This window comes from Rhinolophus hipposideros, assembly GCF_964194185.1.
Source record: "Rhinolophus hipposideros genome assembly, chromosome: 5".
In the NCBI taxonomy this organism is placed as follows: domain Eukaryota; kingdom Metazoa; phylum Chordata; class Mammalia; order Chiroptera; family Rhinolophidae; genus Rhinolophus; species Rhinolophus hipposideros.
The window spans coordinates 64,522,873-64,667,051 of NC_138051.1; the positions used below are offsets into that span (position 1 = coordinate 64,522,873).

At 37.2% G+C, this 144,179-nt stretch overlaps 1 protein-coding gene and 1 pseudogene across 17 annotated transcripts; both read left to right on the forward strand.

Annotated features, from left to right (window-relative positions):
• The first annotated feature begins 6,873 nt into the window (after positions 1–6,873).
• On the forward strand, positions 6,874–95,965 carry KTN1 (kinectin 1). 16 transcript variants are annotated; one of them, XM_081049879.1, is made up of 46 exons: positions 6,913–7,039; positions 17,770–17,838; positions 22,468–22,598; positions 26,434–26,986; positions 31,203–31,340; positions 32,715–32,885; positions 33,887–34,017; positions 39,452–39,568; positions 41,495–41,635; positions 44,233–44,339; positions 45,115–45,247; positions 46,595–46,682; positions 49,465–49,631; positions 50,005–50,073; positions 51,470–51,507; positions 52,194–52,284; positions 52,656–52,724; positions 53,246–53,283; positions 53,435–53,516; positions 54,305–54,373; positions 59,304–59,338; positions 59,806–59,896; positions 60,574–60,642; positions 61,264–61,301; positions 61,991–62,081; positions 62,232–62,300; positions 63,402–63,439; positions 64,062–64,152; positions 64,227–64,295; positions 64,784–64,821; positions 66,652–66,742; positions 68,552–68,620; positions 70,113–70,150; positions 71,540–71,630; positions 73,637–73,723; positions 77,105–77,194; positions 81,330–81,410; positions 82,338–82,427; positions 82,555–82,647; positions 84,029–84,100; positions 84,341–84,424; positions 84,587–84,670; positions 87,221–87,304; positions 89,179–89,271; positions 90,127–90,247; positions 95,488–95,965. In XM_081049879.1, the coding sequence occupies exons 4-46, from the start codon at positions 26,464–26,466 to the stop codon at positions 95,490–95,492; spliced, it is 4,074 nt and encodes a 1,357-aa protein (XP_080906005.1). In that variant the 5' UTR covers positions 6,913–7,039; positions 17,770–17,838; positions 22,468–22,598; positions 26,434–26,463; the 3' UTR covers positions 95,493–95,965. The 16 variants fall into 16 exon arrangements, with proteins under 16 accessions (XP_080906008.1, XP_080905999.1, XP_080906003.1 ...); XM_081049880.1 differs by lacking the exon at positions 6,913–7,039 and adding an exon at positions 7,835–7,849; XM_081049882.1 differs by lacking the exon at positions 22,468–22,598 and having other exon boundaries at positions 6,874–7,039.
• Positions 95,966–99,563: 3,598 nt separating this feature from the next.
• On the forward strand, positions 99,564–100,987 carry LOC308497892 (elongation factor 1-alpha 1-like; annotated as a pseudogene). Its single transcript has one exon. The product of its transcript is annotated as an elongation factor 1-alpha 1-like (transcript).
• Positions 100,988–144,179: the final 43,192 nt, after the last annotated feature.

A 144,179-nucleotide genomic window follows, 5' to 3' on the forward strand; every position in this document is an offset into this window, starting at 1 on the left:
AATAGAGATGCCTTTTTCTTACTTTCTTATTTTGTAGGAGTCGCAAAATGCAGCAATTTAGCCTTCACTAGGGGGACACATTATAACATAAGACCAAGGAGGGACTGCAGTAAGAAAATAGAAGGTACAAGTCTGTATCCTGAGGATCATCAACAGAAAAATGATAGAGAAAATAAACACACAAAGAGACAGAAAAATAACTTTTTGGTAGGGAGAAGGAAAAGAGCCCTGTGGGTGTGTTCACTGAAGTCAAGGAAAGAGAAGTAGTTAGCAGTGTCATATGACAGAGGTACTGCTAGATAAAAACTAAGCGACTCCATTGCAGTTAGCAACAGGGAGATCCTTGTAACCTTGATGAGAAGCATTTCAGAATCCAGGTGTGGGTGCAGAAGCAGGTTACAGTAGTATGAGGAGTGAGTGAATGGGTAGTGTGAATAATAAGCGGTCAAGTGAGTGCCTCTTACCTAACCAATCAACTAACCAATCAACAAACTGGCTTGGTGGGGGATCACGTAGATGGGGTGGTCTGCAGTTTGAAGAACGTTTTCCGTCTCATTTAAGTGGCTCTCGCCATGAATGCACTGATAGAAAGGGAATGGTTGAAGATATAGACAAAAAGGGCTTTGCTGATAGAGTGAGGTCCCCGAGGAGGATGAGAGGGCTGACATTCCAGAGCTCTGTGTCTTGAGAGCTGACATCTAGGGGAAATATTCTACAGCCTTCACACAATAATGATTTGTAATGGAGCTGGCAATCTGTTTACCGTATTTTCTCATAAATATTAAGTTTCCAAAACAATATATGGAAGAACCAAAAGGTGGGTTTTAAAAACCGTTGACCCAGATCAAAGGAAATTGGTAAGTTGGAGACATGGTCAGAAATAAATGGAACAAAGCCTGGGAAAGGTTAATTATAGGGTTGTCATACTACGGTACAGGGGAGGAAAAAGACTAGCAAGGACTGGCTGGGATCTAAGAGTCATCATTAGTTTATGAATATGAGCCAGCAAATAGAAGCGTGGTTTAAAAAGCGAGCACCATTCTGGAGGACAAAAAATTTTAAATGCACATTTTATGTTCAAACACCTAAAATGATGCCATGCATGTTGCAAATATTGCTGACTTGGTTTGATTTGTTGCTACTGATCTGCCCTCGCCACATCATACTCTTAAGAATTATTTGTGCAGCAGTGGTGATGGTTTATGCTGAAATATCCATGTTCTCTTGCCTGATTCCTCAGGCCATGGTTCATTCCTGCAACATGGCTGGTTAGGGTGAAGCTCTGTAGGCAGTAGTGGTGAACGAGAGTATTTTCTCTCCTTATGTGACACTTAAGGAGCCTGCATGTTGACATATTTTTAACTTAGGCCTCATTGAATAGCTAATACTAATCAACTGATCTAACCTACCTACTATACAAATAAAACTTGTCATGTCAGAACTAAAAAATGAGGAATTAATCTTTTACCCTGTGCGTCATTTAAGTTTTTTATTAGTAAAAATGTAGCATTGACTATTAAAGAGTGCCATGAAAAATGTTAAGAGAAGACCCCAAATGAGGAGAGAACCAGAAAATAAGACCTGGGAGTAACTGGGTTAGAGAAAGGAGAAGACTGCAAGGTTGATTTTAATAAACTCTTCAAGTATTTACCAAGAAATGTGACCATCACAAAAGATACAAGAAAATGCTTAAAACCATATTGATTTTGCCCTTATATTCTTCTGTTTTCTGCAAAATTTCTACAATAACCATATGTTTCTTTTCATTTTTTTCTTAGCGTTTTATTGTGAAAAATTTCAAACTTACAGAAAAGTTGAAAAATAGTGTAATATCTGTAACCTACCTCTCAGACTCAACAACTGTTGGAATTTTCTTATATTACCTTTATCTATGTATGTTTTTGCTAAATCATTTGAAACTGTGTTATACATATTATGATTTTTACTCCTAAATACTTTCACGGTGTTTCTAAAAATAAAGGTATTCTATATATTGCAACCACATATATTATTACACCAAAGAAAATTAACAATAGTCCACTAATATTATCCAATATCCAATCCATATTCAAATAATCCCAGTTTGTACACAAAATATCTTTTATAACATTTTTTTACATGAGGATCCAATTGAGGATAACTTATCACATTTCTTTCTTCTGTCTCTTTAAATACATAATATTCCTGCCAACATCACGAGTAGATCTTACAGTCCCAAAAAATAGATGTTAAAAACAGGACGTTATCTAAAAATTAGCATGTTACTTCATTTGGTATTTGCAATCATAATTACAATAAAAACATGCACAGATTTTTTTTTAAATGGAAGAAATTTAACAAATGTAACCTGTGCTTATCTCTAAATGAGTCTATATGAATCTATATGTGATATATATATTATATATATTCCTTCTGTTTATTTATTTTTATTTTCCAAGTGTTTTTAATGATGAGCCTGCAATTAAAAATGTGTCCAAGATTGAGGTTAGAACATAGAATAATTACACAGCAGTGAGGGACTGTAAATATTTAAACACTGAAGTAGCTGTATGAGGAAGATGTTGAATTATATGTAAGGTTTTTGGAGATAAGAACGATTTCTATCTATCTGGTGGAGGGTAAGAGTGGTTTGGCCTGAGGTGAGAGGAGAGATGTCAATTCTCCTTTTTTTATGCTGTACAAGCAGGTTATAAACTAGCCTAGTGTGTGGGGCAATCTGGTAGAGTGGAAGAAGCTGGGGTTTTGGAGTTTCAGACTCAGCCCTGCTACTTACTAGCCATTTGGCCTGCACAAGTTACTGATTTTCTGATCCTGCTTTCTCAACTGTAAATAGGCATAATTATATCTCATTTGATAGTTGTTACAATTAGCAATTATGTACAGTATGTGAAATTAGCTAACATGGTAGTTAGTATTCAGATATGATGTAGGTTTAATAATGCCTTATTTAATATTTATATTAAGAACCAATAATAAGGTAGTTAGTCTTTAATAATATAGTTATATACCATTTTATAGTTTATAAATATTTAAAAATATGTGATCTCATTTAATTCTCACACTAACCCTTAGAGCTAAGTATTTTTATCCTCATTTCATCAGAGAGGAAACAAAAGCTCTGAGAAATGAATTGACTTGTCCAAAGTCACATAGCCAGAAAGAAGCAGAGCTGGGGAGCAAAACCAGATTCTGTGACTGCAAATTCAATATTTAACAAAATCCTTGTAAGAGGTGAATAAAATCATGAAATCAAGAAACAAAGAGGATTTCAAAATTGTTTCTTCCAATGCTAGGTGTACTTGGACAAAATGCACAAAGAGCACATGATGCTGGCAGCAGAAACACATTTAACCAAAGAGGGGAAAGACTTGTACTCTGAAAACGATAAGACACTAAAGAAAGAAATCGAAGATACAAATAAATGGAAGGATGTACCTTGCTTATGGATTAGAATGATTAATATTGTTAAAATGTCCTTACTACCCAAAGACATACACAGATTCAATGAAATCCCTATTAAAATATCAATGGAATTCTTTTCAAAATTTGAATAACTAATCCTAAAATTGATATGGAGCCACAAAAGACCCCAAATAACCAAGAGAATCTTGAGAAAGAACAAAGTGGGAGGTATTACACGCCTTGATAGCAAACTATGCTACAAAGCTACAATAATCAAAACAGTATGGTATCGGCATAAAAACAGATATATAGATCAATGGAAAAGAATAGGGAGCCATAAATGAATCCTTACTTATATGGTCAATTAATCCACACCAATGGAGGCAAGGATACACAATAGGGTAAAGACAAAAGTGGTGTTGGGAAAACTGGACAGATACATGCAAAAGAATTAAATTGGATTACTTTCTTATACCACATATACAAATAAACTCAAAATGGATTAAAGACTTAAATGCAAGACCTGAAACCATAAAACTCCTAGAAGAAAACATAGGCGGTAAAATTCTTTGACTTTGCTCTTAGCAATATCTTTTTGGATATGTCTCCTTGATCAAGGCCAACAAAAGCAAAAACAAAAAACTGAAAAACAAATGGGACTACATCAAACTAAAAAGCTTTTGCACAGAGAAGGAAACCATCAACAAAACAGAAAAAAGACCTACTGAATGGGAGAAGATATTTGCCAATAATACAACTGGTAGGGGGTTAATATCCAAAATATGTCAGGAATTCATACAACTTAACAACACCAACAAAATAATCCAACTTAAAAACGGGCAGAGGACCTGAATAGACATTTCTCCAAAGAGGACATACAGATGGCCACCAGACATATGAAAAGATGCTGACCATCACTAATCATCAGGGAAATGCAAACAAAATGACACTGACATATCACTTACACCTTCTAGAATGGCCATCATCAATAAATCATAAGTGCTAGTGAGGATGTGGAGAAAAGGGAACCCTTGTATACTGTTGGTGGTATTGTAAATTGATACAGCCACTATGAAAAACAGTATGGATATTCCTCGAAAAATGAAAAATAAAGCTGCCATATAGTTCAGCTGCCATACACCTCTGGGTATTTATCCAAAGAGAAAAAGAACACTAATTGAAAAGATATATGCACCCCTATGTTCAGTTCAGCATTACTAGTACTAGCCAAGATATCAAAGCTATTATATCTAGATGTACATATATACAATGAAATATTATTCAGTAATAAAAAAGAATGAAATCTTGCCCTTTGCCACAACATGGATGGACCTAGAGGGTATTATGCTAAGTGAAATAAGTCAGAGAAAGACAAAAACCATATGATTTCACTTACATGTAGAATCTAAAAAAAAAAAACACTAAATGAATAAACAGAACAAAATAGAAACAGACCCATAGATATAGAGAACAAGCTGATGGTTGCCAAAGGTGAGGACCAGTGGGAGCGGGGTGGGAAAATACAAAAAGAAAAGGACTTGAATAAAAGAGCAGAGAAAGGAGAGAATGAGAGAGAGATGAATACTCTTTTGGTAGCAGTTACATTTTATAGTTTCAATAAAATTTAATTTCTTAGTAGTTACAACTAGAAAGTTACCCCAGATACTGGAAGTGCTAATCCTGTTTTACAAGTTAGTTGCTGGTTTTAGTAACATTGGAGGGTAGTAAGCAGCAACCAAAATTAATTATATCTTAGATTAATTATATGTGTTAATTATAGTTAATGATATTGTTATACTATACTTCAAAACTTAGAGGTTATGTCTTTATTCCTAATAGGGCCTATCATGCATAACAGTTCTAGCAAATCTTTTGTTTTGATGTGAATAAATAGATAATTTCCCTTTCAAAAAGTCAATCACCCAGAAAAGTTGAAATGGCTGATACATTTATGCTTGTTTGTTTCAAACAATGGAACACAAAAATAAGTGACCTCTGACAGTAAGTAGGATATTTAGGGTAAACATGTCTTTAAACTTCACTTATTGTCTTATGTACAAACATACCTAAATATTCCTGTCTCTAAAATGACACTGTGGTTTTACTGAAGTCAGGAAAATGACAGAAATTTGTATTCTAACCGAAAACCTGCGTTAGTACTAACCAGAGGAAATTAGATGTTTGTCAATTAATCAAGAGTCCTTAAATTCCATTACAGAAATGGTACATTTTCCCCTTTGTACTAAAAGAATAATGGCTTCCCTCTTCAATAAAGCTGGATCCTCTGGCACATGCCCAAGAGATAGCCAGTGGTTTATAAGAGATAAATTGCTTTGAGGGCACTGGAACCAAGAGAGGCTGAGCAACCCTAGCGAGAAAAGAAAAAGAGGACGCTTCTGGAGTTAAAATGAGGCAGAGTGTCTCTGGAGAACTTAGTGGCTGAAGACCGGCAGAATTCTCATCATCTCAGGCTACCACAAACTGTTCAGTCTTCATTTGTACTTTAGAGGTGCTGTAGAAAGCTCAGACAACAATAATTAGAATACAAACGTATAGTACGCTTTTAGCTAGCCCATATAAAGTAAATTCTCTGTTGGTGTAGAAACTGTTCTGCTGTTCATTCCTTAAAGATTGCTCCTGTTCCCCCTCTGTCCGGATGTAGGGGGAAGTGCTCGTGATGAGCCCGAATTTTGTGTTTCTCTTATCCACAGCCTAAAAGCATTGGCATCATTCTGAGCTCTCATAACTTTTGAGGAGACCGTGGAGTATTTTGTATATGTTCCGAGCAGTGGCTGGAATTCTGCGAGAAATTGATAAGCAATAAGTGATGGTAATCAACACATCTCATTTGCCGGTGGACCAGGAACATCGCTGCCATCCTTTTTAGCAAAGAGCAAACGACTAAGCTGGGAATTCTGGCCAACCTCTCCTTTCCGGTGCAACGCCTAGTTATTTACCCTGGCTTAATGAATGCCCACCAGCCGGCAGACACACAGCTTCGTAATATTTGCACACGATTTCTTTGGGTCGGTTTTTTGTTTTCTCTCCCTTTTGCAGCTAGGGTTGCCTGAAGGAGAGAACTCAGAGGGAAACTCTGGAGACGGAGAAACGGAAGATTTCCAGTGATTTCTGGAGAGGAATCTGGGTCGGGCAGGGTGAAATCGAGTACCATTTACTTAAGATTCAAAAAAAAAAAAAAAAAATTATCGAGGGTGGTGCTTTGGCGGCGGGGCCAAGCAAGACGAAACCCGCTTTGGGGGAAGGGGAGACAAAGTGAGAAAGAGCAGGGCTAACGAACGAATTCCGCGGAGCCTCCACGTCCGGAGCAGCCACCTAGCTGCGGAACTTGATCTCGGGAGGAAAGCCCCGGCATCCCGAGCTAGCGGGGCCAGCAGGCTTCCCAGCGCGCGCGGCGGCCGCGGGGGCGGGTGCCTGTCCCTTTAAGGGGCGGTCTCCGAGCACCGCCGGCCCAGACGCCGGGACGTGCGGGGGCCGCCCCGCCCCGAAGCCGCCCGTTTCCTGCCGGGCGGCGCGACGGCACCTGAGCAACTGCGGCGGCGGCGCCTTGGATCGGGGGGCCGGGGCTGTAGTGCCGGCGCCGCCGCGTCTTCCCGTTCTCCTTTCTCGGCCGCGCACGGTAAGGGCGAGCAGGCTGCGTCGGGCACCGGCGCCGGCCTCGGGGACCGCGGGGGGAGGGCGGCGCCGGCCTCTGGGTCTCAGGGCGGGAGGGAGGGCCGCGCCGGGCGGGGGGCGCGGCCGCGGGGCCCGCACCCCGCCCGCCGTAGCCGCCTGCCGGCTAGGCCTCGGGCTCCGGCTCGCCGCCGCCGGGCTCCGGCCCGGGACTCCGCGGCGGGCGGGCCGCAAGGGTCGCTCGGCCGCGCCGGGCCGCCCGGGGCCCGACCCCAGCTCTGCCGCGGCGCCTCCGAGCGCGGCCGAGGACTCCCCGGGGGACGTCTCCCGAGGGCGAGGTTGGCGGGAGAGGGCCCTGGGGTGACCGAGGCGCCTATTTTTAGCCGGGCCTGAGGGAAGGCGGATTACCGCCTCCTCGGACGGCGGACCGAGGGAGCGCGTCTCCCCCGGCGCCCGGGGCCGGAGCTCGGCCACGCGTACGCCATGCTGGAAGCTCAGCCCTCGCCGTTCTCCCTGGATGTTTAGGGAACCCGCGTTGGCCCGCGTCCCGGAGTCCTCTCCCCAGCCGTGTGCGTGTCCCGGGGTCGTGACGGGGGGCGGTTGGGGACGAGAAAGCAGCGTGAGGGGGGACCTGGGGCACAATCTGTGGACCGCCCTGGAGACGGGGGAAGTGACCCTTTCCTCTCCCCGAGGGGTGTGTCTTCTTCACCGACCCCCCCCCCCCCCGCCGCCGCCCCCCTTCAGTTTCCAACAATGAGATTTTGGCGTTGGGCACCGCGGCGGAAAAACCAAACTGGCCGTCTAGAAAAGTCTTTTGGTAATCAGACACCTGGTGTGGGCTGGGCGGCCCCGCGCGTGGGTGGTGAGGGAGCGTGTGTGCCGCCGAGGCCCGCGGCCCCGGACGCGCGGCGCCCCGCTTAGGTTAGCCGGGGCTGCTTAGCCTTAAGCATTCCTTCTGGAAGGGAGGAGGGGTCTGGATTCCCTTGGGCCCACACCAGAAGACGACTCCTTAGCAAGCAGGATCTGAGTAAGCACTGCTGCAGGAGCTCCAGTTGAAGTTCACTGTTCAAAAGTTGTGTGTGTGTGTGTGTGTGTGTGTGTGTGTTTTCCAAAGATGCTTTGAAAAACGTAGACACCCATAGCCTGCTGCAGATAACACCTCGGGGGGAACTGAACACTGAACTGTATAAGAACTGACCTAAAGTGTGAGTTCCTGCTGAAGTCGGTTGCACTTGTTCTCCCTGCCTCACCTATAGCAGGCACGTGGCGACACTGTCCCCGGTTTGGCTGCTGCAGTTGCTGATGACGCTTGGAATGATCCTCCCAAGAATAACACTGGAGCACCATGAAGTTGATCTGTATTTTGGGTGTAGGTGCCTTACTATATAGGTTTTCATATGTAACATGTTCTCTGACAAACAAGGCTCTCCCAACCCCCTTTAGTTAAAGGATCTAGGAATAAATATATAGTTTGTAGGTTTTAAGAAAAATGTTTCTCCTTCCTGCTGTAACGTTGACTTAGAAACGTCTCGTAATTTTGCAGCATCAGCGGTCAACATTCTCTAAGGTGTGCTTAGAGAATGAGGTGTTCTACCTCCTTTACCTTTCTGAGACTCATACTGAAACTTAAAATGTAACGAAACCTAATGAAATTTTTTCTTAAACGTATTACGAAATTTAAAATTATAAAGGATATTGACTATTATTTAACCCTTTCTTGATGATGACTCAGGATCAACATTATGAAGAGCCATTAATACATGATTTTATTTACAATTTTCTCTGTTACTATATCCTCCCTTAATATCAATAGTCTCCTCTGCTTGACGTGTTTTCTTGGGGCTCTCAACCCAAGCCTCCTTCTAGTTTATAGACTTTAATCTGCTTATAGTAGGGAGAACATGTTAATAATTGGATGGTAAATAACAGTCTGGGGCTTTTCTAAAGGACTTAAGAAGTGAAGGCTTTTTTTGAGGCTTAACATCTAAAGGACTTGTGTTAGGATTGTAACTGTATGTTCTTAACTTGAATTTTACTTGAAATATACAGATGCAGTTTCAATTTCATGCTTTTTTTTATAGCAAAGGAAGTTTTAATCTAAAAGAGCCCAATACTTTGTAAAGATGTTTAAAAAACTGTAATAAAAATTAAACTGAATGGCTCCAGGAAACTTTTGGGTTTCCTAGGAATCTGACCTAATATGTAATAAGAAAATGTAGAGAGACCATACTTTATAAGAATATTGAAATATTTGATAACATTCGTATAAACTGCTTCTTCTTTGTTTTTAGTTATTCTGAAGGTAAATCCAGAGTATACTTAGAGACGAGAAGCAATAACTGGTTCTTTAGAAATGATCATTGATGATCATTCTTATGCATAGAGTTGCGTTTCACTTCATCCTTTTTCAGTTTTGTGAACATGACTGAGTATTCTGATCTTCAAAATGTAGTTTATGTGCAAATTACAGTGAAAATGTTGGTGTAGATAGGAATATAAGCTATTCTACAAACAATTAACTAGGGGGGAAAGCCCTATGTACCATAAACTAAGGAGTTTAATTAACTTGACCTTCTATATCAGCTCTACAAAAAGAACAGCAATGACAATTTATAACTGTTTGCGTGCCACGCTGTTGAATTGGTGTTTAAAGTCTTTGAGTGAGATGATACTGTAAACCATTTAGGCTTTTTTTTTTTAAATGGTATATAGCCTTTTAATTCGTTTTATTTTAAAAAGATGAAATAGGCAAAATATGCTTTTAGTACTATGAATATTTTTAGTAGAAACTCTAATAGGAAATATAGTATTCCTAGGAAGTATTTAAGAAAAAGTTCAGCTCTATTACAAAAAGTTATAATTTAGTATTTTACATATCACTTTGACTACTACAGGGTGATTTTAGAACTTTTAACCTTAACTTAAATCTGGGTTCAACAAAGTGCTTTGTACACTAAGTAGAACTTAAATTGTTTACACTCCCCTCCTTCTAGGACTTTGCTTTTTGGGTTTCTCTCCTTACTAATTGCTTTGCGCATTCCGTCTTGATTTGTTCTCTACTCTTGAAGTTGAAGTGCTTGGTCCTTAGTTCTCTTTTCTTTTTATACTTCCCTGGTGATCTCATCCAGAGTGGTGGCTTTAAATACCTATATTCTGATGGCTCTCATATTTATATCTCCATTCCAGACTTCCCTCTTGCACTCCAGACAACCTGTTCCACATTTCTACTTGCATGTTAGGTAGTCAACTCAAACTGAACTTCGACATTTCTCTTCAAACCTGCCTAAGTTACTGTCTCATTTGATGTCATCTCATTTGATGGCAACTCCAACATTCAGGCAAAAAACATGTTGGAGTCATCCGTGATTTATCATTTTCACACTTGGCATTCTTGGCTCTGTCTCATCTTGAAAAGATATCCAGAATCAAATCACTTCTTACCACCTCCACTGTGCACTAGGCTGGTCCAAGCCATTGTTATATCTCTTGCCAAGGTTTTTGCAGTTTGTCTCCTAATTGATCTCCCTGTTTCTCTCCTGGCTCCTTACAGTCTTTTTCAACATAACAACCAGATCTTATCGCTTCTGTCTTTAAAACCCTGCTGTGACTTCCAATATGCAGAGTAAAAGCTAAGTGCTTACCACCTCCAAGGCCTTCCAGAGGCTGAGAATTCTTAGTCTCCCCATCCCCCCTTGCCTCTCTTAATTTAGGTCTCCTCTGCCCCCTGCTTTTTCCCTCCAGCCCCACTGGCTGTCTTTGGGAGGCACATTGGCTGTTGGTCCTCCTTTGATCATCTTTTCCTTAAGATATTTTCATGGTCGACTTTTGCCTCTCCTTCAACTCTGCTCTTCAAATGTTTTTCAAAAGGCCTTCCTTCCTACCTTACTATTTTATTTGAAGCTGCACTCCTCTACTTATGCTCTGTACCCTGCCCTGTTTTCTCAATAGCACTTACTACTTTCTGACAAACTGTGTAATGGCCTTGTTCATTGTGTTGATTGTTCCTAATCTCTAGTCCCAAACACACACTATAATGTAACCTCTATGAGGGCAGGACTTTTGTTTGTTTTGTTGATTGATAGATCAAAGGGTTTAGGCGGTGCTTGGCATATAGCTTGTGCTCAGTAAAGACTTATGACAAATGAATCCTTATCCTGCAGTTCCTTACTGTAATGGATACCTCATTCTTGGACACATGTAGTTTTCAATTTGCTCCTTTCCTAGGAACAGTCAGAGAGTAGAAGAAAAGTGGTGGGGAGCTTTGGGGACCCCTTGGTGGAGGGAGTGATACTAGAGTGTGGTGGAGACCTTCTTACCAGCCCCAGGTGGTTAGAACCATTGGTTAGGTGATTCAAACAGTTGGTTAAAGCAAGAACTGAAAGTATCTGTACATCTTAAGTGTTTTATTTTAACTAAAACATTCACTTTTATTTTCCTATCTTGTTATTTGGATCAATTTCGTTTTTGAGTAGAGGGGGTCTCATGATTTTTTTCTCTATAAATCATACCCTAAAAGCATTGTTGATGATTTCTAGTGTTGGCTTCTTTAAAGTGGAATGAAAATGTAGGCATTGGGAAACTTTCCAAGTTCAAAGTCATTCTAGATTCTTCCAATCCTTCATCAAGGCCTCCCAAAGGATTTCACTTTTCATAGAAATAACAGTTTTTGTCTTTATAGTCTCATATTTAATGGATTTACAGAACAGAGTACACAGGTGACTGGGTTGCTAGCCAGAAGCATTAGCTTTCTGTAGACACCAGTCCATGTGTTTTTACCAAGGGGAGAAAGGTCATTTAATTCTTTGAAATGTCCTTTAAAATAGCTTCCGTATTGAATAGGTTTTATAGGGGCCATACGATCCTAGCTGCCTATTGTTGTTAGAGGAGAATGTCATTTATGCACATTTCTTTATTTTACTCCGAGTATAATCTACAATTAGTTAATCAGAACTTACATGATTTTCATGTAGTTGTCTGTCAAGATACCTGATATTATGCTACATGCTCACTGGAAAATGTGGGACAATCATTGTTTATTCTTACACATGAGTCATTTAAGTTGTCAAGGAAACAGTCTGGTCTGGTATAATAAGCTGGAAGTCATTAGTTAGGAGACCTACAGGTCTTAGACCTTATTAACTCTAAAGTTTTATGCAAGTTTCTTATTGCTCAGTTCTTTATAGAATGTGTGACGTAGTGAAAACAGCGTGGGTGCTAAGGAGTCTGAAGATCTTGGGTTTGGATTTGGCTTTGCTAGTTAGTACCACTTACTGTCTATGTGAACTTAATCTGTCTTACTTAATAGGCCTGCAGTCCATTGCTTATTCAGAGGGTGCCAAAAAAATGTATTAAAATTATGTGATAATAACCACTTTGAGCACCTCTTGTCATTGCAGAAGTCAAACATGACTTGTATTCATCTTTTGTTATCGGTATATATTGAATATTACAATTTTAATACAGTTTTTTTTCTTAAAATGTGTACACATTTTTTTGGCACCCTCTGTATTAGTAGTTGCTACATAAGTGATAGCTAACATTAGAATGCTTATTTGCTATAAGGCTCTGTACATACTTTATGTACAATATCACTTAATTCTCTCTACAACCTTATGAGATAGGTACTATTTAGTGGATACTAGGAAGGCAGGTTAAATAATTTGTTCAAAGACACAGAGCAAATACGAGGAACCTGAATTTGAACTGAGGTATTCTGACTCTAGATCTCATTCTCACCCATTGAGCTCTTTTGTAAGAATGCTTTCTGAAGAAGATAAAGCACTGTTCATGTACAGTTATCTGATGTTAGGTATTAGCTACATTAAGGTTATAAAGATTTTTCACCCTGAGTTAGAGGATTAACTCTGAAAGGTAGTGACTTAAATTTGAGGACTTGAAGTTTTCCAAGTGGAGAAAATAGTAAAAGCTATTTAACACCAAGCGCTATAAGATGCTTTATCTTTATGTAGAAAGCAAAGGATAGACTATAATCCTTTTAGTTTCCAAGAAATTTTTTCAGTTTCAGTTCTTGAGTATGTGCATTATGAGTTCCTGCCCTGTGATCTTGTAGGCATTGCTCAAAGATTGTCTCAGAAAGGCTAACTAACCCCAATCACCCTACCTTCAATGCAGATTATCTCTATTCTTTGTCCTGGCCTTCACTACGTAACACGATTATATGTGCCTGTTTATATGCTTGACATCTGTCTCACCTATAAGAATATAAGCACAATGAGGCAGGAATTTTGTCTTGTTTTAACATTGTGAACTATATTTTTGGCACGTTAGTGCTGAATTTGATGAATGAGTGAATTGCTTGATGTTTGAAAATAGGACTCGTTGAGCCTTTTGCTTGTCATATGTGCCATCCTCCAAGCATGTCTGGTTGGTTTGTATGGAATGGCATGTAAAGTGAGATTTCAAGAATAGGGGTTTGAGGTTTACTCTTGAAAATGGAATGGAAAACAATTTAACACACGAATTTCAGCAAAATTCATACCAGTTAGTCTTACTGATCAGCAATGGAAATGTTCTGAGTGAAATACGTACATAAATAATTTAATGATTGATTGTGTTTTGATTTAGTTATGTTTGAAATAAATTTGAACAAAGCCAAGCTGTACATTCAAAGTTCCCAGTGTTCTGAACGCTATGTTGCTGAACATTTAAGATGTTTCCTTCAATCTTTAATATCCACACACAGGCTGAATTTGTTTAGGTGCTTGTGACCTGTACTTGCTTTTTATTGGGAATTTGTGTTCATTTAAAATGTGCTCTGTAATTATTTTACATAGTTTTCATAATTAAGATGTCTGAGGTTGGCTCAGTTTTCATAATTAAGATGTCTGAGGTTGGCTCAACGTCATGATTTCTGTGAAGTGAATTTCTCAAGCTTGTCATATCATTTGGTACTCTCTTTCTGGATACAGTTTCAGATACTGTGGTGCATTAATCTTTGTGGTTAGTACACTGTTGCTGATGAGTGGGCATAATTTCTCAAATGGCTTCCACTTTGACCTAGGTGTTAACTGTAATTTTAAGTTTAAATTGGATCCTTTGTAAAAGTGGCTTAGTTCTTTTGCTCCTTGTGTTTTTTGGGGGGTGCGGGTGGGAGGTGGAGGGATTCTTAAAAAAACAAAAACAAAAAAACCCTGTATTTAGTTTTAACATGAAGGAAGTCTTTCTGAGCTTGAAATTTTTGGAGCACTTTTCAAGTAAAGTACATTTAAGATTAGCTTTGGAATTATATGTAAAGTATAACCCATGCAATTACCTTGTCTGATGGGAGAAGGAGAAAGAGAAATGCTTTGTAAACATAAATTAATTGTAAAATGAGAACGGCTGAATTCTTGTCTACTCTTCTAGCATTATTTACCTGGCATAAATAGGTGAGTAATTATATTCCATATATTTTTAGTTTTATGTAACCTTCGTTTAAGCAAAAAGTCCCAGCAATAACTTTCATTTAAGCAAAAAATCCCAGCAGCATTTAAAATAACATACTCCTTTTGGTATAAAGAGGTTTTAGTTACTACTCTTGGATACTATGTCTATCTGATTTGTTAAGGTAGCTTTGTGCTAAGTCAAGAAAATCCTGGGTATTTTCTGTAAAATTTCAGTAGTTTCTTATTTTAAAGTATTTGCTTTTATTTTTTTTTGGGGGGGAAATTTGTTCCAAAGTACAACTTTCTAGATGTATTCAGCACTGTCATAATTGTATTTGTGTAAATTTAAGAAGCAGGGAAATGTATGCCTGTTTGCTTATCTGTTTTTAATTTATATTTACCTCTTCCTACTTAATTATTATCTTTTTATTTTTTGTTGAATGTTAAATATTGAATGATTCAAGTGTACAAGAAAATGTAGAATGTGTCTGTACAGTTTGAAGATTAAATATAAAATGATTACCTGTGTTCCAGATACCTTTCAGTTAGCTTTACTTAAATTTTTTTCTTTTTATAATTAAGTACATATTGAGTAATATTTATAAAATATGCATAAGTTAAAGAGTAAAGATGCAATGAACAGCCCTGTACTTAGTAACCAGTTCAAGAACATTATCATAAGTTTTTATTTCTTTATCTGCTCCTTCCCCCACAAGCAACCACTGTCTGTTATAGTTTCTTTTTTAAAAGGTTTACCACATCTATTTGTATTCCTAAACTATTTTTTTGTTTTTATTTGTTTTTTAACTCTATAAATGGGATCCTTCTTTATGAGTTTATTTGCAACTTCCTCCCCCCCCTCCCCCCGCTCAACTTTATAGACCCAATAGCCCTCCATCATGTCATATATAGCTCTGATTGATTCATGTTCACTGCTGCATGGAATTTATGGTATGAATATTTTCCAGTTTACTTATTACCTGTTGATGGTATGAAATTAAATCATGGAAACCTAATCCAAAATGGAGGTAGGAAGCAATGAAGAGAGAGCTCTTCACACATGTACCACTCCTTGCAGCTTACTTTACGTACTCCAGCAAGAAGGAAGATTTTTCTCTTTGCCCAGCAACAACCCAGCCAACGAGAAGCTGCAACATCCCAGTCAATGAGAAGCCACCAAAACTGAACCCTGGCTCTCCTCCTGTAAACTATTGTTCAAAACAACTCCTCCCAATTTCCTCCTTTCTTCTATAAAAGAGGATTCCTTTCCCTTTGTTCTCTGGACTTGCCTGTGGTTTGTCATAGTTTGCTTGTCCTGAGTTGTAATTACTCTTTCTGCTATTCCTGAATAAACTCTATTTTGCTGGCTGAATCACTTATCTTTTTTTTTTAGAAGGTTGACAATAGGTATTTGGATTGTTTCTGGTTTTCTTTTGCTGTTATAAGCGATGGTGCTGTGAACACTTTGTATAGGTCTATTGATGCAATTGCATACATACATGGTTTTAGGATCTAATTTTTAAAAACTTTTGTTACCACTTACAGTAAGAAATAAATTTTACATTATGAGACTCAGTACGTTAACAGATACATAAATAACGAGTTTTCTGGGTGATGCTAGTCTATTTCATTAAAAATAAGAATCCTAATCAAAACACACTAAGTTGGTTTTTACTAACCCACTAATGAGATTTGCAGTTATAACAAATAGTTTTGGACCTTATCTCTAGCTAGGAGTGGAATTACTGAATTGTAGGAGAGGTACATTTTCAATTTTAGTAGGTATTGCCAAATTATTTTCCAATGTATTGCACCAGTGTATTCCTCTCACTAGTGTATATATGCAGTGGTTCCACATTCTTGCCTGTACTTGGTATTGGCAAATACTAAATTCAGACAGCCTATTGGATGTGAGTTGATGTCTTGTAGGTTTTGTATTTCTGCTTACTGAGAGGAGACACCTTTTTCAGATGTTTGCTGGCCGTTTTTGTTTCCTTTTATCTGGAATGGCCGTTCAATTTTCTGTTAGGTTGTTTTTAATTGATAGCAGTTCTTTATATGTTCTGAATAATTCTTTGCTGGTTATGTATCACAAATGTTTTCCTCCACTTTGTGGCTTGTCTTTTTACTTTCTTACGGTGTCTTTGTTAATAAAAATTAAAAACTTTAGTTGAATTTATTATTTTCCTTTTATGATTTGAACTTTGTGTCTTGTTTTAGAAATCTTTCCTTTCCTCAAACTTACAAAGATATTCTTGCATGTTGTCGTATAAAACTTTATATGGCCTTTCACAATTCTTTACCTAGAATTGAGTTTTGTTTCTTCCCTTTTATGCTAAAATGTGTGAATTTAGTAGCTGCTTTGAAATAATGTATGCACTTGCATACATACATGTTTCTAGGATAGAGTTTTTAAATACTCTTTGAATTATTAGTTTTATGCATTGTCTGCACGTTGCCTTTAGAGTCATGAGAAAATAATTAGGTAAGAATGCTAAAGTATAGATAGAGTTATTCAGTAAACTTTGAAGTCTCTACACTCTTCCAACTCCCATAGGCTATCATAAAAGGTTTGTAAAGTTTCAGAGTGATGCCAGTGTTTGCATGTGGTTTTCTTAAGTTATGGACATGTGTTGTGAAACAGTCTGGTTAATTATTTCCTTAAGATAGTTACCTCTGGTATTTTTTTCATCAAAGTGCACTTGTGTGGATGACCTATTACTGTATGTCCAGCTAGTACTCAGAGTATACATTTAATCTGAGGAATAGATCTTCAATTTTGGAAAATTTCCAGCTCTTTAAATATTGCTTTTGTTATTTTCACATTTGTTCTCTTGATAGAACTGTGTTGGAGTCTTTTAGTTTATCCTCTATATAAATATCTTAATTACTGTTTCCCCCTTTTCCCTCTGTTTTTCTAGGTAACTTCAGTATTGTGTAGCAATTTACCAACTTTTCTTCTGTGTTCAGTCTAGAGTTTAATTCTATTAAGTTTATATGCCAATATCTGCAATTTTAATTTCTTAGGTTTGGAATTGCTTTTTCATATATACCTGTTTCATTTCTCTCTGTTTTTGTTTTATAACCTTTTTGCTACTTATAAAAAGACCCCGACCCCCTTATCTCTCTGACGTATTGAACGTATTCAAATTTTAAGAACTTTGTCGGACTGTTTAATAAAGCTAATAACATCTAGTGTGAATTCATGTTTTCATTGATTTTTTCCCCCTCATCATTAAATTTCTTTGTTTTATATTATTGGCTTTTAGTCTCATTTTGAGGGGAGGTTTTTTTTTTTTGGCTCCTTCTTCTGATCATCTCTTTCCTGCCTCCCAAATTATTTCTTTTTCAGCTGTTCCTACCGGGTCCGCTGTGCCTCGAATCACAAACTAGGTCTGTTCTGGAAGTTAAAAATATCAAGGTAAAGAGAAGTGTTTATAGAAATATGCAATCATGTACGAGTGAGAAAGAGGGAGCTGAGGATATATATTTACATATAAACGAATATGTATATTTTTACATATAAACGAGTGTGTGTATATGTGTATATATGGATGTATATGTGTGTGTGTGTGTGTGTGTGTGTGTATGTGTGTGTGTGTATATATATATATATATATATATATATATATATATATATATATATAGTTTTATTGTGAAAAGGTATTTAAAGACCACAATATGGTACCATGGTACTTTTTGCTACTGGGTTGGTTATTGTTTCTAGGTCTTTTTAGGCAACAGGGCCAGAATGCATATATTTTTAATAAGCTAAATTACTGCAGGAGTACATACAGATGTTTCTACTCCAATTTAGTACTGTGGGGTTTTTACTTATTTTCACTGACCTTTAAACTACATCTGCTTTAAAAAATGCCAAAAATCTGAGTTTCCAATTTTAACATAATCACTCATTTCAATTAGCTCATAATACATACGTTATGTAGTACTGGAATAGCAATGTACACATTGCCACCATAATTATGATTATAATAGTGGAAGATTTACTTTGCTTTCTTTTGCCATTCTTCCTCCACTCTTTTCCAGTGGGGATGCACAGTCAAGTTACCATGTGTTAAAGTCACTTGGCGTAGTTTCACTCTGGTGGTCACCAAATGAATACACGGAAGGTTCTTTTGTTTCATTTCACTTTTGATTTTTTGGGATTTTGAAAGATTTTAAAGGCAAATTCAAAGCATGTCCTTTAACCATTTTCCTCTTCGGTTAATCTTTTTCTCACATTTATAAGTGATGTTCATGTTAAGGCAACCACCTTTGTCATTTCTTAAAATCATGTATTATTTGTCATAAAATATTTCCTAGTCATAGTTCCCAATCTTTTTGTTTATGGCTCTGGGTTTTACATGAGACATAGAAAAGCCTTTTATAAGGCAAGATTATTTTAAAATGCAAAGAAATACACATGTGTTCTTTCATGGTTTAACTTTTTATCTTTTAAAACTTTGATCCATATGTAATTGAGGTAGGAGCTTAATTCCCACCCATCCAAATGGCTATCATTTGTGCCAGTACTACTTCTTAAATAATCTGTGTTTTTTTTAACTGATTGATTCGAAATGGCCTGTTGACTAAATTTTTCATAGGTATTTGGGATTATTTCTATTGTGTTTCTTTGGCTGTCCTTGGGCAAGTTTTTAAAATTTCTTGTTTCATAAGTGAAGCTTTTTCGTTAGTTCCCTTAGGGTCTTTTTGGATAGTATTTGACATTCTTGTCTCGTCATTTCCAGTTTATGTTTAGTTTGTGAAATGATGTTTTTAAGTATTACGGCTTTTCTGGGAATAGGCAAGAATAAATATAACATTTTATCATTTTAGTACTTTCATTGTTAGTGACCTAAGGGGATGTACCTAAGAGTTATTTTATCAGCCTGTTGTTTTCAACTTTTAATACCCTAGCCAAACTTTCCTAAGGGATAACAGGTTTTGAAGTAGGTTTTCTGTTTGCTGGTATATTTAACTGACACCAGACATCAGTAATTAGGACTACCTTGTTGTAATGGAATTGGACGTACTTGGTGAGGTTAGGGCAGATACAGGGCCACAGGGAGTAGTTACAGGAAGATAAGATTTTATATCAAAACCAGGAAGACTCTTCTCACATATTTCTAAAAAGATACAAAAGGTGCTAATGGGAGGTGAGAGGTGAACATCCCTGGTTTCAGGTATAGGCTCCCTAACTGTTTAACTATGTCCAATCTTTGGGTGGCTAGTTGGATTAGAGGCCCTTTTCAATACAGAAATCATGTGAAAAAGAAAAGATTGTACAGGTCAAGATTGTAAATTTTAGGGGGAGAAAGTCTGTATACAGCATACCATGTTTCCCCAAAAATAAGACCTAGTCAGACAATCAGCTCTAATGGGTCTTTTGGAGCAAAAATTAATATAAGACCCGACTAGGTCTTATTTTCAGAGAAACAATAGCTGTTTTACAATTACTACGTTATTGGTGTGAATTTCATGTTCTAATGTTAATTTCTGAGTAATTTAAATGATTTGTTCTTTGGAAACTATGCATTGATTTGAAATACCGAGTAGCAAAATGTGTTAAGTTTTTTAGTATTACAACTTTCAGCTTGTCAAATTATAAGTTTGATCTTTTTACAGAATAAATTTTTAACCATGTTATCTCCTGTGGAGGTATTTTTTAATGAGTAATGTCTTTTCCTGAGAAAATGAGTTAGTTTGGGCTTGATGGGAAAGCAAAAGTCTGAAAGATACTGGTGTAACTTTTAGCAGCTGCCTTTTCAATTTCTTGGAGAACCTGTTCAAATTGACTTATCTATTTTATTTAAAGGATAACAAGTAAATTTGGTTAAAAAAATAAAGTTTCATGTGCTGTGACTTGATATTTAATGGAGAAATTAAGTTTCGTTAGTCATCTCTGGCATTAGTTGGGTTTATTTCAGATTGGGGTAGCAGTACTTTAGAATGGCTATTGCTAAAATATCTTAAGGGTGTGGTAATAAGATGTAAGTCATAGGAATAACTATTCTAATTTAAAACTGGAATTGCACCACAACTTTGAGATTTTGATGTAGTCTCTGAAAAGTTAGTGTTAGAAAAGCTGTTGTAAGTGCAGTTCCCGTGTCAGGCAACTCAGTGTTTGATTTGCTAAATTATCTTGTCCTTTGGTTACTTTGAATCTTTTCCCTCTTAATTTAAACGATAATTTTATAATTGTATTGTGGACCCTGGGAGCATTATACTTTTGGTGTAATGACTGACTAGAGAATGTAAATTTAGATGAATTTTTATATTTTGGTGGCTGTTTCAGGAAATGATTAATATTTTGTCTGTTTTTTGTATTGATATTTTTTCTTACTGATTTATAGAATCAAGTTTTTAAAATTCTTATTGCAGACGTAATACACTTGTAAACTTTTAAACATAAGTGTATAAAATAATGCGAGTCTACTTATTTTGTGTTTTCTTCAAGTACTTTGTTTTCTTATGTTTAAAACTTTAATCTGTCTGCATGTCTTTCTTTGATCTGAATGATTCAGCCTTTGTGTACTGATTTGAAGTAACTTACAGTTAACTAAAATTTAAAAATCGTATTTGGATTTATTTTAGATTTTGAGTTCCATTGTCTGTTCTTTTTATCACACTGCAGTATATTGCTGCTTCCCAATAATTGTTAGACTGTCTCCTATCATAAAATGTTGTGACTGTGTATAGAGAAAATACTATGCTTTAGGCGTTTAGGAGAAGGAGAACTAGCTGTAGGCAGGGTTCTTGAGCTGGAAGAATGGGACTACACTGAGGCTCAGGTTAGGCATTTTTTCCCCGCCTCTCTAGTTTAAAGATACTATGTACTTGGCACCTCAGCTAGATTAAAAATTCATTTAAAGTCAGTGAATCTATGAGGTGTGATTGAAAAATACAGTGAATGTTTAAAAAAAACATTTATTACAGTAAAAGACACATTGCCATTAATCCCTCTCAAAATACTCCCCCTCAAAATACTTCCCCTCGCTTCGAACACACTTATCCCATCGTTCTTGCCACTTTCTGAAGCAGTTCTGGAAGTCCTCTTTCGTGAATGTCTTTAGTTGTGCTGTTGTGGCTGCCTCGATATTCTAAATTGATTCAAAATGTTTTCCTTTCATGGTTGGGAAGGAGCCAGAAGTTTTGACTTTGGGAAGAGCCAGAAGTTTCACGATGTCAGATCCCATGAATAAGGTGGATGAGGACACACCGTAATGTTTTTATTTGACAGAAATTGCCATATACCAGAAGCAATGTGTGACATGGAGCGTGTCATGATGGAGGACGAAGTAGAGACACTCAGGAAAGAGGACTTCCAGAACTGCTTCAGAAAGTGGCAAGAACGATGGGATAAGTGTGTTTGAAGTGAGGGGGAGTATTTTGAGGGAGATTATAATGGCAATGTAATAAATTTTTATTTAAACTAATTTTTTACTGTAAAATTTTTTAAAAAATAAATTTTTAAAAAATCTTTTACTGTAATAAATTTTTTTTTAAACATTCACTGTGTTTTTCGATCACATCTTGTATTTGTGCAACACTGCTAAGCATCCTGCATTTTCCATCCAAATGTTAAAATTTACGTGGAGTCTCAAAATGAACAAAATTTATAAAGAATAAAAAAATTAATGTAGTAATTATAATGTGTTTTATGTGACCTCCAAACACCACCTTTTTCACCCTTAACTCAGAACTAATACTTTGTCTCCCATTTTGTTAAGAAAATAATAGCATTAGGAAGAGCATTTTCACAGACTTCTACACCATGTCTAACTCCTTGCGGGCCTCTGCCTTTTTCCTTTTTTATGTTTCTATAGATGTCTGCTTTTGTCTAAGACCAGTCTCTACTTGTACACCAAATTCTAGTTCCTCTTCCATTTGAAAACATTGCCCCTCACTCTCCTGCATTACCAGTATTTCCCTTTCTACTGGATCATATTTGTCAGCATATTAACATGATGTCTTTTCCCGCATCTTTAGAACCAAATTCAACCTTCTGTTTCCCTCCAGCTTCCATTTAATTTCTCTCATCCCTTCACAGGAGATCTCCAAAGAGTTGTCCGTACCTGCTGGAGTTCTCACTTTTGAATTCATTTCAATCAGGGTGTGATCGCCACCACTCTACTGCTGTGGTCACAGTCACCAGTAATGTCTGCATTGCTGAATCCAACGGTCAGTGCCTACTTTTTGTTGTGCTTTATTTACCAACATTTGACAAATTGATCAATCTCTACTTGATACACTTTTCATTTAGCAACATGTTCCTAATTTTCATTCTCCCTCTCTTTCTTAGTGTGCTCTTCCCTCGTTTCTCAGTTCTTTATCTTTCTGTTGTTGAATTGTCCAGTGGCTCAGTCTTGAGACCTCTATGTATACCCATTCCGTTAGTGGTTGTATCCAAGCAATGGCTTTAAATATGATTCATGTGCTGAATACACCTGAATTTATATCTCCAGCCTACATGACTTACATGTCCAAACATTCTTGTTTAGCTTCTACGACATCTCCACTTGTCTGAAACCTAACTCCTGGTGTTCAACCCCAACCATGTCTTGTCCACATTTCCCCAACTATGTCTTGTCCACATTTCCCCAACCATGTCTTGTCCCCATTTCCCCAACTATGTCTTGTCCACATTTCCCCAACCATGTCTTGTCCACATTTCAATAAAGGGCAATTTTATTGTTTTTGGCTTAGTCTAAAATCTTTGGAGTTGCCTTTGTCTTTGCTTGTTCTCTCACATCCCATGTTGTAGTCTTCAGCAAATCATCTTGTCTTCACCTTCATAACATATCCAGAATTTGACTACTTACTATTTCCCTTCCTACCAACTTGCTCTAATCATCTCTTACCTAGATTATTTCAATTTTCTTAGCAGTTTTTCCTGCTTTTACCTTCTCCCTACAACCTTTTCTACTCATAACGCCTACTGGTTTCCCATATTATTCAGAGGACAAGCCATAGTCCTTCTGTTTGCCTGTAAGGAACTGATTTATTCACTGCCCCTTTGTCCCCTTCAGATGATCTCTTCAACCTCATCTTCTGCTTATTTTCTTGTTCATTATACTTGAAGCAAATTGTACTTATTCTTCTTGCTCAAATATGCCATGTACGTTCCTGTCTTATATACTGTATATTAATTGCTGGCCTGACTTCCTTTTAGTAGAACGTTAGCCCTATTAGGGCAGAGGATTTGGCCTTTTTTACTGCTGTTTCTTCAGAACACCCTAGAAAACAGTGCTAAATCATTGTTAGTAAATGAGTAACAGACTATTGTGGAAGACAGTTGAAAAAATATATTTTCATAGGTATGATTTGAGCTAGTTTTGAAGGATAAGTGAAGAACAGACACAAAGGACAAGGCAAAGTTTTTAAGATTTGATAGTAGGGAGGAGGCAGAATTGGACTTTTTAGAAAGTGGCTCCTTTTGGTCCTTGATTTAGAACCTGTAGTTCCCTTTTACTGCTGATTTCGTCGACTCAGCTGACTGCTGATCTCTGGTTGCTTGTATTTTATATTCTTCAGAATCATATCTGAAACTGAGACATGAACCTGTCCCTATATTCTTGATCTTGACAACTGGTTTCATCATTTAAGGACTCTTCCAAGTTACAAATGTAGGCGTTGTCTCAGACTCCTCCCTCACTCTCACTGTACTCCAAAATAGTTGCCTGTCCTGTTGGTTGTTCCACCCAGGCCTCTTTCTGCATTGAATTAATTCACTCTCATCAGATGTGGCCTATCAAAATAGTCACTTTAATTGGTCAGCTTGCATTTATGTTAACCTATCAATTGGCTTTTAAATTTTGGTTATATTTTTTTTTATTTGTAGAAGTCCTAATTGATTCATATCTACCAGTCACTTTTGATAGTTTCTGTTCTTTGCTCATTTTCCCAAGTCCCTCTTATTTCTGTGTGTGTGTTGTAATCTGTATCTATTACTTTCAGTATCTTAAATCTTTAGGGATCTAATTCCGTAGTTTGTTTCTGTTGCCTCTGGCGCATGGTGACTTATCATATTGTGCCATTTTGGGTTGTAGGCTCTTACCTGGGTGATAGTCTTTGGCAATCTTGAGGAGCCAGGCTTGAGGGAGCATTCCATCAAAGAGGATGTACAGTTGCTTTTGCCCGCGTGCACGATAGGCACCACCAACATGGGAGCACTTCAGTTTTTTGACTTAGCATTTCCAAGATCATGCAAGTAGTTTGGACATTAAAGTTATGTCAGAAGAGATTTTTGGAGCCAAGGCAGAATCTGCACCAAAGTTAATTTCATTTTAGTGCTTCATTGTATTGCTATTCATCAATCTTAAAATTCCTTTTTACTCAGGATATAGCCTAGTTGAACAGGCTATGTATGTAACCTATCGATGGTAATGTTAAAACAAACAAAAAAATCCCCAAAGTACAACAGGTTTCTGCTCCCTAAAAGCATTCCTGGCTGACCAGTAGCATTTAGGCATAGTAAAATATATCTAATCAAATAAAAACCTGGATAGTTCATGAATTATCAGGGAAATGAAAATTCTGTATCAAGTTTCTTTTAGTATTTTGTTAGCACACGATTCCTTTTCCCCTTCAACTTAAAACCAGGGCTGTGCTAATACCATTTTTAAAATTGGTTATAGAAATGCAAAATGTTAACAAATGCCGTTTTAATCACAAATGTCAATAGTGTGCCTAATAAACATCTTTTTTTTCAGGTTCCATTTATGGCTGTTCTCATACTTGGGCCATTATTGGTATAACTTGAATAAAGTATATCTACATTTTTAAATGACATATAAATTAGTTGAAAGACAAAGTTAAATTTAATAAGCTTAACTTTGTTATGCTATCAATATAAGATTCCTAGGTCTGTCTGTCTTGGCATTTAACACATAGCTGTGACTAACTTTACCTACTTTGTCTTGGAAAATAGTCCTATTAAAATGGTTCTGGTGAAATTTTATTGGATAAACTCAGATTTATCCAACTTTAAAGCAGATGTTTTCTAAGATCTAAAATAATTAGAATAACGATTCTTCTGTTTAGGTGGAATTTGGTTCTTTTACTACCCTTCAGATTAGGGATATCATGTCTATATTCAAGACAAATCTGGTAGTCAGATCACACCTTTTATTTTCTCTAGTTATTGGGTTAATCTAAAAGTAGGGCTGATACTCTGTTAATGAGGCAAATTCCTTTTTAACATTTGGGAAGGATGATGGTGATGGCCATCTTTGTTACTGTGTAAAGTTTGCAGAAAGGGACACCTTGGAAAAAATGGAGAAAAACATCTAATTTGTAATTTATTTTAATGCCAAATGACACATCCTAAAATTTTGATTTTGACTTTATTTCCATATTCTTCATGTATCCCACCAATTATTAGGCTGTTAGTCACTGGAATAAAGGTGCTAGCAATTTGTGAATGGGCTTAAATCTCTAAATGAAGTCATGAACTACTTCTTTTTTTTAAAAAAATGAAAGTACTTTATTTTCTTGTGCTGAACAAAAGAAACAAACAAATGGGGGTAAAGTAGGTAATGAAGATTTAGGAAAGAAACACAGAGAACTACTTTTTTATATTTTTGGTCATTAAGAGTGTGGTACTTTTAGTGACTATCCAGTGTGTTGGTAATAGCTAATGACTCTTTATTTCCACATAATAGTAGTATTTATCAATATTGGACAATAAAAGAAAAACAAAATACTATTAAAGTATAAATAGTGGATATTTGGGGGAAAAATAGTGGATAGCTTAAGTTTTTTTTCTCCCGTTGGGATCTTTTCACATGATTTAAAAATAAAAGGATGTGTTATACTTTTTCTAGTTACCACATTTTTTTTTCAGAGTATATTTGAACTGTAGTTTGCAAAGTAATCAAGTATGATTTAAAAAAAAAGGCTAACCTGCTTAGATTTGTAGGTCAGGTTAGATCTGAAATACCATTTGAAAGAGCAGAGGGTTTGTGTGTTTAATTTTTATAAGACTGACTCAGTTTTTTTTTTCTTTCCCATTTAGGTTTTATAGGATAACATTAATAAAAGCACGATGGAGTTTTATGAGTCAACATATTTTATTGTCCTCATTCCTTCAGTAGTTATTACAGTAATTTTCCTCTTCTTCTGGCTTTTCATGAAAGAAACATTATATGATGAAGTTCTTGCAAAACAGAAAAGAGAACAAAAGCTTATTCCTACCAAAACAGATAAAAAGAAGGCAGAAAAGAAAAAGAATAAAAAGAAAGAAATCCAGAATGGGAACCTCCATGAATCTGATTCTGAGAGTGTACCCCGAGACTTTAAATTATCTGATGCCTTGGCTGTAGAAGATGAGCATGTTGTAACTGTTCCATTGAATGTGGTTGAAACTTCAAGTAGTGTTAGAGAAAGAAAGAAGAAGGAAAAGAAACACAAGCCTGTATTAGAAGAGCAGGTCACCAAAGAAAGTGATGTATCAAAGATTCCAGGCAAAAAAGTAGAACCTGTCCCAGTTACTCAGCAGCCCACCCCACCCTCGGAAGCAAGTGTCTCAAAGAAGAAACCAGGGCAGAAGAAGTCTAAAAATGGAAGCGGTATTGTAATCTATTTAACTTCATCGGATGATTGTATTTGTTTTAATAACCTTAGGGCTTGAAATTCAGGTATTTTGTTAGGTATGCATGTAAAGTGTTAAATGCTGAGTCTGAAACCAAGATCATTATCCTTTTCACTGTGTGTTTACTATTATTAACATTAATTGCTGATAGAAATAATTAGTATTGATCATAAAACAGCATTTAAAACTAAACTTCATATTATAAATATGACTAAACGTCATATTACAAAAGACGTTTAATGGAAATACATAAAATGTGTTTCGCTAACACCACTAAGGACATGTAAGTACCAACAGTTAGAAACTTTTACATTCATTTCAATCAATACTTTCTAATCGTGTGATTGGAATGAAAGATGAAGAGATAAATTAGATTTTCTTTTACCCTGGATAATTCATTTTGCAAACATTTAGCATAGATCTGTTATATGCTAGGCATTATACTAGGTACGGGGACCACAGAGATGAATTGTGCATTTTCAAGGTGTTCACATGCCAGCTGTAGCCACAAACATAATTATTATAATGCATGTAAAAAGTTTTGTATCATGATCTAGATATGTCTAAACCAGTGTAGGAGTTCTAAAGCGGGCCTCTTAGATCACATAATGCCTGAAATTAATCTGAAAGGGCGAGTGAGTACTAACTAGCTAGTTTTTTTGTGCAGCTGGGAAAGGGTGGAGACAGGGTATTCCAAGGAGAGGGGTTACCAGGTACAATGGAAAGGACAGGAGAAATGGCGTAGTATGATGTATGGAACTGCAGTTTGCTCTGAATGAAGGGGCTTGAGCGTACTTTGTACTTGGTTGCGTATCTTAACTTGTGATGTGTTAAATTAGTTATGTTTTTAAAAATATTTGTTTGCCAGCTGTGATCAAGTTATGGTATTTACTAGAGGAATAAAAATACGCACCATATGTTTTAGTGGGGGAGAAGGACATGTAAGCCAGTAATAAAATGGGACTTGTATAAGAGATGTATAAAGTACTCGTATAGAAGTACCAAAGCCCAAACAACTACTATTTATGGGACCAGGGGCAAAAAGCTCTATGGAGTAGGGAGTGCCTAAGCTGGGTCTTCCAGAGTGAAGCCCTTCACCAGGCAGGTAGTGGGGTCTCATTCCACATTGGGAGGATATCATGTGTAAAGGCACAAAGGTATACGATTACAGTATATTGTTGAACCTTAAAAATGTGAGGTAGGAGGTGGTAGGAAACAAAGCTGAAAAGATACGCAGTGGTTAGATCACGATGGTTTTTTTATACAGTGCTAAGGAGCTGGGATGTTGTAGTTTAGCCCTTGTTGAAGATTTTCAAGCAGTTAGTTTACGTGGTCAGATTAATATTTTAGAAAGATACCTTTGGCAGAACTTGGGAATACAAATTTCATGGGACAGAATTTGATGTGGACAGACTTATTAAGAGGTTATTGTTTTCCAAAGTTAAGTTGAATGACTGAACTATGGTAGTGACAGAAGATACAGAAAGCAGATTAGAGAGGTCTACCAAGTAAAAATGACATGACTAACTTTATTGGATATGGTATGACATAACAACTTTAAATATACAATGAAGACATTGAAATTGTTAAAAGATTTTGCTTATTATCTTGGTTCAGTCATCAATTAAAATGGAGACTACAGCCAAGAAATCAAGAGATGTCTGAGACTCAAGGGCAGCAATAGAAGAATTAGGAAAGATCAGCAAGCGCAAAGACGTGTCATTAGAGACCAAGGCTAAGATCATCCACACCCTCATATACCCAGTTGCTGTGTATGGAAGTGAAAGTTGGACAGTGAAGAAGACTGGTAGGACAAAAACGTATTCATTTGAAATGCGGTGTTGGAAGAGAGAGCTCTGTAGATACCCGAGACTGTCAGAAAGCCGAGCGAGTAGATCCTGGAGCTCATTAAACCTTATACATCGCTGGAGGCAAAAATGACGAAACTGAAGCTGTCTCATTTTGGGTACATCAAGAGAAGGCAGGATTCTTTGGAAAGGACATTAATGCTGGGAAAAACAGAAGGCAGCAGGCAAGGAGGCAGAACAAATACGAGATGGGTTGATTCCATAAATGAAGCCATAGGCATGAGTGTACAGGAGCTGATCAGGGCCATTGGGGACAAGACATTGTGGATATCACTCCTTCATAGAGTCTCCAGGAGTCAGAGCCACCTCTGGCACATAATACACACATGGCAGATAAAGGAGAAGGTATCACAGCTGATTTCCCAAGTTCTCAGTTTCGTCAGGGTTAGCAAACTTCAACCTGTGAGCCAAATACGGCCTGCTTCCTGTTTTTATGGCCCATGAACCAAGAATAGTTCTTACATTTTAATGGTTCGAAAAAAATATAATAATGTTTTGTTAAATATGGAAATTGTATGAAATCCAAACCTCCATGTTCATAAACAAAGTTTTTTAAATGCAGCCACATTCATTTGCTAACATATGTCTCAGGCTGGCTTTCACACTGCAACAGTAGATGAAGCATTGTGACAGTCTGTATGGCCTGCGAAGCCTAAATTATTTACTATTTGACCCTATACAGAAAAAATTTGCCCACCTCTAATTGGTAGATGGTTAGTAGCACTAAGACGGAATACTGGAGAGAGAGAGGATGTGTATGGAGAGGAGAATGCTTTTAGTTTGTATTTTGGGTGCTTATGAGGGCCATTCAAATAGGGAGCAATTCAGGATGCAGTGGAATATATAAGTGCAGAGGCATGAGGTTAGAAATAGATTCAAAATCCTGAAGCATGAAAGTTGCAGTTGAAGTCATGGGTATAGATGAGATCATCCCAGGGGGAAGTATTTAAATAAGACACAACCCTGAGGAATACCAGCATATAAGGTATTTAGTAGGAGCAGCTCACAAAGGATATTCCAATATAAGAAAAGGATTGCAGTGGGAACTGATAGGAGAGAATTTTTTATTTTATTGTGGTAAAATAAACATAACAAAATTTACCACTTTAACCATCCCCCTTTCTTCGGCCTCCCCCACTCCGGTTCAAGACGTTGTTTCTCAGTCTAGTTGTGTAGGACACAGCTCCCTGGCTCAGGCTTGTGTTATGAGCCTTGCGCTGCCGGTGGGTCCACGGCAGCTCTTTCCGGCTGCCGGCCACTCACTTTGGCTGCTGGCCGCTCCTGGCAGCACACAGTAGCCCACAGCAGCTCATGCCGACCTCCGGCTGCTCACAGCAGCCCATCTCCAGGGAGAGCTGTTGTTCACAGTCTTAGCTGTAGAGAGCGAAGCTCACTGGCCCATGTGGGAATTGAACCAGTGACCTCAGCCTTAGGAGCAGGGCGCTCCAGCCACCTTGCTGGCCCAGCCATTTTAACCATTTTTAAGTGTGTAGTTCTATGGCATTAAGTATATTCACATTCTCGTGGAGTCATCACCATCATCCATCTCAAGAACTTTTTCATCTTCCCCATCTGAAACTCTACCCATTAAACACTAATTTCCCATATTCCTCCCTACCCTTAGATCCTGGCAACTCCCATGCTCCTTTATGTCTCCTTGAATTTAATTATTCTAGGTACTTCATATAAGTGAAATTATACAATATTTGTCCTTTTGTGACCGGCTTATTCCACTTAGTGTAAGGGAGAGGAGAGAATTTTAAGGAGGTAGAGACCAGTCGTAGGAAATGCTAAATAGAAGTCTAATAAGGATTAAAGGATATTATTGGTAGAGTATGGCATTTGGGACACTAGGGACCTTAGTAACTCCTTTTGTGGATATAATGGAGGAGATAAAAATCAGGCTGCAATTGAGAAACGATTGGTAGAAAAGGAAGTACAGACTATACAAGTATTTTTGTCAATGTAAGAAAAAATTCGGTGTGGAAGTCTAGGAATTACAGTGGTGGGAAGGGTTTTATTTTTTAGGGTGATAGAGCTTTGACCATGCCTCAAGATTTGCCAGGCCTATAGGCTGAGTAGGGCTAGGAGTGGCTGAGAAATGGGATATAAAAGACGGAGCAAGTACTAGAAGTCTTGATGAAGTTAAGGAGCAAGTATAGCTGAGTAGGAAAATTAGAATGACAAGTTAGTAAGAGAGTTATGTATTAGAATTCAAACTTTTGGTGGTAAGGCATTCTGGGAATTATTCATTAATAATTGAATCTTGTATGGTCATTCTTTTCATTTTTTATTTTGATGGTTTTTCATTTATTTTTAATAAAGATGATCAGGATAAAAACGTGGAAACTCTTATGGCACCTTCAAAAAAGCAAGAATCATTACCCCTCCACCAAGAGACTAAACAAGAAGGTGGATCAGGAAAGAAGAAAGTATCGTCAAAGAAGCAAAAGACAGAAAACGGTGAAATGTGTAGCTGTGTATTTTATAAATACTAATTCTAGAGAAGTACACTACGATAAGAACCCTAGAGACCTCACATGCTCTTTAATTCTCAGCTTAATGTGTACTATGGTAACTTTAATATTAATACAATTCTAGGGTTCCTTTTAGTCTTGTGACTTTGTAGTGCTTTGACAGATGGGCCAGAGTGTATATAAGTTTGTGATGAAGAAGCTCATTTGAAATTTAAAAAGGACAAAACATTTATACGTATTCTTAACTGAGTTTTGAAAATAATGTAAATAGCATACAAACTCTAGAACAAAAGTATTCCTGAAATATTTATACTTTTTAATATCACTTAAAGATTATGCTGAGGACATTAGCTTGATCTTTCATTATGCTACATTCCCAATTATTTCCTGAACATAATTTGCATGTATATATGGGAAACATCCAATTAAAAGTGACGGTGCAATTTTTATACGTTCAGAATTGTCCAGGGAAAAGTTAACTATGAAATTTACGTAGTTTAAACAGTGATTTTCAAATAGTATTGGGCAGTGGTATCAACTAGTCCTACAAAATAGTAAAATTGGAAAGAAAAAATGAAATTCTATTATTTGCATTAAAATTATGATATACTAAGCAATCAAGTATAGAAAAATATTACCCCAAATATTTGATAAGATTACATCTTTATTATGTTTTAAATAGAAGAACTATGCACACCCACTTATTTTTTTAAAGTAGGAATATAGACAGGTTTTCATACAGATATGGAAGTTCGTATTTCTAACCAACAGATATCAGACTTTAATATTCAGACTCTTAGAGTTTTTCCCATTAAAATTAGGAACAAAATGAGGGTTTCTTCCTCCACTTTAAATGTTGTGGAAGTTTTAACCAGTGTAGTAAGATGTGCCATGGCAATTAGAGGCATAACTCTTAGAAATGGGAAGATACCTGCAAGGAACAATGACTGATTTTTGTAGCTAGCATCTCAATTAAAATATTATCAATTGCAATAAGAATTCAGTAAAATACCAACGTAAAAACTAAGTTTTTCTTGAGCACTAATTAAATGTGAGTGGGTTCTTAGTTAAAACAGGAGAAAAATGTAAAGGATGTATAAGAAGAAATTTTCAGATATTATAAGAAAAGACATGCTGCAAACTTTTAGATGATTTGAATGGTTTACTGTACTATGAAATAATATTAAACTGGTACTGTGTTTTGACTTGTTAAATGATAAAATAGGAATTTAAAGCCAAATTGAGCTGGTATTAGAGATTTGAAAATAACGGCATGTATCATTAAACTGAAGTGTGCTTGTGTGTTATTACTCTATTAAAAATACTGAATAATTACAATTCTATTGAACTTAAATTGCAGTCTTGGTAGATGAACCCCTTATTCACGCAACTACTTACATTCCTTTGATGGATAATGCTGACTCAAATCCTGTGGTGGACAAGAGAGAGGTTATTGATCTGATTAAATCTGACCAAGTAGAAGGAATCCAGAAAACGGGGGCTAAAAAACTGAAGACTGAAACTGACAAAGGTAATATATAGAATGCGACAATCCATTGTTTGGAAAAAACACATTTTTGAGTTCTCATAGTCAAGTATGTTCTCATAGAAATGGTGAATTGCAAAAGCCTAATAGAATACTTGTAGTATGGGGTTATTGATAATTTTCTAGTCCAATCCCATCAGTTTTGTAGAGCTGGACACTGGTTTTGACTTACCCAAGGTCTCACAGCTATTTTGCTATCTGGTGATCTTTTCCCTTCTATGATTATCTTTTGCAAGGTTTTGTATGCTAATTCACATCTGCCTTTTATTATTTTTTCATAGACTTTATTTTTGTTTTAGAGCAGTTTTATGTTCATAACAAAGTTAAGTGGGAAGTACAGAGAGTTCACATACACCTCTTGTCCCCACAACATGCACACAGTGCCTTTTTAAACTTAAAATGTAGTTGAAGTACTAAAAGCCTCGGGCTGTTTTGGGTCTAATGAGTGGCAGTGGCTTTTAAGAAGAGGAAGTTGGTGCCTAAATTCGAGAGCATTGGAGGAATTGAGGTGGGTGAGTCAGCAGATGTTTGATGCATGGAGTTTTCAAATGTCAGGATTGCTCGTATGTATTTGATCTTGAAAAAATCAGATTTCCTTTTAATATCTTCAAGTTTATTTTCTCATTTGTAAAATTTGGTTTATATGTCATGAGTATTAAGGTTAAATGAGAATGTGAACATACCTAGTTTAGATACTAGCATATACTAGACATTTGAATGATTTTTTGTTTTTAAAATGAAGGCATATTGGCAGTTTAGTATTCTGCATTTTAGTTAATGTAATAATTCCTTATTACATCAAAGATAAACACGTTTTTCTCTCTTGACTATTTATTGTTGTTTGACCTGAAATGTAAGTCTGTTTTCTCTTGGTTATTGATATTCTGGGTGAAGAACTCTTGATGCTTATCTTTGCTGAAGTTATTAGTTGTGTATTTTAAATGCCAACTTCTTCCTCCCCTTCCTTTTTTTTTTTTTTTTTTAAGAAAATGCTGAAGTGAAATTTAAAGATTTTCTTCTGTCCTTGAAGACTATGATGTTTTCTGAAGATGAGGCCCTTTGTGTTATAGACCTGCTAAAGGAGAAGTCTGGTGTGATACAGGATGCTTTAAAGAAGGTAAGCAGGCATATTTTTGGTTTTGGGCATATGTAGGAGCAGTGATTAGAAGTTCACCAAGCAAGACTTCTGCTAGAGCAATAAATTATTATCTACTTCCATCCTTCATTCCCCAAAGCATAGTTAATATAAAAGTAAAATAATATACATATAAAATGTATATGTATACATTTAATAATATACATAAAAATGTATATGTATACATTTTAATATACATATAAAAGTTCTAGAATGTCCTCAGAAGTTATTTCATATACCCATACTAATCAATACACTTACTTAGTTTAGTTAGGTATCTAAGTCTTCTGATGTTTTGACAAAAGTGCATTGCTTGTAAGTAAGATGATTGACATGACTTTCAAAGTCATTTGGTTCTTGGCTGTGTTGCACCTTGCTGTGCTGTGATTGGAAGTATTAAATGCAAGGTCAGGGGAGTTGTGGGCAGCATATATGAAATGTTTGTGTGACTGAAGATAGCTCCATTCAAAGAACCTAGGAATCGTTGTTGCATATATGTATGTGTAATATTACCGTTCTAAAATAAATGATTTGCATGGTAGAATCACTGCTATAACTGACTAAAATTTGTGAAAAAACAAAACAAAGCAAAAACCCCCCACAAAATCCATGGAGTAAATATTTCTCATGGCTCATGCTCACTCTATTATCATGTACACATATAGGATGTCATACTGGGAAAGGTGACACGTTTTGAAGTGTTCTTTGTGTAAAATAAGATGACGTGATGTCTGGTATTCACTATTAGGTGGTAGACTTAACTGTTCTAAACACACACACCACTACCACTTACCTGCTTTAAAATCTTGTGTGGCTTCCATTTTTTCTTAAAGACTATTCTAGTCTAAACCATCACTTCTTACTACCTTCAGTAGTCTCCTAGTTGATGTTTCTACTTTCTTGCTTAGCCCTCTTATTTTTTCCATACAAATTCAAGGTGACCTTTTAGAGATCAATCAGGTCATATTACTCATTGCTTTGAAAACCTTTTGTGCCTTTGTCTTTGCACCTAGAACATAATCCAAATTCCTTGGCAGGCCTCTGCCTATTTCTCTATACGACATTATCTCATGGCACTTTCCCCATCCCCTCACTACATTTCACTCATAGTAGGTCTTTTCTGGTTCCTCTGGAGCATACCAAGACTTTTCTTCTGTTTGGACTGTCTCAGCACTTTCCCTTCAATCCCCCAATGTCTTCCCTTGGTTAATTCCTTTTCAAGTCTCCACTTAAATATCCTTTCCTCGTATAAAACTAATCTGAGTTCCCAGTTTAAATTGTTCTCCTTGTTGTTTCCTATGACTATTTGGACTTTTTTTCATAGCATTATAAGTCTGTCCATACTTTCCAGTATCTGTTGACAGTGTGTTTTACAAATCTGTGGCATCTTACAATGTAGTATGCTTGTTGGACGGTCCTCATTTGGTGCCAGCAGTGGCCCAGAGTAAACAGTGTGTTCGAGGGTAATCAGAGCAAGTGTGTATAGATGCCTCTGTACAACTTCAGATACAAAGTCAGATTCTGTGGCAAGGAACTTACTTGAAATTCTTGATTGATGAATTTGTCACTGATTTACTTTATTTTCATTGGGTAAGTATAAATCTAAAAAGAGTTCTTAGTTATTGTGATTGGGAAAAGCTTCTAGCAGGAAAAATCCTCCAACTAAAATTACTACGTTAGTACCTGTTTGAAATTGTTGCTTTTTAAAATTAAAAATAATTGCTTTGTTTCTCTTCTGAGTAAGGATTTTGGTGTGGCTGATGGGGGCAAGAGTAGTCATTTTATTTGTCTGAGATGGCTTTGAACTCTAGAGACTGGAGAATCAAGCTCCCTTTGATAGGTATTTTAGGCAGGCCAAAAAGGAAGTTCGGGACTGTTAAAGATAGTGTTTTTGAAATAAAGTATTTTGCAACTTCACATTTTACCCCCTTTCTTGGAATGTTGAGCTTTTGACTAAAATCTTCTTGTTCTGGGTCTTTCATGGAGTGGTTCTATTATCTGCAGGGATTCAGTGCTCTTGTAGGTCCCCTGTATCTGGGAAAGACCAGGTAAGTTTAATTTCTCCCTTTTTCTGGCATAGAAACTGAGCCTTGTTCAGATCTTTTAATAGATTCATAGTTCCAGATGGAAATGAATCCCCCCACGTAATAAAGACCACTTGAGAGAAAGGGGCAAGATAAATGCAGGAGCACCAGCATAGACGTAGGAGAGAGAGAGAAGTTAGAGGCCTTGCTGACCATATTACATAGAGTGGCTAAAGAAGAGTCCAGAATGAATGCCTGTGTTTCCTCTTGAGTAACTGGATAGATTGTCATGACAATGGTATTTGTGAACACTTTGCAGAGGAAAACATAGTAGAGGATTGTGAAAAATTTTAAGAAGTTTGTATCATTTAGGTGAATGTAATCATTTCACAGTTGAATGTATATTTCTCTGGAGTTGACAAAAGATTGCAATGGGAGTGATTTAGGAAAGTTATTCACTATCACCAATACATATGGTGGATGTATGTTAGACCAGAGAGAGAGGTTGTGTGGAGTGATAAGAAAGTTCAAGAATGAACTCTGAGAAGCATTACCATTTAGTAGGGAAAACCACCACAAAGCAGGAGGAGAAACGCCAGGAGACAGTGGAATCAAGAATTAGGGAGGGTGGAGAGTTCAGAGGTTGGAGGGAAAAGTCAACAGTGACATGTTTTTAGAGAGATCAAGGGGATAAGGATTGAAAAACTAGATTTGATATCCTTATTGAAAACAGTTTCATTGGAGAACTAGACGGTAAATAAGTGACGAATGAGCAGGAAATGTGACAGTAAGACCCTTAGCTGGGAGGGGGAAATAGAGTAAAAGCTAGAGATGTTACACAGTTAAGGGAAGAGGAGAGGAGTGGGGGAAAGAAGAGGAGGAGGAGGAGGAAGGGGGGAGAGAGAGAGAGGTGTGTATGTGTGTGTGCATGCACATGCCTTGTATTTAAGCTACAAGACACTTGCGTTGTATATTTAGAATGTAAGTTAAGACCCTGGCTCTAGAGTCAGATTTCCTGCATTTAAATCTGGGCTCTGCCACTTTGTGCTTTGTGGCCTTAGATAAATTACTTAACCTCAGTACTTCAGTTTTCCCATCACTAAATGAGAATAATAATCAGGTTTTGAGAATTAAAATGAGATAAGACAGTGTAGGTGCTTAGAGTTTCTAGAATACAATAATTCCTCAAAAATGTTAACTGTTAATGTTATTACTAGTAAGAAAATGTTTAAGATTTATTTGATTGTTTTAGTTGATTATTTATTTCTTAGTATTGACCTTTAAATACACTTGTTTCAATTATGTGATTGTTCAACTTCAAATTATTAACTGTTGTGACCCGATGCTATGTAATAGGAGGAAGCCTGCTTACTTACATTTTTTCCTACCTTTTTTCTTCCTTCTCAACTTTCGTTAATTATAGCATTTGTTTATCAGATACTTACAATGTTTAATGTTTGTTTTGTGACTATAACTTTCATGTTTGTTTTAGTCTTAATTCTACAGTATAATGGTGGGTTCAAAGCTTGATACCAATTCTTTTGCCATAGCTTCTGTATTCATCTCTTGGTTGGATGAAGTTGTTTTTCCTGGAATTTCTTCAAGAAGGGCTCATGGAAACTATATTTCCCAAATTCTGGCAAGTTAAAATGCTTCTTTGTTGTCTTTATACTTGAATAATGATTTGGTGAGGTATAATGTTTCTGGATATTTTTGAGAATTTTTTCATTCTTGCTTTACCATTCTCTTCATTCATACTGTTAGATAGAGGTCTGAGACCAGTTTGAATTTTGCATTCTTTTCATGTATTTATATCAAACTACACTCACAATAAGAACATCCTTTGGGCAGTCAACCTAGTGTTTATTATTCATTGAACTTTTCCAGTGTCCACCCTACTGTACAAACATTAGGAGATTCGGCTTCTTTGAAGTCCAGCAGGATTTTACTATAATGTGGCTGGGCATTGACTCCACTATCAGTATTGCTTGGCATAACGCATGCTTTTCCATCATGAGATTCAGTGTTCCTTAAAATAATTGAAATAACGGTGTCAATTAAGCATATGTTGGATCTTCTTTGCCTGTTGTTGTTATCTTTCATATTTTAGTCTAAAAAAAAAATAAAGCCTTTTTGGTTTATTTTTGTTTCTTTTTATTTACTTCTCTTCACCCTGTACTTTATGTCTCTTACTGTATTTTCAGCAGCTTGTCTTTTTCTATTTGCTGCTTTTATTTGGATTATTTCTTAGATGGTGTTACTTTTACCTCGGGTTTTGCCAGCTCATATTTTATCTCATTCTGCGATCTTGTCTTTCCTCTCAGGTCTTTCTTGTGAGCTCTGTTCTTTGCTCTTGTTTTTCCAGAAATGGCTGCTGTATTAGAGTTTTACAAATCACGGTGACATGTTTTTAATCACAGTTTTTGTCTGCTCTTTGACAGTCTTTTTTCTGGTGATTTTTCTTCACTTGTCATTGTTTTTTTTTGTTACTGTTTTCTTCCTTTTTCTTGTATCTTGCATAGACTTTGTTTTATTTCTTTTTGATCAGTACTCCTTTTCCAGTGAGGGGTGTTCCTCTTGGATTATCTCTATGCCTGGAGATTGATAATAAAGGACCAAGGCTAACTGGTGTTCTCCTTGGGCTGTGTGTGTAAATGAGTTCTTTTAGCCTTTCCTTCTTCCCAGATAAAAGGTTCACTATAGAGTGATTCCCTATAGTGAATCTCCCTTGACAACTGCCTCACTGACTAGCTGCTCTTTTTAAGTAAAAGTTTGTATGGTTTTCTCTTCATTTCTACTTATTCTGCTTCTTGAGACCTCCTTCCAAGAAAATGCTTACCGTCTATCTTTGCCCTTTTTCCTGATGTCAAATGGGGGATTGTTGGTTTTACCTCCCAAGGTATGCCTGTTAACTTCAGAGAACTATGCACCCATGGTACCTCTGTAGTTTTTGGTATATTCTGATAGTGTTGTCGAGCCACCTGTGTTTGATTTCCACTACTTTTGTCAGTCTTTCCTGATATGCTTTGACATGACAGACTACTGTTTTATTTTGTTTCATTTTGCATTCTGGTTTCATACTGTTCTTTTGATCTTTTAGGAGGAGAAGGGGAGATTGCTATCTTGATTGACTCTGGGTTTAAAAATGGAAGATCTATAATTCTTAGTACAAATTTGTTTTTTGATTAATATGTATCTTATGCATCAGAATATATGATAGTGACTTTCCTGAATGATATTTTACTGATCTGTAGTTGGCAGTCATTGTGCTTTATATGTAATAGTGGACTCTGCATTGGGCTAAGAACACTTGATACTAGATACTTCATTTTCATAATTTTCATTAGTCCATGTTAACTATTGCTAATTCTGTATTGATTTCTCAATTGTAGTCAAGTAAAGGAGAGTTGACTGCACTTGTACATCAGCTTCAAGAAAAAGACAAATTACTTGCTGCTGTGAAGGAAGATGCTGCTGCTATGAAGGATCGGTGTAAGCAGTTAACCCAGGTGAAGTCATTCTTGTATTTAAAGGAGAGATTTTCTGAATCAGAAGCACTGAAGGATTTTAGAAATTGTCCGTAATTACTGAGTTAATTGTTTGTGTAACAAATTGATACCCAGTAAAAGTCATTTTCTTTTAGAGTTTTGGGGCTGGTGGTAGGGACTCACTCTTTCATGTTATTATAGCTTACAGATGAATTATGAATTTAAAATAACAGTACTTATCGATATCCTAATTTCAGAATAACAGGAACATTTGGACATTGGGAACATTGTTCAGTTGGATCTGACCTAGAATTATTCTCTATAAAAGCATAAAACTCAGTGTGATCTTGTTTAAATCCAATTTATAGGATAAATTGAAATTCTTATGTAGGTAATTTATTTGTGAAGGTTTTTGTGATAAATATTTATAATTTTTAATCATTGAAGTTCTTCAAACCCCAGAAATGTTACTCTGAGAGGTAAAGAAAGACCTTTAGAAATCATGTGAAATGATACAAACTCGCAGTTATGAAGTAAATAAGTCTTGGAGATGTACGAGCAACATGGTGACTATAGTTAATAATACTGTATTGTATGTTTGAGAGCTGCTAAGAGAGTGGATCTTAACAGTTCTCATCACAAGAAAAAAGTATGCAACTGTGGTGATGTTAGCTATACTTACTGTGATTACTTTTCTTTATATAAATATCGAATCATTGTCTTGTATACTTGAAACTAACATAATGTGCTGTGTCATTTAAATCTCAAAAAAAAAATCATGGAGATGGGGAACATAATTCAAACTATGGAAAATGTGGTTTCACTCCTCCTGAAGTGCTGTTACTCCTTTTAGGAATTAAATACAGCAGAGCAAATAAGGTTTATTTTACATCATTCACATAGCTACTTGATGACATGTGAAGATTAATCAAAGTTGTTACTAAACTAAACATGTTTCCTTAAAATTAGAAACTTTAGTTTTATGTTGCTATAGTTTTCTGGACTATATTTTAAACATTTAAAAGGGTAACTACTTTGTAATTTATTGAGCTGTACACTTAAGATGTGTATACTTTTTCCTAAGTGCATTATATACATCATATAACAATTTTCAAATGTAAAGAATTTTTATGAGCCACCATAAATTACATAAAAATCCTAAATTTTTTCAGATGGTTTCTTAGAGCAGGGGCATGGGCTGATCATCCCTGCACATAACTTTAAAGTTGCTTGGCTTTTTTGTACGTTGATAATTAATATTTGTTCTAGAAGTTCAAAATACTTGCAACACAAAATGAAATCACCCTTTTAATAAAATTTGATTTGGGAAGATAATAAAATTTTATTTTCTTACTTTTACTCTTATTCCAAACTTCCATTCTGCTAGAAACATATCCTTCTCTCTTCCCCTAGGAAAGAGACTTATTTTTTCTCTTCTAGACTTTTTTTTTTTTTTGGCCTTTTTCTGTACCCTAAAAGAGAGCTAGTACCTGCAAATTATAGTGGATTAACTGTTTTGGTTTAAAAATCTTACGTATCGCTTCTTGGCCTTTTGGCTAAGATCGAGTGTAAAAATCTTATAATCAAGTTAGAATGTAGGATTTATTCCAGGTTCAACTCTTTAACTCAGACTAGAAAGTACATTTGAAATAAGAGTAAACAAAACAGCAGTGTTTATGAAGGGTACTGGTATAAAGACAAGGTAAGATGCAAAAGACAATGGGTTTTTTTTTAACCTTTGACCTTGCTTTTTTAAGTAAGTACTTATTTTAGAATTCATGGTTGTTTTACTGATACCATATTTTCTGATGTTAAAAGTGTTTTATTGGCGCCCGGCTAGCTCAGTCGGTAGAGCATGAGACTCTTAAAAGTGTTTTATTATATAGTCTTATGGTACTCATTTTTTTAATAAGTTTTTCATAATTTTTTTCTGGTTTACTCTTCTAGGAAATGATGACAGAAAAAGAAAGAAGCAGTGTGGTTATAGCAAGGATGAAAGATCGGATTGGAGCATTAGAAAAGGAACATAATATATTTCAAAACAAAATGCATGTCAGTTATCAAGAGACTCAACAGATGCAGATGAAGGTATATTTTCATTCTTTGAAAACAAAATGAAATGTTTGCGTCCATTTAAGTTGCGAGCTTTTAACTACCTAATATGTACAAGGCCCTGTGCTGGGCCATGGTACAATGGCTAAACTGGCTCCCTCCTAAGTTAGCAACTTTTGTTGGTGGGGAGACTGGAAGCTAACAAGTAAATAATGCATTACAGTAGAGGGTGCTTTGGAACATTGGAGATGGGAGGTGCGGAAGAGAAAGATTGATAGGGAAGACTTGTTAGAAATGAGATGCAGACTGTTGTTGAATCTTTTGAAACAGTTGGGCTTTGGCAGGTAAAAGAGTGATGGAGTGGGCACTGGGTGTGAAAGGTTATTACTTGGTGTGATTCCTTAGTCCCATCCATAGAGATGGTTCAGTAGGTTTTCTTTTGGGGCCCAGGATTGAGCTTTCTAGTGAGTACACACAAGGTGTTTCCAATACAGGTTGTCTAGTGATAACAGTTTGTGAGAAATACGGTCATACTTGTGGTATTTGGGAGTCAGGGCTGGAATGTAGAAGACAAGATCTAGAGGAAAAAAAAATAGAGGTCCTATCTTAAAGGGCTTTGTATAACTGAAGACTGAGGAGCCAGTGAAGTTTAAGCAACCCAGCAATGTGATTATATTAGTATTCTTAATTATTACTCTGGCAGCATTGTGAGAATGGAACACAGGATAGTTGGAAGGGTTTTGCAGGAATCTAGGAGAAGAAGGGCCTGAAATCAGATGTTGACAATGAAAGGATGAGTTTGAGTGATACAAAAAGAGTTGTAGATAGAGCTTGGTGACGGTGCAGGAAAGCGAGAGAGAAGTGATAATGAAGGAAAACTCATAAGGTTTTGGCCTAAGTGATCTTTTGTTTCTTGTTCTTGCTTTCACCAGCCTTCTTTCAACATTTCAGAAGGTTCAGTTCTTTCTGTCTTTCAATGTATTATCCATTTTCATGATTCCGGTTAGGTCTGGCCCAGTGATATTTGTTTGTGTTCTTTTTTTTTGAGATTGAAGTATTACCTTTATTACTGATAAACAGGCATTTGAAGAATATAGTTCGGGTTTGCTTGTCAAGTGAGCTTACTCCCTCTAATTGAACTTTCTGGACTAAGGATTTTTTTTTTTTGGCCAATTATTTCCATTGCTGGCTAAAGCTTCAATTTGGAAGCTCTTTTCATCACCTCAAATTTTACATATTTCTAAAGTCAAACTCTTATTTTTGATCAGGCTCTTTTTATTTTCCAGTATTTTTAGGCATTATTATCCTTTGACTTTTCTCTCCCTTGCCCAATATATAAATTATTCTGAAATCTTAAAGATACTTTATTTCTAATTATTCTTGTATTCAGTTCTTAGACATCACCTTAGTTTATTATTTCATTAACATAATGATAGCACCTTCTTAATAGGTCTCTCATTTCCATTATAACATGTAATTAGTACCAGATTTTTATTTGTAAAATATTACTTTGATCACATTGCTAGTCTGCTGAAGAATTTTAAATTATTCTTTATTGCTATCAAAATCCAAATGTTTTTCATGGAAATACACTAATAGCAAAAAAGAAGTGAATGACTCTAGTTGTCAGATTCTTACCCCATCCACGGCTGCTCCTATGCTTTCATTTGGCCCAGTCCTCTGTCTTCCCAACCTCTAACCGTTTGAAGTATTCTCCCCTGGAGATCAGGTTATTGAAGAACTGATTTTTCTAGCCTCAAGTGATATTTTCTTAATATTCATTTGAAAATTAACCAAGTACATGTAGCAACATCTTTTATTGAGGGTGAAGTGATTCATCATTTTTTATTGTATTTTTTACTTGTTTATAGAGGTCAAGATACAGATTCCATGTAAGTTCTTGAAAAAATAGAATTTCTTTTATTTGAACAGGTTTACTAAAAATTGAGATTATTTCACATGTTTAGGTAAGACATATCCTTATGGGGGTATAAGATTCAGTGTTGTTTCTCTTTTGATGGTATAATTCTGAAATAAAAAAATTAGAGGCCAGAATATTTTAGCAAGTAGATTACTGTTCAGTGAGTTTGCCATCTATTTGAGTATGGCTCAATTTGTAAGTTAATATAAATGTATTGAACATATTTTTAAACTTGATCACTAAAATCTTTCATTAGAAAATATTGCTAACATAAAATTAACATAGGATCAAGACAGGCTTAATTCTATATGAGTCTAATGGGTAGGGAAGTATCCTAAATCATCTTTCAGTTCTGAAATGGTATCTATGTGTATTTAGTTTTCATTTTAAATAAGATAGCAGCTAGCGTCTACTTGCTTTCTTGAATGCTGTGGCAGTTTGTATTAGGTTTGTGCAAAAGTAATTGTGGTTTAAAAAGTTAAAAATAATTGCGAAAACTGCAATTACTTTTGCACCAATCTAATATTTTGCATTCGTCACTATCAAAATGTAACTCATCGTTTAAATTTGTTTATATTTATTTGAGAAGGATGATGTACATAAACTTCATTGTCTTGATGCTTTTTACATTCTCATCATAATAAAGTTTCTTTTTAAACTTCGCTTTGGTGGTCATTGTTTTCCAAATCTTATGTTTGTAAAATAATTTTAGTTTCAGCAAGTTCGTGAGCAGATGGAGGCAGAGATAGCTCACTTGAAGCAGGAAAATGGCATACTGAGAGATGCTGTCAGCAACACTACAAACCAATTAGAAAGCAAGTATGTTTCCAAGTGCTTTATGTTTAATTGAATGGCAGAGGAGTTTCTTGAATCATTAAAATGATGTTTGATAGTAATTGGCTAAAGTTTTTTACGTTTGTTTCTAAAATGAGTTGATTTTCAAAAACATTTCTCTTGCTGTGTGAAGAACCTTTTCAGCTAAACTGTATGGTAAATACTGTGCCACCAGTAGAACAGCCTACAAATACATGAGACTGAATTTACCATCTACCCTGTTTAACAGTAGTTCTCCAATTTCATTGTTCTGAAGAGTGTCTGCCATATTCGTTAAAAAAAACATATTCTCGTGTCCTACCCCTAAAAGATTATGATTCAGTGGCTCTGAGGTGGAGCCTACGAGTCTACATACTAAGACACATTCTTCTGATAATTATGTGGTTTGCTCTGGGCTATACTTTGAGAAACAGAACCCTAGAGAGGGCTAGTAACATACTTAAGCATAGAATAAACACTGACTGATTGACTATAGATTTTCAGAACATCAGTTTGAGGATGGCACTATTGATTCTGTTATTAGTGTGTGGTCATCTGTTTCTTGATTACATTATAGTGACTTTAGAATTATTGTGTTATTACCATCAGAATGATTCAGAAGTTACTCTCAACCATACTTCATTTTAGTAGTAACTTATAGCCTTTTCATTTGGCTATTAGTGGAATTACTAACTCAGCAAAACATATAAAATATGTTCTGTTTATCTTTTTATATGAGTTTGTAATAATGGAAGGTTCCTAATCTAGTTACTATTTTCAGGCAGTCTGCTGAACTAAATAAACTGCGCCAGGATTATGCTAGATTGGTGAATGAACTGACTGAGAAAACAGGAAAGCTACAGCAAGAGGAAGTCCAAAAGAAGAATGCTGAGCAAGCAGTTACTCAGTTAAAGGTTATATATTTCTACCTTTATCATTTCATAAATAATGTAGATATTCAATTCAGTGACCTAAATGTATATATAGGTTTGAGAAATGGAGTTGGAGGCTTAATGGGTCCTGTAGTCTAAGTGTTCTGCCTATGCAGAAGTGTGTGGACTAATGTAAGAATTGAATATAGGCTTGAGTTTGAAGGTAAAGACTGTTCGAAGATATGAAATATGAAATTAGCTGATTGACAGGTATTAGCAGTAGAATTTCATCTTGTCTGTGGAGGTTAAGCTCTGCCTGCATAGGGCAAAAATCATGTAGTTAAAATTACCTTCAACATCTCTTACCATCCATAACTTGGATTTTTTAGTAAGTTTAGTAAAGTCTGTTTTTCTTCCAACATCAGAATAGATGATTTTCTTTTTCTTGAGCATAAAACCAAGTAATGCTCCAGTAGTTTTTACTTGAGCCATAGTATACATTGTTTTTTTTAGACACTTGGTACCATGAGATTCTCATACTGAGAATAGATTCATGGGGTTGCTCAGGCTGACAGAGAGGAATAGATTCGTTTCTTCTTGAACTTCATAGCCTATGCACATTGAGTGGAATGATGAGTAAAATTGTCTGTTCCTCCTTTTACTGAGGAGAGGATTTGTTGGATGTATACTTCAATTTGTATAAGTTAAATATATTAGATCAATTCCTACATAGATACTTGATATAATCATACCTTGATACTAGTTCCAGAATAGTAGGGATTCTATTAATAGTTTGAGGAATAATTGAATGTGGAAAATAGTGTAATTTTTGTTTTTGTGAAGTTCTCATGGATCCTTGTGGGAGATTGATATAATTGTCCTTTCTTTTATTTAATATTTGACTTGCTGGTGTGTTTTCTGCTGGCATTTATAAATACGAAAGTTCTCTGTGGATATGGATAAGTAGCTAAATGATGCTAAAGATTAAAGTATTGTACTTTACCTTAAAATACAAATTTTAGGTAGTACCTACTGAGATTTAGCAATAAAGATACTATCCTGTCTTTTGAAAACCTATCAGCTGGAAGGAAGATTAATGGAAAACGGATTATAGCTGAGTGGATCAGATATATACATAGTAGTAGCTATATTGATCCACCAGCACAAATATTGTTTCTGAAATAATCTCCAATCTATAAGTCCTGTATTTTGGAGGGTAGAACGGCTGTGGCTGATAATATCAGTGCATGTTATCAAGCTAGGCATATTTGCCTTATTAAAATGTAAACTAGTTGTTGGACTAAGTGGTTTTATGACACAACAGTAAAGGTAGAGGACACCTTTTTTTTAAAGATTACGATCCTTTGTGCTGAATAATGCTTTCTCCAGGTTCAACTACAAGAAGCTGAGAGAAGATGGGAAGAAGTTCAGAGCTATATCCGGAAGAGAACGGCAGAGCATGAAGCAGCACAGCAAGGTAAAGGGAAGAGGTGCTCATGTACATTAAGCGTATAGTTCTGGGTAAAATTTTCTCCCCTCTCTGTATGTGGAGAAAGTGTAATCTGGCATTTTGGTTACAGCTCAGTAAAAATAGCTTTTACATTTTGCAGTATCTTTAGTTATTTAACATTTCTTAGGGTTTTAAAAATAAGTACCAGCTTTGTCTGGAGCATTAAGTTGCTGATAAAATTATAGTCCATAATAGGGTAATGGAAACCTATGTGTGTTTCCTTTCTGTAGTTTTTTATTCCCTTTGATTCCTTGATCAACTTTTTATTTTATATTTTATTTCTAAGGAAGGACTCACTTCCTGTATTATGAAGAGAAAAACAGCGAGAGCATTACCGTCAGTTGATTTAAAACTGCCTACTACTTACATACTAACTTCCACTACTTACCTTAATTTGATGAATCCATCTGGGAGATAATGGAGCTTGTATCATGTGTAATATTTATGTCTTCACTACTCCCTTTCTCCCATAAAAGAGGCAGTGAGCTAATAAAATAAGGTTTTAAACAATAGGATAGATGGTGCAGATTTGGCTCTTTAGACCTTTGATTTCCTCTGATTTTTTTTTTTTTACCCCTGGGTATTTCCTTTTGGTTCAATATTTAAATATACCCAAGATATTTGAAGGCATTTTTCTTTATGTTACATATGAAGTTTGTATTTATGTTAAGATACATTAGCTTATTTTTAAAATTAGTATTTTATCAACAAAGTACACATGAATTTTGCCAAAAGAGTTGGAACTATAAACTGTATATATAACTATAACTATAAACAGTAAAACCTCACTTGGACCAGAAGCAGTTACTTTTGCTTTTAGTGTTTTCTATCATATTTCTAATTAGGCATATTATTTATACTGCTATCTCTTGATAGGCATCTGTTGACTTTCTGTTATAGAAAACGAGGGTGTAACATTCTTACGCCATTCCTCCCACCCTCTCCTCGTTCTCCTGATATATATCAGTAATCATTGTTTACGTCATTATGACTCTGTACTCAGTGCTGAGCCAACATAAATAATAAAATGGCAATTCTTTTCTTGAACAATATTTTTTTAAATTTCCTGGAGCTAATTATTGCTTTATGTTTTTAAGTTGCTTGATCTTTGTTTTATTGTTTAAAATTTTACCTGTGGTTAACTCTCTTTAACCCTTTCACCTTTTCTAGCTTCTCAACACAGTAGATACTGGAGAACCTAACTGTTTCCTGGGGCTGTCCCTCTGGAGTTGTCAGTCTTCCTGTTCCAGTACTTGTTGCTCTCTAGGTTGGCTCCATAGCTATCTTCCTGAGACTTTCTTTAGTCTCTCTGTCCTGTTCTCTGGATCCTGTGTCACTACCATATTTCTTGCTTTCCTCCCTCATTTAATGATATATCATTTAGTAGCTTCACAAGAGTATGCCTTGAAGTACATTTGTTAAGGCTTTTTGTATCTGAAAATGTTTTTATTCTTTCTACTTTTCGTGCTTGATTGGCAGTTTGACTAGATTTAGGGTTCTGGGTTGGAAATAATTTTTTCCACAGAATTTTGAAGGCATTAATTCAGTGTTTTAACTTTTACTGTTCCTGATAAGAAATATTATGCTCTTTTGAGTTCTAATCCTGGACATTGCGATTATATGTTTAATTTTAAGGAACTCTCTTTATGAATTGTATTCCATTCTGATTTTAGTGTCTTGTTATGGAAGTGACATCTTACTTTTCTTAAAACTTCTGTCATATACACCCCCATAGTGTACATGTTTCCTCTTTCTCGCTGTACTTGCCTCTCTATCCTTGAGGGTAGTGATCCGTGTCTTGTCCTCATCATGTGTGTTGTACCGACTCCCTGAAGCATTCAGTTGCCGATAAAATTATAGTCCATAATAGGGTAATGGGAGCCTATGTGTGTTTCCTTTCTGTAGTTATTTATTCCCTTTGATTCCTTGATAAACTTTTCATTTTATATTTTGTTTCTAAGGAAGGACTCACTTCCTATATTATGAAGAGATAATGCCCTGCCCCCAACGTGACTGTGTTATGGGGCCACGAGGCAGCTCTCATAATACCTGGTACCTCCGTTTCCTGCGTCATTCTGGGTTTCTGGAATATTTTCCATTTCCTTGTCTCTGCCAAGTTAGTGATCATCTCTCCATTCATTTTGTTTTAATTTCTTGTGAGTTGGAGTTATATTTGTTTTCTGATTTCATTAAAGATAGTTTGTGTTTGTTTCTCATTTTCTTTGTTGTTTTGGGGTTATTGCTAAGAGAGAGACAGACAGAAAAGTTTTGCTTTATTTTATACCAGGAGATTTGTCAGCCTTCAGCATCTTTCTGTGTTTTCCAGGTAGGAGAGTACAAGGAATTGATAAGAAATTCACTAAATAACTTATTAAAATACTTACTAAAGTTTCTGCGGGGAAATAAAAAATGCTTTCAAGAAATGGTATAACAGTTTTAAACATCCATGTACTATTCAGTTAACACATTTATTGAATATGTTCTGTGTGCCAAGCCTTGGGCACAGCTCTGGATGTAGAGAAAAGGTAATCTGTTTTCAGAAAGCTGGGAGAAGAGATGGATTAGTACAGTGTGGCAGGTACTATGATTAAATGTAAGTATAGGCTCTTCAGGAGAGCCATATGCAGGAGGGGAAGCAGAGGAGAGATTCAAGGGGGGGTTTCTAGAGGAGATAATGCCTCCACTACAGAGGAGTGGCAGTAACTATGCAAAGGAAGAAAACTTTGTATAATGCAGTGTTTTGTTACAGATTTACAGAGTAAATTTGTGGCCAAAGAAAATGAAGTACAGAGTCTGCATAGTAAGCTGACAGATACCTTGGTATCAAAACAGCAGTTGGAGCAAAGACTAATACAGTTAATGGAATCAGAACAAAAAAGGGTGGAGAAAGAAGAGTCTCTACAAATACAAGTTCAGGTATCTAATTTTCTTTCTTTTAAAAAGTAAGAGTGAACAGTGGTTGGGTTGGTGATGAGTAATTAAAACTTAATAGTTGAGCAGTTGTCACAATATAGTGTGTTTGAATATGTATTCAAAGATGACCTGACTCATAGTCTTCTGGTTTTTGTTTTAGATTAGGAACAGCACAACCTATTCTTAATTTCTACCTTGTAAATTAAGTTTCAGAAAAGAATACCCAGTCATTCTTTTAAAATGATGCCTTTTGGAATCTAAGAATGCTTTTTAAAAGACAAACATGTACCTGTAACTCATTTTGTTCATATGCATTGGTATATTTGTTAACAGCACACTTTTTCCCCTTCCCTTTTTTGATTGCTATTTATGAAAGGATGTTTTGGAGCAGAATGAGGCTTTGAAAGCTCAAATTCAACAATTTCATTCCCAGATAGCAGCCCAGGTAATGGTGCTTTCTTATGGCTTATTACTACTAATAGCTTCCTAGGTGTGTAAATAACCATGTGAGTGCCAAGCATGGGATTAGTAGTTGGGAGACTAGTCAGTGAATCAACATTGATGATCCTGAGTGCTAAATGTTTGATAATTATATATAGTGCTGTGGGAAAACACTAAGAAGTCCAAATCCAGCTAATGGGGAGGTGGGTTAGACAGTTTTTACCAGAGGAAAAAAATGTCCACAATTCTATCACAAAACTGGAGGAATTGGCCAAATGGTGTCAAGAATAGTGATTTATGTTATTAAAAGTGTTCACTAAATATTGCTAGCCATAAGGGAAAACTTTATATACCCTCAGGTAGTAGCAGTATGTTAACCATAACTCTCAGGCTATATATGCAAAAGGATCATTTCAAGATTTATATTTCAGTTTAGTGAGTGGGGAAACCTTCCAGACTTTTGCAAGTGGTATTATGAGACCTGTTTTTCTTGGGCAACGTTGTTGTGTAACATGATAGATAGATAGATACAGATATAGATATATTGAATCTTTAGAATATAATACAATGTTGAGAAAAAACTTCCAAGTACTTAACTTGTTTCCATAATATAGATAGTGTGAATTTCAATTTCAATTGTTCATCTTTAAGAATTGTAGAAAGAGTATAGCCTAGAATAGAAGTCCCCTTTCTGTATAAAAAATAGCTTTAATATTAAAAACTTACTTTTCAGGTTCATTCAAGTTCAAAGTCCCAAATCTTTGAGATTGTAAACATTTTTTTTTTCTAATTGCTTTCTTTGTAGAAACTATAGGGTAAAATTAATTGGGGAAAATTATTTAATAGAGGAAAGGATGTTTGTGTGTATGGATGTATATGTAAATCATCAATTCAAATTGGATTGAGCTCGAGTTATTCGCTAAGAGGTAGCCGCAGAAAATTTATCCGGAATTAAATACTTAGAGAGTGCTATGCTCATTTTTAAAAAGTAAAAATGAGCATAGGTATTACCAAACAATTTTATCTTAATCATGAATTGTACCATTTCATTATTGGACGTTCTTACTAAGGAAAAGAAGCACAGGGATGAAAACTGGACTTTGTGGCTGTTTTTTCTATGTTTTGTTGCTTGTCAGTTACATAGTTTCCAGACCTGTCAACTTCTTTTATTTAAAATGTCTTATAATATGTAGTTCCCTAATACTGGTTGTTGGTGATCAAATTTGCTTTCAGAATAATAGCTACTATTTATTGAGCACTCATCATGGGCCAGATACTGCTATAACAACTTTATATATATTAATTTCTTTTAATTTTTAAAGCTCTGTTGTGATAATTATTGTGCAACTTTTAAGCTTTCTCTTAAGTGCTTTTTTGTTGACACTGTTTTTCTTTCTTAGACCTCTGCTTCAGTTCTAGCAGAAGAATTACATAAAGTGTAAGCCTGCCTTTCTACACCTCTCTTCTAATTGCTTAATTACTATTAACTGATACCTGTTAGATTCAACACTTATGATTAACTTTATATTCTAACTTGTTCAGAAAATCCTCTCAACTAGATTTGGAGCAGTTTTTGCTCCTCTCCTCCTCCCCAATGAGTTGGGTCCCTATTACACATTCTGTGTTTTTCTGTCTTTATCGCAAAAAAAAATTGGGGAAATTTGTTTTCATTTGGCTTTAGCAGTTATGTGGAAGAGATACTTGTGATTTGAGATCAGTGTAAGTAAATTACTTTTTGTGTCTAATAAGTAGTTGTAGCTATTCTGTATCTAACTATATGGTGGTATGCCCAAAACAAAGTTCTGTTTTTTGTGTGTGTGTATCGTATAATTGCATAAACATGGATCACTTGAGTTCAAAAGCCCTGAAATCTGTTTTTGACATTGCCAGGCTTATGAGCTTAAAAAAATTACTTCTCTGACCTTAAATTTTAAAATAGGGGCAGATAGTTTCAGGAGTTGTAGTAATGCATATGGCAGTAATTACTACAGAAAAAGGCTGTAAAAATGGAAAATACAGTTACATGAGAAACTACTTAAGTAAGGATGACCATTTTTAAAGCTTTTAATCCTTTGACTTGACTTCTAAATGTTGATTGAATGTACAAATTATTTCCTGTTAAAGGATTGCAGAAAAGGATAAGCAGATAAAACAGACTGAAGATTCTTTAGCAAATGAACATGATCATTTAACAAGTAAAGAGGAGGAACTTAAGGTACAGTAATTATTATAAGTGGCTGCAGTATTTTATAGGCATTGAATTACCCTGATCTTGTAATCAGTTTAAGTTTCTATGAAGAATGGAAAATACTCTAGAATTTATTTGAAAAGTGTCTTTTCTAAACTATAAAATCCTCTTTTACCTTTTAAGAAAAAACATTTAAAGGGTTTTTCTCACACAATATAATTCACAATAATTTGAAAAATATGCTAAATAACGGGAATTGATTGTTTCTCTTTCTGATTTAAGAAATTGTAATTTGAGAACTTTGCTCTGAGACCTTTGCTTAAATAGAGGAGATATTTTACAAACTTCAAAGTCAACTATATTAAATATTTCTAAATCTGTTTTCTTTCTTGTTCTAGGATATACAGAATATGAATTTCTTATTAAAAGCTGAAGTGCAAAAATTACAGGCCCTGGCAAATGAGCAGGTAGATTTTTATTGCTTTTGATCATTTACCTCAGAATTTCAGTTCATTTGTACTTATTTTCATTGGTGTTATAAGCCCTAATTTATTCATGTAGATAGTAAATGTAATGGTTACTTGTGTCTGGCTGCATGGTGTGTCATTGAAAGCCTCTTCTATTTGACTATGACTCTCACAACTCACCTAGAAGTTAACTATTTTCATGTTGAAGTTAATGTTTGAGCCAGTGCACTGATCACTTGTGAGATATCACAGGAACAATTAAAACGTTCTCAATGTACTGATTTGTTTTAGCCTCCTCCCATTAAAATAGAAAAGATGTATCTTTTTTCTAGGATACAAATTGATCATTGAGAAGTACAAAGTACTGAACAGAAAAAAATATTATAGCAATGTATGATAATTGCTTTAACTTTACTCCCAGTATATGAAAATGTAACTTTTTAACATGTAAAAATAAGTGAAAGAATAGTTTTGAGTGCTTCCTGAGAAATGATATAATTCTCATCTCTTTCTAAACACAGGCTGCTGCTGCACATGAACTGGACAAGATGCAAAAAAGGTGATTAAAGTATTGCTGTACAAGGAGCCATTCATACATTTATGTTCAAGTATAAGTGCAGAAAATACTGCTGCTTATAATTGGTAGTGGTGCACATAATTTGTGTAAACTTTCTGAATAAAGTATTCTAATTGATTTTTTTTCCTCATAGCGTTCATGTTAAGGATGATAAAATAAGATTGCTTGAAGAGCAGCTACAATGTGCAATTTCAAACAAAATGGAAGAATTTAAGGTGTGTGATTAAGCTTATCAACTCAGCTTTTTTTGAGCAACCTAGTATAGTTTTCAGTTTTAATCACTCTGAAATAATGTTTCTATAGTTTATTTGGGGGCTTATACAAAGAATGAATTTTATCATAGACTTTTTGCCTAGATTGTCTTAGTTTATCTCTTCTTATAATAAGACTTTTGAAATTAGTTTTGCCCCCAATTTTTCTCTATAGCTTTTAGTTGGTAGTTCGGGATGGTTTTATCTGCCTCTGTTGTAGGTGCAGGGCTAGTTTCTGGTTGTGGCCAACCAGCTTAAATATTGTAAAGCATTCTGATTGCCAAGTTGCATCTCTGCATGTAATGTGATTTGCGCTTTTTTTTTTTTTACCTTTTATTTAATAGGAATCCTATAAGTACTCACTTATAAAAGCAGGAATTTCCTAGAATCCATTGACACAAACTGTTCAACTCTTTGAAATACACATGAAACCGTTCCAAGCACAGGGTTAAAACTGTTTTGGGATAAACCACATGACTGAATTAGGGGGCTGTGTAGAACTATGGTTTTGAGGTCATTGTACGTATACTTTATACTAGTACTGCATTCCTACACTCTGGGATATATTCATTGAAACTGTGAAACATGGAGCCATGTGAGATTTGTATTCTTATGTCAGTATGTAATTCGCCTGTCACTTTATTAGTCCTTAAAGCAATAACATGGGTTTGATTTTTTTTCAAAAACCCATTCAAATGATTGCTTTGTTACCTTTTCTTAATAAAACATTAAATTGAGATTCTTTCTTCCAGATTCTAAATGACCAAAACAAAGCATTACAATTAGAAGTTCAGAAGCTACAGACTCTTGTTTCTGAACAGGTAAGGCTTTTCATGAGTTACAAGGTAGAATTATCCAATATATAACAAGATCTGGTTCTCAAATAGTAACCAACTCATTCATTTTGAGAAGTTTTGCTTAAGTATAGATATGTCTTTTAATTGCATTTCTATTCATCTTGTGCTTAGCAAATACCTAAATTTAGGAAAATACAATTTTTCTTCCTGAGAGGAAGTTAATACTAAACTATTTATAAGCATGTTCCACAAAAAATTTTAAAAAAGAAAGTGTAATAGGATGCATAAACAGAATTTTTAAAGTCATTTTGATACTTTTGGCTGTCTATCAGGATAGGAGTCCTTAGACTTTTGCAGCCTCCTTTTCTCTAAGGCAGCATGATTTCTTAAAAAGAGAAGAATGGGTTTGAAACCTACTACCAGCACTTAAAGCAGAGTGATGTTGATCAAATTGTTTAACCTTTCTGAGACCTCGCGTTCCAAGTCTCTCACATTTTATTTACATCACAAGCTTGGTAGATTTAAATGGGGAATTTTATGTATAGTGCTTAGCCTAGTGCTTTGCATATAGCAGGCATCTTAAACCTTAATTCTTTTCCCTTAGAATATTTATGTTTTCCGTCTCATTTCCACCCCCTACTGCCATCATACTTTTTTTTTTTCTGTATTTATAGCAAACCATCAGAACTGTAGCAGCCTGAATAAGCATGGCTCCCTCCATAAACTAGAACTCCAGGCAATGTCCATTCTGTGTCTGTTCTTAAGAGTTGCCTTCATACCCTTCTACAGAACTTTTCTAATTGCAGTGTTTTAAGCATTCTAGAAACTCTTGCTATTAGATGACACATTAAAACAGAAGCTTTGCATGTTTCTCTAATACCATTAAATTTTTGGAACATACTTGTATTAGAAGCTGAAATGTAAGTTATTGCAAATGATAGCACTTCCTTTAGCAAGTGCATGCTTTCTTTTTTATTTTAAAATTCTCGTATATGCAGGTATTGAATTGGTGTAAGTAGCTGTGCCAAATACTGTGGAAGTATTTTGTTAACATCTGTTTACTTGTCAAAAATAATCCATTCTCCTCCCCATTTTAATACGATATTAAGTGCTTTGCATAATCTTTGTTATTTTGTATATGCTTTACCCTTGCAAACTAAAGATAATAGAGGAGAAAATGCTGAACAAATGGTATTTCGAGCAATAACATGACTTCATGTCACTGTAATCCTAAAATGGTATTTAATTCTTAAATCTTATTCTTATTTCCCGTTGTTACGGTATAGCTTAGAAGGGAGATGATATTTTATGAATCGTAAGTTTTTTTTCTACCCCTTAATTTACCATCTCTGAAGTCTTGATATATCTTATAGTCTCTAGCTACAGTTAGTTGGCAGAATTTTTACTTTCTAGTGTTACATAAAATACCAGTTGTGAGATAACCACATTGATGAGTTTGATTAGATTAAGTATGGTAGATGTTTTTTGGTTGTGTTGATTCTTACCCAGAAAAGCAGAATGTAGTTTTTGTGAGTTTGTTATCGGCATTCTGGAACATCTATTTCAATATATGCATACAGTTTTAAACTTCATGGGTAATAAAACAAATGCTTCTGAATCTGTCTTTAAATTCCAATATTAGAGGTGCTGGTAACGCCTACTTAGGTGTAAAATCTTCTGTTCCTTAATATAATATTATGCCGTAAGAATTGCCATTCTAGTAGCTTATGCAAACTATCACATGTGGGAGTTAATAATACAAATATTAAAAAGTATTTTTTAAAAATCCTCTAATTTCTTGACTTTATTGAGTCCGCCTTTTATCTATTGTGAAGTTTCTGTTTACTTTTAGATATTGTTAAGATAACAACTTTTAGCACGAGATGGATTTTTTTAAATGAAGAATAGTTGTATAAAGTTTCATAAATAGTCCACAGAACAAAATATTATAGCCACATTTTTTGATTTATTTAAACGAATTATTTGGTAAGAGGAACCTCATTTTGTGGTACTAATTTAATATTTGCTCTATTAATTCTTAGAATTTTTCTCTTGTTCTGAAAGCTGTTTTTTTTTTTTTAAATAGTATAGAAAACAGATGACTGATGTTGTTTTGATTATAGTTCTGACTTATCTGTCTCACCTGGGCAGACCAAAGAACCATCCCTTTGCCTTTTTTCTAGTCATTTTTATTACTATTACTAATGAAAGAAGAGGTAAAGGTTAATGTAATTTTAATTTTTTCATTTCCACCTTTATTTAACCCCTTCCCACCCAGCATTCAGAATTCCAAGTGACAGTTGAGAGATGAACAGTTTAGTTATGTAAAAACATTTAGTTCCTTTTCCCCATGGATTTTTATCCTGGAGGAAAAGATTGAGTTTATTGAAGCAGAAACCAATAATGGTGCCAAGTTGTTGTTTCTTGAGATGTAGGAAGCAGAAAGACAACAAATACCAGGTAAGTTAACATGTTTATACACTAGAAGGGAAGTCTTAAATGAAGACTTAAATGTAAATATGCATATAGGCCTGTGGATGGATGATACACATAAATCAGTTACTAAAATCTCATTTATTTAGAATAAAACATATTTTGGGGAAGGGTTCTTAGATGTCTTTTTTTTGAGCATCTTGACTTTTTAGTAAAGGAACATGACTTTTTTATTCTCATTCTAGTAGAATTTTAAGATCAAGATTATTAAGTAAAAACTATAGGAGTAGGAAGTTTTTTCTCTGCCCTGCTGCCTGGTTGTATTTTATTGCAGAAGAATAAATGACTTTATAAGACGTAGTTTTAAAAATAATCTAGGGAGGAAAAAATTGGATTAGATTAGACCAATAATGTATAAAGTAAAAATGTTGGATAGATAATAAGCTGGTCAGTTTTGTGCAGTTGAATATTCAATGAGCAACTGACCAAGTGTATTTGTTAAACTATGACCTTGTTAAAGGAAATCCACTTCATTAAATACTTACTAAGGAGCATGCTAGGAACTATGCTACGTGCTGAAGCTACAGAGATGAATGAGACTTGGTTCCCGTCCTCAAGAAATATGGCTTAGAGTGGAGATAGATGTGTAATACAGGACAATGTGATGAGTAAAATTCTTGAACTGTTTGTACAGGTTAGGAAGAAGAGATAATTAATTCTGTTGAAAAGAGAGTGAGGGTAAAGCGGCACCAGAGAGAGGCGACAGTTAAACCTGGTTTTGAAAAATGGCCATGAATTTCCCAAACAGCTAAGGGGCAATCCAGGCTGAAGTGGGGGATAGTGTTAAAAGTTATGGCAGTGTGTTGCAACACTGGCATATTCAGCATATTGCTGAAGTGCGAAGTATGAAGTACGAGGAATATAGATTCACTAGGGCTAATCATGAAGGACTTTGTATGCTGTGTAAGGACCTTGAACTTGATTTAGCATGTGGGTGAGCCACTGAAGGGTGTTGTAAGAAGGAGTAAGTGTGTTTTGTCTAGCAGTTTAGAAAATCACTCTGGTGACAGTGAGCTGTTTGAATTTATGTAGGGGAGAAGTATGTAGGACTAAAGGTAAAATACAACTAAATGATTAAGGTGCAGATAAACTTGGACTTAATAGTGTCTTTTTTTTTGAGCTATAATTGACATACAACATTGTATTAGTTTTAGGTTTACAGCATAATGACTCGATTTGTGTATATTGCAAAATGATCACCACAATAAGTATAGTTAACATCAATCACCTTACCTAGTTACAAATTTTGTGTTGTATTTATGTGAGATGGTATTCATAAAGATGGACAAAAACCATCTTAATGGAAAATTTGTAAACCTGTTGCATGGTTTATTATTCACAGTTTATAAACCTGATTTAATGTACGTTTGACAGCTCCTGTCTCCTTTCTGATGGTAGGAAAATTTTTTCCCATTTGGAAGTTCTTGCTGTACTCACAAAATAATCCTGTGGACTAGAGGCAGTGGGAAGAATTATAAGAGTATTGTGATATTTGAAATGAGTAAAGCTGAGAGCCTAACCTCGGGCATTGAAGAAAAGGGGGTTAATTTTAGAAATATGTAAGTGGAATCTTGGGATTTGGATTTGGCAATGGAAAAGTTAATAGTGTTTGTGAAAAATAGTTCGAATAACATTGGAAATAAATTAAGAAACTAGTGAAATTAGGAGAGAGCAGGTAGGAATGGATGGCAGAGAATGTTCAAGGAAAAGGACCCCAGATCTGTTTTGCCAGGGTGCTTAGCTGCTTGAAGGCCTGGGAACGCTTAGGGGAAAGCCCTGCTTCTGGACACACAATGAATTGTGACAGTAGGTACTTTTGTGTCTATGGGGATGGCAGGAAGGGGTCAAAGCCAGGGTTCAGGTTACATGGCTTGTTTTAATGCTTTGCAAGGAGAATGTGTTCATGTGTTGTTTCTGCAATTTGAAAGTATTCTATGTGTTAGTCTTGGTGGTGGTTTTATAATAATTCATTGAATTGTACACAGGATTTATGCACCTGTCTATTATGTATGTTACACCTTTTGAAAGTTTTGACAATTAAAAAAATCATTTTATAAAAAGAAAGAACAAAGCCTCCTTCCTGACCTGTGAGGCCTTAGAACCTCGGAATTTTTATATTTGAAGAATTGAATTAATGTAAAGGAAATAAGGCAGATTCTCTTCTTATCCTTAAGATTTTCTTTTATAGTAATTAAAAAATTATTCATAGCATACTAATTCGTTTTGCCAGCTTATTTTATACTTCTTTTTCTGTCTTTTGTATAGCTGCTTCTCTTCTGTCTTGTGTTTTATAAATTAAATAATTCTTTAATTATTAGCAGTCTTCAACTAGGGGTTATCTTCCTAAATTTTGGATCTGATTAAAACTAAACAATTTTCATAGTATAATTCTATTTCTAAACTAGTTTTATGTCATGCAAATTTGGTAAAATTAAACTTTTTTTGGTGATTTTTATTTTAGCCTAATAAAGATGTTGTGGAACAAATGGAAAAATGGTAAGAGTTTAAAATTTTCTTTTTTTTTAATGACTAACTTCTACCAAATTTGAGGTAACAGAATGATTAACTATGTTAATCTAGATTTTTAAAATTCTTTTTGCACTTCATAATGGTAGAGTGGTACCGTTGATTAGGGATTACATTAGGTTTGTGGGTATCATGTGTGACAATGATTTATTTGTTTAGGCTAGCTTGTAAGCATGCATTACTTGAATGCGTTACTTATCGGTAAAGAGTAAGTAACCCTTAGACCATAATCAAAGATCCTGAGAAACGTTTCTAGAATTACAAGTTTGTTATGGAATGATAGACACAGGAGTTGATCCATGTAGAACATTCATGAATGATATCATTCATTTATTTACCTTGAAAAATAGTTCATACAAATTAATAAAAAACATTAAATTTATTAATTTCTTTTAGAAGAAAATAGTTCATACACTTTTTAAAATTTATAATTTCAGCATTCAAGAAAAAGATGAGAAGTTGAAGACTGTGGAAGAATTACTTGAAACTGGACTTATTCAGGTGGCCACTAAAGAAGAGGAACTGAATGTAAAGCATTTTATAGATTTTTCTTGTAGTTATTCAATGACCATGAAGGGGTTTCACTGTAATTTGTGTAAGATTTTTTCCGATAGCTTTTAAACTTCATGTTACGTAGTTATCCACATTTTGTGACTTTATATGATTTTTTCATTAAATTTAAGATTATATTAGAAATACAAAAATGCATAGTTGATTGTAGCTTTCATTTCCTTAATTAAGTAGTTACTGTTGTTAATGGTTTGTAGTATATACTTTCCCACCTCCACTCACGCACAAATTATAACCAAATGATAACTAGCAGACTTCATAAGTTCATGAAATAGTATTGGAGGCCAGAGAATGAGAGACCGCAGTTCTATTTTATAATTATCATTAACTAACTTGATTAGGATAGATAGGGTTACTGGAAAAAAAATAAACGATGTACTTGAGTTTAAAGTGACAAGCGGTATGCTATGTGTTGGGAGGTGTGGAAACAGAAATACTTGTGGGGATAATTGAATTAAAAATCCATTTGGCTAGCTCTAGAAGTTACAGAGCTGTAGACATGTGAAAGAAGTGAGATTTCTGGGCCTTCCAGAGAGAAAGAAGCAGCTAAAGAAAAATGACAAGCTAGTTTATTTTGAAGTTATCTATTTTTTCGGAAAATAAAAGTATGTTGTGTTTATATGTCTTTGAAAAAGGCAATAAGAACAGAAAATTCATCTCTGACCAAAGAAGTTCAGGACTTGAAGGCTAAGCAAAATGATCAGGTAATGTTTTTAGTAGATCCTGCAACCATTTTCTTTTAAACAATGGACAAACCTCTTATATTCAGACATAGCAAATCTGTTGTGTATTCCTCCCTTCTCCAACATGTTAATTTTCAATTATGGTTTTAATCTGTGCATGATTAGTGACTTGATTATCAGTAATAGAGACTGCAATGTATTGGGTGCTGATGTATCCCAGGCACTAGGTGGAGTACTCTGGATAGGATGCCATTGCTTTTTACAACAATGATAAAAGGTGTTGAGTATACACATATAAGATAAAGACACTAAATAATAGTAGAAAGCACTGTCTGAAATTAGGTAATCTTTTAGTTTTATTTTCTCTTTGGTTAGAAATATTAATTCAATAATTTCAACATTTATCTGTTGATTTTTCTTTTGGCCCACACTTACCATGATAGCTTTGAAACTACTTACTTTCAAAGTGCTTTTCTTTTTCATAATTATGACATTAAAAAAATCTAGATAGAATTAATACCTGGGTTTACTTTTCCCATTTGGATTTTGGTGTAGTGGAAAATTTAAAGAAACATACATCCCTGTTTCTGACTCATTTATATTTTGAGCAAATTACTAAGCAGTATACCTTCATATTTCCAGGTTTCTTTTGCATCTCTAGTTGAAGAACTTAAGAAAGTGTAAGTAATGACATTATTAAACTTGGTTTTTCTCTTTTGGTCCATTCTTCTTAGTGTTGATAAATCTGGTGTTGTGTAGTTGAGATAGCTGATGTAAGTTAGGTTAACTTTCACCCAAATTTTTCATTGATGGGTTAAGTTGTGCTTTTCTAGTACAATATGATGGTTAAAAAATTTATTTTTAGAATTCCATTTATTTTCTTAACTTACGGCATTGAATTGTTAATTTTCTGTTTCTGCAGTAGGAGCTGTTAAAGAACAGGTTTTATTGGATAGAGAAATCAGTTCCTTGCTTGCACCTCTTTCTGAGGTGTCTGTAAAGTTAGATGCCGTAATTGTGTGTAAGTTCTGCTACAGCTTTCAGAGCCCTAGAAGCCAGTATTATTGAGAGGAGCTTGATTCTCCTTAGTGTTCTTCAGGGTACAGATCTTAAATTTCCTGTGTACTTTTGAAGCATGTCACCAGCTTCTCCTTGTGTGCACAGGCCTCAGCCATCTGGTAGTGACTGATTAATTCTCATTTAGGAAGAGCTTTAAGTATTTTTTCCCCATGTGTCTGCAAGATATATTGCTATTTTACTTAAATGGGGAGAGTTCATTTGGTGAGTTTATTTATGATTTGGTGCTATTTTATATTGTAATTGGTGGCAGTTGGTGATTTCTACTTAAGTTTAACACTGTTTATCTAAGGATCCATGAAAAAGATGGAAAGATCAAGTCTGTGGAAGAGCTTCTGGAAGCTGAACTTCTCAAAGTTGCTAATAAGGAGAAAACTATTCAGGTATTGGGAGATAGAAAACTATGTGTTTGATTTTTCGTTTATCAACTTTAGTGAATACCATTAAATTTCATGTGTTCGTCTGTACATTGCATTTTATGTCAATTTCTGTGTTTCCATTGTCCAATCTTGTCTTGTTTTGTCATTGTCAAGGATTTGAAACAGGAAATAGAGGCTCTAAAAGAAGAAATAGGAAATACCCAGCTTGAAAAGGCTCAACAGGTAAAAATCTCAGAGCCATAGCATGATAGATTTGTTAGTGTATGTGTATTTATGAGCTACTTGGTTTTTTTCGTTACTCAGAAAAAAACTTTTAGTAGTGTGCTGTAAGTATATTGGGTTATGTGCTTAGTATTTTGCCTGATTTGAGAAAGTGTTCTTGATATTTTAATCATTATATCTTTTAACTGTTAAAAGATTCTTTCCTAAAAAGTTTTCTGTATTAATGATTCGTTTTTGTTTGCCAACATACAAAAACACTTTGGTAAATCTTTGTGTTTTTTTTTTAACTGCATGGACCATAATGTTTTGTTACAGAATATGTATTGCTCAACCTTTGCCTGTAAAACAAAGTACAGATTTCATTGGGGGATTTCAGAGGTAGAAATGGTTACTGAAAATAGTTGGGTTTTGGTGAATTTAATCTATAAGGCTTCATTGATAAAATGGTGAGATTGCATGGAAGAGATGATTAATTCATTCATCCAATAGGTTCACTCAACAATTTTTATTGAGTTCCTCCTACTTGTCAAAGCACTGTGGTAGTGATTGGAGATAATGTGTTGAATGAGCAGGGTATGATGAAAAGATCATACTCTTTTAATACATATATTGAGAGGTCATGAAAGTCTTCTCTTGGGGAATTGACATCTAAGCCAAGATCTGAAGGGACTATGAGAAGATAGTGGGGGATAAAAGGTACTATTGAACTGTGTGAGATTAAAGCAGGACCATGGGGAGTACTGTTGAGTAGCTGGCCTTGAAGACTGGGAAGGAGAAGAGCTCTGATATTGTAGGGAGATAAGTGGACAGTTTAATATTCAGATTTTCACAATTTTAGAAGTATCACATTATTTAGACTTATTCTTCATAACTGTATTCCTTGTCACCACCTCCCCTCCTACCTTACATTTTTAGTTTGTTACTCTCATTAGAGTCAAGAGAAGGCAAAATCAAAACACATCTCATTTAGGCATGAATAATTCAGATAGGATCTTTGTAATTGGTAGTGTACACATTTTAAAAATTTATCGTAAAGCTTAATAAGGTAAATTGAAAGGATTATGAATTGCTTTTTTTTCTGCCTTTTTCTTTGTATTTCAGTTATCTATCACTTCTCAAGTTCAGGAGCTTCAGAACTTGTAAGTAACGTTTCTCTAATTTCCCTTAAATATCACTTTTCCGTAAGTTAAATACAATTACAAAAATCGTAGCTTTTTATTTGATTTCAAGTAATATTTTAGGGAATATCAAATTATACCTCAAAAAGACCTCAAGAACTTGAGTTTTTCATTAAGATTTAACCGATAGGGCTTTTTGATGGGGATAGAGTGGGAAGTTTTGTATTACATGACTTATAATCTGACATTAAATCAGAATATGACCTTAAATTGACATGTTGCTCTTTGCTCACTATAAAACTTGGCTATGTATTCATACCGAAACCGTTATATAATAAGCTGTCTATACTTGCTGGTATTGAGTTAAACAGGTGATTTGGGGTGAGAGTAGAGCTACCCTACTTTATTCAATGTTTGGATTTTCAGTGATAGATGAAACTCTTTTCTTTAATCATCCAATGCTTCTTAATTTAATATCTCCAAAATCTTGTATGCCTTTATACTTAAAATATTTGTTTTTTAGTTTATTTTAATCAATTTCAGCTGTGAATGCAACTAAAATAAACTTTGGCATTCTTCAGTATTTTTGCTTTGTATAGTCCTGTAACATTTTAATTGATAGCTCTTGTTATCTTATTGTCAGGTTAAAAGGAAAGGACGAACAGATGAATACCATGAAGACTGTTTTAGAAGAGAAGGAGAAAGATCTAATCAATAGAGGGAAATGGTTACAGGTGAGAAATTAAAAACAAAATGAATACCTTTTTTATACTTGATGTCAATTCAATTCATACCTATTCTTTTTCAGGATCTTCAAGAAGAAAATGAATCTTTAAAAGCTCATGTTCAGGAGGTAGCACAACATAACTTGAAAGAGGTATAGTATAAACAGATTAACAGCATATTACATAAATAATGAGAAATCTTTATTTTACTGAATTAGAAAGCAAAGAAGTTAATGTTCTCTGAGTTGCTTTGCCATAAAAATTTTGTTGTACCATAATTTTGTTGTTATTGATGAAACAAGTTAACTTTATCTCTGTCAAGTCTGTTACTGCCTGATTTGTTAACCTAAGCCTAAAAGCATTTTCTATCCTTACATTTTCAGATGGACTCTTAAGTTCATTCTTAGGTGTCTGTTTAATTGGTATATTAATCTGTAATGCTTTAAGAAGTGGATATTAAAAATTAAGTTAAAGAAAGTTCATGTCTTTGTTTTATACATAGCCCAATTTTAAATTTACTATACATAATTATGTTTTTATTTTATTGTGAGTGATTGTGTGTGTGTGTGTGTGTGTGTGTGTGTGTTGTAGTACCTTATCTTTTTGATGTTAAAATTAAAAATGTGAATCTGTTTCTTAGGCATGTTCTGCATCACAATTTGAAGAACTTGAGACTGTGTAAGTATACTTTTAGCCAGCATTTTAAAGAGGAAGTTCTAATTTTCCAGAATGTGCTTGAATGTTATGAGTTTCTTCTAAGTCATTAACTTTCTTGTTAAGTAGAATTATAGTCCAGAGGCAAATAAGCTAAGTCTGTTTGGTAATAATAAAACAGAGGCCCTTTAAGTGCTCTCAGGTACGGAGCCTTTATCCAGTTTTTTTTAAAACAAGGAATGCAATTATTGCAAAGAGAGGTTAGATTTATTTCAAATTTAAATTATTTTAGTATTTGAAAGAATATCTTTGAATTAACCAGAAGATAATATTTGCCAAAATCTTGATAATATGAATCTTTCTATAAAAGTAATCTGGTTATCGGGGAAAAGGGTACCTGTTACATCAGTTATACTGTGCTTGAATAGTAAAAATATGAATCTGATCAGCATAAGAAATACCAGTCTTTGTAGACGTTTATCCTAGAAAATTTTTTATCCTATAAAGTCTGCTCTCTTAAACTAAATCAGTTTATAGTTGTGAGAAGGGTATCTGGACTTCATCTTTTTGGTCCCCTATACAATTTAAGAGATTTTTGCTTTGATGTGATGCCATTAGTCTTTATTGGTTTAAGAAGTGAACCTTTGAATCTGTGTCTTTAAAAGTAAGATATTGGGGATATCTAGTAGGTCATTGTCTTTACAAAGACAAAGGCGATGTCTCTGTTCTTGGCACTAAGATTGCTCATTTGTACTTACAACTGATTATCTCGGGCGCATTGTGTAACTGCCAAGGTGCTGTTGTCACATTTGCTAATAGAAAGCTTAGAGACGTTTGTGGCCTATTTGTAGTAGGCATGCAGATTACTAAAGTATATGCTTTCAGATTTATTTCTACCTCACATATTTTTTTCTTTTTTAAAAAACTAATAGAATATTTTTTGGGGGGAGCAGTTTTAGGTTGACAGAAAAATATTAAAATAGACTTCCTGTATCCCCCATATCCCTTGTTATTTACATCTTGCATTAATATGGTACAATTTGTTACCATTGATGAACCAATATTGATACATTATTATTAACGTCATAGTTTCCATTAGGGTTCATTCTTTGTCTTGTACATTCTATGGGTTTTGACAAATATATAATGACATACAGCTATCATTACAGTATTACAAAAAATAGTTTCACTGTCCTAAAAATCTCCTGTGCTCCACCTATTCAACCTTCCCTCTCTCCTTTCCTTCCTTTGTAGACGTTTATCCTAGAAAATTTTTTATCCTATAAAGTCTGCTCTCTTAAACTAAATCAGTTTACAGTTGTGCACTGGGAATACTGAAATGGCTAAAATGGGTTCCTGTACTGAGGAAATAGATAATTAAACAGATCATTTTAGTAGTTTTAAGTGTTATGCTAGAGAGGTCTGTGTTTAGGATGACAAGGTCAGTAGGATTCACTTGGGCTGGATACAGTAAGACATGTCTGTGTTGGGTCAGGGAGAACCAGATTAAATTTTATGTAGCATCTCTTCAGTACAAAGGGTTAAGAGTAAAGTTCCAGGGTCAACTAATTATGATTTTTATTTCAGATTTTCCTCCTATATACAGCCATACTTGCCTAAGAAAGAAATATTAAGTAGAAAGTAAACTGTACCAGTTTTAGGATGTACTTGACTTTAAGTTGAATAATATTGGAAATAAGTGTCTTTTAAAACAAATTTATAAGTTGATATAATATGGGGAGAAATTTGATAGGCATTGTTTCTGCTATCCTTTTTTTTCTTACAGATGATATTGGAGTCTGGTTGTCCTTTTTATGTGTATAACTAAATATAATGTGTTTGTAAAAATTCTAGGTTGAAAGAAAAGGAAAATGAAATGAAAAGAGTAGAAACTATGCTGAAAGAGAGGGAGAGTGATCTGTCTAGCAAAACAAAGCAGTTACAGGTGAATATGTTGACTTAAAATCGTGTAAATCATTATCTTTGCATGTTTTTAACACTATTTTAGCTACTACAAGAGAAAATAGAATACAGAATGACTGTCCTTTCTACCTAGACATTGGTTCTTATTCCTGAGATAATTTACTGTCATTTGTATATCTTTTGAGAAAGTGCCCATACATAAAATGTATTTGTGTATACTTGCTTTTTAAACATACGGTATTTAACCGTACATACTTTTGTATTTTGCTTCCCCTACCCACAATTAATAATGTTTTTGAGATCTTGTCAGTAAACACATTTTCATCTTTAACTTTTAATAGCTTCATCATATTCTTTCGTATGGTTGTGTCATCATTTACACAACCAATTCTAGTTTACGGATTCTAGTTTACAGATACCTAGATTATTTAGAGTTGGGTTTCTTGTTACAACACTTCTACAGTGAATATCCTTGGCCACACATTTCCAATACTTCAATACTTTTCCTTGTATATCTGCCCTTTAAATTTCTGAAAGTGAAATTTTGGGTCAAAGATTTATACAGTTTTTGTTTGTTTTTTTTGAAGAGAGAGTTAAAATCGAAAACCGGCAACTCCTCACCTTCATGTAATTAATATTGGAAGTACTTGCAGAACATTCATTTGACGTCATAGCAAATTTTAGATGCCTGCATTGCCTTGTACTACTCTTGCTCACGTTTCATGCTCCAGTAGTTGGTTACATCACAGTTTCTCTCCCTCCCAACTAGATTTATTTTAAATTTTGTTAGATAATACTAACCCTCCAAAAGTGTTTTTACTAATTTATATTCTCACCAACTGAGGGCCATTTTATTTCATCCTCTCCAACACTGACAAGATTGAAAACATTTGGTATTCTTTACAGATGGTTAGATTATTTAATTTGCATTTGATTGTGAGAAAAGTTAAGCAGTTTTCTTTTGTATATGAATTGGCCTTAAATTTTCCCACATTTTTTCTGGGTTGATTTTTTTCTTACTAATTTATAAGATCATTTTTAACATGATAAAGGAAATTAGTCTTTGTCAGATGTTAGGTGGTTTGTTTTCTTAAGTTTTTCTTATGTCGTCATTTGTATGTTTCCCCCTCTTATGGAAGTTTAAAATTTTGATGTACTCAAATATAAGTAATTTTTTGACTTTTAAGTCTTGGAGTGAAATGTATCTCTCACTCTGATCGTAAAAATATTTTCACGAAGTTTTCTTCTAACATGTGCATAGTTTATTTTTTGTTTAGATATTTTATTCATTGTAATTTAAGTTACGAGGATAGCATTTCAACTTTAAAAAATGGCTAGCCACATTATTAAAAAATCCATGATAACTGCAGTAGTTCTTGCCCCCAGGGGACATTTAGAAATACCTGGAGACATTTTTGGTTGTCACAGCTGGTGGGAGAGGGGTGCTGCTACAATCTAGTGGTTGGAGACTATGGATACTACTAAACATTAGACAGTATGTGGAGAGCCCCCCACAACAAAGTAACGTCTAGCCCAAAATATCACGAGAACTTCTCCTACTGGTTTGAAATGTCTCCCTGTTATAAATTTTTATAGGTAGTTGGTCTGTTTCTATATTCTTTTTCTTCCATCGAGACATACCCACTCCCAGGCTGGTACTAAATAATTTAATTATTCTAATTTTATAATGTGTTTTAATATAGGGCTTATTACATCCTTTTAAAATTATTACTATTTTAGAATTTTCCTGATTGGTATGATACGTGTCAAAGTTTATGTGGAAAATAAAAATCTCTGTTCAGGTATTGATATTTAATTGTTGTTTAAATAGGAGGTACAAGATGAAAACAAATTGTTTAAATCCCAAATTGAGCAGCTTCAGCAACAAAACTACCAACAGGTAGGTACTATTAGATGGCTTGCCTTTTATTTATGTGGTGAAAAATTATATAACCCATGACTGTCTATAAATACTGTACTATAAATACCCTTTGCCTTTTCATTAAGAATAAAGTATGTGTTTTTATTTATAAGTGTTTATCGAATGTCCTGAAAAACAAAGCAGTTTGCTCCGCCATATCCAAAATCTAAAATTTACAAAGTATACACAAATAATATTACTATCTGTATTCCGGCTCTGTATGTATTTGTGTGTGTGTTTTTCACATCCTCTAGAATTGCTTTCTTAGCAAGTCAGTTAAAATCCTGTAGAGGTTAGTTTTAACATATGTGTATATCCTACTACCCTTACCCCAAACAAAACATCAGTAATTGGAGAGAAACTAAGAAATGTGTGATATTATAAGCAATAGTTTACCACTATTTAAAATACTTTTTTGAGGACAGTTCTGCTTTGGAAAAAAACAATGTTTTTCTTAAAGATGTTACCAGAATATCCTTTAAATTAATTTATTTTATGAATGTATATGGATAAACTAGAAGGCATCTTGAGGGGCAAGAAAAACTAGTTCTTGTTGATGATAAGCTTATAGTAGTTTAATTTTTGGGATGTTGTCGTGCGGAGGACCCTGCTCGCTGCGCCATTTGTCGTGCGGGGCGGCCTGCGGGGTCTCTGGTCCTTCTCCCCACATAAGAACGCAGGATATGGCGAAATACCCATGGAGCCATAAGTAGGGGAGTCATATCACTATATTCTCGCTGGCGGCAGGGTTGGAGACACAGGAAGCAGGAGCCACGCTGTTTGCAACCCTCACTGATCTGCTTGCAGGCTCCGCCACCATCTATCTTCTTGCTAGCCCCCCATGTTTTGCTAGTGTAGCCACGGCAGTTATATTAGTGGCCAATGGCTAACTGGTTATAGCTGACGGCCAACCAGCCACAGCTGATGGCCATCCAGTCACAGTTGATGGCCATTTACTACCTGAACCAGCACCTTTCTATGTGAGACCAAGAGCCTGGAAACTGCTCTCTGGGGCTCTGTCCCCACAGATGTATTCATCAAGGAATAAATATATATGTTAAGGGCTATATAACCTTTACATATTATGTAAAATTAACTTTTTGGTTACCTGTAAGTTAACTAACTTTCTACTTTTTCTTTTGAATTTGTTTATGGTATTTTGTTGACTTTTGGAAACTTAATGTAGTCAAATATGAAATGTGCAGTATGAAAATTTTAAGTTATTAATTCGGTGCTTTATACATAGTAGGAAATTGATCAAGAGGTTTAAGTATGTAGTGACAATGAAGATTTTATTTAGCACTCAGTACCTTTTATAAATTTGTACATATTTTTATTAAAATTACTTGGTGACAGGCATATGGTATTTTTTTTACCTTTGGTGTTGCCTTAATTTATATCTGAGAAGAATTAATTTTTTGAAATCTTTTAGAAAGCTTTGTTTTGAAATAACATTTAACTTTTTTAATAGGCATCTTCTTTTTCCTCTCATGAAGCACTATTAAAAATGTAAGTAATAATTTTGATTCATAATTTGGGAAGTGGTAACTATTTTTATGTGCTAATCAGTTCTCAAATAAGCGATTTAATATTATGTAAATGGTCACATAATTTTTATAGTTCTATTTGGATTTCTTAAACTGTAGGCTTAGCTGTGCCGTTGGCTGAGCTAATGAATGTACCTTTTTGTGTCATTTGGATTTCTTTGAACATTTTGTTGAGGGAAATGCTGATTTTTTTTCAGGCATTCCGAAAACACTAATCAAATTAATCTATACTTTGAAGACCACTTATTTAAAGTATGTTACTATTTCTGACATAATTGTAGAATTGAATGATCCAAATTTTGGTTTAGCTTCTGCATTAAAAAAAAGAAAACTTATCAATAATCTTTATGGCTGCTCTCTTTTAGAGAGACTTTTGCTAAAATATTTTTCTTTTATTGTTGGCCTTCATTTTTCTCTAAGAGGTTACATTTAAAGTCATTTCAGATAAATGTCAACCACTTCAAGAATATTAGGTGATGAAAGTAATCTAAATGTTACTCCATCATGATTGGTTTTCAGGGTTGGTGGTTTACTAGTTTAGAATTATTTAATGTTAAATTGAATCTTGAGTTTATATAGAACAAGAGTAGGCAAACTTAGGTCTCTGCTTCTTTTCTCTTTTTTTAAAACAATTCTTTAAAAATGTAAAATCAGCTTTTGGCTTTTGGGCCATACAAAAACAGACTGTGGGTCAGATTCAGCCCTAGTTTACCACCCCCTTATTGTAGAGCCTTATCCTTAGGGAACAGCTATTTGTTGTTCAACTTGCTACCTAAGCTATTTTCAACGATAACAGAATTGAATTGTGAATCTTTCCCATTGCTTTATGCATTTCTGGGATATAACTAACTCATTAGGTAGGAGGAGAAAAACATGAATCCTGAGACTGTTACGAAAATGACAAGAGAAGACCCACCTCACATTAATAGCATACTTTTGTTGTGGGTTATCCACCTAAAGAAAGTCACAACTGATTTTATTACCTCTGGGAGGAAAAAATATATTTAAGGGAATGAATGCTTCTACATCAATTTTCACTCTTTTGAAAATAGCTACTTCACTGCACCAGATCGAAATAACTACATTATAGCGGTTCGTGTGTTCATGAACTGTTTCTTAGGGGGTGATTTTTTTTCTTTAACACAAATGTCAGCATGTCATATTGTAAAAGATTATTTAAAAAATTACTTCTATAAATTAGAATTCATGGATAAGCTTTCTAAGGTAACAGCTAAGCTTAAAGAGTTTGCATTTTTCAAAGCATCTACTTGCTGTTTTTATTTTGTAGTAACAAGGATTATATGCACTGTTTACCTAAAATATGGCTATATGTATTCATGTTCTGGTTTAGAATTTCAGAAAGAGAGAAAGAAATAACGGATCTCCAGAATGAGTTAGATTCTTTGAAGGATGCTGTTGAACACCAAAGGAAGAAAAACAATGTAAGCAAATCTTTATCAGAGTAAAAGTGGTTTTTTGTTGTTGTTGTTATTTCACTGAAATATCATGGTTCACAATTTTTTAAATCTACTTTCACGTTAGGTATTTTCTGAATCTTGTAAGAAAGTACTCTTGTGTGTGGATTTTTAGGATTATTGGGGTAATTTTATTGGAGAGCAGATTTTTTTAATGAAAAGACCAATTGGTACACCTCTGAATATTATTTTAAATATTGAAGCTACAATTATAGCTTCAGATTTAAAAAATTACGAAAATACTGTTGACTTTCTGTTGAACTTTTATTTTGAAAAATTATTCTTTCAGCTCAACATTTTAAAATCAAAGTTTTCCTTTTATTTTAATTGGGCTAGCCTTTTTGTAAACCAAAAGTAATGCCAGTGTTCAGACTTACTATTTTCAATAATGTCTTTCAAAACCTTCTGGAACTTCCCTTTTTTAACTGAGAAATGGTTCAAATTTTGGTAATTGAGCATGTTAGAGGTCTGAGAACCTGAATACATTTAAGCTTAATGAGAAAGGATAGTACCCTAACAAATATAAATCCTAATACTCTTACTGAACAGATAAATAGTGAATTAAGGTGAATTTCTTAAGTTTTCTGTGACCGGAAGGTGATACCTGTGATTAGAAACATACTTGCTAGAGAAGGAATTTTTGCACATAAAAGTATGATTGCTAAGACTGAGCAAAGTTAAAAATGTTATTGAAATCTAAGGAGATACTGATAGTAAATCGATAGTGTTTTCTAATGAAAGTAAAATTTTTCAGAGTTTGCACTAATTTGTTAATTTAACAAATCGAAATGTTCATGAACCCCTGAGTTTGTCAAAATTAGGTATGTTAATTGCCCTTGTATGTTTGAATAATGTTACTGTACTAACAGCATCGCTTGGCCACATAACCTGAGGTGAATTTGCGAAAATACTGCTAACATTGTAACTGTTTTCTTACTGGGATTCTGAGATAAAGAAGGCATAGTAAATGCCAGTCTAATATAGCAGCAGCAGCCGCGCTGGAAGCATTGATGTGTGTGAAAAGGGCCAGGACACTGGAAACCAGCAGATTTCAGTGTCACTCCATTCTAGTTCTGCCACTTCATTTGCTGTGTACACTTGACCAAATTTCTTAACCTACCTGAACTGTGGTTTCTCCATCTATAAAATGGGAATAAGTATCTCTTAGGGTTGTTCCGAGTGTTAATGAGAATTTGTGTGAAGCGCCAAGTGCATTATTGGGCACATAAGTAAGAATTCAATAGATGGTGATTATTGGCTTTCTATTTTTTGTTTTTAATCTGTTTAGACTTTTAAATCTGAAAAATAGCAGATTATCCTTTTTATTTGTTAATGAAATGCTGTTAGAATAGATCTTTCAGACCTCTGTTTCCAATGACCTCTGTTTATCTTCCAAGAGACTGTTTTATAGCCTTCCAGCCTCCCCGTTTGCCTTGATCAAGTAGCTCATACAGTTCTTGTCAGGTTGCTTCATGGTATATACGTTTGACCATGCCAAGAAAGATATGGAAGCACAGTGAGTTACTATGTCATTCCTAGGTAGACTTGAAATGTGTTAATTCAGTAAAACATATTTAGAGAAATGTTACGCTGCAGTGGAAAGTCCCACAAGTGATATTAGGCCTTGCTTAAAAATCACATGTAAAGCTTTTTGCAATACTTGTGTGTTTATTTTTAATCTTGGTTTGTGTGTTTACTTTTGAATGCTTTCTCCTCTGTCACATGGGCACAATAATTACTTTAAAGCTGGCATATTTGGTGCGTAAACTAAAACATGGGAAGTGGGCATCTTTATTTTCTCATTCAAACTTCTAAACATTGCTTTTTATTTTTTTTGCTAATGCACATACTTTCCCATTGAAATGATTTTGCAGTAACCAGCATTTAAATGCAGTGCAAAATATTGATGAAGTAAAAAACAAAAATCTTTCAATAATGGATAAACTGAAATCATTCTTTCTAAAAATGATTAGGACCTTCGGGAGAAAAACTGGGAAGCAATGGAAGCATTGGCATCAACTGAAAAAATGCTGCAGGAGAAAGTGAACAAGACTTCCAAGGTTGTAATGCTGACTCCTAGAAACAATCCATTGAACTGAGAAAATCTGCAGCTTGTCTTAAAATCAGACTAAAGCATTTAATTATACTGCAATTTAAATATAAAATCTCCTTATCATCCTCATTTATCATCTCTGTCATCTCTGCTTTTTTCATCTACTTGAAGCTTTAATTTTGGGCATGCTAGCTTGTTGTGATTACCTGATTGAGCTTTGGTGATGACTGCTTTCAGCTGAAGAGTCTTGGGAGACCTATCTCCATGGAAGCTCTTGTCCAGATAGTGTATGCCACTTGGGTTGGTTAAGAAAACTGCAAAGAAAACCCGAGCCAAAAAAATCTAACTGAATTAAGTACATTTGAACATGTAGAGTGTACCTACAGTGTATAGTGAACTCTTCCAGGGTTTTGGGGGCACACCCAGATGACTCAGACAAAGTGGAAAATGGTAAAAGTCTTAAGAGGCACAAGGAAAGGGTCACTTCTGGGTGTGTTATTGGTGATGGTTCCTTAGGAGAAACAGAATTAAACTTTAGGTTTTGAAGTGGCTGGATAGTAATGATGCACGTGTTATGTTTAGTGTGGAATATTAATATAAGGGATAATTCTCTTGGCCAGAGTATGTAAAATACTCCTGAAACACTTATCTCCCCATCTTCAGTGTGGTAAAGGATATTCTCCCTGAGTTCAAGTTCCATGGGTTTGAAGATTGCTAATGAATTATAAAGAAGTAGTTTTCAAAGATTGAGGGGAATGAATGTGCCAGTTCAGTCATGCATTTTGAAAATTCCTACCAAGAATCAATGTGGAACAGGAGTATTGAATTTTACAGATGGGTTAATAAAGTTCGTTAATTACATGTTTCAGTTCAGTATTCTATAAGTATTTTTTGTGCCAAGGTAATCTGTTGAATTTTAAATGCAAGTCTTAGTGACATTTGAAGGGTATTTAGAGTTTTCATAATTTTTTTAATCAATTATATGTTTATAGTTATATTTCCTTTAGTGTAATGGAAATTTACTTACATACCATTCATCTGGCCCTAACTTTCACTGAAACCTAAACTTGAGACAGCTGGCAGATATTGAGACAGAGAAATTTAGGCCAGGTAGGGCATTGTTGTTGCACTGTGAGTGGTTGCAGTCAGTTCTGGCAGCAGTGGGCATAGTTTCTGCTTGTTTTTATAACTGTTTTTGACTGGTAAGAGCTACCTTTTAGCTTTTATTTTGTTAAAGAGACTGGGTACCTAGGAAGTACTGATCTCTGAATATCATGCCATTCCTGCAAGAGGTTATATGCCACCTTTGTTTGATAGGCATTCTTGCATATTATGATTTCAAAAGAAAGCTAGAATTTATCTATGTTTCATCATGTGCTTGGTCATGAGTTTAAAAATTAATTCATATTTCAAAACTCTTCACCAAGTACATGATAGATAGCTTCTTGCATAGCTAGTAACATACAGAGGACAGAATATATAATAAATATATAGTCTTTATTTCTAATGGGATCTATTAGGTTGGTGCAAAAGTAATTGCACTTTTAAAGGTTAAAATTATTGCAAAAACCGTAATTACTTTTGCACCAACCTTATAGATAGTTCTCAGATAGCATAGGTGATATTGATTGACACAGGACCACAAGTTGTGCTGTAAGGAGTAAATATTCTTGAGAAGCTACTATAAATGACAGGTGCACATGAAAGATAATTTACATATTATTATATTACACTTAGATAAAAATAGTAAGGAAATTATTATACAATTTTCAATATTGGATCTTTTTCAGGTGTTAAAAGTGGAATGGAAGTTGCTATCCACAACCAAACTACTATGTCAAATGAAAGCCTTTTAGCTAAAATTGTTACCACAGACTAAAAGCAACTTCTCATCTTTGTGCATCTTGGTTAAAAGTTAGACACTTAATTTCCTTTAGTTAGATTCTTTTTCCCTTGTGAAGTTTTCAAAACACTTCTGTTCCAGTGTCTCTTTTTCACATTTTCTTCAGCGATTGCTCTACCATTTCTATGGTCAGATCATAAAAATTACCTCTTTATTGTCTCTGAATTGGCATTTAAACATTTTCCTTGAATGAGTATCTTATTTTACGCAGTTAGGTGGGTGTATTCCTGAAAAACAGTAGACTTTATTGAATTATTGACTACTCCATTAAAACATCTATTTTAAAAATCCTGCCACTAATGCTGAATAAAGTCACAGTTTTTTGTATGTACAGAATATGATTAATCTCTAGATTTTATTGAGTAACTTCAGATTTTCATGTTATTAGGTTTTCTTAAATTGAAGTGTGTGCATCTTAAATCTGTAATAGATTTCCAAGATCATATTTAAATCGTGGGGGAAAGATAGGATTGAGATCTTTATAGCTTGCTTGCCTTCTCATCACCTGTTGAACTCACAAATGTTGTTTTGAGATGATTTTCTTGGCTTGGTTTAGATGTGCATTTTTATAGGTGTCAGGTTTTTGTCTTGTAGAGATAGTTTGAATATTAGATTTTTATTTTGGCGTGTGAACAAGTCATTACCCTAATTTTGACAAACCGTGGTTTTGAGTTAATTGATACCATTAGACTTGAATTTAAAATCACTAAATTTAGACATGCGTTTGTAATACTTAACTTTAAATTTACAGCTGACAGAGTCCATACACAAGTGTCAGAAATTGTCATCTTGATGCTTGGCATTGGCGAAGTAATATGCCATTAGTTTTCCCTTTTCTTTTTTCCCATGTGTACCACACATCAAATTTTGTCTCCCCCCCCCCACACACACTTTGTTTAGCATAAGTAGCTTCACTTGACCTTGAAGCTGGAACTATGAAAGTTGCTATTTTAATCCTTTGGCTTTATAGTCCATCAGTGATGCATATTTTTTTTGTAGAGAGATTTGCCAGCCAACAAGCCTGTTATGTTGTCCAGATGTATACTTTTGTGTGTAGTTTGTTTCAGCTATAGAAAGTGTTTTTTTTGTTTTTTGTTTTTTTTGTACATGTAGTTTAAAGTTTCAACTGCAGGAAGTGTATTCTGGGTTTTTGTTTGTTTGTTTTTAAATTTCTCCCTGGAAAGGCAAATCACTTGATTTCTAATGGCAAGGAAAGTGTCAGAATTGTCAGATGTCGCCTTGGCTTGATTAAGATAAAATATTATTTGTTATTTAGGATGCTTTAGAGATTTTGCAGATTTTTTCTTATGGAAGTATTTTGACATTTATAATGAGAAATTTTAATGTTTGTCACTATTAAGATGAATTTTTTAAAAACTATGACTTTTTCCCTTCCTTAGAGCTTAAAACACCATACATAGCCTTTTTAAAAATGTTTAAATTCTGTAATCTTGTAAGTTTGATTTGGTTCATCTTCTGCTTTAGGAAAGACAACAACATGTGGAAGCTGTTGAATTGGAAGCTAAGGAAGTTCTCAAAAAATTATTTCCAAAGGTGTCTGTCTCTTCTAATTTGGTAAGACTTATTTATATTTTCAAGCATGACATCTTTATCATTGTTCAGGAAGTTGTGAATGAGCAGCATTTGTACTCTGTGCTTGGTTTCAATAGTGCACTAATTCCTTGATTCCTTTCCATTTTTAATGTAGGGTGTTTTTGAGTAGTTAAGATCAATAAATTGATTCAAAACTCATTTCTGTTTATTCAGCTGATACTTTTGTATTCTACAAAATTTATATGAGATATGTTATTTAGAGGATTGTAAATGAAAGAATTCTTAATGGTTAATAAACCAATAATGTTTTTAATGGCTTTATTCAAAATATAACTTAATTTTGAGTGATCGCTTCATAGTTGTAGGAAAACTTTATTTTTTAAATTAAACGTATTTAATGCTATGAATGAAGCTCTTTTATTTCAAAACTCAAGATTTTGGTCTTCAAGTAAAAGTCTTGAAGATAATATAGAACACTTTGCTTTACTTGAGGTTGTGTGTGTTTTAAGTAGAAGAGAACAGTTGCTTCGATTCAGATAATTAATACAGTGAATATTTGAGGTCAGAGAAAGTCAGTGAGTATGCATGTAGTTTCCTAAAATGATGATGTAGGTCTTTCTTATTTTTAATGGAAAATTGTGTACCTACTCAGAGAATAGCATAATGAGCCTGATCTGCCCGATATCCCACTTTAACAATTACTGATATGTAGCATAAATCAGTAACACAAACAGTCTTGTTTTAGCTCTTACTCTGCACTTCTAGATCATTTGGAAGGAAGTCAAACATCAACATTTTTATCTGTAAATATTGCGGTATACATATGTCTAAAAGATAAGGATTCCTTTAAAAAAACGATTACCGATTACGTGTATAATGTGCTCCTATGTATAATGCACACCCATATTTTTGGCCTACACTTCCACAGAAAAAAAATCTTTCGTTTTAATTTTTTAATTCAAAATTATTTAAAAAATTTTTTTTTAATTGGGGAGTATTGGGGAACAGTGTGTTTTTCCAGGACCCATCAGCTCCAAATCAAGTCGTTATTTTCAATCTAGTTGTGGAGGGTGCAGCTCACTGGTCCATGTGGGAATTGAATCGGCGACCTTGGTGTTCGCCAACTGAGCCAACCAGCTCTAACCAACTGAGCCAACCAGCCGCCCCTAATTCAAATTTTTATTTGTTTCCAATTAGGTAGTTGTTTTTTGTATTATAAAGGAAATTTAGCATATTGTGGTACAAAAAACTTTATACAACAAATAATTATAAAACACAAGAACAGATACAAGGTCCCAGAAATTTTATGTACCGGTAACAAATTTACGATATTTACACGTCATTGAAGGCCAAGAACTCTTCATCATTGCAAATTCGTTGTAAGTTAAACAAAACTGATTATCATATTCCAGGGTACTATTTTGCATATGGATATTGTTACTGATTTCTAGAGTTACACATTTAACTCATAAGCATAAATAAAAAATTAAAAACAATTATACAGATACGGAATTAATACTACCCATATATAATGCATATCCTTATTTTTCCTTTGCAAATTTGGGCAAAAGAGTGAGCATTGTACATGGCAAAATATGGTACATTTTTTAAAAATCCTTAATTTTATACATTTAGTCAATACATTTCCCCATTGTCATAAATTACCTGTTTTAATGAAATAATAACTACTTATTGTAGGTTGTTTTAGTCAGGACCCAAATAAGGTTAACATTTAATCCTTTTAAGATGTCTCTTAGATCTTTTTTATTACGTTGTATTTGTCAGCAACTCCCCACCCCCTTTTTAAAAAACCCGGTGGTTTCCTATGTGTTTTCTCACTCTGGATTTGGCTGACTGCATCCCAATCATGCCAGTATGTACTTTATCCTTTGTGTATTCCATAAATTGGTAGCCTAGAGGCCTGATTTGTGGGCAGGATGAGGTAGGGGCAAGACAACTTCATGGGCAGCGTTGTGCACTTCCATCAGGAGATGTATGAGGTCTGCTTGTCTTTCTGTGGCCGTTGGAGCTTCTTTAGGCTGGCTGCCAAATCCTTTGACACAACCCTGCTAAGCTTTGGTAGCGCCTTTGTTTTGTGGTATGATGAGATGTTCCCAGTTTATCGTCTAGTATATACATTTCCTGCCCCAAACTTAGGATCAGCTATTTCTCCAAGGAGCTCTTGGCTCTTTCTGTGGGTGATAGGTGTGGTGTCAGTAAACTTAATGGCCTGTTGTACGCGTAAGTCTGAGTTTAGCTGCCTGTTCTCTTAGATTATATCTCTGTATAGTCTGCATTTAACTTGCACAAGAAGCAAAGGATGTTTTGTTTCTGTCGGAACCACTAAGGATATATTCAGGTTTGATCAATTAGTAGATACCTACCACTGTGGGTTGAACTGATGAAATAACTTGCATTGGGCAAATATATGAATACATTGCCAGATCTAGTGTTGTGCTTATGTTAATCTTAGAAGAAGGGATTGTTATTCATAGAGTTCATATTTTTTCCTTTGTGGCTATACCTGTTTTTATTTATTCCTGCTTTATATTTTATTACTTCATGGAAATGAAATTTGGGTATTTATTTTGCAGTATTTTAGGAACCAAGAGAGTTAATGATTTATAATTTGTGTTCTTTAAAGATTGTGTAAGATCACCAGGATTAAAATTTCTAATGTAACAAATTCATTGTTAACTGCAATGTTATCTACCTTCAACATCCAAATCTTTTCGACACTAAATATTTATAAATCACTGTAAGACATGGGTGATGATAATGATTATGGCTTTTGTTTACCCACTTGTTGAAAGTTGACTATTTCTGCATGTATTCTGATTTAAGAAATATATTAAACTTTCTATGTGCTACGTAGGGTCTAACAGTTTAGGTTTCAAAGATATGAAAGATAATGAGGTATTTACCTTGAGATAAGGTGATAATTAAATTTAATATGACAAGATGATATAATTAGTAGATATAAAAGGGCTTTTATTCATGAAGTAATTTTTTTTATCATAATATTTCCTATTGCTTTTTTGCTAAGCAAATCAGCATAGGAGACATCTAAATTATATGACCTAGAAGGTTTATAAACTTTAAAGAACTAAATCTGTTTTTCAGCTGACTAATTTATATTGAATCCCAGTATTTGAAGCTAAGTGGGATTTTAATAGTGTCCATTTAGTCTTGGTTCACATTTTTACATGAGGATGTAATTTTGTTTTTAAATAGGAGAGGCTTTTTTGACTAATTTGTGCTATAGGGTACTATACTATTGTACTATGGGGTGATTTCAGGATCTAATTTTTTTGTTTTCTATTTTGATTTGAGAGTATAGAAAATCCTGATTCAGCTACATAACTAAAGCTTTAAATTAGAACAGTTAATAGAAATTTCACTGTTCTTTTTTTCTTGGATTAAACTAAACCAAGGACTTAAAAGAGGAATAAAAGGAAATTTGATTTAAAGTATCTAACAAATATCTGAGTTTAAAATTCAGAGAAGAAGTATCAAAAATATAGACTAGAATAACGACTTACGTTTGCATCACCGAACGTATCAGGACAAACAGAGTTTTTGTTGGTTGAAACAAGTAAATGTTTTTGTATTCTTATCATTTCCCATTATGATTTTAAAAGCACTGCATAACGCATCTTTCTTTTGAAGTATTTTCAGAATCCCTGCAGCACCTTCATAGAATTTGAAATCTTCTAAATAGAGCATCTTCAGTTAAACTTTTAGTTTATGAAGTCAAAATACTTGGTTTCAAGAAATGGTTCACGTGAAAAAACGTTTTGAAAAATTATTCATTCTAGGTGTTTTAAAGATCAAATCTATTAGTTCTGGTGCTAGTAAGTGGGAGGGGCTGGATTTGAGCCCAGATCATATACGTATAAGTCCGGAATTCTGTTGCAAAATCCTTGATCTGGGTAAATAAGATTTAATTTTGATGGTAGTACATAGTATTTTTAGTGTTTATTTTCAAAGCTGGGTTATGTGCAACTTGCAACTTATATTCTTTCTTGAAGTTTACAGAGGGGTGCTGTTTATTTAGCTTTCTTTAATAACCATCTAGTTTGGTTATTTAAAATTATTCACCTGTTTCACTTAGGTACTTTTTGAAATTGATTATTTTTACTTTTCTTCTCTACAGAGTTACAGTGAATGGTTGCGTGGATTTGAAAAGAAGGCAAAGGAATGTGTAACTGAAACTTCTGGTTCAGAGGAGGTTAAGGTTCGTTTAAGAAATGAAGTATCTATATTTTAACCAAACGTGGAAAAAAAGAAGTAAATCAGAATTTGTCTTTATGAGCTTGGGAAAAAAGATAAAAGATACATTTTGAGTAGACTAATGATTTTTTGAGAGTACAAGAAGGTGATTTCATTTTGTGTAAATTTTGGTGGAAATGTTGTAAGTCTTCCTTGCATTTGATTTGTATGCAAAGTTAATGTTTGCCATTCCTTTAACTCTGTATATTAATCATTTCTAAAACTGAATATTTAACTATCTTTTACTCCTTTTTGCCTGGATTTAAAAAGTAAAGATCAATTGAGGTAGGTGGGGAGAAACTAACTGGTTTGCTAAAGTATCCCCAAATATATCATTAAGAGTGTTTAGAACCTAGATGTGTTATTATTCTTGACTACTGAAATTTGGGAGATTAAAATCCCCTCTCCCTGGGTGGCCGCTTAGCTGAGGGTGGCCAATTAGTGCAGTTGCTTAGAGCAAGATTGCTGGATACCCGCATGGGCCACAATGAGCTGCGCTCTCCTTTAAAAAAAAAAAAAAAAGCAAGAAAAGAAAGAATTATTTAATAAAATCCCCTTTCCCATGGTGTAGCATAGGCATTACACCCTTACTTCATATGTGAGTCTGCTTTGATTTTACCATCCTGCTAAAGAGTAACAATCCTATTTATTATAAAATTGTCTAATATATTTTGTAGTAAGCAGACTTAGAGAATTTTATTAGCAAATAGCAAATGACTAACAATGTCACTGAGCTTCATTACTCTTTAAGAAGGTTGAAATGTAGTGTTTTATTATAAAATAGTTAGAAACCATTTGTTATAATATACCAGTAAGTAAGTACTGAAACAAATTTGAGGCACAGAACTCTCTGATAAAACTAGAGAATTTTTCTTTATTTCATTTTTTGCAGGTTCTAGAGCACAAGTTGAAGGAAGCTGATGAAATGCACACATTGTTACAGCTAGAATGTGAAAAATATAAATCCGTCCTTGCAGAAACAGTAGGAAATGATTTTTAATCTATGTTTGGTTTCATTTTTAAATCATTAACTTATTCCTTAGTGGCTTAAATAGTTTGCTATGACAATAGAACATGAATTTTTCATTACAAATGTACTTCTTCCATAGGAAGGAATTTTACAGAAGCTACAGAGAAGTGTGGAGCAAGAAGAAAATAAATGGAAAGTTAAGGTCGATGAATCACAAAAGATTATTAAACAGGTATTTTGAAAAGAAGAGCTTAGAGCAGTGTGACTGTGGGCCCTGGACCTGCAAGCATCAGCATCACCTGGGCATTTGTTAGAAATGCATATTCTTGGGCCTCACCCAAGACTTACTGAACCTAAAACTCTGGACGGCCAGCAATCTGTGTTTAAAGAACCCCCAAGTGATTCTGATTCCCACTCGAATTGAAAATCACGGACTTAGAGTATGACTAAAGGGGTAATGATAAAAAATGTAAAGTGCTCTGAAAGTTGCAGAGCTACTGTGTGATAACATGAGGTAAAGAATTTGGGGGTTCAAAATGAATTTTAAAAAATTGTATTGTGATCCATGATACAATAGTCAAGAAAAGGTTCATAAGTCCTTCTACTCTTCCTGAAACCAGAATGTTATTGTGCAATCTTATTTTTTTTTCCCATTTACTTGGATGTGGTAAAAAGCGTCCCTCATAAGGGAGCAAAAGCGTCTGTTGCTCCCTTATGAGGTATGATCAAAAGATACAGTGAATGTTTAAGCTAAAAAAAATTATTACGGTGAAAGACACGTTGCCATGAATCCCCTTCAAAATACTCCCCCTCGCTTCGAACACACTTACCCCATCGTACTTGCCACTTTCTGAAGCAGTTCTAGAAGTCCTCTTTCATGAGTGTCTTTACTTCATTCTCCATCATCATGACAGTGCTGTGTCACACATTGCTTCTGGTATACAGCAGTTTCTGTCAAATAAAAACATTACGGTGTGTCCTCGTGCACCTTATTCACAGGCTCTGGCACCGTGCGATTCTGGCTCGTCCCCAAAGTCAAAATGACCATGAAAGGAAAACGTTTTGAGTTGATTCAGGACATCGAGGCAGAAAAGATAGCGCAACTAACGACACGAAGGAGGACTTCCAGAACTGCTTCAGAAAGTGGCCAGAACGATGGGATAAGTGTGTTCGAAGCTAGGGGGAGTATTTTGAGGGTGATTAACGGCAATGTGTCTTTTACTGTAATAATTTTTTTTTAATTTAAACATTCACTGTAGTTTTTTAATCACATCTCATATTTTCCTGTGCCACCTGTGCAGAATTTAGGGTTGCTGATGGTGTTATATGTTGATGCATTTGGAGATTAAATATAGCCAGTTATCAGTTTTTTTCAAAAATTCAGCTCTTTCAGCTGGGCCTAGTATAATACCATGCAAATGGCATAGGTTTTGACCTCAAAAATCAAGTTAAATATGATGCTCTCATTTTTAAGGTCTTTTAAAATTTAGTATGGCTTTAAATGAGATGCATTTCAGAAACTTCTGAAATGTCTAATTGGTTAACATTCTAGAAAATAGAAGCCTCTATATCCTTGGTGGTTTACTTGGTTATATAATTGTTTCACATTTCAGATGCAGTTGTCATTCACATCTTCGGAACAAGAGCTAGATCGATTAAGAAGAGAAAATAAAGATATTGAAAATGTATGTTTTTCACTGTTTGACTTAAAAACTATGGCCTCATTTTTAAGGCCTCATTTTGTCTTAAGTTCTTTGTTTTAAGATTTCTTTAATCTGCTGGTGCAGTTGTTATACATTTAAGAATATCTTGGGTAGTGTTTGAAATGATACAGTTTTGTATTCAGAAGTGTCAACTCCATTGTGAGGAAGCACGCAAAGAAATCTTAAATGTGTTTAACTTTTCCTTCTTTGTTGCGTTGCTAGTTGAGACGCGAACGAGAACATTTGGAAATGGAACTAGAGAAGGCAGAAATTGAACGATCTACCTATGTCACGGAAGTCAGAGAGGTACTTACAGTAGAATTTTTTAATCCTTTTCAATTTAAATTACATTTATAACAGAGTGATACAATATTTCAATATAAGTTGTTTGTGGCCGAGCTTCCAAGTAGCATACATAACATGGGCTATCACAAGGAGATCAATCTTAAACTCTAAACTTCATTGCAGCTGAAAGATCTGTTGACTGAATTGCAGAAAAAACTTGATGATTCATATTCTGAAGCAGTAAGACAGAATGAAGAGCTAAATTTGGTAAGAAGCTTGTTCTCCACTAGGTATCAAGTAGGCTCTGGAAACACTTATGTTGATGTGGAGACACCATCCAAACTTTACCTCCTTGCTAACATCTTTAGCTTGGCATTTTTTAAGTTTATGATAATCTTCATATTCTGGTGACTCTTAAGATGATCTTTCTTTTCTTGACTCCTAAGATGATTCTTCTTTTCTTAGCTCCTAACAGTGGCATGTTTGGCTTGCAACTCTTTTTCAAAAAATCTTTCTGTTTTATAAAACCTAATTTCTTGAACAACATTATTTTCAGTGAATAAATGGAACAAACAGGTAAAGATTGGCTGAGTTATGGAAATTCTCAGAGTTACCATAGTTAACTGGACCTTTTATTTTTTTAACCTGGAAGGAGATTATTAAAGGTTGAAGATGCGTACTCCATTCAAGGGCAATAATCCAATCCAGCCTCTTATTTTAACTGGTCTTTCTATAGATAATAGATAACTAAAAGCTTGTGAAATTTTTTATCGGTCAACATATCATTTAGAGTGTAGTAATCATACAACTGTAGACTTAAAGTTAGCTAAATGTCTTATAAAGAAATAGAGTACCCTGTATTCCATTCTTATGTTTTCTGGAAATTTATACTGACTGTGACAGGCTTAATTGTTAGATAAATATGACTATTTTGTAGTATATTTAGAAAACAATCATGTCTTTCTGTAACTTAAAAATTGTTATAGCATATGATTAAATTTTTTTAAAGTATGTGAATAAACTCTAGGAAGATTATAGTAAGTTTTCTCTTTACCTCAAATTAACTTTGCCCAGTTTGGAATTTTCTTGTTAGTACTACTGTTACCCTGTTTCCCCGAAAATAAGACCTAGCCAGACAATCAGCTTTAACACGTCTTTTGGAGCAAAAATTACTATAAGACAAGACCCGGGTCTTATAGTAAAATAAGACTGGATCTTACAGTAATTTTTGCTCCAAAAGACGCATTAGAGCTGATTGTCTGGCTAGGTCTTATTTTCAGGGAAACATGGTATGTACCAAAGAAAACTTATTAACTCATTCATTTGTGGTTGGTCTTCTGTGTTATGCAATGATTTATGGGAACCACTTTTCAGATTAGAGCTCTGTGAAATGTAGACCTAGAGCCTCCCACACCCCTGTTTGTTTTTTAAATAAAATTTTTGTTTTATTCACTTTCGTTTTGCCTTAATTGAATCATTCCCTCTACAATGTAAGACTAGTTTTATACATATGTTTGCTGCACATTATGCAGATCAGGACTGTGCTGTGCCACCAGTATAAACTTTATAATGTGTTTTACAAAAAATAATTTCTAACTACAGTTATTGGGAAATACTACTTTTAACTTTGGTGCTTGGTGGCTAACTCAGTAGCATCAAACCCACAGGATTCTGGTTGAGTCTTCATTCAGCCTGATGTTCTCTTTGTATTTTTTGTTCCTCGACTTCTGTCAAAAGGCCATTTTGAGTGGACTTCTTCTTGTTTGTTTCTTTGTGTTTTTTTGCCTTGAGTTTGTAATCTTTATTTTAGGTTTTCTGTTACTTTGTTTGCTTGGGAAAACTTTTGCCACATTTTAAGATAAAATAGTTTTGTTTGCCTACACATACATTGTATGTTCATAGGCCAGAGAATAACTTCTGTGTTGTATCGAATTAGAGATAAGTAAAGGAGCAAAAACGGAAGCATTTGGGTATTTAAATAGAGTTCTAAAAATAAAATTTCCAAATGGAATGTCCTCCACTAATTCTCCCTCCAGTTCAAAATGTCAGCATCTTTTCTTTCCTCTTTTTGGGTCTCTAGAACTGTTTGGAATGTCATGCCTATGGGTGGGAGGCATGACAATTAACTTGATGAGTTTAATAAGAAAGTTGTTTTTTTCCCAGTGTAGTTCATTTCCCTTATTCATGTTTAATTGGAACAATTATCAGGAGACGAGACATATATTGGCACTAGAGTTTTGTAGAGCTTTATTATTGTTTTGACAGGTTATTGAGAAGTATATCTTAAGACATTACTTATAGGTATAATTAGGCCAGTGTAAGCTTGCACTGATTTTTTCAGTGATATGTTAAATGATAATCAACCTTTAAATTTTTAAAGTTTGTTTTACTAGATTTGTAACCTTCTGTTCAATGTCTTGAAGTATTAAACAGTTGACTCTTAACCGTATAGGTCAAGAAAGCATGTAAAAACTAATTAGTAAAATTTCTGACTATTTGCCTTTAGATATGAATATACTACTTTATGAATAGTAAAAGGCACTTTACTGGAATTTGATGGTTTTGTTTTTACATTCCTAGCTTTCTACTCTAAACTCTAGTTCTGTTTTATAGCTTTTCTGATGTTTAGCTTTACAGATGGGAACCTCCACTGCTTAGCTTTTCTATACTTCTGGTGCAGCATATTGGCTAATCCACTGTGCATAATAACTGTTAGAGATCCCATTCTTTCTCATTCATTCTTTACTCCTAGGGATCTCTGCATAATCAAAGAAGGATGCAAATTAAATTAATTGTAATGTTCCTTTATTTTCACAGTTAAAAACACAGTTAAACGAAACAGTCAAAAAACTTAGAACTGAACAAAGTGAAAGACAGAAGGTAGCTGGTGACTTGCATAAGGTAAGACACTGCTTGTCCAGAAGGTGCCATATCATTGTGCCGTGTTGTGCCTTGAATCTTAAGCAAACAGAGTGCTAATTCTGGATTTATTCCTTTGCATCATTATATTAATTTGTTTATAAATTTAAGCTGTTAAACAGTTTTTAGAACAATTTTTTTTGGGTTCTTTTTCCATTCTTAATTTACTTCATCATTTCATAACATTTGTATAATTAATTTTTTTATAAAGTATAGATTAAACTTTAAATTTGATTGAAGTTATTCTTTTTAAAAATTTGGTTAACATTCCTATTTTTTTATTGAGATTTGCTTATTTAATCAATCGTTTGTCCTTATGAACCTAAAAGATATGTATAGATAGACAGACTTCTGATGTTTCAGAAGTATGTTCTTTTCATTTATTTATAGGAATACATTTTTCCTAATCTCATATAATAGGCGATTTTTAAGATTGCATTTTTTATTCTTTACGTTAGGTTGAAAAATATTTGTTAATCTGAAATATATTTGATAGTGTAATTTGTATGCTTATATTAAAGCTGCTTTAGAGCTATGATTGTGTTTATGGGAGATACAGTCATTAGCAAAACAAATACGTTACTTTTTCAAAAGTTCGAAGAAATATTTTTGTTGATTCTGTATGATTATAGCTTACAATTGTTATGCAAAAGTCTAGGAATCCAGAATTGCTTCGCATTATTTTGGTGTTAGTATTACCAGTAAATAAAATGGAAACTTAAGTTTGTTTTAGAGCTCAAACTTAGGTACATGATACATTGTCAAGATTGAACAATCTGATTTTCTTGATAAGTGATTTTAATTTTTGACCTCTTGATCAAAATATAAAACATGCAGTTTTAGCCTAGCAGTTTAGTTTCTCAGAAGGTACTTTAAGGATACTAAACAGGTGCTTAAAGGTAATGGATATGCCATGTGTTGAAAGTAAACTGACATCTTAAGACACTTAACTATAGAGAGGGGAGGACTATGGGTGGAGCTGGACCCCTTGCTGGCTCTCTAGTCTTGATTTCCTGTTGAACTCTGTGGTAACCTCTGGAGGGGGGGCGGTGTGGAAATAAAGGGAAGAAGCCATGTTGGGTCTGCATTCACCCACCCACCCCTTTTTTTTTCCTGCTTGCCAGAGGACTGCCCTCCAGGCAGGAGTGTGTTTGCACCCCTTGGTGGTTCCATTTCTTTTTCTTTTCTCGAATAAACTGTTTTCTTTTGGTGGATTATCTGGAGAATTATTTTGGCCATGTGACACGTTATGATGGCTAAAATCACCAATAGTAGGTTACAGTGAACCGTCCCATATCTATAATAGAAATATTGTGCAACATTTGATTGGAAATGCATGTAATATTTATTGACATAAAAAAAGTTAACAAGCAAGTATAAAACAGCATGTATGTTAAAAGACCATTTATATAAAAATTTCTGCCAAGTTACTGTTCGCCCATATATGTACAGAACAGGGATCTAATAGATGCAAACTATTTTAGGATTTTGTGGCCCATATGTGCTTTGTCTCACATACTCTTCTTTGTGTTCAACATAAGTCTTTAAATATGTAAAAACTGTACAAAAACAGGCTGTGGCTAGATTTGACTGATCCCTGATCTAGACTAACATTAACCTAAATATCAACTGTGTATTGTTTGAACTTGCTTAAATAGTGTGCCATGTGTTTTTGTAATCTGGGGGGGAGAAGCAATTTTCATTTTGGAGCAAAAAATGGAATAGGTTGGCTTTACATTGTATTGTTAGAAGACCTTTAATCTTGTACAAAATATGTAAGAAAATCACTCATTTTTTTCTTGTGTATATTTGATTATCAGTTGTATTTGGATGCTACCTTATTGCTTTTCTTACAGGCTCAACAGTCACTGGATCTTATCCAGTCAAAAATAGTAAAAGCTGCTGGAGATACTACTGTTATTGAGAATAGTGATGTTTCCTCAGAAACGGTATGTATTTAACCTCAAATTTCTGAGCTCATTACCTTATGAATTATGTGAAGAATAAAATATATACAAGATCCATCTCTGACTTAAAAATGCCTTTGTGTTGTTTCTATCAGTTGTGTTGCATTCTTAATTGAAAGTCATCTTTTCCTTGAGATACTCTTTCTCTTATTTAACAACACTTGAAGAAGTGTTGTTATTAAAGTTTGTTTTCACTTTAGCTTAGTGAGATATTATGTTTAATGTTTGTGTTGGGAAGTATTGTAGTATACTGCTCAAGAGTATAGACTCTGTTAGATGGCTTCTGTTAGAATTCCTTGCCCTGCTACTTAGTAGCTGTGTGACTTGAGGCAAATTCCTTAGGTTCTTTGTGCTTTAGTTGCCCCTTTTGTAAATGGCAATGATAACAACAGTACCTATCTTGTAGAATTGTTGAAAGGAATGAGTTATTATATATACCACTTAGAATAATTGGTAACACAACAGTACTTAGTACTTGGTAAGAGCTCAGTATATGTTTACTCTTATTTTTACTGTTATGAATGTGTTCTCCTTTGATGTCTTGCAATTTTTTTTTCTGAAAGGAATGGATTTGTATCTGATATTCATAGATTCTAGATTTTTTCCCTTTGTGGCCCAGTGACAAAAATTATGACATTGCTTTCTCTGGTGCAAACTAATTTGCACCACTAGGTAGCAAACACTATTTCTCTATGTGGTTTTTATTCCTGATTTTCATGTCATTTTCCAGATTTTTCATGTTTATATTTAAAACAACAATAAATTACTTTTAGTTTTTGGTTGCAAATGCCCTTTCCTTGTGTTTGGAATTTTTCATTACTTCTATCTTCTTTTTAGGGGTCTACTGAGAAGGAGACAATGTCTGTAAGTCTAAATCAGACTGTAACACAGTTACAGCAGTTGCTTCAGGCAGTAAACGAAGAGCTCACAAAGGAGAAAGAACACTACCAGGTATTAGGTAAGAATAACTGAAATATTGCAGTCTATCTGTGGGTAATTGATGTAGTGTATGCACGAGAGGTGTGTGCAGTGTGTTTACCATCAGTATAGGACCTGTCATTGCACTAGTGGAAATATTCAGTCTTATCACTTTCAGAACTTCAGATGACAGCTTTCGCTTTCTTGGAGTTTTATTTCCATCTTGTATATATTTTGGACTTGTACCTTGGAGGGGGAAAAATAAACAAAAATCCCTATATCTTTGCCTCGTTTGCCCTTTATGTAAAACAGATGCTCTTCTGACTTGTTTACCTAGGTTTTGTTCATTGCCATGTCTGCAGCTGCTTCTTTAGTTTATCCTGATCTTAGTTCTGGTAAAGTATCTCTGTGAGGGTTGTTTATTGTGGGGTTTTTTTTGGACTTTGTATACTAAAGTGATTGTAATGTTTTTACCAAGTTAAGATGCTTAACTGAAAATCAAATCATCACAATTTCTTTTAATTGGAAGCTGGTTGTGTTTGCTTATAGGTAATCAAATCCATTTATTTAACTTCTGAAGTAAGTCTTAATTGAAGATAAATACACCCATAATTAACCAACCCATGTTATGAAATTTTATTGCCCATATTACTTGGGAAAGTTCAGATTTGTTGGCATTTAAAAATGACTTGTGGAGATGTAACGTACAGACAGAGAGAATAGAGTCAGTAATATCTCTATAATTGTTCAGTGACAGTTGCTAGATTTATTGTAATCGCTTTATAAGGTATATAAATTTTGAATCATTGTGTTTTACACTTGAAACTACCATAATATTGTATGTCAATTATAATTAAAAATTATAAAGAATGTTAAAAATATTTCAAAAATGACTTGTATTTCAGCTGGTGAATATAGATTGATTGGTTGATTGATTCCTGGGTTTTACCTGTTTTAAGAATGACTTCAATCATACTGCCTTGGGTAATTAGGATATTCCAGTTTGCACTGAATGCTTCAGATAGTCTTTTTTTGAAGCTCTTTATTCTAAAATAATCATGGTACCCTAGAGATCAGTAGAATGGCCTGTGCAACACATAGGGGAACTCATCACTGAATTGTTCCTTTCAGAACCCAAACTTAAGACTCATAAGGCTGTAGAGAGGCCTCAGGATAGGTTATATGTCCTAGAAAAGTTGGGATGGACCACCATTTTGATTACAGAGGCAATCTGTCTCACTTTTATAGACTAATTGTCTTCTGGCCTGCCATAGCATACGTTGTCCTTTAAAATGCTGGTTCACATCAGTTACTTTTAAGAATTTTCACATAAACCCAGCTCATTTTCTTAACCTGTCAGCAAAATAATTATACCTTAGTCTTCTAGCCTTAGTAAGCTGACCTTTCAGTTGCCTAGAGTTACACTTCTGCCACTTTATTCCCCTTCCCCCAAATTGGGAAATAACTGTGCCTCCTACTTCACATTGAAACACCTTTTCTCATGGCTTCAGCTCTACTCTCTTCTCTACACATGCTCCTTCTGTTACGTCTTGAAAACATGCTCAAATGTCTTATTTTAACCATGCACTTCCTTTAGGTTACCACCCTATATTTTTTACTTTACTGTTCAACAAAGATTCTTGAAATAAACTATTCTCACAGTGTCTACTTCTTTACTTGCTATTAACTTCATCATTATTCTAAAATGGCTTCTCTTCCTGCCGTTCCAATGAAACCGTTTTTTGCTGAGGTCATTAGTGATTTCCTAATTGCAAGAGCTAATAAATGTTGTCCTTTTGCAAATAAATACTGAAAATAGTTAGGAAATATGCTAAATATGTTGAAGTCTGTCTGTAGGCCTTTATGTTAAAAGGGAAGGGCTTCATTTCTGAGAGCTTAAAAAATTATGAGGTCTCCTATTACCTCTTGTCATTAGGTTTCGTCTGTAGTGTCTCTCCAGCATCTCAAAGGTGTTCTTTAGTATTTTTCTTGCCAAACACATGGGATGCTCATAATAAGTCTTGTGAACCATCCTAGGCTTGCCTGTTTCCAGATTTGTCTTAATCTTATTAAATTTGACATTTACATTGATCATTGGTAATAATACTTTTATTTTTCAGGGGTTTTTTTTCTACTTGATTTATAAAATTATGGTAATTGGCTAAAATAAATATATATACTCTGGCAATACAGCTGAAACCGAATATTGTTTGGCAGGCAGCTCTCTGAGTGATAACTCAGCATTCTTTTGTCAGCTGACGACCATGAGTCCAAATTTGACAAGTGAAGGATGGAGTGCATGAAGGTGGTGGTGCACCAGGCACTTGAGAACTCTTCCCTTCCGTAGGTTTTACCCAGCATTGACAATGCTAACCCTTCCTTACAGATCCCTTGGTTCCCACAGCTCTTCATTAAATGTTTGTGTTCCTTTCAGGTTTTAACTTCAGCCATTATTTTTGCTCAATCAATATATTCTTCCTCTTGTGAACTCTTTTAAAACTCCTACTGGATGATTAAGTTGTAAATATAAACTTTTTAATCAGAATGTAGGGAATAGGTTAAAATCTGATATCAAGAAACTTCTTTTTAGTATACAGTGTAAGTACATATGAATTGTTTAAGGTAATGTTGTACATATTCACTAAGGGAAAAGCTATTTTTAAAGACAAAAATGAAAGGGATATGCAGTAATTTAGTTTTCTAAATCCTAATATACAGATACTCACAGTACTTAGCATTTCTGTGAACTGTAAGGGTAAGTCTATATATCTTCTATCCTTAATTTGTAAAACCTTAACCTTTCTTTTCTTATTTTAAACATTCTTTAAATCTTTTTTATTGGGGAATATTGGGGAACACTGTGTTTCTCCAGGGCCCATCAGCTCCAAGTCGTTGTCCTTCAGTCTAGTTGTGGAGGGTGCAGCTCAGCTCCAAGTCCAGTTGCCATTTTTAATCTTAGTTGCAGGGGGCACAGCCCACCATCCCATGCGGGAATTGAAGCGGCAACCTTGTTGAGAGCTCGTGCTCTAACCAACTGAGCCATGTGGCCGCCCCCAGCCTTCCTTTTCTTTTGGAAGTCTTTGTACCCATCTCCTATCCCTCTTCCCCCCCTCCCCTCAAAAGAAGGCTACCATTACCCAACTTTTTTTTTTTTAAATAATTTGTTGTAGCTTGGGACTGGCAACACCAGTATTTTATAGTATACTTTTCCCCCCAGATACCTCCTTTTCCTTACATTTCATATTTATCTGGCTTCTTAGTGTTCTAAGTATATATTTGACTGTATCAGAAAACTTCATTATCCCAGCTTTTTAGTCTTTTTGGGCTGCTGTAACAAAAATGCCATAGACTTAAACAACTTCTCACAGTTGTGCAGGCTGAGGAGTCCGAGATGAAGGCGCCAGCAGACTCTGTCTGTGTCTGATGAAACCTGCTTCCTGGTTTAAAGATAGCCATCTTCCTGCTGTGTCTTCACATGGCAGAAGGGGCAGGGGAGGTCTCTGGGGTCCCTTCTACAAGGCCTCTCATCCTACTCATGACAGTGGAGTCTTCTAGAGGCCCCGCTTCCAAATACCATTACATTGGGGGTTAGAATCTCAACATAACAAATTTTGCGGGACACAAGACATTCAGACCCTGTCAGGTTCCCTCACCTTGGCCCCATTTTGTAGAATCCTGTGGAGGGTAGACGATGATTTAAATAACTAACACTTGATGATTAATGCCTCTAAGCATGAGCAAGCTTCTAACATGTAGTCATTATCATTCAATCTTCACAACAACCCAGTGCAGTAGGTAGGTGGTATTATTATTCATTTTTGATTCCCATTTTATAATGGACTGAAAGAGGTTCTATAACCTGCCCACGGTCACACAGCTAGTACCTGGGTGGGCTGGGATTTAACAGGGTGGTCTGGGCCCAGGGACTGGGCTGTTCTTTATCAGTACTTTTCTCTAATTCAGACACTGTGCTCTGAACCCCGTGTCACTGCTTTCTGTTTTCCCCATACTGCCTAATCCTTTGTTGCCAGCCTCTTATACTTTCTTCAGTCAACTCTGACTTTTTCCTAAAGTTGGTATTCAGTTTGTCAACAGTGAATTGGAGAGGCTCTTGATGTTATACAGAAAAAGCAGGTGAAGTTTTGTATGTGTGTGCTCTTGCTACTCCCTTTGACAGTTTTTTTTTATGATGCAGCTCTCTTTTCTGAAAGAAAAAAGTTCTTTTGTAAGTGCTATTGAAGTATAAGAGTTAACGTTCCAGATAAAATTTAGCTTTTATTTCTACACTTGACTATCATATGGATCAGGTTTTTATTTTCTGTAATGTGTTTACAGAGCACTTCATAGTTTAATGTATAGTGGGCTATGTAGACTTTCTGGTCAGCTGTTAATCTTGTTTTATAATTAGATAACATGATAGCCAGTGATAACTTCGCTTTTTAACTTTCTAATTGCTTCTTTTCTCCACAGCCTTTTATTTTGAAAAATTTCACACACAAAGAAAAGTTGAAAGAATAATGTATTTACACACCCCTAACCTGCTTCATCTCTCTTTATCTGTATACATACTTTGTTGATGTGAAACCATTTGAAAGTAATTTTTGGGTATCATGACATTTTATCCCTGAGCACTTCAGCATCCCTAAAAAAGGCGTTCTCTTACAAATCCATAGTACCATTATCACATCCAAAAAATGAAGCAGTAGTTCTATAATATCATCCAGTATAAACCCATATTAAGTTTCCCCAGTTATACCCAAAATACCTTTTATATTTTCCCAAACTAGGATCCAATCAAAATTCACATGCTGTGTTTTTTAGCCATTTTATCTGACTTGGAAAGCTTCATATGACCTCAGAAAAATCTATGTCTGAAACTTAAATTATTTATTCATGGGTGGAGAATTATGAATTTCAGTCTCTCTTTTCAGAGCTACTTACTCACTGTAATAGTTCACAATTCTTTTGAGTAAAACTAATAAAAATAGATTCCCAATGTTGTTCTTGTAAATGTTTTTAATAGGATTTAAAAATCCCTATATTCTCAATTTGGTCTGAGGTTTTGGCTCACATATTTTAAAATCCACATAAAAGCTTCTTCTGAATTCTGAGGTTTTTCTCTCGTTTTAGATTATCATTAATAATAAGTTCTTTGATCCTAGTTGAAAGGGCCATGCTAAATCAAATGGAATATATACTTTTGGTGTTTGACAAATGTCTTCTGATTGCCTTTTGCTTCTTTGTTTTAAAATGAATTTCTTTCTTTCTGATCTTTTACAGAGTGAAGTAATTGGGAAACCATTCAAGGATAACAGGAGGCATTGTATTATATTTTGCCAAATTAAAGCCTTATTTATGTTTTCACCCTTTCTACTTCGTCAGAAACACTGAACAGAGTTTTGTCTTTTCTAATCCTTGTTAGACTACTGATTTAAAGAGAGAGAAAAAGCCAACTCTGTAGACACCTTCAGAGTTTAGTTTTATAATAAAAACTCTTTGAATAATTAGACCTTTACATTCCTGAAGATAAAATAAACATGTAATCTTTTATCTTATTTTGCTCAATAAAATTGTTCAGAAGATCAAAAGTGGTAAAGACAATGTAAAATTTAACATTTTAATACTGATATTGTACACTGTTTTACTTAACATTTTGGGGAGTAACTGCCTCTGACTTCAACTCAAGAAAACACTTTTGTTGCTAATGTAATCGGTTTTGTAATGGCACCGGCAAATAAAGGGATGCTTATTATTCAGACTTGTTTTAATTTCATTGAGCTTTAACAGATTTCATTAGCACTGAAGGTCAACATGACTTAGAACACAATTAGTAATTACAACTTTCGGACAAGATGAGATAGGTATTGTTGCTTGTGTAATTAACTGGAGCTCTCGGTCTTCTGTGGCTCTGTGCAGTGTAAACCTTATCCAGAAGGGCTGTGGGTTACAGAAAGGATGAGGCAAGTGTTTAAGGTGTCAGACTTACTACCCCCAGTTCAGGTTGAGGAACTCTTAATTTATTATTACCATTAAGTAATAATTAACTTTTTAGTTTCCTTCTTGTCAGGTACTGTGTTACACAGTTTACATGCATCTTTTTTGTTGTTGAATAAAGTTTTTTTTCTTTTTAAAATAATTGGATGAAAATGCTGAGCTCTTCTGATACGAAATAACCACTGACAAATATCTTATATCACTGAGTATTAAAGTACCTATTAGGCCATATAGTGGCCCCTTTGCTGTTTCAGTCATGCTTCTTCCATGGAGCCTTTCCACTTCCTGTTCTTTCTGCTTAAAACTCTCTTCTCTTGAATATATCAGTCTTGGCTTGTTCCCTCACCATCTTGAAATCTGGTTCAATGTTGCCTGTTTCATCAGGTTTTTACTGATCATCCATTATCCCGCCCCCCCCCCCCCCATCTCCCTACCTATTTTTGTCTATAACATTTATAGTCTTCAATAGATTCTAATGTATTCACTCCTAGGCCCCCACCAGAGAATAAACACTGAGGGCAGGAATCATCTCTTGCTCTTTGTTTTATCCCCACCCTGAGAAAGTGCTTACATATTTAAATGAATGAATGGATGAAATTCATTCTTACAACTTGAGGATTATCTAAAGTGTTGCCTCCCAACCTTTTCACCTCGCAGCAGATACACCACATCATATTTCTGAGGTATAGAGAGAGGGAAAAGGCTGCTCAGGACCAGGGACGCCTGCCTGGGCACCTGGGTTTCCCAGGCCTTACTTGGCTGCTTTCAGCAAAACGCTGGGGAACTGATCTGAGGCCAGCCACTGGATCAGCATCCTCTCTCGCTTGTCCCTTTGCTGTTGCCTATAAAGATACTTAGGGCTCTGCCATCTGAAAAAAAGAGAAAAAAAACAAATCCCACCTTCTATTTTACAACCGTTTCTTGCTTTTCTCTCCCTTCAGAGGTAGTTCCTCAGAAGAATGATATATAATTGTATTATTTTTCAACCTCCCTCTGTGTTGGAACTGAATTTAAAAAAGTAAAATAATTGGAAGAGACTGAGGACTCAGTCCAGTCTCATTAATTTGTGTTCCTTTCCTCAACATCCCAACCAAATACACGTTCACCTTTTTGTCTCTGAAGTGGCAGGAAGTTCACGTTCCAGTTCGGGACAGTTGTCATTGATAGTGGTTACTAAGGTATTAAAAGTTGTGTTCCTGTTCCCCTCAGTTTGTCCTTCCTTACTCCAGAATTACATAGGAAAAGCTCACCACACTCCCGTTCAGATATTCTTCAAAGATGCCATGATAGCTCCATGCTCCCTGAAGTCCATTCCTCTCTAGGGTGCACATTCCCAGTTTCTCAGTTGCCCTGAATGATAAAAGGCCACAGGTCCATCTTTCCCCAGTGTAATTTAAGGAGATTGCTGGGAGCGGAAGGGAGCATCAAAAGTGAGGGAGCCATGTGTCCTCATCTCTAGTGGCTCCCCTTGCCACTATTGCAGCTGTTGAGGCAAGAAGCCCTAAGAAAATACTCAGATTGGGGAGAACCTACAGGAAGAGAAAAATAACCATAGTAGTTGGGAGCAGACTTGATCCCCCAAAACAAGGGAGAGAGGTGGAAAGGAGGAGTGGGGCTGCCTGTGAAGCAGGCTCTACCCCTCAGCTTGGTGTGGCAACACTAGTACATTTCCTGGATGTCTGTGACATGGTGTAAAGCACCCAGGCTTGAGTGCCTTGCAGGCATTCACCCCAGCAGCAAGAGGTTATGGGGTGTGCCCCTGGGCAGTAGCTGTGTTGCCCACAGAAAGTTTGAACCAAGGCCATGTTTTCCACGTGTCTTGCATCCCAGAACGAGCTGCATATGGGCACCTGCCACTCCTGGGATCTTTCCAGATGACATGTATGGGAGAAGCAGTGACCACCAGGAAACGGCTGCAGTTGTCCCCTCAGTTGATTAAAGAGATGTTTCTCCCTTGATCCTATTCATCATCTGGGTCCCTAGAGAAGGGAAGGCCAAGAGGTTAAAGAACAGACTCCTAGTCACTGCCATTCAGGCCAGTAGTCAGGCCTGAACTGGGGGAGGTGTGAGACGGTTATTAAACTGGGCTGGGCTGGACTTGCATTAACCAAAGTTGCAGGAAGGCTATGGGATCTACTTAGGATGTGCTCACGAGAGGTGCTGCAGAGTGTGGTTGAAGATTACGGTGGGGAAAACACGACGAAGTCCAGTATGTTATACTTGAGTCAATTTGGGTCATTTATGTTTTCCTTGAAAAAGGGGCCATTTCATATTCATTGGCGGGATTCTGTAAGACAGCTAACATCACTTGCACAACTTATAATATGCCAGACATTTTTAAAGCATACTTTACTTACATTAACTCATTTAATCCTCACCAGAATTTATTGGGAGTGCTTTTATCATCATTTCTATTTTATACATAGGAAACCGTGGCATAGGGAGGATAAAATTAAATTGTTCAAGTTCTCACAGCTATTAAGAAGCCAGGATTCCAGTCTCCAACTTAAGCTTTCTGGTTTGATTCACTTATTCAGACGTGTGTGTGTATGTGTATTCACATATATGTGTATATAATTATATATAGTCATTTTTAAAACTATGCTTTTTTTTTTTACCCTCATTTGTTTCTGATGTTAATGTGCCTTCTCAGTTTCTCCTGGTTGTACTTTCCAAGGGATTGTCAACCTCAGTGGTTCTCAAGGTGAGGTCTGCGCAGAGCCCTGGGCATGCCTGAGACCCGATACTGGAGACAGCAAGGTCAAAACTATACTAAAGATGTTACTTGCGTTTTTCAATGATGGTGCTAAAGCAATGTAGGTAAAACTCTGGTGCTTCAACAAGAATCAAAACAGTGGCTCCAAACTGTTAGTATTGTATTTTGCAATACAAACTATATCAGATTCACTTAATGTTTTTTTCTGATGAGATCAGTAGTGATATTAATAGTGATTTTTTGGGGTATATATAATGAAACACATTAACATTTGGAAAATCTGGATAACTCAGTGAACCAGTATTTCAATACACAATGTTACAAAAGCATGCATGGGTAAAAGTTCCATTTAAAAGCAAGATAAAATAATGGATTTTAATGTATCAGAGTACAAAAAGTTCACTGATTAAGTTTCAGACTTCATATTGCAATTAATCTTTAAGAAATCACCACTTATTGAGTTTTCCTATAGTATCCAAGAATATCCACAATTACCTGGAAGGGCTGCTCCTCTGTTTTCTAAGACACATCTGTGTGATTTTCTTCATATACTTCAACCAAAACAACATACGACAACAGATGGAGTGCAGAAGTGGTAGTCTTCTATTAAGTGAGATATTAAAGAAATTTGCAAACATGTAAAGCAATGCCAGCTCTTTTTTTTTTTTTTTTGCAACACATTTGCTGCCAGAACACCAGTGTAGTGAAAACCACCGTTAAGTCTAAGCCAAAATGGGAAAGGAAAACACACATAAACGTCATTGGACATGTAGATTTTGGCAAGTCTACCACTATTGGTCATCTGATCTACAAATGTGGTTTGATGGACAAAATAACCATCAAAAACTTTGAGGAGGAGGCTACTGAGAATGGAAAGGGCTCCTTCAAGTATACCTGGGCCTTAGATAAACAGAAAGCTGAATGTGAGTGTGGGATCACCATCAATATCTCCCTATGGAAATTTGAGACCGTCACTGATGCCCCAGGACACAGAGATTTTACCAAAAAACATGATTACAGGCACCTCTCAGCCTGGCTGTGCTGTCCTGATTGCTGCTGCTGGTGCTGGTGAATTTGAAGCAGGTCTCTCCAGGAATGGGCAGACCCGTGAGCATGCCCTTCTGGCTTACACACTGGGTGTGAAACAACTTGGTGTTAACAAAATAGATTCCACTGAGCCACCCTACAGCCAGAAGAGATACGAGGAAATCATTCAGGAAGTTAGCACCTGCTTTAAGAAAATTGGCTACAACCCTGACAGTAACATTTGTGCCAATTTCTGGTTGGAATGGTGACAACATGCTGGAGCCAAGTGCTAACATGCCTTGGTTCAAGGGATGGAAAGTCACCCTTAAAGGTGGCAGTGCCAATGAAACCACGCTGCTTGAAGCTCTGGATTCCATCCTGCCACCAGCTCATCCAACTGACAGGCCTTTGCGTCTGCCCCTCCAGGATGTCTACAAAACTGGTGGTATTGGTACTGTCGCTGTGGGCCGGAGTGGAGACTGCTGTTTTCAAACCCGGTATGGTGGTCACCTTTGCTGCAGTCAACGTTACAACTAAAGTAAAGTCTGTTGAAATGCACCATGAAGCTTTGAGTGAAGCTCTTCCTGGGGACAGTGTGGGTTTCAATGTCAAGCATGTGTCTGTCAAAGATGTTCATCATGGCAGTGCGGCTGGTGACAGCAAAAATGACCCACCAGTGGAGGCAGCTGGCTTCACGACTCAGATGAGTATCCTGAACCATCCAGGCCAAATCAGTGCCGGATACGCGCTGTGCTAGACTGTCACACAGCTCACATTGCTTACAGATTTGCTGAGCTGAAGGAGAAGGTTGATCATCGTTCTGGGAAAAAGCTGGAAGATGTCCCGAAGGTTTTGAAATCTTGTGATGCTGCCATTGTTGATATGCCGACGTTCTAAGAGTTTCTCTGATGATGCTCCTCTGGGCCGTTTTGCTGTTCGTGACATGAGACAGTTGCTGTGGGCGTCATCAAAGCAGTGGACAAGAAGGCAGCTGGAGCTGTCAAGGGCACCAAGTCTGCCCGGAAAGCTCAGAAGGCTAAATGAATATTATCCCCAATACCTGCCACCCTAGTTTTCTTTTTTTTTTCTTTTTATTTTTTAAAAGATTTTTGTTAAAAATATAGCTAATATACAATAGTATATTAATTTGGGGGGTACATCATAGTTATTCAACATTCATATACCTAAAGAAGTGACCACCATGATCAGTCCAGCAACCGTCTGACACCGTACTATGCTATCACAATATTATTGACTATAGTCTCTATGCTGTACGTTGCATCCCTATGACTAACTTGTTTTATATCTGGAAATTTGGACCTCTTATTCCCCTTTACCTTTCCTCCCCCCTTTTAATTTTTCAATTACAGTTGACATTCAATATTATTTTATATTAAATTCAGGTGTACAATATAGTGGTTAGACATTTATATATTTTAAGAAGTGATCCCCCCTGACTAATCTTGCACCCACCTGGCACTATACATAATTATTACCATATCATTGACCATATTCCCTATGCTTTACATCCCCATAACTATTTTGTATCTAATTTTTACTTCTTAATCCCTTCCCCTTTTTCACTCCACCCCCCATCTATCACCTTGTAAATCTAGTACCCACATGACACCATACATAGTTATCACATTATTGACTATTACCTTAAGCTATACCCTACATCCCCATGACTACTTTGTAACAAACAATTTGTGCTTCTTAACCCCCTTCCCCACCACACACCCTCAATCCCCCTCCCATCAGAGCAGGCCTGGGTCACCCACTGCCTGTGACCTGCTAGGGACTACCTGTAGGACATACAAAGCAATCCGAGGTGGTTCATTGCCTGTGCTAAATTTGGAGGTATGTGTGTGAGGCCATGCTCTGAACCAAGGATGGCAGCTACCAGTATTGGGCCTGGGGTAGCTCCACAAAAAGCCAACCACCCCCAGGCTGCTGCCACTTGCTGACTCCCTTAAGGTTCAGCCACTGATAAAGCCTCCTGTGGTACATGAGTTGGGTGAGGCAGGATCTCAGGGAGTCACTAGAGTGGAGTCACTAGAGTGGGAAGAGTTGTGGTCACCAGATTAATGTAGACTCTGGTTTGGTGCCAGTGCTGAGCCTGAAGCTACTAGCAAAAGTCTCAGAGCACACTGAGGCCAGTCATCACTTTCCTGGGGCCCGTGGACTCTGGATGGTTTTCCAAGAAAGCGTGCAATGGGTCGGGCTGGCTGCCCTCTAGAAAGTGCCTCCAGCATTGGGAGAGTTGGGTGGGGCGGGGTTCCAGCGAAACTCACCAGACCAATCAGATTCAAATTTGGCCATGTGGGGGTGGGCTCAACACAGGCAAGATGGCGCCTGCCTGTCAGCTGCAGGGAAGAAGGGCTTCTACAGGGAAAATGGCAGTCTTCCAGCCTTGCCTCGAAGCCGCACACCTCAGTCTGCCTCACCATATGCCTCTGACGTCCCTGAGTCACATCCCTCCGACTGACCCCAGGGTGAGTGCCTGGGAGTGAGAGAATCTGTGCGTGGGCTATTTAATAGGATGTTTGGGTTTTCCTCAGCCTTGCGTCCCACCTGGATGGTTGGAATTCCCCATTTTTCACGGCCAGATATTGTTGGGGCTCCTCTTCCCAGCACCCGTACTCCGAGCTGGAGAGCCTAGTGTGGGTCTGGGGTCCCTCATTTCTCTGGGGGGAACCTCTGTGGCTGAAATATCCCTCCTGATTCTCACCCACCACATGGAGGTTTGGGGCCATCTCGTTTTGTATCTCCGCCCCCCCCCCACCAGTCTCGATGTGGCTTCTTCATATCCTTAGTTATAAAACTTCTGTTCAGCCAGACTTCAGATGGTTCTCCAGGTTGATTGTTGTATAATTTAGTTGTAATTTTAATGTGTTCATGGAAGGAAGCATACACAGTATTTATCTACTCCACCATGTTGGATTTTCCCCAAGGCAATCAACCCCAGTCTTAATTAGTGGTGGGAGAATGGTTTCAGAACAGTTTGTCTTAATTGGCCATTTAAGTTTAATAGAAAAAGACTAGTTAATGATTTCAATGCATTGTAAAACCTTTAGAAGGAAAGGAGAATATTTTGTGGACCATTTGGTTTTTTTTTGGTGGCAGTTTTTAAGTTACTCGTTTTTAAAATCAGTGCTTTTTAATGGAAACAACTTGACCAAAAATTTGTCACAGAATTTTGAGACCCATTAAAACAAAATTTAATGAGAAACCTGTGTGTTCTTTTGGTCAACACTGTAACTTCCTATAGTACTACTCAGATAAGAGACTAAGAGTCTCCCATAACCTATTTCTGGTGTTACATCTGCTGAAATTTTAGAATTTGATAATTTTGGTTTAATTATTTTCTTGGTGGGAACTTTGGTTTTTTTCACCTTGTCTTAAGGGGAGGAATCATCTGTTTGCATAGTACAAACTATGGGAAGAGGTCTGTTGGTGCAACTTCACAGGTTAGGACGGATAAAGAGTAACTCTATTGATGTGTAAGCTAGTTTACAAAGGCCAAATTCTGTAATATTAAAGTCCACATGTTGCATATAAAATTTTGTATAGTTACATCAATACTGAGTGAATTTGTTGGTATGTCAAATTTTAGTTTTCCAGTTATTAAAATGTGAATTCTCACAATTACAAATACTGAGGTAGCTCAAAGAACCTAAAATGAGGCTTAAATAGTATTGAGCACTGTCTTGCTACAGTTAATTGTATCCAGATTCTAGGAAAAATAAATGTTACTGGAAATTGAAAAAAAGAAAGAAATGCCAGCCTTCTCACTACATCTTTTTGGTTAATTTGTTTTAGAAAATGACCTTATATTTCACAAAAACGTGTTCATTGTGTTGGTATTTTAAAATAAATTAAGAAATGAACATTTAGAATTTTTCTTGGTTTTAATTTCTAGTTCATTGAATATTGATAGAAATAACAAAGACAAAAGACTTTATAAGTGTAAAGGATATACAGTGGAATATTATTCAGCCTTAAAAAAGAATGACATCTTATCATTTGTGACAACTTGGATGAACCTTGATGGTATGCTAATTGAAAGAAATTATCAGAGAAAGGCACATACCATATGATTTCATTTATATGTGGAATCTAAAAAACAAAACAAATGAACAAACAAAACAAAACAGAAACAGACTCATAGACACAGAATAAACTCGTGGTTGCCAGAGGGAGGGGGCTCAGGGGATGGGTGAATAGGTGAAGGTGATTAATAGTACAAACTAACGGTTATAAAGTAAGTCTTGGGATATAATGTATAGCATAGGGAACGTAGTCAGTAATATTGTAATAATTGTATGGTGACAGATAAGTGCTAGACTTACCATGATGATCATTTCGTAAGGTATATGAATGTCGAATCCCTATGTTGTACATTTGAAACTAATATAATACTATATGTCAATTTAAAAAAGAGTGAAAGGAGTTCTGACACCAAAAATTTGAGAGCTACTGGTCTATTGGGGTGTTTTTTTCCAACAGTTTTTAATTATACTGGGCAACTCTATCAGCACTTCTGTGTTGTGTTACGTTGGTGCAAAAGTAATTGCGGTTTAAAAGGCTAAAATTGATCACAATAACTTTTGCACCAACCTAATATTTAGTTTTATATTTAATGTTTTTATCATTTTTATTTTTTTTTTTACTTTTTATTTTGTTACACTTCACCAACTTCTTGTCTTTAAATTAAATTCATATATTTTCAATTCTTATTTTTTAATAAATTCATTTTAGGCTGTAAGTTTTCCTTTGGATGTCTTTACATCCCACAGATTTTGATATGTAGGGTTTTTGTTGTCTTTCAGTTAATTAAAAAAAAACCCAGGAATTTTCAAACATGCAGAAAATCATGGAAAAATAGAAAAAAACTTGTCTACCACAATCTATCAAATATTAACATCTTGTCTAGTCTGTTCAATAAGTGGTGTTGGGAAACCTGGACGGACACATGCAAGAAAATGAAGCTGGACCACCTCCTTACACCATATACAAAAACAAATTCAAAATGGCTTAAAGACTTAAATGTAAGATCTGAAACCATAAAATATCTAGAAGAAAATATAGGAAGAAACTTCATGGACATTACCCGGAGTAAGATTTTCACTGATATATCCCCTCGCGCGAGCGAAGTAAGAGAAAAAATAAACATGTGGGATTACATCAAACTAAAAAGTTTTTTCACAGCAAAGGAAACCATCAATAAAACAAAAAGGGATCCTACTCTATGGGAAAAGATATTTGCCAATGATATATCTGATAAGGGATTAATATCACAAATCTATAAAAAACTTACTCAACTCAACTCCAAAAAAACAAACAACCCAATTAAAAAATGGGCAGAGGACTTGGGGAGACATTTCTCTAAGAAGGACATACAGAAGGCAAGAAGACATATGAAGAAATGCTCAACCTCACTAACCATCAGAGAAATGCAAATAAAAACCACAATGAGATACCACCTCACTCCAGTCAAAATGGCTATTATCAATAAATCAACAAACAACAAATGCTGGCGCGGATGTGGAGAAAAGGGAACGCTAGTGCACTGTTGGTGGGACTGCAGATTAGTGCAGCCACTATGGAAAACAGTATGGAGGTATCTCAGGAATCTGAAAATGGAACTACCCTATGATCCAGTAATTCCACTCCTAGGCATCTACCCGGAGAAATCCAAAACTCCAATTCAAAAATCTGTATGCACTCCTATGTTTATTGCAGCACTTTACACAATAGCCAAGATATGGAAACAACCAAAATGCCCATCGGTAGATGACTGGATTAAGAAGCTGTGGTACATTTATACAATGGAGTATTACGCAGCCATAAAGAAGAAAGAAATCTTATCATTTGCAGCAACATGGATGGATCTAGAGAACATTATGTTAAGTGAAATAAGTCAGAAAGAGAAAGACAAGTACCATATGATCTCACTTATATATGGAATCTAAAGAAAAGACTATGTGAATGAACTAATCAGAGTCAGTTTTGGGGACGCAGAGAAAAAACCGAGAGTGGTTAGATGGGTGTGTGGGAGGGGGTTGGGGATAAGGGGAAAGGTGAAGGGATTTGGAAGCAGCTGGTAACCACAAGATGGCCTCAGGGTTTTTCTTTTGAAAATTAATTTGGGGAAGGTATTCTATAATGTTGTAAAGATTTTGTTGGGTATCCGATGGACATGCGTCCTATTTGGGAGACCACCTCAGGGATACTGTGGATACCTGATCATGGCATTGTACATCAGAAGCTAAACATTAATGAATGCCAACTATAATTTTATATATATAATGTGATGGTTCAGTGTGAGGTCGGAGGGATAGTGGATGGGGGGAGGGGGGTTCACAGTATGAGGGATATAAATGATGAACGTCTAAGTATTACCTTGTTTTGTACACCTGAAACTAATAAATAAATTAATTAATTAAAAAAAAAAAAAAAAAAAAAAAAAAAAAAAAAAAAAAAATATTAACATCTTGTCATATTTGCTTGAGAGTTTTTTTTTGTTGTTGTTGTTGAAATAAAAGAAACTAAACACTAGTTATAGTTGAAGCATCTTGCATAACCCTCCCCCATCCCCATTCTCTCTTTGTCCAGAAGCAGCCACTGTTTCAGGTGATGTTTAGCATTTAATTTCATGTTGTTATGCAATAAATACACATGCATGTATCCAGAAACATGTAATAGTGTTTTGCATGTTTTCAAACATTATATAACTCACTCTCCGTTTGCTTTATTTGTTCAATATCAGCTTTAGAGTTTCTACATGCAGCTTTTATTCATTTTTAAGATATATACCACAATTTGTACATTCCACTGCTAAGGGACATTTAAGTTGTCAGCAATTTATAAAAATTTTATGTAACTTTCATTTTGATTTCCTATAAAAGATTTTTTTGGAGTGTGTATTTGTATTTTTCACATCATGGATTCTTAAATGTTTTCTAATATTGTTACATTTGAATCAATGAACATGACATGTATAACACCAATTTCTTGAATTTGTGAAGACTTGAGAAGAAAGAAAAAACTATAAACCACAAAAAATTTAGTCTCAGTTTAGAATAAAAGAGGTTATCAGCAAGAATGCTCAGCTTTGGCAGGAGATGATTTTATGATATGAAGTAGTTTGAAATTTCAAGTTTCTTTACCAGGCTGGTTATTACCCTCTTCAGTTAGAAAATGAGAAAGAGTTGGAGTATATTTATTTTTGGTGACCTCCAACACACAGGAAACAGAGTCAAAACAGGTAGGGAAAGGTCTCATGTACTTTATTTACCTTCATGCATGTCTCTTCCTTTTGCTATGAAGAATCAAGAAGCTGTGAGGTTTTGAGTTCAGAGCAGGTTCTTCCTGAGCTATTCAATACAAAGTTTTGGGATTTTATTCGATGCCAAGTATAAAGTTTCTGTTTAATTGCTGAATGTAGTATTCATTTCAAAATTTTTAAACTTAGGTATTGTTGATTTAATCCAGACTGTAGTTGTAGGAAATGGAAATTTGCTTACTTATGTTGATGAATTGTGTTCGTAAGTTCCATCACCACCTAAATTGTGCAGGCTCTTCTGATGCCTGCATATAGTTTTTTCCTTGCTAGCTGTTCAAGTAAAATAATGTGGCCAACCCAAATGCAACAATGAGTTTTTTTGAATTCCTTTGTTGCCAAGTACATGGTCAATATTTGTAAATATTCAAAGCAATGGAAAAGAATGAATATTTTCTATTTGTTAAATTCAAATTTGTTAATTAATATTCTCCCACAGCTTCCAGACTGTGTTTCTGGTTCGTTAGGTCTGGGATGAGGCTCAAGAATGTGCATTTAGAACAAGTTTTCAGTGCTGCTGCTTTGGGGACCGCACTTTGAAAATCATGCATTATGGTTTTCAATGTGCTTTTCTTCTGCAATTTTGTCACAGTTTCTTGTCAATAAGAGTTCTTGTCTTCAAACATTGATCAATATTGACTGATTATTTTTATATCATTTCTATAATTTCTACAGATTTGGGGAGCGAGGGAGGGAGAGAGATTGTAGCATGTGCTCAGCTACTACCTTGAAAACTGAATTTTCCCAAAATAAACTTAAAGGGATAAAAGTTCTACCTGGGGGTTTTCTTGGTGTTCCTTGATTATTTTCTGGTGATGGTACACAGGAGTATTTTTAAAAAACAAATTTATCTTAAACTTTTTACCTCTTTGACAGATTTCTTTATGCTACCCCAAACCTGAATATTCATGAAGGCTCTCCTACTGACCCATGTTACGATTTTTATCCCCTTAGAGGAAGAATCCATTGGAATAAAATAAGAAATAAGATGAGAAAAACAGATGTTTTTCTCATGTTTGATACCAAAGACAGGATAATTTATGCATCCAACAGTGTGAGGACAGTATGGAAACCCAGGGATAGAGATTCTTACAGCATCTTTGCATTGCTGTTCCCTTAGTGGACAGTCTCTACACTTATTCCTCTGTTAGGTAACATGTCCAGTCAGATGGAACAGGGATTTTTCTACCAATCTTGTTGCCCTTAATTTGATAACTATTTTGAATAAGCTAACTGCATTTCCTACCCACACTTGCATAGGAAACAGAAAACTTTCTTCCCTATGTGCTGAACACTTGGTATACTGTTACAATTAGCTGTAACAGACAACTGGCCCCATCCTCTAATCTTTCAGAATGGCTTTGGAATGAAGCACCTGAACTATTTCACCACCTTAGAATATATCACCCAACATCCTAAAATATATGCTTGCTTAGAATATCTCACTGAACTTTTAAGTAAAATATCTCACCCAACTTTATATAACTGATGCCCATATAAAGCGACCAATTAACCATTTGGGTGTCATTGCATTAATGATAATAATAATACAAAATAGTGGGACTCAAAATAATTGTAACGTTTCTTGAGTGCTATTTTCTTGGTACCATACTAAGTGTTTTAAGTGCATATTTCATTTTTGCTACTGATTTACTTTTGAACGTTATCTAAAAGATGTGTTGCTGTGGGAGTATAGTCTTTGGAATCTTTATAGATCTTTCCAGTGCCTAAGTTGAGTTGTTGGTAACTCAGAGACTAGACTTTCTAGAAGCTGAAAAAGGCAAGGAAAAGGATTCTCCCTCCAGAGCCTCCAGAAGGAACCCAATCCCCTCAACACCTCGATTTTACACCGGTGGGACCCATGTCAGACTTCTGACCCCCACGAGTATAAGAGAATAAATTTATGTTGTTTTTAAGGCACTAGGTTTCTGGTAACTTGTGACAGCAGCCCTAGGAAACTAAAACAACCACGCTTGGCTGCGATTTCCTGCCATCTGCACCCTGGATGGGCATTCTGCCTGTCTCATGACTAGACCAGTTCTGGCCCAGAGCAACCCAGTGAACTGTTTCTTCTGCCATCACTGGGCTGCAAGCACACCTGCTTCAGTGAGGCTGGACTTGCAGACCTTCCTGCCAAGTCTATCCTTTTCTAGGTCCTCTCCCTCAGCCCTAAGGTATCATTTACAGTGATTTTCACCTTGTTACAGGCCATCCCTATTATAATGAATAACTCTTATTATTAGATGTTCCCTGTTCACATCCTAGATTCTCATCCCCATAGTGCCCTGTGCTTTCTCACCACTGACTAAATCTCTCTCCTTGCTTTCTTCTTGCTTGAACCTTTCTACTCCTGCCCTTGAAGACTGTTTCCCTTGGACAATTAATACCATTCTTTAAAAAACAAAACAAAGGCTACTCCTTTGAATTTCATGTTATCTGGAAATATTGCCTCTCCTTGCTGCCAACCATATATCTGCTAGTCATCACTCCTCCCCTTTTTAAAAAACTGGCATCCACCTTATGGCTTTCTCTCCATGCAAATTTCACAACCATCAGAGGTAATTTGAACTTCCGTATGGATGTCCCACCAGCATTCTAAGCTCACGATATTTAGACCTTGACTCCTATGAAGTATTTTTTTTGGCTGCTGTAACGAATTACCACAAACTTTGTGAAAACAGCACAAATTTATTTTCTTACAGTTGTGGAGGCCAGAGGTAGAAAATCAATTTCAAGGGACTAAAGGTGTCAGCAGGACTGGTTCTTTCTGGAGGCTTTCAAGGAGAATCCATTCCCTTGTCTTTTTTACCTTCTAGAAGTCTTCTGCATTCCTTGGCTGGTGAGCCATCCTGAGTCACTCCAACCTCTTGCTTATGTTGTCACATCTCCTCCTTCCTACTTTGGCTTTCTTGCCTTCCTCTTATAGGGACACTTGTGATTATATTTAAGGCCTACGTGGATAACCCAGGATAGTCTTCCCATCTTAAGATCTTAAGATCTTAAGTCACATTTGCAGGTCCCTCTTGCCGTGTAACGTAACATAGTCACAGGTTCCGGGAATCAGGATGTGTCTGTCTTTGGGGGGCCATTGTTCAGATTACCACGACCCCACAGACCTTCGTCTCTCTCACACCTATGACAACACCTCCATCCTCGTCATTTTCTCCAGTATTCTATCCTCTGACACAATGTCCCATCGTTACAGGTCTCTTGGTGTCTACTTCCCACTGCTCCTGTCATTCGCTCTCATGGAGGCTTTGGGCCTTTAACAGCCTTTTTATTTTTTTACATTTATAATATCTACTGGTGTTATCCCTTTCTCTCTGGTCCATTATATCTACATCTTTTTTGTGAGTATATTAAATTCTGTCACCCTTTGTCCCTCACACATGCTCGCCAAAGAGCTCCACATCCGAATCTGTATGAGACCAAATGGGGAAGTGAGGTGGGGCTCTGGAATACGCAGGACTTGGAAAAGGGAAGACGGGGCAATGGTGCTGCTGCTCTTCATTCCCGCATCCACACTGAGGAGCTGAAAAGTGAGTTAGAAAGTTGAGGAGAAGGGAACTTTTCAGAGATTGCTGTTGTTGTGCCATGACTCCTTCCCCCACCAATGGGGAGAGATGGGGACATCTTCCATCTCAAGACGAGAGGAGGGGCCTTCAAGGGGACTGTCTCCAGGGCTTGTAATGCATCTTCTGTGTGTGGAAGACAGAGTGGACCGTGACTGACCCACTCCCTCCTGGAGAATCCAAAGGTCGAGAGAGACGGCCACTTTGATGGCAGATTAGGGGAGAGGTGGCTGTGCTGCATGGCTCCCATGGCCCCAGTTTTTCAGAACAAAGCGTATGTGGATGTCTGCCATGGGCCAGACGTGAGCCAAGGGAGGGAGAAAGCCAGTGAGATTGTCTTGGCTTCTGTTCAGAAGGACCATTTGGAGGGTGGAAAGACCACAACAGGCAAAAGGCAAAGGTACTATGAGATACCTATGAGTTGAGGAAGAAGTAAGCAGAAGGTTGGAAGAGAGGTGTGCTTGCCCTCAAGGCAAATGCAGCTGAGAGGCTCTGTGGCTGGGAATGAAGGACTCAGGGTGGAGCCGTACCCCAGAGCTCAGCTCCCAGTCACCGCTCAGAGGAAAGCTGTGTGGGAGCGTGCCCAGCCCATAGCACACTGTGTACGAGACACTACTGGTAGCCATTGGGGCTCAGTACCCATTACCCTAGCATGTTACAGTCTTGAGCATGTTCCCACATATAGCATAGGGCTGTGGTGAGAAAAATGCTAGCACGTATGTGAAGTGGCTGGCACAGGTCAGGCCCTGTGTCATGTGACCCTTCCACGGGAAACTAGAGCCGTCCTCATACGGCGAACTCTCAGGAGGGGCCAGCATGTGTGCCAAGGTGTGTCTGTGGAAGGGGAACTGGCCCCTGTTGCCAAATTAGGTTCTTGGAACACCATCTCTCGGTCTAATTTATTGGTTTGTCTTATTCTTTTTAATTTGGGTTCCAGTGTTAGGACTACATACAGATCTCAGCATGAAGTAGCATCTTGGCCTCGTCAAGGTGAAGCTCATTCCTTCTTGACTTCACTTCTATGGGCTTTTAAAAACTTTTTTCCTTTCTTTTTCTTTCTTTCTTTTTTTTTTTTTTTTTGTCTTTACTGGCTTGCTTTTTGGCTAGGAATAAAGGCCCTTGCCTGAACATATGAGTATGCTACAATATCTTATGGAGGATGTATGACTTTTATTCATTCGATAAGTTTTTATTATATGTCTTCTAGGAGCCAGGCACACGTTCTGGGGCAGGGGTGTAGCAGGGGACAGGAGACAGGGGGCTTGCAGAGGGTGACAAATCATAGAAATGCAGTGGAAGGGGCATTGAGTCAGGGACAGCTCCCAGGAGGACACACATCTAAGATCTAAGCTAAGGCCTGAAATGGGAGGTACAGGCAACGAAGGGAATGTGGGGGTGGGCAGGGCAGTGGCAGGCGGGGTGGGGCAGGAGGGACAGGAGGGGGTGCGGGATCATGTTAGGTGTGTTTCTACCTTTGTCTAAACGGCTCGCCCCGTTATCGTTGAGCAGGTATGTGATAACGGGGGCATGACAATTCCGTACCCGGACCTTCAAACGCTAAAGTGTTTCTGAACAAGAACCACAACATCAATCGTGACACTCGTTTGTGGATTGTGAGCAAAGAATCGAGACTCAGCTTCAGCACATCTTAGTCTATTCAGGCTGCTGTAACACAATCCCAGCTTATAAACCACAGAGGTGTATTTCTCACAGTTCTGGAGGCTGGAAGTCTGAAATCAGGGTGCCAGCACGGTGGAGGGAGGGCCTGCTTCCTGGTCGCTGACTTCTCGTTTTTCCTTCTGTGGGGGAAGGAGGCAGGGGGGTTCTCTCAGGCCTTTTTCGTAGGGATGTTATCTATCAGGACCTTATCACCTCTCAAAGTTCTCACCTAATACCATCATGTTGGGGGTTGGGTTTCAACACAGGAATTTCGGAAAGACACATTCAGGCGATAGCAAGCATCGTATCTGCTTTGAAATCTTCCTGACCACGTGTGGCCTGGCTACCAAAGGCCATACCAACCTCCACCTTTGCTGCCTTCCACTATAGGGGCCGAAAAGCCAAATGCGTACTTTCCCAGCTTTTTTTGCAACTAAGGGTGGCCATATAACCCAGATCTGGGCTGTGAACCCAAAGTGGAAGTCTACAGGAGAGGCTTCTGGGAAAGCAAAAGTTCTCTTGATTAAAAAAAAAAAAAAAAAAAAAGAAAGAAAGGAAAGAAGCACATGAGGTGGATTAGTCCTTTTGCCTTTCTTCTTTTTCTTGCCTGAACACAGAGGTGATGGCTGGAGCTGCAGCAGTCATCTTGTGAGCATGAAGGACAAGCCAGTATAATCGCAGGAGAAAAGGCCCTGAAAGCATTGGAACTCTGGCCGACCCCTGCAACTTCTCACCACCAAACTGCTGAGTATGTAAAACAAACCAACAAGCAAAACTCCATGATTTTGTTTAAACCTCTATAGTGATTTGCAGCCAAGACCAATCCTGTTACAACATGCTAGACAGAACCTAGGAATCCTTCCCCTGAGTTTCCATCTTATGTCTTGCACTGTCTTCCATTCCGTTATCACTGAGTATTTAGTTTGGTTTGTCCGTCTGACATTCCCATCTGGGAGCTCCTGAGGTCAGGGTCTATCTTACCATTTTGTGATTCCAGAAGCTACTGCAGTGCCTGGCACATGATAGCTGCTTAGCAATACTTCATTGAGTGAGTGAAGGACTGAATGATTGATGTGGTTGTGTGGATGGTGCTGGGAGGAGACATTAGTGGCAGTGAGACCAGCAAAGAGGTTGTAGCCGCGACGATCCAGGCAAGAGGCAATGAAAGCCTGAGCTAAAGCAGGACCGTGCAGACGAGAGAGAGGGATGGATTCGGGGGTGATTTAGGAGGCAGAAGGGATAGGACCTGGTATGGGCTTGGGGAAGAGAGGGAGGGAGAGGAACGCCTCAGGGATAGCTGAGAGCTCCTTCATGTCTGGTAGGTGTGGGCGTCCACGAGTTCTGTGATCTTGGGTCAGTTACCCAGACACGGTGGTGCCTTAGCCTTCTCAGGTGAAAAGTAAAGATAATGGTCGTACACACTTCTGCGGCTTGTGGTGGGGAGTAAATGACAGCACGTGGACGTCGCTTATAACAGTGCTTGGTACAGAGTGAGCAGCCCATACGTGTTATCAGTTCTCACCATGATACCACTATCGGGACAGGAGAGCAAGAAGCTCAGGGGCTTATTGAGAGAAAGGAAGATGAGAATGACTGGGAGAGGCGTTCAGGAGGAACAAGGAGGAAGAGCCAGGTGGCAGAGTGACCTTAGCATGCTAACCACCTGGGAAGGGAAGACTTTATTTATAGTGGGACTGCAAGTCATTTAGCGAGCTCACGAGGAATGGGACTAGAGACAGCCTGTTTTATTCAAGGCTGATTCAACTGGTTATGCTGCTTTGATTATTGTTCTAAACATATCCCAGGGGACTTGGGGGAAGACATGAAGACTTGAGGATGCTCATTTTTAACATGAGAAATGGAAAGCTATTCTGAGGCACAGCAGGAGTCTCAGGGGGGTTCTGCCTCAGAGATTTCTGAAACAATGAATGAAGCCCAACAGCCAGAACCTCAGAGGCAGTGGAGGATCCTACATGATCAGACACGGCGAGATGGCGGGCAGAAACCACGCTCTAGCTGCTGCATCCCGGGGCCTTGTATGAGGGAACAATGGGAACAATGACAAAAGCTCCCCATACTCCACTTACCCTCAGAGGGTCCAGTATTTTATCCTCTTTAATCCTCTTGATTTCCCACCAAGAGCAGGGTTTTATGATGCCCATTTTAAGGATAAGAAAACTGAGGATTGAAGAGATGAACATTTCCATGGTACACGAACAGGGAAGAGGTAGAACCAGGGTTCAAACTAGGTCTGGCTGCCAGGATTTAGCTATTTTCTTTTCACTGTGTGGCAACTCAACACTGCTTTTCAGGAAATTTGATTCAAGGAGATTTTGCTTCTGTATTACATGAGATGCTTTTCAGCTCATACTCAATATGACAGTTTACTCGCCACCAGGAAGAGCAGAGTATAAACCCTTTATCATGGCTAAATCATGGGCAGAGATGGAGGAGCCAGGGAGAGACACAGCTACAGCTCAGAGAGGAGCAAACTCACGCTGCTCGTGATGGTTAATTTTGTGTCAACTTGACTGGGCTATAGGTGCACAGATATTTGACCAAACATTATTCTGAATGTTTCTGTGAGGGTATTTTTGGATGAGATTATCATTTGAATCAGCCAACTAAGTGAAGCAGGTTGCTCTCCTTAATGTGGGAGGGCCTCCTCCAATCAGTGGAAGGCCTGGATAGAACAAAAAGGCTGACCCTCCCCAGAGAGACTGGGAATTCCTTCTGCCTGGCTGTCTCTGGGCTGGGACATGGGTTTTTCCTGTCTTCTGACTTGAATTGAAACATCAGCTCTTCCTGGGTCTCCAGCCTGCTGACTCTTGGGACTTGTCAGACTCCATAACCATGTGAACCCATTCCTTATAATAAATGCCCCGTCTCTCCTCTCTCTCTCTGCACATATACACACATTCTATTCGTCCCGTTTCTCTGGAGGCCTCAGATGAATATGTTGCAGTACCCTGCACATACACGCTAACAAATGCTGGTAAAGCAAGAAAGAATCTTTCCCTTCAAAATGCAGTAGAGACTACACGTAGTTATATGTGGATTTGAAGCACATATTAGTTATTAAGGACTGACTCCAGGAAAGGGACAAGTCACCGAGGCGAGGCATTACTGAGCAGGGCAGTGGGCAGCTCTCTTGCACGGACTCCGGGGGAGCCACCCCAGGCCCCATGGCAGCCCCTGTGAGTGCTCTAATGATCACACTGGTGTCCACTGACCAATCTGGAAGCTCTGCCTTCCCCCAGGCACAGGAGTGAAGAGGAAACGAGGTGGGCATGTGTCACACAGAACAGAATCAGCATAAAATACAAAAGCAGAGGAAAGGAAGACACTTCCTTTAGCCGGACCTGACTAAAGCTGTCCATCAAGTCCTAGCAAGGAGAGGTTGGAAGTTACTGTCAGAGCCCACCCTACTGCACATTAGTCATCTTTTGTTGTGTATAATTCTCATCACCTGGAATGACAGTAATAATAGTAAGTTTATTGAATGATTGCTATGTTCCAGCTGTGGTGCTAAATACTTTAAGGATATCATCTCATTTCACTTTCACACTAAATGAAGTAGATTTTATCATTGCCTTATTGTACCGATGAGAAAAGAAAGACTCAGAGAGATTCAGTGACTTGCCTAAGAGCAGAGAGCCACCAAGTGTCCCAATCAAGGCACTGGCCAGGCAGAGTGAGGTCGAGCCCATGTTGTTCGCTCCCTCACCGAGGGGGAATGTGGTTTCTCTGGTTGTGTTGGCTGGCCTCTGAGGGTTAAAGATCCCCTCCAAGTTCCTGAAGGGAGTGGTCCCTCACCTGACAACTGCAGTCGACTTTTGTGTCCAGACTGGGCTGAGCAGGTGCACAGCTTGTCTATTAAATATTGCCTTAGCCAAGCTGGTCCCTGATTGGATGTGCCATCTTTTTAGGTGACAATTCTCACCAATAGCAACATTTACTGCCTCTTAAGATGTCAGCATTGTACTTAGGTCACTTCCAAGTAACCAGGCTTTGGTTCCATACCCCTGCTCTGTCCCTCAAGCTGTGTGGCCATGGGTGAGTGATCTAAACTTTTAGAGCCCCAATCTTTGTGTCTTTCAAGTAGGAATTCTAGCTCCTTCTTCATAGAGTCATGGTGAGGATGAAAGATGAACATGGGTACCCGGCACTGAGAAGGCACTCACTGAGTGTTCGTCTCCCAAAGCCAAAGCTGTACCTTCTTAGTCCTGCAGCCTAATCCATCATCACTTAACACTTACAGGCATCTTAGGGTTTTTCCAACACACATGAATAGAACACTTCAGTCCAACCTGACAGACATTTGTTGAGGGTAAATATGATATTCTCTGATTCCCCCGTGTCCCTGGCTCCTGAGAGTGGGTCCTTGGTTTGTTACGTCCTGTCGGCCCTTGGTGTAGACTTGGTCGGCCCTGGAGGCTTTGACGGAACTGAGACTGCCATGGAGTCTCCTGCTTGGCCTTTCTGGGACTGCAGCACGAGTTCTCGGACTCACTGGAGAGAAGCACATACAGTCCTGGTTGTGTGGCTGGTGTCTCACACCCGACAGTAGAAATTTGGGAAACTATCTTCCTAGTGTTCAGTAAAAGAATTTCAGTCCTCTGCACCTTGGAGATGGCGAGAGTGGTGGTTTCTTCAGCAGGAGGAATGAGGCATCGGGATAAAGAAGTCTCTGTGGTCCTTGAATTCCTGTTTTACTTTCTCCCCATTAGTTTTCTCCTAAGACCCCAAAGGGACCTGGTGGAGTCTGATTATCGACTTCTCCATGAGGTGGGGACAGAGACCAGCGCCCGTTCTGAGGGTGGCCTGGGTGACTCCTGTTGTGTCACAGGTGTCTGCTCAGGAGCAAGCTGCTTGCTCGTCATCCTGACATCTGCTTTGTCCAGGTGCCAGAGCTATTTTTGGTGGCTGACTATAGGAGTTACTTCCCACCATCCCCAAGCAGATCTCATGAGCCTCTAATTGCTCTGAACCTCTGTGGGTTAGTGTGTGTGTGTGTGTGTGTGTGTGTGTGTGTGTGTGTGCCCACGCACATATGCTCACTTGCTTTATAAGCTTGCTCAGTGATAGTAAGTCTGAGTTAGCACCATAAGAGCTCCCTATGGAGTTTTCTGCCCTTCTTCATGACCACTGATTCCTCTTTATTCACTGGAGATAAAGTCTCTGAGGCAGAGAATCCATTTTGAACAAAGCCTGGTCTGGATGTGCTCTTCTGGTTGTGCTCAGCTGCCTGGGTGCTGGGGCTGGACAGAGACACTCGTAGGAACGGAGAGAGCAGCAGGGAAGGGCGTCCTGTGGGTTTGTACATAGCTCTGGGCTTGAGGCAAAAGCCGAGGGACGGAGGGACGAGACCCTTGTCAGGCCAGGTTCTTGTCCTTTAGAAGTGAACTGTACGACAGGTCATAAGCCAGGCCGGAAAGGGAGAAATAACTGGAAGATAAGGAAAGCCAAACAAAAGAAAGTAGATGTAAGTAGTTACAGCAACACGTTTTTCAGTTAGATCCAAGGAAGAAATGCCTCTTAGCAGTTCAGAAACCATAAGTGGGTTTCTAAGGAAGTGGGAACCCCTCCTCAAAGATGCCGTGAACAATAGAATAGCAGTAGCAGCAAAAACACTCACATTTTTACAGGCCTCACCTCTCACCAGGCATTGTGCTCAAGCCAGGACTCACTGAGTCCTTCTTGCTTCTCTGTGATACATGCAAGCTCAACCCGTTTTACCCAGATGGAAATGGAGGCTCAGAGTTTCAGCCACGGGCTGGAAATCACAAAAGGATGCATGGCAGCTCCTGGCTTCCAAAATGCAGGTCTGACCCTAAATTGTTCTCTTTCTCTGGTTTTGATTAATAGGATTTAAAACAATGTCAGCATGAGGGGTTTGGTGGTAGAATACACCCTGCCTGTTTCACAGGGCAGTTGTCAGGTCACAGAGGTTACGTGTATGAAAGCACTTTGTGAAATGTTCAATAATACTGTAAAAGCATTAATACCGGGAGGCTTTATTACTGTTTTCATTGGGTCATTTCAGTCTCCAACTCTGCCACTGGATTCTAAGTGCACACCACATATGCGCTCACTAGGGGGAGGCAATAGACAATGCATATAAGCAAACGTAGTCTTGGCAGGAAAGTGTATTTTTCTTGTAAATGATGCTAAGGGATTTAAAATAGAAAAGCAAAGGTTTGCATTAGGGACTGGCTGCCATTCTCATCAAGGTTTGATCTTGTGCTTTTGGTGAAGTGTTTCCACGAAGGCATCTTAGTCTATTATGTATAGTTTGCAGAGTGGTTGCTGCCCGACAAATGAATGGAAGGTATGCAAGGCTAAGCGCTGACTCTTTCTCGTTGTTCTTTGGCTTCTTGTCGCTGTCTCCTTGGGATCATTTCTGTGTTCATTGAGGTTCGGTTTCTCTTTCATTCTTTCTACTTCATTTCGCTTCAGACTGTGATTCTTGGTGATCTGAAGCAGAGCTAGTGAGGCATGTTCCTGACCCTTCCCATCTCTTTAATGGTGAGCTCCTGAGCTGGCCTGTTTGGCTATTGTATACAGACCATTCTATGGCTATTTCTAGGTCAGTTTCATCCCCATTTTTCTCCCCATGGCGAGTTGTTCTCTTTCCATTCTTCTAGAATTCTTCATTTCCCTGCTGCTACCTGCAAAGAATGTTGGTTGAGAAGGCCAAGCCCTGTAAATACCGCTAACTAGCTAGTTGACCTTGAGACATAGCCAAGTCCCACTGAGTCTTTGTTTTCAGGGGTAAGTATAATTTCCATGTTTACCTTCCAGATATAGCACTGTGTATTGTGTAACCCACCATTAGCCTGACTTTCGCCTCTGCTGTGCATGAGAAATTACCCAAATAGTCTGTCTTCTCTCCCACTTGAAGTATTTCTAGGGGTCAGTCCTCAGTACTCATGAAGCAGCCTCTACCTGTGGTGTCTGCTCTCTTACGCCAGGTACACACGATACCCCAGCCTCAGTAGACCAAAGCTACAGGGGGCTCTGTTGCCAAAGGAAGAGTGGCTCTCTTGCCTTTGGGTTACCACCTGCTTCAAGGATCCCAAAGCACTGTTGTGTGGCAGAGTTTTACAATCATCACAGTTGCCTCTCTCTCACATTCAGGACTAGCTGGAGGTAGATTCATAGTATAATAGCCCCCACACTCTCACCTTGAGAACCTCTCTTCTCCTTTAACAACCAAGGATGAATCAGTTGTGCTGGCCGCCCCATCCCCTAGGACAAGGCCTAAGTTTCTACGCCCTACTGGAAAGAAGTTATTTGTCAGGGCATCATGAAATTTTTGAACCCATAGGGACAAATCTTGAGTTCTTCCACCAAAGTCTTTTCAAGCACATAGATCGTTGTCAGGCTTGTCCCTATGGCTTCTGAAAACGTCTGACTCTCTGGTGACAAATGGGAAGCTCTGGCTGAAGATGAGATTTCGGTTGTAGTTGGAAAAAAACCACCATTTTCACCAGAACTATCCTCTTGTCCAGTCCCTCATAGTTCTTCCTAATTCCACATTTCCTTTATTCTCTTTCTTTCATTTTAAATACCATCATAACATGTTCAAAACTGAAGGGGACATGTCAAAAGAACACAGGATTTGCTTAAAGGGGCTACCCTAACCAAATTTAGGACAACTTGAGCATCAAAATTAATAATAACACTAATATATAATAACACATTGCATTGAAAACAGAGTCTACCAGTCTACATATATACTAAATAAAAGAGGGAAGGGAAAAGGGAAAGCCTTTTCTGTTTTTTTTGTTTGTTTGTTTATTTGTTTGTAAAGAATGCCAATTAATAAACATGGAGGAATGATACAAAACCATCATTTTTCAAGCACCATAGGAATAATTAATTCAGGTAAAAGTGTTTAATGGATGCTGAAACCACTGGGTGAAGGGTTGTTGGGGAAGATGACATCCACACAGTCTCAAAGTATCATCCCCTAGATTACTTACTAATTAAAAAGGGGAAAGGTACTTTTATGATGAAGATCGCTGGCAGACACCACCTTAACTAAGTGACCAAACAACATCACCAAGAAGGCCACATCAACATCCTGGCATCTGGTCTGACTGACACATGAGAACACACCACCACCTGCAAGAGATGCTTGCCAGGAATGTTGAGCTTGAATCTAATCAAGAATCAACAATCAAACATAACCAAATCTGGGGACATTCTGCAAAACAACTGCCCTGGATTCTTCAAAAATTCAATGTCATAAAACTCAAAATGTCTGGGAACTATCCCAGATAAAAGGAAATTAACGAGGCATTTCAACTAAATGCAATGTGCATTCCTTGACTGGATCCTGGATGTTGGGGGAAAATCCGACTCTAAAGGACAGCATTAGGACAACTGAAGAACTTTGAATATAGACAGTAATAGTTTTACATCAGTGTTAGAAACCACAATTTGTATACTAAAGGAAAAATTTAAATGAAATTAGAAATAAAATAAAGTATCATTTATTATATATGCATGTGTGTCTCAGAAAAATCATCTCTTACGTTTTTCTAAGTCTCCAAATTTTATGGGCTGGTACATAGTCCTGTGATCCTTACTCGCTCCTTTTCTGATCTTCTCTCTCAATTTTCTTTCCTTTAGTTTTCTGTTAGAGGAATCTCACAAAGAAGAGGGAAAATAATCAAGAAATGGCAGTTGAAGGGCACCATTATAGCCGGTGGTGTTTCCCTTCGGGACAATTGTGGGACAGCCACAGCCTTTCATGGCAGGGGCCATTTGTTTTTGTTGGATAAGTGCTTGTATAGCATTGGTTTGGGGTAAGACATTTTTACTTCCTTTGGGTCCTAAAGGTTGCATATTTGAAAAAACACAGCACTTCCTTTCTTTGCTCTTTCTAGCTCAACACCCAGGGCAGCCGCGTGGAACAAGGGAGGCTCCATCAATGGGCCGTGTGGGGTGTGTATCTCCTTGGGCTACACCAGTGGCAGGGAAGCCTGCAGCTCCTTGCCAAGAGGAGATAAGTAGTTGCTATTTAAAAATTATTATCGTTATTATTGCTGTTATTGTTATTGGAGTTCCCAAAGCCCCAAAACTTAAAGGAGCACAAGGTTGACTTCATAAATAATAGAATTGGAAAGAATGAATAATTAAGTAGGAACAGCCTTTTCTGCCAAATGCAAACTTTTTCTTGGCTTTGGAGACGGGTTTTTTTTTTTTTTTTTTGAGTTAGAAAAGGAGATAAATTGAATTTGTTGTCAGGAGTATGTCAGAGAAAGAATCACACTGTCAGAGCCAAGCCCTGGTTTGGGGATGTGTTGACAGAAACCTCAGGTAACTGTGGGTGACCTGTGTTCCCTGTATGTGGTGTCCATAGAGACAGAGAAGTCAGAGGGGACTGGGGAACAGCCAGGGGGCTCGGAGGCAGCCTGGTGGAGACCGGGCACCCATTTTAATACAAAGAGAATACGCAAAGGTCCTGTGCCCCCTGGAAGGGCAGGGAGGGGCTGAGAGAGGCCCCGAGTGGGGATGGGAAATAGTTGGTTTGCATGGACATTTATTTAATTTTGACAAGATTAAGTTCACTACCATCACAGAACAGGGGCTCAGATACAAAAATTAAATTTATTTATATAAAATTAACATTATATCTTGACAGTCTGAGCCAGAGTTTGTGAAATTTGAATGGCTACACCTATTTTGTTGAGGTTAGCTGGGGCCTGAACAAATGAGCACACATTGTTCTGCTGTTACCGAGAGTGGACTGTACCTGAATCTCTTTGCTTGTTTTGATTTGGTTGAACAGGACTCTGAGGCCAGGCCCTTTATTTTAGCGCAGTTCTCCTGGTCCATCTGGGATTCTGGTAACAGAAGACTCCAGTGGTTTTCAGCAAAGTTTCCTCCACTTTTCCAGGGCTTACTTCCCATCTTCAGTCTGCATCCTATGGCCCAGATGGTGGAGATGACTGTAAAGGCCCTGGGGACCCAGACACCCACAGGAGAATCCCATCCAGCAGCTCCTACAAAGCAGGAGGTTCTCTTCCACTCCACAGGGCAGGAACACGTGCTACTGTTTTTCTTTCAGCCGCCCACATAAGTTCCTGGCTGGTGGGGGTGGTCAGATTTGAAGGCAGCTGGGAGGAGGAGTTAGTTGCAAGGGGCACAGAGCACCCAGGGGTAGGAGGCATCCCTGCAGCTGTGAGCTCCCTCCTTCTCTCCCCAGCACCTAGGATGAAAGGTCCTGCTGGGAGACCACCAGCTCAGGGAAGCCACTGAGCTGAGGGGGCCTTTTGGTTGTTGTGAAGGGATCACGCAGGTGAGTGTGACTTTTGGGGACCCAAAGAACTTAACACAGAAATCTGTAGCTTTAGGAGCCTCGAGGAAACTCTATTCTGAGGTTTTGAGTTTTAAATCTCAAGTAATAAACAGTCCATTACCCAAGAGACTTACTGCTCTAGGAAACAGAATGTACTGCTTGGGCAGGAGAAGATGGGGTGGGGTGGCTTCTCTATCCCCAGAAGAATGTTGACTGGTACTAAATGGCTCAGCGATGGTCATGGGCCTTTGGAAGTTGCACAGTCTGATGAGCAATTTTGTCTGTTTTAAAGGACTCTTGCTCCAGCTCCTTCTCCTCAGCACTTTGCTGTCCCTAGCACTCCAGATGGTGACAGCTGGATCCTGCCTGGCTGCACTCACCTTTTAATGGAGGGAGATGCCCTTTCCAGACACAAAACATTGAAGGGTCAGCGCTCAGTCAGGCACCTACCCCGAAAAGGTGTTAAGTGCAAGACACAAGCCAGCTGCCAGTTTCTTAATCCGGAAAAATGGGAAAGGGATGGGGCTGGTTAAAGGAGGGAAGGAGGTAAAAGATGCAGCTTATTATAAAGGATATTCACATGGCAGTGCAAATACAATAAAGCAGGAAATCAGGAAGAATAAACAAGTTTGTAAACAATGAAGGCAGATGCAGTCACAATTTACCTCCCACCTTTTTGGCAGCTAGGGCAAAACGTTTAGTATAATAATGGACAAGAGAATTTCGGTTTCCTACTAATAATAGCTAATATTTTATGGCTTCTTGGTAGCAGGCACTGTTCAGGCACTTGCCAGGGAATGGCTCATTTCATCCTTACATCCTGACTTTATGCCCATTTTTACATGTGAGAGAACAGAGAGAGGGGTTACATAATTGGGAAGTGGTGGCCCCAGTTAGGCTATCTAACTCCACAGCCCAACTTAAACCCCTTAGCCTAATGCTGTGCTGCCTGAGTATATGGAAAAGGGGATGTTTGGTTCTTTATGACTTCTTGATATGCGTCATTAAACCAAGAACTAGTGAGAAGTCCGACAATTGGCCAATGGGCCAAAACTGATTCCATCTGGTCAGTAATATGTCTGTGAATTATGAGCGGAAATTGTGTGAGGAAAGCCTGCCTCAGGGAGCAGGTGCAACAAAGCATTAGGTGTCTTCCATCCCTGAAGGTCACTTGGAGAGGCAGAGAGCCCTTGCTTCACATTAGGCTTCTTAACCTTCAGATGCCGCCGATTCCAGTGATGGATTCAGAATAGTTCACAGCTAGGTTGAAAATCAGGAGCAACGGGTAATGGTTTCCTTTAACTAAATATCATGTCATTTTATCTGACACGTCTTGGGTGCCCCTTATTTTCGTGGTCTCACTTCTCTCTCAGATGCAGCTGCTTACTCCATCTCAGCTGTTGGCAGTAGGGATTGATGGGCAGGTCTCCGGTGGGTTTCTGATGCCCAGAGTCACTGCCTCCTCCCAGCATTTCTGGATGTGAATGAGCATCGTGCCACAGGGTGGGGGCTCTGGCTTCTTCAGGGGCAGGGGGCCATTCGATGCAACTCAGAGATGCATGGAAGTTCATGAACCCCCATGGGCCTCATTTTGGTCAGTGAGGTTGGAGATGGGTAGATAAATTTCCTCTCCATTTTTTCTTTTGATGAAAAGTGCTGAGGTACATTTTTTTCCTCTTTATGGCTTGAGCAGAGATGTCTTGTGTGGTCAAACAGGTACACCTATTGGGCAATGGCTGCATCTTGTGAATACTTGTTGAGAAGCAGTGGATAGCATGGTAAGATTATAACTGCATTTGCTTTCCATTCTTCCCTGACTCACCCTCCTTTCTCCTCACTTTCACTGCCCTGACAGTGCACTTTCAAACTAAAGCGTTTGCCTTTAGACCTTGCCTAAGGAATGTAGGCTAAAAGTAAGCTAACATGAGCTTTGGAGGCAAAGTAAAGTTCTTTCTGAACTTCACCTCTTGCTCACTGTCCTGTGCCATGCAGTCGTAAGGGAAGACGACTGTCCGTGGACCAGACTGCCCAAGAAACACTGGCTATGTGGGAGATGTGGGCTCTGCTCAGAGAGCCTGATCTCCATCCAATGTCTTCATGGCAAGTTTGATTGGGGTGGGGAATTCAGAAGCAGAGGACAGTGACAGTTGCCACCATCTTTCATTGCCTTGCTGTTTACCTGGTCCTGCCTTGTTGGTCCCATCTTCTCTCTTTTGTATTTGTACTAGTAGATATGCCTTCAGCCTTCAAATCTCACCATACTGAGATGATCCAAATTCCTCTGAGCCTTGTCTTCTCTTCCTGGTAAGCTCAATGATGGCTCAGCCCCCAAAGACTGCAAATCTCTGTTGTGAATTAGCGATATTAGAAAGTTACTGCTATGACTTTCCATTCTAGTCACTCTGAACAAATTTCCTTGCTCTGATGTGACTGCCAAATTCCTGTGGGACTCTTCACAGATGAATTCTAGACAGCTGAGCATCTTGTTGGCAAACAGAGAAATAAAAACTGGAACTGTTTCCCCGCGTGGTCATCTGTGGGCCCCTGGCTGTAGAGAAGTTTCACAATGAAACACCATGTGGTCACCAGAGACACATATTTCAGATCCCTTTCTATTGGCTCTCACACAACAATGACATCACCTAAGATTTCATAAGCTAATGAATCTCTAAAACTCCAACTTAAGTCTTTAGGGTTTATAAAGTATTCCCAAATTCTTCTGTTGATGTCATAATAAAAATACTGGAACAAAGCCTCTTCATAGCAAAGCTGCTGAACCTCCTTCTGAGCTACTGATGAGGGGCTGCCTTGGTGGGACTGGTGTGAAAGAGGCGCCTTATTTGGGGAGAGAAAGGATTAGTTCATAATTTCAGAGTCCCTTGGGCTGGGCCAGATTGGAGATAAGATGGAGGAAGTTCTTTGAGTGTCACAGAAAGCAACCTAGCAGTGTACAATCTCCAGAGCTCTGTCCTTTTCCACCTCAAATCTTTAGGTAGACAGCTCTGAGGCAGAGGGGTACATTGTGGAAACTATGCCCCTCTGACTGAGACTGGCAATTCTCCTGGGTTCGCTGCTTGGAGGGAAAGTAATTTAAACTGACTCTTCCTGGGCTTTTCAGAGAAGCTCCATTTGGGCATATGGTGTCTTGAGGCTATGGCCTCAGAAGCAGGTGTTATCTGGGCCTGCTCTGAAAGGAGCTTCTCAGTGAGCAAGTGTTAGGTGTGGTGAAAGGCGGGGGACTTCGGTAAAGGTAAGGCAGGGAGAAGTCCCGGGATGTCCAAAGAGAAAGCATCAGAGCTTCTGCATGAGAGTTGCTCTGGTCTAAGAACCAGAAGCAAGCTGAGAGTGCTGAGACCCCATGCTTAAGCCTTGGGTCTCTTTCTCCATCCATCGTGAACTGCGTCCCATTGTCCTCCCTGGCTAGTGAGACCCCCTACACGTGTCTGGTTCCCCAGAAACCAAATAATTGAGGGGGCATCATGGACAGGAGGGTCCCCACACAGGGGCTTCTAGGATCAACACGGGTTCTTCTGGGAAGAGTTTTCTGCTCTTCTACCTTGAATACTTTTTGCTGCTTAATGGATGAGCATTAGAACAGCACAGACTCATCTCAGGCTGTACACTTCAAGCCGTGTATGTTGCAGGGACAACCAGCATGAAAACAGTCTGATGCATTTGGAGTCAAAGACTTTTTTGCTGTGGTTCTTTTGGGATAACAGACCTGCAAACAGAGATCTTTTCCCAGTGTTCTCTTAGTCGTAACTTTGGTGCCAGGGTGTCTGACTGCTGTTTTGTCTGGAGATGCATCCAGAATTGACGACAGATGATTCAGCCTGGGGTCTAGTTTCTCTCTCTCCATAGACTCAGCAGGACTGTCAGTTGATAGGTCACCACAGGCCTTCTGAAAGCAGACTCGGCCTCTACTCAGCTCCTTTTGTCTCTCAACTTCCTTCAGCCTGCATGAAACTTCACAGCCAGTCTGACCGCTCCCATAAAGCAGGCTGGGTAAATTCCCAGGAAGCAAGGTAACTAGATAACATTTCCATGGCGGCTTAGTTCTTCTGTTTTTCTACTTGGTTTGTTCATGTCTCTTCTCCTTCCCTACACAACGTTTTTTGTTTTGTTTTGTTTTTTTTTAAATGTTAATCAAATGGGGACCCCAGTAGGCTGTTGAGACACTCATGGTTGCTGGTTTTTCTTGGAGTGCTGAGGGGTAACTAATGTTCACTGTCGAGAAAGGAAAATGCTTTACTCTGGAACCCCAGGACCCTGCTACACACACAGCTGCTTCTCTTTGATGAGGCACGCTAACTACTCATTTTATTTTTCTGATAATCTGGGCATCTCCTTGATTTTCAAACTTCTAAAAGGGACAGACCTTTCCTCAAGTGAAAAACCATCGTCCCGATAATGTTAAGTAGATAAATCAGAAGCCTCGGCTGTGGAGGTGGCATAGATAGATACTCCCCTCTCTTGACCTTTTCTTTCCCCCTTCCTCTCCTGGCAGCAGTCCATGAGACCCCTCCACAAGACTCTGGCGCTCTGTGGAACAGTGCAAAACTACTATGCTTGCAGGAAGTGTGAGCTGATATATTTTGGTACTTACTGGCAAGACCATATACCATTAAAGACTATATATATCATCCATTTGACAAAAGCATTTTAGGCTATTAATGGCTACTATACAAGGCCATTTGGTAGCTAGAGTTACTTCCTGCCCGGAGGAAAGTAGCAACTTGAATTCTATAACAGGCACATAGATATGTGTATGTTGAGTGCCCATTTCCAGTGTGGCCACCATGACCTCGCCCAGAACAACACAAAGGTGTAAGGGAGGTCACTTGTTGTCTTGAGAACTGCAAGTCTGCTTAGGACTCAAGCAGAAGAGATTCCTCCATCATTTCTGAATCAAAGCTCCTTGACCGCCAAAAAACCAAAGGGCTTCCTTTTGGTTTACCTTGAACCTCTGTTGGTGCAGTGAAGCTGGTCTGTTCCATATTACTTGAAGGTCATCGATAACAGATGAATAACTTTGGTGACTGTTACATAATTGTTTTAGGGCTCATGAGTTAGAATTGACTTCCACCTCCCTGACAAGTTTTCAGTAGCTACATGTCTGTGATTCCCATTGCTAGAGCATCCCATGGACCATTCGCCAACTTGCTGGGGCCATCTTTCTCAACAAGCACAGCTAAGGAGACATGGAGAGCAGGTGGAAATGTGGACAGCCTGAGGTCATACACTGATGAGGCTTTGTATATGATTCTAACCTACCCCAGCCAACGGCTGTTAACACTGCAGCTTCCACAGAGCGTGATCAGAGAAATTGTTAGTTACAGCCCACTTTGTCATGTGAAAGAAAAAAGGAACAAGGACTTGGAAATAACGTACGAACTTATTCTGATAAATCACATTCTGTTAATTTCCAAATATTTCTGAGAAATCAGGAAGGTGGTTTTTTAGTTCATGACTGAGTGATTGCTAATTGGTTATGCATTTTAAATCACACAGAGAATTACATTTCATGTTGTTGCCTTCCTCTGGAGAGATACTTGTTTTATTTCACAGAGCTTTAGCTGTGATGTCTTGGGATTGGCACACACCACTTGGTCCTCCCTGAAAATTCATAGATAGGGAATTTAAAAAATTTCTTTGGGTGAGTGTAAAATAATAGGTACTAAATTCTCTGACCGATTTATTCATCCCATAACACTGAAATAGTACCTGCCAGGCCTGATGGAGTGCGCCTGCTCCATCCAAGGGGTCTTCCCCCTCTCTCTGGAGATAAGCATGAGTTCCCTCTCCTGCCTTCACCCGGTGACACATCCCTCAAACACGTTGTGCCATAAACTATCTTCCTTGGTTTATGAAAAGGCAGTGGTGCAATGAGTTTCAATAGTGAGGTTCTGGCTTGCGTGTCTTACGCGGTGGGGCTGACAAGTGGAAATAGTGACCTTCATTTACGATAGAGATGCTGACATCTCCTACCACAGGAAGAGCTTCGACTTGCGTTTTCTTCAATCAGTGGTGATAAATTTGCCATTCAGTCACTCAGTAAACATCAGTGGATCAGCTTCTCCATGTTCTGATCTGCTCCTTTTGCTTTTTCTTTGCATGTTCAGGAGCTTGTCTGTTGGTGAATTGTCTGGTGCTAACGCGATGCTGAGTATGCTCGTGGACAAGAGTACAACTCTGAATGAACCTATAGTTCTTAGCACAACCCTTAAACCTATGGAGCAATTAGATCAGCCACAATCCCCCTTTTCTGATAAGCAAGATTTCAAAATAATCACTAAAAGCTAATTAAAGCCATAGTGAAGAAATAAAGAACATGGGCTTCAGAATTGTCCGGGCTTGACTTCGGACTCTGCCACATACTGCTTAGGACACTCTGGGCAAGATACTTCACCTCACGGTACCTCAGTTCTCTCACCTGGAAAATGGGGTAATACCAGCTACTTATCTTCTAGGGTTAGTGTGAGGATGAACTGAGATAATCCTCTAAAAATTTATAGAGTAGAACCTGACACAGGGCTCTTAGTAAATGCTAGCCATTGTTGTGGTTATTATAATTGTAATTATTTTTTGATCTCTTTAATTTTCTTAGTTTTTGTGGGAAATATAGTTGTGAAGAGTAAACGTTGCATATGACAATGACAATAACCTTGTGATTTACCGGATCCTTATCTAAAAGCTTTTTGGGGTGTACTATATCGTTCTCCCTTCTCATCCCCAGGCACAAAGGGAAAGGCATAGCAAAGGTAGGGCAGATCAGGAGACAGAAAGCTGTGTGTTACTAGTGAAACTCCTTGACTATGGAACAACTTTGGCTCAATTCTTCATTCATCTCAGGTCACTGTTCCCCCGTGTACAAAACTGACATGTTGGAAACCACAGTAGGTGGCAGTGACAGCTTTGAGAAATGTATGCATTGTGGTTTGATACATACTTTAAAAACTTGTGTGTGTAACGTGGTGCAAGTGAGCAAAAACCCACCTGGCTCTTCGGAAGTGTTTTCATGTGGTGGAAAAAAAAAAGCCTATCATCTATTGAGCCCCAATTATATGCTAGGTTCTACATATTTATTTTCTCATTTATTCTTCATAGCAACTTCATAAGGAAATTGTATTATTCCTGTTTTTCAGATGCAGAATCTGTGCATCCAAGAGTTTAAGTGACATGTTCAAGTTCATGTGGTTAGTGAGAAGCAGGGAAGGGGTTCAAAGCCAGACCTTTCTTAACTATGGCCTCTGTGTGGTCCAGGCCAGAACATTTCGTTACCAATGCAAGATTCTCCTTTTGAAAGGGCAGTTGGCTATTCTGTCAGCCTGTGTCCTTGGGTAATTGTGATTAGCAGAATGCCCTGGCAGCCTGAGATCACATGTAGTGTGAGCATGAAATACTCCTTTGTGGTTTCCAGTCATTAAGATTTTGGAGTTCTTTGTTACGCAGCATATCCCAGCATATCTTGACTAACAAATGCTCCAATTAAGGTAATTAACACTGATAGCTAAATTATCTCTGTAATTTTCCTATTTGTCAGGTAGAGATAGCAGGCTGGATCATCTTGGGAACTAATGATTAAATGTTTCTTAGTGCTAACAAGGTAGGTCATGTGTTGAAATATTTTTTTCAGTGTTTTCTTTCTGATCAAATTCTTTTCCTTCTTTTGCCTTTTTCCACCCCCTCTCCCCAACACTCTCCACCTTTTCCATTCCTTGTCCTGGGTGGGCATTATTCTGGTCTGTATAGAGATCAAATGCCTACTGCCTAGTAGCACTCAAATATTTCTTAAAATAGGAGGGAAAATTCAGAATCCAGAAAAGCAAAGTGTTGAATTCCAAATCCTCTTCTCTTCACAATTTGGTTTAGAAAATGATGTTTAAGGAGTTTACCTTTACCTTTAATGAAACAAAGCAATTATAAGACCCAATTTTTCAGTTTTCACATATCTTCAAAGTTCCTTTCACCCTCATTTCTCTTGGTACTGCATCTGTGTGGCCTGAGGAGGACTCTTGGCTAGGAGGCTTGTGCAAGCAGATTGAATTTATTTCTGGCTGAGGCCATTCCTGTCTGTCATCCAATTATCATTAATAAATATTTAAATGTCAGACCAGCAGCCCCCGAATGGAACAGCAGCCCCCTGGGTATTAGGCCTCTGTGAGTTCTAGCTGATCATTATTAATTCAATGAATGTACTTGTAAATTGGCTAAGAACACACAATGGAAGCATTTACAAGTGCTCTTATCAAAGATGTGTGCTTGCTCCATGGAAAGATGTTTTAGATTTGCTTTTGCCTCATTCCAAGAAAATATGAGATTTAATTTGCTTCAAACTAAATGCTCCTTTAGTTTCTTGCCCAAATATTAAACAAGAATCAGACAGGTTGGAAGAGCTATCTTCATATTGTTCTGCGTGATTTGGAGGTTTGTAGGGTCACTTTTTGAGCTAATGTGAATTGGCAGGCAAAATGTTTTCCCCTGAGATGAATTATGTGCTCAGGGTTACCTGGGTTTTTTTTTTTATCCACATTAGACAGAATTCAGAAGTAGATAGAAATAAAATGACCCATTATCAAATAATCAATGAAAAAGCTACACTCCTGCAATGTTTCTGGATCAATATACAAGTTACCTTTCAGATAGATGAATTATTCTGGTATAGTTCAGAGCAGAACGAAGCCTACTTCCAGCCAGACTTCCCAAATACATAGTGGGTGAAAGCAGACAGAGAAGGCATTAACCCACCAGAGACAAGAAGGAGGGGTGCTCTCTGCATCCTCCTTTACTAAGCAATGCCCGGTGAAAGAGTTGGGAACATGGTTTGGGAAACATTGATCCAGAGGTATAAGCCACTAAAGGTTAAGGGGATAGCATAGATGAAGCTCTGGGGAAAAGGTATGTTCATACCTTGTGGGCAGGACTATAAATCAGCAAAGACTTCCTGAAAGGCAATTTCAGTTATCCATCAGAATTTAAATTTCTATATTCTTTGACCTAACTTTCCATTTTTACGAATTTATCCTACAAGCGTTGTTGTATAAGCATAAAAAGATATTTGTATAAGGATGTTTGTTTGTTGTGATGGTAAACAGATAACTTGAAAATATCCATCAAAAGGGGAATGTGGTCTAAATAAACTGTAATCTATCAATACTGCTGAATATTATCAGCCATTGAAAAAATGAGGTAACTATATATGTGCTGACATATGATGTTGGGGAAGTTATTCAACCTCTCACTGCTTGAGGTTTCTTATTTGTAAAATGAGCATAGTATTTAATAACTATTTCTTGAGTGACAAACTGAATATATTTGTATGTGTATGTATGTTGTACATACACTTTTTTTATTTTATTTTGGGGAAGACTAAAATTTAGAAAAGTAACTGAAAAACCCAGTAGATAGAGCTAAGTTTGGAATCCCAAGACCCTAATCTAGGAGCGGAGGGGTGGGAGATGGGGAGACAAAGGAAGAAGGAAAGTAATCTTTACTGAAAATACACACTATACTAGGCTATCTGCTATATCCTTTAAATAATCATATAATTTCATTCTCACAATCATCTCAAGTAGGTATTATTATCCACACTTTATAGGTGAGAATAATGAGGCTCAGAGAAACTTACCAAGGTCATACAGTTGTGGGTAGCAGAACTAGGTTTCCAGTCAAGGTCTAATGTCTTTCCACCACCTCCTTGCATGCTAAGACCGTATCTTACTCATCCCTGAATATTCAGCGTCTAGTACAGGGCCTGACTCCATAATGCTTGTTACATTTAATTAAATATTTGCTGAAAAAAATTGAGGATGCTGACATAGACCACTCCTGGCTTTGCATTCTTTAATATATGGGAATGATTATTATGATACTTTCTTTAATGTGTAAGTTTTTCTGTATTTATCTTATCCCACATTTATCAGTTACTATAGGCTAAGGTATGCTGCATTCACAGACAACCCCAAAAATCACAGTGGACTTACACTTTGTCACATGGGCTTCATGGACTTACGGTCACTCTGCTTCCTTGTGAGTTGTGAGTCTCATGGGAGAGCAGATGATGGATGAAAAACCATGCCACGGCTCTTAAAGCTTCTGCATGTGTCACTCCCACTCACATTTTATTGGCCAAAATGAATCAACTGGCTGGACATGAACACAATAGAGTGGGAAGAGTATAATCTTCCTTTAGGAACATTCTCTGTTGGGAGGGCCCATTAAGAAGCTGGCAAGAGGAGCAGCAGATATTTTGAAGAGTAATGCAATATACCACACCACCTACTGCAAAATAAATTTCAATCCCCTTAAAACAGATTCTGTGATTTCTACTTCTGTTTAGCATTGACTCTTCCAATTCTAGTGCTTGCGTCACTTGACAGTAAACTTAACTTAATTTTGCACTTCTGGGAGTCAGTCTTATCCAAAATCAGCAGTTCTCAAAATGTGTTGAGGGAAACCTAGTAATCCCTGAGACACTCTCACGGGGTCCATGAAGTCAAAATCATAATACTAATACTAAATTGTTATCTTCTTTTTCACTCTCATTCTCTCTTGAGTGTACAGTAGAGTTTTCCAGATGCTACATAACAGTGCTATTGGAACAGATTGCATACAGAAGCAGATAAGAAATTCCAGCTCTTTTCTCGTAAGCCAGGCATTAAAGAGATTTGCAGAAATATAAAACAATACCACTCTTCTCACTAATGTTTTTGTTTTGGAAAATATAATTGTGTTTTATAAAAATGTTAACATGTAACAGATCTTTTCTTAACAAGATTAACAAGTACATATTTAATTTTCTTCAGCTTTAATTTCTAATAGAGCAAATAGTGATAGTTGTTATTTATGTAAACAATAGCTCTTTGGGGTACTTAATAATTTTGGTAAGAGTGTAAAGGGATTCTGAAAACTATTCGGAAACTTCAGTCCAAATAATGTGGCAGGCCCTTTTGTCTCAATGAGAGTTTTAGTTGAAAGATCTTTAAACACAGTTCAAGTTTCCTTAGCTGTACTGAAGATAGCATGGAGCCCAGTGGGTTTATATAAATACAGTTATTTTTCATAATCATCACTAGTGTTCCATATCTTGTACTTCCTGAAGGGGAGAGATGATTAGTTTGTTAAAGAAGATTGGTTGCATGAATTATTTTCAGCCTTGCAGAAGTTCACAGCTTGATGTTGCCTCAGTAATGAATAAGAAAAATGGCAGTGCATAACCCTGAAAAGAAAAATGCTGCTTTCCAATAAGAGGCAATAGTAATTTCACGTTGTCTTGGAACTTTATCATCATGTCTCACTAGCTTCAACACAGAAGAATTGAAAATAAGCCACACAGTTACACTGATGAATAATAATAATGAAGAATACTTTGTGGAAAGCCTTTTCTCAGGCTCTGTAGTGTTTTTCACGTTTGAACTAATTAAGCCTACTTTCACATTTGTGACCAAGCTCAGCTAGTATTTTCAATCTTCCCCTTGATTTTTTTTGTGCCTTTGCAGCATGCCAGTGCCCGTCTTCCCCAAGTGGTATCTCCCAATAAAGGACTTAAATTTATGGGCAGTCTTTTATCTCTGTTGCAGAATTCTTAACAAATAACTTTGTTCTGAATGTTAGTTCTGAAAACACAGTTCCGAAGGAACATGTGGATGTGCAACGCTTGTGAGTGTGTGCACGTGCGTGTGAGTGTGTGTGTTTCTTGGAATTTAATGCCAAGAAGAACTTTGTTTCTTTTGAGAAGCCGACAGTGCCGTTTATCAAGCAGTGAGAGGTATGGAACGTGCTGCATTTTGTTTTCTGCCTTGGCTTCCAGGAAGCTCAGTCCTCACCTAATATTTACTTTCAGTGATTTTTATTTTATTTTTTTATTGCAAGTTACTTCCATTTTGGAAGCAGGCGAAAAATGTAATATTAAAGAATGAGCAACAACAACAATAAAAAACCCAGTCAGATGCAGGATGGCCTTTAAACAGAGGTAGAGGCAGTAGCTGTAACATTTTGAAAGGCTCAGCTATGAAAAATTTCTTCTTGAGTACCATGTATCTACCCCTATTACCTGAAATTCCCTTCATCAGGGTCTCTCTTGTCAGGTAAGATATTTGGTCTGTAGAAAGGTGCTATGTTACAAAGAAAACGTGCTACTGGGAAGAGTCATACCTCAACCCACTGGTCCTTATTAAGTTCATAGCAAGGGTATCTGAGAGCTTAGTCCTGAGGAGATGGGGCAGGAGCTTGGGATTCTTACAAAGGACTGGAAGGTTATGTGGGGCTATAGACATCCCAAGAAAGCATGAAGAACTGCTATTGGGCATAAGGACTGGGGAAAGGGAATGAGTATCAATGTTCATCATCTCGTGGTTGTGCTGAGTAAGAGGCTATGGCAGGTGTGGACAGAGGGGGAGAGTCTGGAGGAAGCCTTGCTCATTTGAGTATAGTTGGGTATTCTGCTGGTTCCACAGAATGGTCTACTAGAGCAATGGCTAACACTGGTAGAGAGCTTTGTAGCTGCTAAAACTCATATTTGTGCTTTTGTTTAATTGCATTAACCACCAGACTACTGCAAGACAATAGTAGAGATGGTGTACAACTTTCCTTCTTCCTGATCTTAACAAATATTTCTGTACTTATTCACCCTTAAGTGTTCTTTTGAGATCTACATATTTGTCTATTTGTCCTCCTTTCTCTAAATATACACAAAGTATTTATTATGTTACAAATATGATCACATATTCCTATATCCATATCATCCTATCTTATTAAGAATTTATATGAGAAATGGATATTAAAATCTAAATTCCTTGTCTTAGGCATGCATTTATATCACTGCATGGCTTTTTCTCTTTTGACCTATTAATGTGAGGACTCATATAGATATATTTTTTCGTGATCATGGTATCTCCCCTGCCAGGTAAGTATAGATATATTTCTTAATGTTGAATTATTTTTGGAATAAAACGTGCCTGCTACGTTACTCTTTTAATGTATTGCTGGATTCTCCTTGTTAAGGTTTTGTCAGGGTTTGAGGTCAGTAGTATTCAGACTTTTTGAAAAGAATTAGAAAGCTTTGCTTCTTACTCTATGCTCTGGAGTAGGTTTGGGTAACCTTGAAATTATCAATTCTTTCAAAATTTAAGAGAATTCATCCATGAAGTCAGGAGGCCAGGTATTTTTTTTCATGTGCAATTATTTGCAACTTTTATAATTGCAACCAAAGTTATTAATTTTTTTTTCTTATATCACTTTGGTGAATTTTGATAAAAATTTTTCTAGAAAAAGGTTTTCAAATTAATTAACACAGTACTGTACATCATATTCTTTTATTAATGCTTTGTACAACATTTTAAAAGTTTCCTTAATATCCCATCATGTGGACATGCCATAATTCATGTAACCAGCCCCTAGTACTGGACATTGAGGTTGTTTCTGAATGTGTTCTATTTTAAATAATGACCTGAGAAACAAATTGGTAGGATAATCTTTGGACACATTTTACTAGTAGTTTTAAGTAGTTGACTAATAAGTGCAACTAGTTTTTTTGGCTTGAGTTCTACTGCCAACTCTGTTCCCCGTCCCCCTCCCCTATCTTGTTTCAGGGAGTATAACAAAGAGATCTGGCCTTTGAATTGAAATCTTGTCTCTGCCACTTAATAGACTGGGGTCTTAGGGAATTAATCTCTCTACACCTTGGTTTTCTCTTCTGGTGAGTAGGGATCACGATCGTAATTCCTGTAACCAGTACAAGAAATAGAAATCCTTCTAAGTAGTTTCAGCAGAGAGGGATTTAATACAGGCCTAGAGAGGCAATCACTCCTCCGAACCTCCTGGAATGAATACCTGTCCAGAACTGACCCACCAGGGGAGCTGGTGCCTCTGCAGTCCCTGTGGGAACTGTTGAGTTCAGGGACATACAACTAAAGTGTCACTTTGTCACTGTTTCTGGTTCAGTGGCTCAGGGCTGGAGAAGGACTACAATGCTGCTACATAAAAATCTCCAATCTCTACACCCTTGCTTGCCAGAATGAAACTTCTGGAGGGGGCAAGAAGTGGCCTCTGCCTCATTTCTACCTTCCCAAACTCATACAAATACTTATAACCAAGTGAAACCTAATTTACATGCAAAACCCTCGAGAGCGCCACAGGAACCTGAGAAACCCAGGTCTCTGCTTTGTAGCCTAGAGCTTGAGCAAGTCAATCCGCAGTATTTGCCACAACACCCTTCATGAGACCGTTATGGAGATTAAATACAATCATTCATGTGAGTGCCTGGCAGACAGTGTGATGTAATCAGCATTGTCATTTATTATTGTTTATTAAGAGCAAATTGTGTGCCGAGACTGCACTCATTTATTAGGGAAGGAAAAATGAATAATGTTTCTTTGCTGTCCTCAAAAATCTTCCCAGTATAAATAGGTAGATATTAAAGAAATAATTATATCACAATAAAAAAAAAAGTGCTATGAGAAGGTAGGGGGTGGGTGCTGGGGTCCTGAATTGAGGCTGACAGGTGTTGTTCCTATTCCTGGGGTGGGGGGTGGGAGGAGAGTCAGAAGGGAAGACTTCACAGAGGAGGGAACATTTGGGCTGGACCTTTAAGGATGAAGGAGATTTAGGCAGAGAAGGGTAAGAAGGCAAGTACAGAATCCACATCTATTAAGGATTTTAGGCATCAGCTTAGGGCAATGTTTCCTGAAGTGTTTTCTATAGAACACCAGTCCCATGTTCCTTGAAGGGATAGTTCTGGGATAAGCCACCATGGTGATTATGAGCACATTACAGTGTTGAGAAGGTTGGTAGTAAAATATCATGAACTCTGTTTAACTCAATATTTCTTACATTTTTGACCATGGAAACCTTCTTTGATGTAATATCTATCAGCAAAGAACACACTTTAGGAAACATAATCCCAAGGTGATCAACCATTTCATTCTATGGACAGCAAAGTGAGGTGCAGAGAGGTTAAAGGTCACATAGCTACTTTATAATTTCCAAGTATTCAGAGACCATGTTATTCTCCAGCATCTTTATTTCCCTAGCAATTAATCCAGTATCTGTCTCAGAGTAAATACGCAAAAACTATTTGGGATGAAACATTGATGAACTCATAAAGAAAGTGAACCAGAGAACTCAGATATCTCAACTCTTAGACTTATGTTTTTATTAACATACACCTCTCAGCTAATGGGAAACATTTGCAAAAAGACACATAGAGAAATTCCCTCCACGAGGGTCATGCAGACACTTTCCCCTTTCTAGGGTTGCCAGATAAAATGCAGAATGCATGCAATATTTAGGACATGCTTATATCAAAAACTTATTCATTGTCTATCTGAAATTCAAATTTAAGTGGGTGTCTTATATTTTTCTTTGCTAAATCTGGCAACCCTACTTTCAGGGGAATAATATGGAAATCTTCTTATTTGCTAATGTTGCTTGCTAACCACTTGAAAAGGGATTCATAAACAGACATGGATTTTACTTTTGTGAGGACAGAGCCCCAGAGAGCAGTTTCCAGGCTCTCGGCCTCACATGGAAAGGTGCTGGCTCGGGTAATAGTTGGCTGTCAGCGGTAACCAGTTAGCCAATTAGCCACTGATATAACTGCCCCAGCTGCGTTGGTTGGTCTTTCAGTTGGTTGGGAGGCGGAGAAGTAGACAGCAGGTTGCAGGTTGTGTGGATCCAGCCTCTAGTGAGACTATAGTGCCTCCAGTGAGACTATAGTGGTATGGCTCCCCTGTCTATGGCTCTGTGGGTGTTCCTTTTTGGCCTCACCATATCTTGCGTTTTTATGTGGGGAGCGGGAGCTGAAACCCCGCAGGTCGTCTTGCATGACACATGGTGCAGCGAGCAGGGTCCCCCCGCATGACAACTTTCCAATATATCAAAGAGTCAGTCTTTTTTTAAGTGTGTGTAAGAAGATAAATCGATTACATACAACTTTGTTTCTCTCAAATTCCTGCTGAGAGGGAAAGCTTTTTGTAAACAGGGATCTCATCAGCGTTTATCTCATCAGCCTGGGCCCCAGCACATGTGAGAGAGAACCCAGAGCATTCAGAGCCAAGGCCCTGCTGCCGCCCAGTTATGACTTGCCCACAGCAGAAGCTTATGGACAGAGACATGAGATGCATATGAAAGAACACAGAAGACAAAATTCTAAATAATGAGGCTGTTTAGATTTGACAGAGGGAAGACTCTTGCTATTACAGACCCCAAGCCAGGTTTATGCTTCCAAAAGGTGTACTTCTAGCCACAAAATTTCTGGAGCTTGGACCCAGTGACTCCTTTGTTTTGTGCAGTGCAGACGTGGAGGTAGGTTACAAATTATCATGCTTTTAAAAACCCTCTTGCTCCCCATCCATCTTTGTCCTGCTCCACAAAGATGCACTGAGACTTCTCCCAAACCATTGTCACTTTGCCAGGAGGATTCTGACCTTAAGACAATGAAGCAATTAAAAGGAGCAGTAAAAAAAGAAAAGCAACCCCAAATCCCCAAACCTTCTCTGTTCTTTATGCTGTGTGTGACTTAGGTTTTTCACTGTGCTTTCATCCTCAGCTCAGTGTGAACTACATGTGCTTTTGTAAACCCAAACTTAAAACCCAGGATGTCCTTAGGTAGATTTTGGTGCTGCACTTCTTCTACTTCTTCTTTTTCGTTTTTAAACTTTTATTTATTTAAGTGTGTTTTTCCAGGACCCATAAGCTCCAAGTAGTTGTTTCAATCTAGTTGTAGAGGGCGCAGCTCACAGTGGCCCATGTGGGGATCGAACAGGCAACCTTGTTAAGAGCACCGCGCTCTAACCAACTAAGCTAACAGGCCGCCCCTTCTGCTGCACTTCTTGCTCTGGGTTACTTCTCATGATACACTGGGGTGATTCTGCTTCCACAGAGAAGGGCAATAACTTGCTTAAAGTATTGATCAAATGCACTGTCATGCATCGGTTTGCTTATTTAAAAATACTTGAAAAAAAAACAAAACAAAACGGTGTGTGTGCCAGGAACTGTGCAAGGCACAGGTGAAACAGGGAGAAATAAAGCAGAGTCCATGCCCTCAAGGAGCTGACAGGTTAAACAAATATTCTCAATTCAGTGTAAGTCAATAGAGGTGCTGCAAAGAGGGGCTGAGCTATCAACTTTGCCTGCGGGAGGCAGAAGGGAAGGAAGAGATTTATGAGCTGGAATCCTGAGGAATAAACAGTTGTTCTCTAAAGGTAGAGAAGGAGGAATAGAAACACATGTGCAAAGGCAAGGAAATAGGTGGTATTATAACTTCTTGTTTAGTGAGAGGCCTTCCCAAGCCTAACAGTGACCCATTGGGATCCAGGAAGAAAAGAGCATAAAACTTCTTACCTTTATTTATTTTTATGTAAGAATAAACTTTACTAATATTCAGTATATGATTTACAGTTGGGCATATGTAATTTATCAATACGTCTGCAGGTACCCCCGCTTTTCGAAAGTTTGCTTTATGCCACTTGGCTTTTGCAAAAGGCCTACTTCTGTACCTGTTTTCTCTAACCGAAAGAAAACCAAAGAGGATTTTTGCTTTTACCAAAAAAGGTGAAAAGTGAAAATGGCATTCAGCCTTTGTTTTGCAAGTGAGTCATTATAGAGGCGGCATTATAGAGACACCTGCGCAGTAAGAGTGGCCCCCGCCAGCTCCTTCTCCAAGAACTACACTCAGCATCTTAGCATCAACCACCATAGCTTTGAACTGTCTGTGACCATCTGTGCTTTATCTCAATTTATTTGTGCATTTGATGTCAAGATGTCTTCTAAGGTGATTGCTTCCTCACTTTACAGTTTATGAAACGTTTCCTAAGGAACGCTCTACTTTTGGATAGTGGGGGAAACCTGTACATTTGGCAGGCTGCATGCATGGTCAAGAACACTTTCCCAAAAGGGGGCATTCATGATCCAACTAATTTGGCTACTACTGCTGAAGTGGTAGAACTAGGGATTCAGTTCATGGCCCCTAACTTAGACTGCAGCAGTGCCACCAAGAGCCTAGATAATTATGTTCTTTCAGTCCAGGGCACGTTCGAGTATGGTCCATGGAGATGGAATGCCTTGAGTGCTTGTTTAAAAAGCGCAAATTTCCTGGCCTGTCCCAGATCAATAGAATCAGCATCTTTCAGGAATAGAATGTAACAACCTGTATTTCTAACAAGCTCCCCAAGTAATGCTTATTGCTCAGTCTGCTCAGGCTGCCATAATAAAATGCCACAGACTGGGTGGCCTAAACAACAGAAATGTATTTTCTCTCAGTTCTGGAGACTGGAAAGTCCAAGATCAAGGTTCCATCAGGGTTCAGTTTCTGGTGAGGGCTCTCTTTCTAGCTTGCAGATGGCCACCTTCTGGATGTGTCCTCACATTGTGAAGAGATTCCTGTGTTTCCTTCCCTTCTCATAAGGGCACCAGTTCTATTGGACTGGAGCCCCACACTTATGACCTCGTTTAACTGCAATCATTTCCTGAAAGGCCTTGGCTCTAATATAATCATGTGGGGGGCCGTGGGGGGTGGGCTACAACATACAAATTTGGGGGGGCAGTGTTCATTCCATAGCACTTATGTTTCTGAAGTTTGAGGACCACTCCTCCAGCCTAACCAATAAAGAAGCAGTAAAGCCCATGATTGCTTCTGATGTAGGCCCCTTTGCTCCTGTGGAGTCCAGAGAGAGAGCCAGAGCAATGTGGGATTTCCAGCTCCCTACCTCATTTTTCAGACTAGTGCTGTCCAACAGAAATGTAATGGGAGCCATATTATGAAGCACTTGTGGAATTTAAAATTTCCTAGTAGCCTTATTAAAAAAAGGAAAAAGAGGTGCAATTAAGATGAATAATTGTTTTGTTTAATCCAGTAAGTCCAAAATATTGTCAATTCAACATAGAATCGATACAAATGATTATTAATGAGATATTTTACAACTTTTTATACAAACTCTTTGAAATTCCATGCGTATTATTTTACGCTTACAGCACATCTCAATTTAAACCCATCAGATTTCTAATGCTCAGCGGCCACATGTGGCTAGCAGCTACCATTTTGGAGAGTGGGTACTAGATTACTAGAACCTTCAATTCAGAGTTGGGGCGGCAGGGCAGACAAGGTGTGTGGTGAACATGCTGAATGAGCAGCATCATTCCTCAGAGAGGCTTTATGATTATGATTAGTCCTGAAATGTTTTTGTTAACATGGCTACTCTCCTCTAACCAGCAGCTTAAGATGTAAAGTTTAATCAAAGAACAGAAGCCCACGGCTCATCCTGGCAGTTGCAGAAATTGTCACTATTCAATGTTCTGTTTACCATTTACATAAGAAATCACAAGCTACCAGAGCTGGCTTGTGACTGAGGCAGGCTGATTGGATGACAGTTTGCCCTTAAGTGAAAACTGAGCTGCATTTGATTTATTACCCTCAGCTGTCACTTCTCACCTCCACTGAACCTTTCCCAAGACCACAATAAATGTCACTTCAAAGGTTCAGAACTGGGTTTCAACTGTGAAGAGCTTATTAACCCTAAAACAAGCTGCTTCAAACAAAGCAGCATCTGCAGTCAGTATGGGGGTGGGGAGAGCATATGGAGAAAGTTCTTTGAATTTTATATAATGAAGAAAGCATTAGGCAAATCGTGAGGTTAACTTCATCCACATCCCACAAGACTAAGTGTGGGATCCTCAGGGGCTGCAGCCATGTTATTGGTGCTGTGTCTTGGGACCCACTAGAGCCCAGATGCTTCTAGTTACAAATTCTTGTCTTGTTGGAGGAAATTGGGGGTTTGGAGTTGGAAAACAGAAAGTTCTGTAGGGAGGGCATGAGGGGTCACTCTCACATATTTGAGTGCTTTTTTGAAGAAGATTAGAGTCATTCTGTATAGTTAAAAAGGGTAGAATTAGAACACATTTTTAGCTCAAAATAAAGAGGACGTTTTTAATGAGATCGTGGCATCATTAATAAGACACAGATATCAGACTGTGTTCTAAAGAAACATTTATCAAGTACCTACTTGGGTCAAGCATTGTCACTCATATTATTTGAATTAAATTTCACAGCATTCTTGCAAGGTAAGTGTGGCACCCTGCTGCTCCAAGGCCATGGTGACAGCAGTCAGGGGTGAGGAAAGTGTCTGCCCAGTGCCTGAAACCTGCTGAGTGCTCAGCTTTCTCGAGCAGGCTTTATGCCCCAGACAGGAAATCAAATGTAAATGTCATTTGCTTCTGGCACTGGATTCGGAAAGAGACAACTTGTGTGTCCTGTACAGTAGAACTTCAATATAACAAGAGAGAAATGCATTAAAACAACCTGTACAAAACCGAAAAAGGTTTTTATTTAAACCAGTACTTCCCATTCTCACCAATGATAACGTGTGCCATGGCAGAGTCTAAATTTTCTTCTCTATGTGCACATTTAAAAGTTTTTTTCTAGCCTGTACAATTTGCGTGTCCATAATCAGTCTTTTTGTCTAAGGTACATCTTGCTGTGTCCAAGAAAGAATATGTTCAGAGTACAGTTCTAAAATGAATATTGGTTTTCCTTTTGTCCTACCAGTAGAATGTGTTGTGACTAAAGCTACCTGTCATCTCTAGTACCAGAAAATGAACATAAATATCTGTATGTGATACAAATGTGTAATAAAATATTAAATGGCTAATATTATCGAGTACTTACTATGTGACAAGCATTGTTCTAAGGGCATCATGGGTCTCAGCTCATTGATCCTGATAAAGCTCCCATAATGTAGATACTCTCAGTACCTCCACTTTATAGAAGAGGAAACTGAGGCACATAGAGAGGTTACATAACTTGCCCAGGGTCACACAAGTAGTCCGTGATAAGAGTGAGGATTTGAACCAGGCAGTCTAACGCCAGAGGCCAGAATGTGATGGCTGTATTGTCTCTTGGTACATAACATAGCATGATTTTTCTCCTACGCTACCAGAAAACAAACACACTAGTAAGGCCCAAGTGGAGCCCAGACTTGTATTGTCCAATATGGTCACCATATGTGGGTGCTGAGCTCTTGAAATGAGGCTAGTACAAATTGAGATACGCTGTAAGAGTAAAATAAATACTGAATTTTGAGGACTGAGGATGAGAAGAAGAATGCCAAACATTTTATTTGTAATTATTTAACTTTGATTACATGTTGAAATGATAATATTTTAGACATATTAGATTAAATAAAACATTGTTAAAATTAATTTTACCCTTTTCTTTTTCTTTTTTAAAACGTGACTTCTAGAAAATTTAAAATTACACATGTGGCTAGCATTTACGACTAGCATTCCTATCGGACAGCACTGGCCTAGAGTTTGCTGATTCATTTGTTCACTCATTCATTCAATATGTCCTGACAC

What these genes read in the sequence shown, in the direction of transcription:
- KTN1 (XM_081049882.1), top strand. Translation starts at nt 26,464, where the DNA reads ATGGAGTTTTATGAGTCAACATATTTTATTGTCCTCATTCCTTCAGTA. An exon ending in ACCAAAGGAAGAAAAACAAT is followed by an intron (nt 71,631 to 73,636) that starts GTAAGCAAATCT and finishes AAAAATGATTAG; the next exon opens with GACCTTCGGGAGAAAAACTG. An exon ending in AATCCGTCCTTGCAGAAACA is followed by an intron (nt 82,428 to 82,554) that starts GTAGGAAATGAT and finishes CTTCTTCCATAG; the next exon opens with GAAGGAATTTTACAGAAGCT.